The sequence below is a fragment of the Ambystoma mexicanum genome, chromosome 8 (assembly GCF_040938575.1).
Source record: "Ambystoma mexicanum isolate Mex_15411 chromosome 8, UKY_AmexF1_1, whole genome shotgun sequence".
Taxonomy (NCBI): domain Eukaryota; kingdom Metazoa; phylum Chordata; class Amphibia; order Caudata; family Ambystomatidae; genus Ambystoma; species Ambystoma mexicanum.
The window spans coordinates 107,819,417-107,963,595 of NC_090929.1; the positions used below are offsets into that span (position 1 = coordinate 107,819,417).

The 144,179-nt window shown below is 44.6% G+C and overlaps 1 long non-coding RNA gene across 1 annotated transcript; it reads left to right on the forward strand.

Moving 5' to 3' along the window:
* The first annotated feature begins 38,067 nt into the window (after positions 1-38,067).
* On the forward strand, positions 38,068-114,055 carry LOC138473537 (uncharacterized). Its single transcript, XR_011268770.1, has 3 exons — positions 38,068-38,247; positions 113,519-113,585; positions 113,895-114,055. It is a non-coding gene; the product is annotated as an uncharacterized lncRNA (long non-coding RNA).
* Positions 114,056-144,179: the final 30,124 nt, after the last annotated feature.

Below are 144,179 nucleotides of genomic sequence, written 5' to 3' on the forward strand. Positions count from 1 at the left end.
ATGGAGAGTTCCAAGTACTTGTCAGTGCACGAATACCATCTCACTATTTGGCACAGGCTGCAGAACTAGTGGCACTGATACTCGCCATTGAGAACCATGCAGACCAGGAAGTAACAGTGTACAGCGACTCCGCCTATGTGGCGTCAACAGTGCACGCAGGATTAGCGCGCTGGAAGAGGAGGGGCTACCTCCGAGCAGACGGCACGCCAGTGCAACACGCAGCCTTGTTGGACATGCTGATAAAAGCACTACAGCTCCCAGTGGGCATAGCGGTCGTAAAATGCGCTGCTCATACCAAACGGACAGATTTTGTGTCACGTGGAAATCAGGAAGCGGACACAGAAGCCAAACGTATGGCATCCAAAACTGAAACAATCATGGACATGGAGGTGGCACGTACCCATGAGCGAATGATGGTAGCACGAGCCATTCCAGAAGCCTATAGCAATATGGGGCAGTCTCAATTGATGGAGCTCCAGGAGGAGGCACCTCAGGAGGAGAAAAATGTATGGAAGCATCAAGGGTGTTCTTTAAACCCCTCTAACGGATTGGGCAGGCAAGACAGCACTGGTAAACCAGTAATGCCTGTCGCCCTTCTAAAAGTAGCGCTAGAACAGCTTCACTACCCCATTCATATGTCAAAAGAAAATCTTGCGGCAACGCTTGCGGAAGACTGGTTTATACCGAATTTAGCCAAGCATATTGCATTCTTTATGGTAAACTGCATTGTCTGCCAGCAATTCACTTCTGGGCACACATTAAAAGTAGTGAGAGGAGTCATCCACAGACCAAATGGACCTTTCCAGCACCTACATATTGATTATGTCGATATGATTCAGGTGTGTAATGGGTACAGGTATCTACTTGTGGTGGTGTGTCCCTTCTCCAGATGGGTAGAAGCATGCCCCTGTACACACCCTGACACTGCCTGTGCTGCTAAATTCCTGGTGAGAGAGGTTTTCCCTAGATGGGATTGTGCAAGGCAATGAGATCTGATAATGGGGAACATTTTGTAAATTCAGTATTTGAGCAGATTAGCTTGTTGCTTGGTATAAAGCACAAATTCTCATCGGCGTATCACCCAGAGGAAAATGGAATATGTGAACGGATCAACGGCTTGCTTAAGGAAAGGATAGCCAAGTTGAAGCTCACATTAAGAAAGGGATGGATGCACTGCCTACCACTGGCATTGTATGCTCTTCGGAACCAACCAGGCTCCGACCATCATTTAACGCTGCACGAAATAGTCACTGGGAGGAGGACGAGGACCCCTCTTACCTCCCGAGACAGAGCTAGATGTGATGCCCAGTCAACTAGGGAGGTTCTGGGAGAGGAGATGAAGGCCTATCTGGATTATCTCACATCCAGTTCCACTGTCATTTCAGGCCAGCTGCAGCAACGGCAGAAAAGAGATGACACAGCACAAACCACAACAGACAGTGATGATGCCGACACAGCTCATAGCCTATGCGTGCCTCTTGTCTTCCCTGGAGATCGCGTGCTTGTGAAGAATTTCACAAGAAAAAGATGGGACGAGCCAAGGTTTAATGGCCCGTTCATCATAGAGGACTGCACCCCGTCAGCTGTCAAGCTCAAAGGCAGAAGAGCCTGGATCTTTGCGAATGATATAAAACTCTTTATAGGAGAGAGCACTCCTACTATATCTACTGCCGAGGAATCCACAGACAACGGGGAAGGACCGCAGCACATGCAGACAAGATCTATGGCAAGGAAGAAGGACGCACGAGCATACAAGTTACAAGAACGAGGAAAAAAATATATAAAAGTGAGACTTTCAAAACAAGACAGTTCTTCAAACCAAGTGAAAGGTGACAAAAGGACAATTAAATGAACATTCAATGTAGCCAACAAAAGAACTTTTGTGAAAATCTTGTCCATGCTGAACCTTTACTTTAGGCATAAAAAAGACAATAAGAAGCACACAAACACCCTGTGCAGCCAAAGGTGCAGGGTAAAAGAAGAAAATTGCGTACTCACACCAACAGAAGCGCTAATCTCATGAACATTGAAAGCCACACAAAGCATTTAAAGCCTAAGACTCTGATAAGAAGTAAAAGTAAGATCAAGACTTTGTTCATGGATATATGGTTCATCCTAGCAGAAGTCTCAAGTGGGATGTGCTCACATATTTTCAGCTGGTAGTACTGTCCTATCCTTCACTTATAGGCAGAGAATCCAGCATTACTGAATTCATTCAAGACCCTGCAAACAAGAAAATAATCCGACAACTACTGACTTTCATAACAGAAACTTTCATCACACTACCCGAACACAGCGGAAGGGACACAGATGCTTCCACCACAAGTAATCATTGACGAGATCACATATACTTTGTTCTTCCGTATCATCGAAGAATGTCCAGGACTTATCGGGAGAACTACAGATACATTGACATTCATTAGAGATCCAAAAAACAATTACTTTCTCAACCAAGTGTGGTACAAGCTGAACCACGTGGTTGCAACTTACACAGCAGGAAAGTGCAAAACTTGTTTGCATCAAAAGAAGGGACTGTGATTAGGTCCCAGCAAACGAGGCAAATGTCCCTATCACCTGAGGATACACGGCTGGCACACAACGTTTTATTTCGATTAGTCACAGACTATCCGGAAATGGTGGGGAGACCTGCAGATGTTGACGTCATCACCTTTCTTAGGAATCCAGCCAACACCCCACACATGGGCGCACTCCTCCAAGGCATCATGCTCCCGGTGGAGCTGTCCGATTTCCAGCAAGAATTCCTGAGGAGATTTCAGTGAGACTAGTCGACGAGGGACAGATCGGAAAAAAAAAAAAAAAACTGATAACACTGCAAAAAAAGGCCTGTGACTTTAGAGCCAAAGAACCAGAACAAATGTCACTAACACCTGAAGACAGTCGTTATGCTTTTTGTGTTTTCTTTCATCTCATTGAAAACTTTCCAGAACTAGTGGGCAGACCTCGCAACATTGATGTGCCTACCTTTCTGAATGATCCAGCAAAGAATGCCAATTGAAAAGGCTCCTAAGAGCTATTGCATCACAACTCAGAAGCAACTATTGAATCCACATCTAAGAAGAGCCTTGGAAGGGGGTGGTCCAAAATAAACGTTTTCATCATCTCCAGCCGGGGACACGGCAAGAAAACAAAAGACACAGTTCTTCATGCTTCCAACATAGGACAGACCGAAAAGAGAAGAAACAAGGATAACTACATCCGTTCTCATTTTTCTTGTTTTGTGTGTTCTATTTGTTCATCATTATCGCGCCGGAGAATAAATGGGTGAGAGAGAGACACTGTTCATCAACTCGACCTCGAACGACCAAGTGAAAGGAACAGAGACACAAACTTCACTGCCGTATTTACCTTTTTTAACCTTTTTCTTATTTTTTCCTACCTTTTCATAGGTTCACTTTTATTTTTATTTTTATTTGTATTTTTTCAATATTTTATTTTTGCATGATTTGTAGCGAATCCATCTTTTCATGGTGTCACTGCAAACATTGTCCTGCATATCCTCAGGGCCCTGACGAGTTGAAAGAGTGCCCTGGGAATGTGTTTCCCACAACAAATGCAGTATGAATGTGATGTGCTGGAAACGGTACTCTAACCTTTTCCCATAGTCTAGCAAAGGAACTGTACTCCATACTCAGAGACCATCATCATCACTGGCAAGAGGAGGGACATTGAACAGCACTTGTCACTTTAGTATCTGCTGAACTTTGAACAACGAGATCAGAACGAAGAAATAAATAAATAGTGGACTATGGACTTGATTGAAATGGAGGCCCAAAACAGTAACTTAGTCATGCCACCAGCGGAAGGGCGCCCCGGTTTCCCAGAAGGAGATGCTGTAAACTGTCCTTCAAGGCCATTATATGTATATGCATAATGATTACTGTAGTATTTTTGTCTCTATCAGAACTGCATTTTTTATTGGTGCACGAAGCGTCCCAATGTCTGTGCATCCACCAGGTAATGAACATCTGGGGCCCACAAAAGCACCCAGACCTTATATTGTCATCCCTGTTCCAAGAAAAACTGATGATAAAGCAAACGATTTACAGTTGAATGTAATTAGCAGTAACACGCATACACTTGAAATAATGAATGGTGAGAAAGGCTGGAGAGAGGGTCAGCACGGAATGAATGATAGCATAGCACGGTCCACGGCACGCACCCATACACTGAGTGCACACGAACAAGGGCAAGTCACAATGGCTACGAAACCGCAGGCCAAACCAACTGAAAGAGAGAAATCACCTGTGGAACAAGCAGCTCCAGAAAGCAGGGAGCAACATGAGAAACCGAATCGAAGTGAAATAGCAAAATCACTCAATAGAACAGAGGAAGCAACGAAGGAACTCACTGAGAAAACACATGCGGTAGTTGAGTATGTGTTTCCACTCATACTTAGAGCAAAGAAGCTACAGGAGGAGCTGAGCAAGACAACCACCACAACTGTGATAGCGAGCATGCCAGCTCCAACGCCAGAAGTAACTACCGAGCCTACGACACAGCCACGTGTTGGAAGGATGATAAATCACATTCGGTGGGAGGAGGTCTGCAAAAGAATGCAGGATGGAAGGAAAAGCAGCGTGAAACCTCCCCCTATTACTGCAGGGCAGGAAATGAAACCTGCCCCTCCAAGGATACCGCCCGAGAGTCTGCCTGAACGAAAGAGCAGTACAGACGCATTCAGAGACATAGTGATAGCCAACCACAGAAAAACGCTAAGGATCAAGAGAAGTCCATATGAAACCGATAACGAGTTAAACGATTACTTGGACAGCACGGCCCATCTTGGAAACAACATATGGTACCAGCACATGAAGGAAGTTGGACGAAGGCAATCAGAAGGAGAATGTTTCGTCTGTGCACTCCTGCCGTACAGCATGGGCAAGTCCAAAATCTTTGTGGCTGTAGAAATAGATGTCCCCATAGCAAAATGCATGTGACATGTGGCAATGTGTAACACCAGAGGACAATTCATGGGGAGAGACGCCTCTTTGATATGGGCCAACGAAAAGGACTACCCTGATGAAGACGGATATGTCCAGGACATCAAAACAAAAAACAGGGCGCACACCAAGAATCATGTGATTAGATATGAAAACCCTGAAGTCAAGGGATCAGGAATAAGGTGGGAAATAAATTCAAGACTGAACTTCCAAGGGAAAACAGCAGAAGAAGCTCAAATATGGAAGAACCGAGGACAAATGCAGATCTGGGGATCAGTAGTCTCCCCAGATGGATGGGAAGAAGGAGTAGTAATCTGCCGAGCTTGGATGGTTCTAGGAGCCTGCAAAGAAGCAATAGAGAACTCACAGAGACTATGCAGACCATTGTGGCCTAAATTGGTAACGCTGTTGACATGGGTCAAAGACAGAGGAGGACCCTTGCCGATAGTACCACCTGAAAACCCGAGACTATGCTTTAGAAGCAATGGCACAAGGAAAATGGGGGAGAATCAGAACTGTGAACGAATATATGAAGCCCCAGGGATGATGCAAGGAACCGCAGTCTTAATGGACCATTACTGGGCATGTGGATCCAAGGCATACATAAGGCTACCGAGGAACTGGGGAGGCATATGCACACTGGTGAACGTTCACGTTCCAGCACTAGTGATTCCAAAAATCAACTGAATTTGGACAGTTTCCGAAAGCAGACGCTCACCTGAGGAAAAGGAGGTCTGTGGAACTAATGTCAATGATGAAGAGAGAGAATGACTTCTCCGCCAAATCAGAGGACGCATTTTATGCCATTCCCTACGAACACAGGCTGTTCAGCCTAACTTCATCAGTATTTACAACAACACTCTTGCCGCATATCCAAGTTGGTGTAGACACCAAGTGGTTGCAGATAACGAGATGGGAGTTACTGCAGACCATCAACACCACAATAAAAGTATTCAATGCGATCAAAGAAGAGCTGAGAGCAGTCAGACTGATGACCCTCCAGAACAGATATGGGCTTGACATGATCACCGCAATGGAGGTATTTGCGCTAAAATTGGAGAATAATGTTGCACATTTATACCATCAAACGACAAAGAAAATGGAACCCTCACAGAGGCCATAGACATGTTAATAACCCTGAAAAACCAGATGACCAATGAGACAGATGAAGAGGACGACGACAGCTGGTTTGGGAACCTATTCTCATGGGTCCCGCAACGGATGGCAGATATATTCAAGTTCCTGGGAGCTTTGCTAGCAATGGTGCTGCTAGGAGTCTATGTTATCAAGATAATCATCACACAGTGCCAGAAAACAGCAAAGAAGGCCATTGGGATGAAAATTATGTTCGATGTCAAGCCAGGCTGGAAGCCCAGAGACCTGACAGATGAGGAAATAAAGGACTTTGTGAAGGCCAGTGAATTTGCACCAGAAGGAAGAAAATTCACTTATCCCAAGAAACGAAGAAGGTACGAAGGTAAATGGATTTACTGAAGTCCAAATGGACAATGCCAGTTGATGACCTGGAACAAAGATGAGCATGTGAGAACAGCAGGAAACTTGAAGGAAGTGATAAAGATATGGACACCAAAATTGCATACTTTCACACCTTCTTGTGTAAACCCAGGAGACGATGAGCAAGAAGCTGAGGAATCAAAGAAACTGAATATAAAGGAGGAAGTAGGAGTGGTCGATGAACCGACCAGAGGGGGGAGTGTAGAGGAGGTCCCAAATATGACCCGCACCCCTGCCCCCCATTGCGAGTTGCCAGTAAGGTACTCGCCATGGTACGTGACGTATGAGGAGCAAATGAACCAACAGAGAGCCGCACTGGGACTCTGCCCCTTGTACATAAGGAGATCAATACCGACAACCCTGGGCAGCACGATACCCTATCAGACATCCATACCAGCCACTGATACGAAATGAGGATTACCTGCACACGGTCCACGAGGAGACCCCTTACGCCTTAATGGAAGGCCAATGAAAATAAACCAAGGGCCAGAGCAGCCCCGAGAACAAACAGACTTGGCTACTGAAAGCACGAATGCCAGTACTAGTAACTGCAAGGATAATGATAATGGATGCAGTGGAGAGACACTGTTAAAACGTAAGAGAATGTTGCCATAAGACAAGATGTTCCCAGGCAGCCAAAGGCCTGACAGGCCGAGTTTAGAAACCCAGCATAGACCAGAAAAGGAGCGGAATCAAAACTCACCAAAGAGAGGCTTATTCCAGGGAGATCGAGGTCAACCAGAGAAGGGGAGGTGAGCATGAGCTCACAAGACTCCAACTACAGAGAATACCAGCCCGCCCGTGAAGGTCAAGATAAGAGAGGCCCATGCAGGTGGCCAAGCACACACAGGATTAAATGCACAAAAGGTTGGAAACTGAAGCAGATTCACGGTGAACCAACACATGACCAGACAGGTGCGAAGATGTACCACCGCCTGATGTCATCCAGAACCAGGGGGTGCCATAACATTTCCTGATAAGAGACTACAGATCCAAGGCCATACCCAACCAACTAATTGACACACAGCCCTAGAACACTGATTGATGGAAGGGAGGAAGGGTGAATCTTGGGGCACTAGGCACATGGGTGTCTACTCTAAAGCTGCTAATTAAAATGGAGATTTATGTTTAGGGGTGTAACTTGCCCAATCACAGGGGACCATGTAATCTAGGGTCCTATAGACACTGTAACCTGTGAGACGCCGTACTTGTAGTGACGTCAATCATTTCCTCTCCTCGTCAACAATTGTTAAAAATGATTGTCCTACCAAAACTGTTATAACTAGTTAGTTATTTACCTATATGGCCCGGAAGGGCTTTCTTTTCTAAATTACAATCCATGGCCTCCTAATTTGCCTGGAACAATGGGGTGGTTAGAATGAGCTAAGGGAAAATGACAGAACAATTAGACAGTGGTGGCCTCTCAGCACCGGAATTTGAGCTCTACTATATGGCTGATCAGGCACAATATGCAGGGCACTGGTTTGCTGATATGGCCGACCTTGCACATCTCCGAGTAGAGAGATAGGCTGCCTCCCCCACTGATCTCCGATCAGTTTTATTCACATAACGATATGCTGACACTAGCTCCATCTACCCGGCTAGGAACACAGTGAATGCATGGACCATCGCCTCCCCATACGGGTGACATGTCCCCATTGTGGTTTTTCCCGGGCTAGCTTCCACATATGATCCATATATCAAGATCTCGTGGGATCCCCACGGCCAGTTATCTTTGGGTGACATGTTGCCGGATGGGAAGTTTGTATCGCTTGCAGACTCCTTGTCCAATATGGGCCATGGGGCCTCCAGGAGTCTTCAATACCACAGGATGAGAGCAGCATTTCGACGTCACTGGCCCTCCTTCCCTGATGAACCAATATCACACCCATTTGTACAGGCCATAATGGTGCCAAAAGGGATTAGTTGTGGCACTGCCAAACTGTACAAAAAGATACAAACTTACCAATTTACCAAATCGGTGTCTCTTGACGTAAATCCGAGACTGATTCAATTCAAGATCCTAAACCACTTACATTTCACCCCCAAGAGAATAGCGAATTTCTCCCTCAAAACATTACCCAGCTGCCCTAAATGCCCAGCCGAAATTGCAGACTCATCCCACATGTACTGGGCATGCCCTTTGATACTTGAATTCTGGGGGGCGGTAGCAAGCACTGTAAGTGGCAGTCTGGATATCCCCATCGCTCTTGCCTCAATTAAATACTTACTTGTTGATATCGGGAAGGCCTCTAATAGAACGTGCAGGCTGTTCAATGTGGCCTGTGCTGTGGCTAAAAGAAACATTCTTAAATGTTGCAAATCCAGGACAGCTCCCACTTTAAGTGGCTGGCTCAGGGATATGATATATGTAAATGAGTGTGAAGAAGGTTTTATCCAAACTGTTTCCCCTTCTAGCCGACCTAAAGACATCTGCGCACCATTTAGAACTTTTCTCACCAAATATCATCAGGTTTCCCTGATTGACCTTTGAGGAACATAATGTACTGAGAATGTATCTGAATTCCTTTGTTGGGAATCACTGTTTGAGTTAGAGCCATTCCAAACACGAATGTGTCTTTAGCCGTCATATAAATAAAGTTTTAATAAAAAGAAAAACCTGCGCTGCAATAAAATCATTGCACACTTTGAACCAAATTGTTCATAAATGCCTTCTCTTCACACGCATGCATTTCACTGCTGTATCATGTGAAACTCACCCCAATACAATGTGTATTGCAGGGCAAATTTAGTCACCGTTGGATCCATCGTTCCTAATGTCAAGGCCAAATATGGTCCGAACGCATATTCCGAAATGTAAACATAGTGATAAATACTGTTTCGGCCAAAAGGGTCAAATAAAAAAAGGCCAATGCGCGTTTGGTGCGCATTCAGCATGGTAAAAATAACCGAACACCATTACACTGAACAAGGCAAGCAGGCGTTGCAGGGGTGTCCCCCGCACCCTAGTTCGATATTATGGGCTGCTGGGGTTGCAGGGCTGTCCCCCACAAACCTTGAATGTACAGCGGGGGACAAACAACCAAATCCCAAAAGCTTGAGTTACAAAATGCAAACAAGTGGGCTTTGCAATTTTGTAACTCAAGCTTTTGGGATTTGGTTTTTCAACGTAGATCCGATATATAGTACACTTACCGCAATATTAAAGAAGTGTGACACTTACTCCCTCCTCATTGCTCTGTGACTACCTGTGTCAAAAATGGTCACTCACCATGTTGCAACAACAAAACTGGTCCTGAGAGTAATAAACGTCGTAACTAAGCAACCGCCTGCGAGACCGTCGGTCGCATTTAAAGGAGATCTTTGAACCTTGAAACAATACACAGCACGCTCCGCTCACAGCGTGCGCCATCTTGGAGCGTCAAAGAGTAATCATTATGTTAATGGTCATATAACTGTCTTGTGATCATTGTTATGTCAAACACTGTACCCCACAACAATCGGGCTCTCAACCATGAAAACAGAGACCCTGACCACTATCCTGAATCAATTCAATCAATAAAATTACGAGAGCCATAGTAATGATAATTATATACCAGATCGAACATAACCCATCTAGTGAATTTCTACCTTCATAATTAAATGAAATACCACTGTGGTCCCGCCTCAGTGTCCTAAGAGCAGTGAATGCCCGTGGCCCCCACCCGAAAACCAGAGGGTGCTTCAAGCATCCACCCCATGGAAACAGATGAGTGCCAACACAAACCTTCAGATACTCCCAGAATGGTGGCATAAATTGCCTCATGATTCCCCTAACTTAACACCAACCCATCGGCTATACACAACAAGTACCATATGTTCAGGCAACCACAGTATACTACGGAGCTATGGCCAAATAGCAGCAAACAATGATAGGCAAATTAATATGTAATACCCCCTATAGGTGCCTTTAACCAAACATTCCTTAAATAAAACAATTCAGGTCAAATTCCAGATTCATCCCCCTTGGTGTCAAGGAGGATAATCTATCGATCCAATAGATCTCTCTCTGCTGCAGTCATTGTAGCAGGTTGCCTCCCCGTTTAGAGACTTTCACTTGTTTGAGTACCAAGCACGTTAACTGGGCTATGGTATGGTGTTTCTCGTAAAAGTGGGAAGCCATTGGTGATCGGGAGTTTTTGTTCTGAATTTGTGACTTCTACTCCGTCAATCTAATTTTGACTCTCCTGATAGTTAGGCCCAAATAATAGAGGCCACAAGGACAGTGTAAAACATAAATAACATTCATCGAATAGCAAGTGGCAAAACTCAACAACTTAATCTGCTTTCCAGAATAGGGGTGTGGAATACTAACACCCCTTTTCAGGTTGTTGCAATGTTGGCAGCTGTAACAAGGGAATCTCCCTAGTTTAGCAGTTGCTAATTCATTGGCACAAATATCTACATGGACAAGTATGTTACAGAAGGATCTCGCATTTCTGGAAGCAAATAGTGGTGGAGACATAAATAAGGAAGAAGTAGCTGTATTATGCTCCAATATATTCCAGTGCTTTCTCACGATTTGTCTAAACCTGAGTACTCTGCCTTGACCATGTATGAACATAAAAGAGTGCAGGGGGATCCTTGTTATGTTTATCACGTAATGCCTCCTCACGTGACTCTGTATCTGCCCGTGCTCAGGCCGCCTTCAATATCTGCTCATCGTAACCCCTCAATTTAAACCGATCTAATAGTTGCTCACATCGATTTGTATATGCCACTGGATCAGAAACGTAATCATTGACTAAATGGTAACCCCTGAAATGTGGTAGCTGGATGAAAACTGTGGGCATGCAAAAGGCTGTTAAGATCAGTTGGCTTAACGTACTATTCAGTTGAGATATGTCCATCAATGACAGTAATATGTGTGTCAAGAAAGTGAATTCTCTCTTGCTCCAAATTCCACGTGAATGTGATACGATCATGGACCTGATTCCACTCTTCCAGAAATCCCTCTAACTCTCTCAAGGTTTGTGGCCAAATACCAATATTGTCATCCATAAACTGTGTATAGAATAGGAGTTTGCCCTGAGTCCTCCTATTTTGCAAAATGTGCATATTCTCAAAATAATTCTTAAAGGTATTTGCATAAGATGGCGCCACACTGGCGCCCATTGAAGTTCCCATAGTTTATAAATAGAAATCCTTATCAAGCCAAAAGTAATTATTCATCAAGATCAACTTCAACAATGTCAAAGTCAAAAGAATGTCTTATCAGCACCAATGTTATCATTTTACAATAACAACCATTCCATGGCTGACAGTCCATCCGGATGTGGGATGGAGGTAGACTCATGACATCACAAGTAAAAAGATTTACATTGTGAAGATCCTCAGTGAGCTCCTGTAATTCATGCAAAAAATAATTTGTGGGAAGAGCTCCAACCGCCTGTGTACCAGCCTGCCAGCTTGCCTGCCACCGGCGAGCTTGTTTGCTCGCCTGCCTTTCTGCTTGCCTGCCTTCCTACTCACCTGCATTCCCGTTCACCTGCCCTCATGCCAGCCCACATACTCTCCCAGGTAGTGTATTCTTGTTGGGGTGTCAGGGATGGTTTTGGGGGTGGGTGGCATGGTGTTTGGCTGTAGGGTAAGGGGGAATAGGGATGGTGTGTGGGTGGGGGGAGAGGAGGCATGGTGATGGTGTTTTGTTGCAGGGTGGGGATCATGAAGATGGCACTTGCTTGGGGTGGTGGCGGTCATGGGGCATAGCTTTTGCATGGGGGTGGGGGTCATGGGGATGGCATTTGGTTGGGGTGGGGGTCATGGGTAATAGCATTTGGTTGGGGTCATGAGGATCATGTATGGTTGAGGGTCGTGGGCATGGCTTTTGGTTGTGTTCAAGGGGATGGCGCTTGATTGGGGGTGTAGGTCATGGGGCATAGCGTTTGGCTGGGGGTGGAGGTCATGGGGAATAGTGTTTGGTTGCAGTAGGGGTCATGGTGCATAGCTTTTGGTTGGGGGTGGGGGTCCAGGGGATGGTGTTTGGCTGAGGGTGGGGTCATGGATCATGGCTTTTGGTTTCAAGTGGGGATCATGGGGGTGGTGTTTGGTTGGGTGATGGGGTCATGGGCATGGCTTTTGGTTGGGGGTCAAGGGTGCGGCATTTGTTTGGGGGTGGAGGTCATGGGGCATAGCGTTTAGTTGGGGGTGGGGATTGTGGGGCATAGTGTTTGCCTGGGGGTGGGGCAATGGGGCATAGTGTTTGGTTGGCAGTGGGGGTCACAGAGATGCCATTTGGTTGGGGTGGAGGTCATGGGGCATAGCGTTTGGTTTGGGGTGGAGGTCATGGGGCATAGCATTTGGTTTGGGTATCATGGGGCATAGTGTTTGATTGGGGCCTGGGGGTCATGAATAACGTTTGGTTGGGGCTGGGGGTCATGGGGCATAGTGTTTGGTTGGGGTGGAGGTCATGGGGCTTAGTGTTTGGTTGGGAGCCATGGGGCATGCCTTTTGGTTGAGGGGCGGGGGTCATGGGGATGGCGTTTGCATGGGGGGTCTTGGGGTATGTGACAAATTGACTTGTGCCCTTCACAAGTACAGGCTTAAGCGCATACTCAGCCCACCCACTGAAAGAGTGAACCCAATCATAAACTAAAGAAGGTACAGTTAAGAAATGTAGCTCCTTCGCCTTTTGTGGAAACCTGGCCTAACAAAGGCCATACTACCAAGAAGGGTGTGATTCTATGACATGACAGGAGGCTTCATATTATGCAAAACAATATTTACTCCTGAACCACAGCAGCAAAGAAAAAACGTTTGTAACAAAAATGTTTCCAAACACAAACTTATAACACGGTTCCAAACAGTGTAAGGGGAACACCCCAGTCCAACACAGGTCATGCCCTGGAGGTAACCAATGGGCTGAGAGCCAAACCCATAAAGGTCCATTACTCTAGCACCATCTCCTCTTTCTTTGCTGCTGACGCCACAGCTAAGTCACTACTTTTGTTGTGCCTTGCATGCTAGTCAGTTAGCCTTATTATATTGTCCTAGATAAATTATGTAGTGTATAGAATGTATTGTGTTGAAATGTATTGTGGATTATGATTAAAAAATGTATGATTTAAAGTTTATTGTGTTCATTTAATATTACGACTGCACTGCTTGTGACATTGTTTCTTTGGTGCTTTGGTGGTCTGCTGAAGCAGCGTGCCGCCGCCGGTTTTATTAGCGGCTTCGTTGTGTTACGCTGTTAGCTCTGTTTTTCCTCAGGGTTCATTTAATTCAAACCCTGCACGAGGGTCGGTAGGAAGCTGTTGCTTCAGTCCCGGTGCGCACGCGCCTCTCTCTCTCATTTAAGCTTCGTAGTGCAGCGAAGCTATAGCGGCCTGCCCACTTCAGGTCCGTCGCGCGGGGGGCATCCAAAGCTCCCGCTTCAGACCCGACGCGCGGCGGGAGCCCTTAGCTTAATTTTGGATGACATTTATTTTATTGAACTTCTTTAATTTCATACTTTTAATTGAAATTAACTTACCTGTCACCAACCAGCCCCCTTTTCTCCCTCCCTCCCTGCCTCCCTCCACGCACATGGGCGTGTCAAAGCTTTAGCTTTGGACCCGTCGCAAGGGGTGGAGGGGGTGGCCTTGACTCAGCTCTTATACGCTATCCCAGAGGAGATAGCTTAATGGCAAAGCGTATGCTTCCATGAAGGAGGCCCTGGGGGGTTTTCCCCGCCATTTCCAATGTTGTTTTAAAAATCTGCAAATTTTGCCCACAGTCACCCACCCACTCCACATCCATCGTGCATCCTTTCAAGAGTTTGATGTAGGTGCTGCTGAAGAGGAAGTGCCAGACATCTTCTGCACTCCAGCCACCCCCTTCGAAGTGCCAGGAACGTTCACACCAAAATATGTGACGTATGAAGAACAGGTAAACCAGAAGAGAGCCGCAGTGGGGCTCTGCCCACTGCCTATCAAAAGAACAACACCTTTTGAAGTACCGACACCTAAGCAAACCTGGACAGTAAGGTACCCACTGAGAAATTCATATCCACAGACACGACAAAGGAGGAGTTGTCAGAATGGAATACCCGACGAAACCAAGATACTAAAAGAAGACAACTGATGACATCATGAGAAATCGGACGGACGCACATATAAAGCATATAAGGACCTAAGAATGTTGACAAAAGGACGAAATGCCATGGATAAGTGACATTGTGCGCCTAAGGTGAAACAGTGATTTCAAGATGAAGAAACTTATGCCAGATGCACGATGAAGACATTAAATCAGTTTAAACGTGTACATACGCAAGAAACCGCAAGAAGCAAAGAAATCATGGAGATTGCTTATGCTTAGTAGTAAAATAGATTGCGGCAGGCACCAACTATACATATATCTACCTCAGAAGCACTTTATAGATGAGTGAAAAATACACTACGCACATGAGCAGAATTGAATAGAGGTTACAAGAGGGAAAGGCCCCAGCAACAAATCAAGAAGTAAAGAAGGAGAGAAACCCCGCTGAAGGTAACCCTGCAAAGAGGCCCAGGTCGTATCAGGCTGGAATAGGCTGGCGATGCCTACAACTAGAGATCAGAATAAAAAGAGTCTCCTGTTCAGCAAGGTCGAGATGAGCTCAGATGGTATACGACTGACAGAATTAAATCAAATACACAGAACTGCACGAAGAAGAAGCCGATTTCACGGTGTCCTAGTCACGTGCCAAGGCGGCAGAAAGGGATGAGACTTTCACACCTACGCATGGAACCTCGTCGTACCCATCCTCGCTAAACTTTCTCAGACCAAGAGGCAGACTCAAGGCCAAACTACAAAGCAGTAATTGACACACGGCCACTGAGGTGATGAATGGTTGTACCATAAATTGAAGGAAAGCTGGGGTGCAGGCTTACTCCCTGCACCTGGCCAATTATTCTGCATGTGCTAAGCGCAAGTGGAAAAGAATGTGTGGCATCCATGCCAACCCAATCATAGTAGACCATGAATCTAGGGTTCTATAGATAGTAGAGCCAATGGGACGTTGTACTTTTTGTGATATTTACAGTGGCCAGTTCAAAGTAAGGGCTTAGTTGCCCCACCTGACATTACCCAATCCCCTCACCCCATTACCATATAGAGATATAGGGCCTCATTACACGGTAGGCAGTAAGGGTTAACGGTCACCGGTAATGGTACCAGTGACCGTTAACCCTTACCGCCTTACTACGAGGTCCCTTTGCGGGTTGGGGAATTTAACGCCTGCTTTTTACAGGCGGTAAAAACCAACCCGCAAAGGGACCAGGGCGGCTAATTAAGGTACCGCAATTTGCGGTACGGTAATTAGCGCCTTCCCCATTCCCATAGAGCCCTATGGGGCAAAAATGGGAATGGGGAAGGGCAATGGTGGAAGGGGGAATTACCGCCCCGCCAACCTTGGAATAGGGCGGTAATTCCCCTTTCCACCAAGGCGGTGCCGGTATTTTACCGGCATGAACCATGGCGCTAATAGCGCCATGGTTCACCGCCATCCGTGTAATGAGGCCCATAGTACCTATGTTAAAGTTACCTTCCTATAACCAATCAAGTTACATGTTAGGTTTTAAGATTACACGTCAATGATGATGAGTTTTTATTATAAAGGTTGTGGGTTTTCTGAAATTAATCAGAGTTTAAGTGAGAAGATCGAGTGTTGCTGATGTTCATTGAACTGCCCATTTTTTGTACTTGTCATTAAACGGACTCCCTTTGCCAAACTATTGAGTTGTCATAGTTATTTGATGCCAGAGTACGAATCTGCATCCCCATCTATCTCAAGGGTGCTGCTGCTCATCTTAAAGTGCTGTTTGGATAACCCCAGTTTTATGGGCTGGCTGGGGTCCATCCAGTTCACTGCGAATGTGGGAGAATAGTTTTTCACTGAACATGGCATGTTGTTGTATTGACCCTGAATTTCAGAGGGTCAGCCTTCGCTGAAGGTGTGCCACGTCCTGCTCAGCTTCAGGCTTTGCCTGTCTTCTATTGCGAGGTTTTCCCTCGTGTGCTGTTGGTTACCACACCCTGCTAGGGTTAGCAGCTTGAGATGCACTTGCTCAGTGTTCCTCTGTTACAACAAGAGTGTTTAGCCGTGTGTGAAGCACGTTAACGCTTGCCTGTTGGCAATTCACAGAATTACTTTGTGTTTAGTTATTTATTTATTTATTTTCCTTCTAAGAAAAGAGAGAAGTTGGAGGAAGAGGTCGTTAACAGACCATAGGGGGTTTTTGCCTTCCATCCCAGCCTCCATTCTACGTTACCCTTAATGTTTCATAGACCCATTAACACCCTTTTCTGTAGATACTTAAAATCAAAACTTGTACTAGGACAACTCAGTCCATCCACTTCCCCTGTGCATTTCTGCTCCCCAGTAAGGGGTCAGAAGTGTAGGTTACACTGTTACTCATTGGTCTGATAATGTTTTTTCCGTTATTGCTACCACAATCCCTTTCTCTTCTACGGGTAGTTTGAAGGACTCTACTCGCCTTCTAAGGCTCTAAAGAACGGAGACCTTTTTCTTCTTTTCCCTCAGCAAAGGGGCAGTCCTTGGATGCAGTGTCATCCTTTTTTCCTGATAAGTTAGCCCTCTCGACGTAGACTGATCAGTCCATGGCATCCTTTACCCTATAAAGGGAAAGACCACAAGAAAGGGGTTCATGAGGACTGGGTGAGTGGTAAGGGAGTGTTGGGGCCGGTAACCATTTTTCCCAACTGGCTAAAGAGGAAAGTAACCTCTAATTTCCCTATTGACATGCAAATCCTGCAGGGCTAGGTTTTGGGTATCTGTTTGCCTACTCGGCAGCGCCAAGGCCTTCATCTCTAAAGAGCGGCGTAATTTCTCCTCCCCTCAGGTGTCTTTATCTCAATTTGGCATTAGATAACACCAATGTTAGAGGGCCCTGCCCCCTTAGATTTCCGTTTGGAAGGGATAAAGCCCACCTTTGTAGCTGTTCCTCCCAGGGCTCTACTTGGCCCTGGCAATACATCAAACGATGTGAACAATGTATCCTCTGCTCGAGGAGTGCAATTCCAGTTTTACCCTTGGGGGAGTTGTTCTCCATTGGAGGATGGGGCAGTGGGGCACCTCAGACCCCTGGAGGTTGCAGATAGTAGGACGTTTTTTTTTTCTTTTCGGTATATTATTCCATATCAGTTTTTTCCTTTACCCTTTCCCGCGTGTCCAGCAAGGTCAGGTGGCTTTCATAGAAGTGGAGGTCACAGACCTCATTTTTCGAAGGTACGGTGGACTCAGCTTCCATTCACAGTTTTTTCCTTTTTTCTGAGTACAATAACTCTGCTCCCAAGATCCACGGGAGGAGGGAAGGTTTACGCCCAGTCGCTAACTTTGGAGCGTTATGCTCATTGGAGGCATGTCATCAATTGGAAAATGAAGGGATTACTCTTCTTCTGGGTTTTTCCCCCTTTCAGGCAGATTGCATACTTAGGTTGCGCCTCAAAGATGCGTACCTGAGGGGTTTTCTGTTTTTTCTTCTATACCAGTGCAGGGCTCGCACTGGACAATTTTGCCTCCGTCTGTTGGGTTTTTTGCCTTTTCCCTGATGGCTCACCTTGGGTCCAAAGGAACTCGGATAACATTTATTATTACATAATATATGTATTTGGACTCAAGTTTTTCTCAGTTTCTCCAGACTCCTATGGAGGTAGCGGTATCCCTTTTACAGTCATTGGGGGTTTCATTATAATGCAAAAGACTGCATATAGGTTGGGGCTAAGTGTCCAATTTCTGGTCTTCAATGGGGACCCCAGCCGCTGCATCCTAGATAGTAAGGGAATCCGTCTCCTCCTCAGTCAGGGGAGGCTCTCCTTCAGATGGCTAGCGGACACTGGGGCTATGACCCTTTATCAGTCTTTTTCATGGTTGGGAGTTTTTTTTTAATTACCCGAGGGCAGGTTGAGACTACTTTGGGGGTTCAGACCCTCAGCTGCTTGGTTAACAGGGCAAAGCTTTTTCTTTCCTCTACGGAAGTCATTAGGGGGTCTGATGCCCGCAGAGTGAGCTGGGGATACCCGGATACATAAGGTCCCCTTTAGCGGAAGTTAGTCTGCTTTTGGGAGGCTCATGTTTTTTAGCTGATAGCGGTGCTAGGGGGCTCCCTTTCCAGTTAGAGTCTTCTCAAGGACTGTGGGGTTTAGGGTGTCCTCCTCCGGATGGACTAGGTTTCGACTGTAGGTTACATCATTCATCTGTGGGAAACTATGTCCAAGGCCCTACCACAACTCACAAGGGTATTTAGTTTGATCAGGATCGAGTTATTTCGGTTAAACGTGAAGTGCCTTCTGAGTGTCAGCAACTCTGTCAAGGTTTGGAATTCCAGACATCTCCATAGCAAGAGCGTCTGGATGTGGGACAGATCTCTCTTTGCCAAGTTCATGTCCTCGGGGTCTGGTTTATGAAAGTCTCTTTGACAGCAAAGCCTTTGTTAAAGGGCGCACGAGGACAGCAACGCTGGCATTGGTTGACCCCCCTCTCTCTCTTTGCCTTTCACAGGTGTGGTTCTCAACTTTCTGGATTTAGCGGTGGATGTTGCCTGTCTTCTCTCTCTCCACCCAGGACTTTTACGACTAGTTAGGTCCCTCTCGAGGGTCTTTAGGTGGTTCCTTTGCCTAATGGATTGGAAGACTGCAGCTCTTCCTGGCGTTTCCGGGGGTTTCACAGGTCCCTATCTGTGTCATCAGGTTTTCCTGGGTGGTCTCTACTAGGTCAGGCAACTCTTTAGCGTGTGACCACTGGGTTAGCTGGTGTGTAGCTCAACTCGTCCATCCGGCTGCTGCCTCCAGTAGTAGTAATGCATTTCTGGTGGAATTGGTTCAGATAAACCGATAGGTATATAAAGGGTTCAGATCTACTATCCGGCTAGAGACATGTTATGTTTAAGGATAAACTATGGGGTATGCACTTCTAGGTGCTCGGGGCCCTCAGGTCCATTTGCATTAAGGTCCCACCTAAGGTTAGGTTTTGTTCTATGGGACGTTAATAACGTGTTGCCATTTCCCCCGCTCTTGGCCTTCTAATGAAGATTTGTCTTTGCTACAGAATAACTTTGTTCTCCCAGATAACTAGGTGGTTATGTCTTGTTTTTCTATTACAAGGTTTTTTCTGTTATCAAACATTGCATGTGGCCAATAAAACGTTCATCCCCTCAGGAAGTAGCTTTCCTTATTTTCAGGAGAACTAAGTGTTTTACCTTCTTGCTGTTATTATCTAGTTTTTTTTCTCCAAAACATTATATGTCATGAAGTGTTTGAAATGTTTTGAGTGGAAGACAGAGACCTTGGGTCCTCCTAATGCCTCCCAGCTGCTAATCCTATAGGGAACTCTTTGACCAGTGTCTCTTGCCTCCCCCCGGCCCCTCCTCAGGGGTTTTCAGTTGGTTATTCTGGACTTGGGAGTTGACTCTTCCTCCTGGGGTCTTTTCAGGTATAGTATCTACGGCAGTTTCCTAGGGGGATAGCCTAGAGAGTAATCTTGAAAGCAGCTGATTGGTCAAGAAATCAAAACATTTGAAACTGTTTTCTCATTTCATTATATTATTGAATTGTCTTGATCATGTTACAGATAATGTAATGCAAGGGCTTTCAACTTGGATAATATGAAGCCTCCTGTCATGTCATAGAATGGTTAATCCCCCTCACTAACGTGAGAGGGGGTTTAGATTCTATTAAAGACAGGAAGCGAGTATTATCCCACCCACCCACCCTTCTTTATTTGTTGTTCTTCCCACCCACCCACCCATTTTTGTTTGTTGTTGTTGTTACAGTTTCGGGGTGAGGAGATCTTGTCAGAAAGTTTTTCGTAGCAGTTACAAGCTGAGGATAGCTTTCGGGTGAGAGGTCCTGGTCAAGGAGGAGCTTTGTTGCAGTTTCAAGCTGCGTAGAAGTTGAGAGTCTGCCAGTTTTATTGGATCCTCGCTCTTCACGCTATGCAGTTGATTGGTGTAGGGTCGTCTGATGCAAGACAGCTGCAGAAAGAGAAGTTGGTGCTAGAGTAATGGACCTTTATGGGGTTGGCTCTCAGCCCATTGATTACCTCCAGGGCATGACCTGCCCTCCATGTTGGACTGGGGTGTTCCCCTTACACTGTTTGGAACCGTGTTATATGTTTGTGTTTGGAAACTTTTTTGTTACAAAAGTTTTTTTCTTTGCTGCTGTGGTTCATGAGTAAAGGTTGTTTTGCATAATACTCACCTCCTGTCTTTAATAGAATCTAAACACCTCTCACGTTAGTGAGGGGGATTAACCATTGTGATTCAATACCAACCCAAACAGAAAAATATAGCCGTCCAAAATAACCGAATGTCCAATCAAGGTTGTAGCCAGTCTGCAAGGCCGGAAATGGATCCTCTCCCCCACCAAACAGGGATGGGGATGTGTCTTGTTTCGGTCAATTCACTGAGACGTGCCCTTAGCAGCCCGTATCAGTGAAATGTGCTCCGAGCAACCACGTGGGTGCTGGGAGCCTGTCATGCATTAGGGTCGGGCTAAGTCTGATCACTATTCACCCTCTTCTGTCATGGGCCTGCCATCTACAGATGGAAAATGTTTAGTACAAAATGTACACTTGCAATACAAATAAAGACAGCTACACCTCAAAAAACATATTATTTTTCCATATGTTTAATAAAAATTGGGGGGGTGAAAATGCCACCTGCACGCACCCAACTCCGCCTACTGTCCCTCCCCGCCCACATTTAAGTTTCGGCCCACTATAGGCAGCATGTAAGGTACATTCGACCCTATATCGGCATTCGGGGTTTCAACCAAATACATATGTTTGTGGGAATAGGGGAGTAGTGGGGTGAGTGAGTGTGAGGGTGTACGTTGAGGGGGGAAGTCCCCTTTAACGAACACATGTTGGATTCAGGTGGACCAAAACTGCAGATTTGCAAAACAAAGTCTTTCAACACACTGAGAACCGATAGAGGTTGTGGCGTGTTTATTGAATGGGCAGCCAGTTATTTCTGGGCATAGCTCCTGTGAGTGTGTATGACACAGTCTATATGATGTGATACGGCATTTATAACGCACCTATACACAAGTGTTTCAAGGCACGACGTGGCAAGGGAGAGGGAACAGAGGGAAGACAGAGACAACAATCCTACTAGGCCAAGTGACATTGTGATCGCGCAAGTGCAGGGGAAAGGGGAAGGGGAAAAGTGGTGGGGGGGACAGTGCAGTACATAGGATCGAGAATAAATAGAATAAATAAAGCAATAAGTAAAAAGTGCAGCCAGCTGATGGCAAGCGCACGGGTAAGCGCAGACATCAGGTGTCAAGTGCTGGTGTGACAGTGTGGGAGGGACAGAACTCACTCCACAATATATTCGCCCAGGTCCATGCAGCTGTTGCAAAGCCATCGTGTGTACGTGTCGTCTTGGCATTCCCCATGTCGCCTCTGCCACTCACGCGCCCCCCGTCCCCCCTCGCCCACTGCCCACCAACTCCACCATCCCTTCATCAGGTCCAGCTCCCCAGCCCCCACCCCCGGGTTTCAGAAGCTTGCTCTGTGTTTCCCCTCCTGCCAGCGTGCTTCCGAAATTAATTAGAACTGATGGCACGTGCTCCCTCATTTGAAACTTTTCGGCGGCTTTTAGGAGAGTTCCCAGGGCGTGAGCTCATTTCGATGCAGTGCAGCCAGCGAAGTCTGCAAGAAGCGCGCGAAAGCAATTACCGCCGCAAATAAAGAGTGATGAACTGGCTCCTAGACTCCAGCGGCGAGGAGGAGGAGGAGCTTGAAAACACCTGAAGGGGGAGGGCGAACTCTCTGCAAAGTTAGAAGAGTCGCGTTCCAGGTGAGGGTTTCCTGTGAAAACACCTTCTCGGGTACATTTCTGAATGTGCTATATTCTTTAAGGTTGTTTTTGCTATTTTACAAGGATTTTACAAGGGGGAGGTGGTGGGAATAAGCGAAGCCCATACTCCACTACTTTCTTTTTGACTGCTACCTGCCGCTATCACCCGCAGCGGAGGCAGCTTTTGGTGCGGGGGTAAATAAGTTGCCAGCGGGGGGCTCGGGAGTACACTGGGCATCAAGGGGGACGGGGGGGGGGGCATCTCCTCTGGCTGCTATCACCTAATGTCAGGGGTTGTGTTAGATCTGAAAAAGATCAGGGGCTAAGCTAATGTTGGGATTGGCAGGACTCAGGCTAGCTATACTCTTTTGGTAGTAGCCCCTAACCTTCTATCCGGGGCTACAACCAAAAGACCCGGGGCTATAGCCCCCTCAGCCCCCTAGCAACGCCTCTGCCTAGTGCCCCAATACTTGGGGACGGGGGGAGAGGTTAGATGGCAATTTTGAGAGCTGAGTGCATTAAATCATTGCAGTCAAACCCCCCCATTTTCTGTGAGCCCATGATATATGTTATTTATAACAAACATAATACCCAGAGGTTTCTAAGCGCAGACTCTGGGATCGAACCTGTGTTGCTGCGTGTCATCTTGCTTTCAAGGCGAGCACGTTGCCCCTGAGCTATCCTCCCAAGACTATGGGGCTGACTAGCTGTTCCCCACCCTCCTTTAGCCCATTGGATGCGCCTTTCATCCCATTTCAGACGAGGTTCAGTTCCCTGAAGAGATGCTGACTGCCGGAGGCGCAGGCCATCTGACAGCTGAGCCCAGCAGTTAAGCCTTTGGCTTAATCGTACGGGGTACACTGATATCGCCAGGGCAGGGGATTACATGGTGTGGAGCTACCATAAATTTGCACACAGGCAGCATGAAAATATTTTTACGGTGGCATGCTGGCTTATATTAAGCAACTAGCATGAAAGTGTGTTTATACAGTGCCACTATTGGCATATAGTGGGATCAGTAGCAAGCAAGAACATGTATTCTAACAGTGTCAATGCAGGCATATGCCTTGCACAGTAAGCATGAAAATGTTCATCTTCACTTGTGCCCCTTAACTTTTATTTCATCTTTGCGCTCTCGTGTCCTCACACTCGCTTTTACCCTCCCACTTTCTCACTCTCTTGCTCACAACTCATCTTTCACACCCTTCATGGAACCCTCTCTCACTGGCATCTTTCTTTGCCTATGCCAGCACTCTCTGTTCCCACCCTCATGCTCCCCTGTGTCCCTCCTCACAGCTTCCTTTTCACCTTTGTGCTCTCTCTTTGCTACATGATGACCGTAACTGAAAATTGTAATGAACAACAGTAAATGCCAAAACGAATGGCTTTGCCATTGCTTGGTTTGTTGTTGTCAGCGGGCGTGTAGATGTTTTCATAACATCTGTAACAACAAGCTGCATGCCTGCATCCAACGACGACTAAGAGAACATTAATTTTACACACAGGAGGGTTAAAGGCATGGGTCCTCATTAGGACCCAGGCGGTAAGGGGTTTACGGCGGCGTAAACAGCGCCGACCCTTACCGCCTGATTCCGAGGTCCCTTAGCGCCATGGAAGTTTTAACACCTGCTTTTAGCAGGTGTTAAAATCCATGGCGCTAAGGGACCTTGTTGTTAATTACGCCACCGTAATTTACGGTGGCGTAATTAACGCCTTCCCCACTCCCATTATGCCCTATGGGGCAAAGATGGGAATGGGGAAGGGTAAATGGGTTAATGGGGACTTACCGCCCCACTCACCTCGGAATGGGGCGGTAAGTCCGCCAACCACCATGGCGTAAACGTAGTTTACGCCATGGTGGTAAAGGTACGACCCAGGCGGTAACTTACCGCCTGGGTCGTAATGAGGCCCATGGTCTAGTAAAAAATGTTATTGTCCCTACGGGTCGGCCATGTTTTTTTAAGCCTAAGTGGCTTGATTTTAGAAAAATTTCCTATGGACCTTACCCGAGTTTTCGTCCATTAAACGCACGCAAAAACAAGCACCAGGGAGCCGCCATTTTCTGATAATCCTATCTTTTCCCCGATCGCCCTGGCTGACCTGCTTTTGCGGCACTAAATCAATTCCCCCGCCCCTGAGCCTGACATTATCAAAACATTCATATTCCCCGCCTCTCCCCGTGACGTTACTGTGCTGCGTAGGCAAACGCGCCCAGTCGTCTTCTGCGCGACTCCACACAGAACCCGGAAACCAACACAGATCAACTCACAACACAGCGCGCCACAATTCGGAATATGAAACTGTACTTTAAAATGAAACAGCAACACGGTACATTTGGTAAAGTACATTTATTTGAAATTAAATGTTTAGAGAATATTCAGCAATTGCCATATGAACTCCGGAAGCCATTTATTTTCCTTTATCTGTATCCGCAATAACTGTTCCGTTTCATCTTGAGTCACGCGCTGTTCCTTTATGGTGCGCAGGGTGTTCATTTTCGTAAAAAGAATCACTTTGGAAGCACGGTGAACCTCAAGGCTGTTCCATCAACTAGGCACTAGTCCAGCCTAAAGGTTGTTATGTTGCTTCTAGCCACTAGTACAGCGTAAGGGCATGTGGGCCCTTGGCGATCGTCCCATAATATGGTGATCGTGCTCCAGTTGTTGACACGAAGCTGCAGGTGTCTGCTGAAGAATCCATCCGCCGGTGTCTCAAACAGATGGCAGTGGCAGAATGGGATCAAATACCTGTTATGAAAACAAAAAAAAATTATAATTAGTCTCGCTAGCCGAACTTCATTAATATTACTCATTTTATTTATTATGGCCGATCAGAAACTATTTGCTTGCAAGGATAGTTCAATGGAGTATGTTTGTCTCTAAAATCAATGCAAAAAGTAACGAGATAAATCGAGTCCAACACACAATGATAAACGACAGTTAGTCTACATGCGTGAGGAATGATATGATATATGATATGGCATTTGTAACGCACCTATACTCAAGTGTTTCTAGGCGTGACGAGGCAGGTGGGGAACAAGGGCAGACAGACAACGATCCTACTAGGCCAGGTGTCTTTCTGCTCGCGCATGGGGAAGGGCTGTACATGGTTAGTTGAATACAAATTAAATATTAGGGCCAGCTGGTGGCAAGTGCAAGGTAAATGCCGGGAGAAGGGGCTGAAGGATACAGAGACAGTCCCGTAGTGCAGGTAGGCAGTGCAGGGAAAAGTGGCTGGGCCAAGGACCGAGATCGGTGAGACCAGTGGACCTGCATGCCCATGTGCCCACTACGAACAGTTTTACTTGCTTTTCCTAGCTCTTCATTCATTCATTTATTCATGCATCCATTCATTAAATCTTCATTCCGGTATAAAAGCGTGTAAAGATTTACTTACATTATATTTGAAATTTCCATTGTGTCTCTTCGTAATGCAGTCTGTAAAACGGACCGTGCTCTTGACAACGTTTTTCGTATACTGACCTAAAATGAAACTCGGTCTAGTTTCTGAATTTTCTGCCTTATCGTCTCTTACGTTATTGCGCACTCCCTTCAGATGTAGTTCTTTCGGCATGGTCCCTGTCTCAACGTCAAAAAACAATAGACCCTTGTACTTCCAGTGCGACTTGTGGGCCTCATCTGGGCGCTGTCCTTCACATTCTTTATTTGCAACATCACGTAGTATAGGCATCTGTGAGAACTTGAAGTTTAGAATCCGTCTATGTAGTGCGCCTCAATGTGCAAATGCGAACTGGCTTCTCTCCCAAATGCCACGGCCCGCTTGGCTGGCGCGTTCTAAGTGCCCCAATTTTGTCCCCGTTGTCTGCGAGCTTTGCAGCCCAAATTAAGACATTTAATTTTTGGCGGAAGGTCAGGGAAAGTATAAAGTACCACAGGAGTTGAGTTAAAAGTGAGATTTATTGTTTGTTTGTTTGTTTTATTATTTGCAATACGCAAGTCTCCCCTCCATTAACAGTGCGCAGCATTTACATTTACATGAGATGAGACATGAGAAAAATATATACATACACATATGTGAGGTGAATAGAGAGAATTCAAAGATGACACCCAGCTTGTTCGCCACCCATGATGGTGAAGGTAGGGGTTAGGTTTACAGGTACACTGTACAATAACATTTATTTACAAAAAGACAATCGTATTGCAATTATTTAAACCGGGATTTGTACTTCACAATCAGCTGTGCTTCGGGTGGGCATGGCATAGTCGCAATGTTCGGTGGCAACAATAAGACCTTTCACAAAGTCGAACTGCATTTCATCATAGACTGGTTTGATCACCCATTGCTTACTTCGTTTTGAAAACATCTTAGTGTAGCGAGGCATCCTTACTTTACCCCTAGTCCTAGATTGTTCACGTCCGACATTGCTGTTATGGGCCAAGACCGCTAGTAGAGTGCGATGTTTCATGCCCCGAAAGCTAAAATGCAAGCGCTTTGGCCTGTACTTTAGGCACATATTGTGGAACACCTCCAAATCTCCTCTGTGACAGAATTCTGTCAGTCCTCTCAAATCTCTTGATAGAGTTTTGTCGAAAACAATCTTCTCAATGGCTTTGTGTGTCGGTGAAGATGGAATCAACCACTTCTTCTTCCGTGCCTCCTCTGGGTACAAAGGGCCATGTTCACATTGGTGGAAATGTTAATTTGCTGTCCAGCGGTGAACGTTGGTTCAGTGGTGCATCAGTGACTGCCATTTTTCAAGTAGTATTTCCACTGACCCCTCACAAGTTTTTGAGCTCCACCAAAGATGGTTGGTGATAGAATGTGACCACTGCAAAATACTTTCAAAACCTTTTTTTTTCCCTGCAGCCGAGATTTTCTTATTGATTGATTTAGCAAGATGCCATACGTCAAATTGATGTTTAATATGTGGGAACTGCTCTCTCATTGTCTTGGCAATTGAAACGTGTCTATCCGTGGCTATGGGGTCGATGTGCATTCCCCTCGATTGTAGATATTCCACTGATTTTATAAAACCTAGTTTCTCCATGGCCACTGAGGATGTACATTGTGTTACCTGCACGACCACCGAACTCACAATTTTCTTACTATCCATGTCCTGAAAGTGGTAGGTGCAGTACTTGGCAGAAAATCCAGGGCTGTCGCACTGTCCATCGCCGGCTAGCCTGAATCGTTTGCCTTCGAATGTACTTGCTAGAGACAATTGTTCAATTTTCCAAGCATCACTAATGGCCGGAAACAGATAATCACGTTGGTATATGTAGTACAGCGCTTTAGAAATGAAATGGAGTCCCACAAACTGAAAGAAAGCCTCTAACTTTCTAAAACTGGAGCCACTAAAAAGTGATGCAGCTGCACACAGTAGATTGCCTGCTGGCAGTTTCCCCAGCATTGGTTGTGCAGACCATGAGAATCTATGATTTAATCTACAGGCGGCATTTATTTTGACGTTACTGCCTTTTATTTGACGAGTGACATTAATCAATGGCTTCCCACATACTTTCCCTCTAATGGAATGCACACATTTCAGCATACTTATAATTTCCATCAAACAACTGTCAAATACAATGTATTTGCTCTCTTTCATTAGACTGTCATCCTGCATCAACGTTGTTTCGGCCTGTGACGTTGTGGAGATTTCAACACATTGGAAAGTAATATCGCTGATATCAAGTTCTGATGCGTCTATGGATGCTGCGGCTGGTTCATTCTCTGTCATTTCAACATCTATTACTTCAACATTAATGGGAGAACACAACAATGTCGACAGGTTTTTTGGTGGCAAATTTTTGGTGGGTGTAGATTGTGTAAATTGATCTGCAACTACTTCAGAGCTATCTTCAATACATTCAATAACATCTTCTTATGGTGGTGCTGTCGCACTGTAGCTATGGTCCAATGCAACATTGCTGTAGTCTCCAAACACAGTTAATTCATGTTCTGGCCATTGGACATGAGCATCTCGAGCCTGAACACGCCTCGCCTCAATTAATAGTTCCTCCATAGTGTACATGGTCTGGCAAGCCACATCTCTCATTCGCTTCACTGTCTGTGTGTGTATAGTTCTGACACCCAAGGGTAACTGGAGGAGAGATTGGAAAAGGGATGTTCAGTTTAAACACAAGATGGAGTGTAGTAGAATTGACTGGAAAAAAACATAAAATAGTCCCCAGCACAAACATTTTTTTAAAGTTATGAACTGTTTGTAACTAACCTTTTTTGTTTTTTTTTTCTTTGCAACTTTTTTGACTCGACCTTCAACATCTGCATGCTGTAGCTCCGATTCGTTTCCGCATGTCCTCCCTTCCTCTTGCGCTGCAACGACTATATTTTCTGTATCCGCATAGACAGCACGGAATGAGGCTCCATCGTCTCCCTGAAACATAGTACTTTCATTACTATGTATCAAAATATTGTTAGCATAAAACAGACGTGAGGACGAACACACAGGTACATCTCAATAGCCAAACACGATTTAAACATTGTGTGCAACAATCAAACGACAGGTATTCGACCAGTGTTGATCTATTTCGATGGAACTGTCAGTATCCATACCTCTGGCTCTGCATGGACTGCCATGAATGGTTGTATTGGAGAGGAGGCATCCACATCTCCCTGAAACACAGTACTTGCATTAGTATGCTTTTCAATATTGGAAACGCAACACACACTTGGGGTCGACGGCACAGGTACATATAAAGAGATAACCACAAATTATGCATTGTCCAAAAGAATCAAAGAAAATCCAAATATGATCGCATTTCATCGACTTATTTCAACGATTCCTTTACATCTGCATCGTCTAAATGAGATGTTGTGATAGTGGTGGAAGCTCCGTTGTCTCCCTGAAACACAGTACTTGGATTAGTATGGTTTTCAATATTGGAAACATAACACACACTTGGGGTCGAACGCACAGGTACATATAAAGAGATAACCGCAAATGACGCATTGTCCAAAAGAATCAAGGAAAATCTAAATATGATCACATTTCATCGACTTTTTTCAACGAATTATTTACATCTGCATCATCTAAATTGGATGTTGTGATTGTAGTGGAAGCTTCGTCGTCTCCCTGAAACACAGCACTTGCGTTAATAGGGAAGAAAGTATAGCAAATGGAATCACGTTATATGATCACGCATGATGGAGCTGTCATTATCCATACCTCGTGCTGCTGAAGAATATCTATGGATGTTGCAAATGTAGTGTGCACTTCCGAAAGCTGTTGCGCTGATTCGTATGCTTGAATGTCAGGCTCTGCATCAAGTGCAGGGGTTGACGCTCCATCAACTGCCTGAAACATAGTACTTGCATTAGTGAGGATTACAATTGTGAAAACATAACACACACCTGGGGTCGACAGCACAGGTACATATCAACGGCTAACCACGAATGAAACATTGGGCCTCATTACGACCCAGGCGGTAAGTTACCGCCTGGGCCGTGACTTTACCACCATGGCGTAAACTACGTTTACGCCATGGTGGTTGGCGGACTTACCGCCCCATTCCGACCTTGGCGGGGCGGTAAGTCCCCAATCCCCATTTACCCTTCCCCATTCCCATTTTTGCCCCATAGGGCATAATGGGAGTGGGGAAGGCGTTAATTACGCCACCGTAAATTACGGTGGCGTAATTAACTCCATGGTCCCTTAGCGCCATGGATTTTAACACCTGCTAAAAGCAGGTGTTAAGTCCGCCATGGCGCTAAGGGACCTCGTACTCAGGCGGTAAGGGTCGGCGCTGTTTACGCCGCCGTAAAACCCTTACCGCCTGGGTCGTAATGAGGCCCATTGTGTAGAACAATCAAACGACAAGAATTCCAGCTCTGATGATGACGCTCGATGGAGCTGTCAGTATCCATACCTCCTGCTGTTGAAGAACATCTAGAAATGTTGTAGATGTGGCGGACGCTTCAGCATCTCCCTGAAAGACAGTACTTGCATTAGTATGGATAACACTAATTATAACTGAAAACAAACACCAGTGGACGATAACTAAGGTGTATATCAATTGGAAAGCAGTAACCAAACATTCGGTAAAATAATTACACGATAGAATAAAACTATTACTTGACATGCATAAAACAAGTATGTAGCGGATTAGCCTAGTAAGATTACCTGATACGCGCTAGAAGTGGTTGATAACTGCGACCACGTCAAGAATGTAGAATGTTCTTGCTTCAGATTGAAGGGATAGTCAAGAAGTTGTAAAGGTCAATTAATGATTGATAATGAAATGTCAATATTAAAAATAGCCATGTAAGCCGACAGAATACTTGAAAAATGCTCAATACAGCACAGTTCCCTGTCCCCATATATATATACATTGCGTTTGTGGGTTATGAAATCGAAAAAGAATATATTGATAAATGTCATTATTCAAAAAACTATACACTCATATCAATATCGAAATTATTACAAGGGATAGAACACCTACAATATCAATTAATCCATTCGGCTACCTACACACTACCGCAAGGCCTAAAGCTAAATCCGGACACTTGACTCACCGGTGGCGGAATGTGGACGAATAGATTGGGAATAGCGTTTTCGCGCAATTTCCGTGTCGTTCGCCGTTTATTCTTCTTTGTTACCCAAGAAGTTGTGTACATGTCCAAGGAAAAGTGCCGGCTGCAGATACGGTATCGATCACCCCTCTTGTCCTGTAAGACATGTTGGACTCTACTTTCCAGCTCATCCAGTGGATATCCGCAATGTCTGACCCATTCTCTTATTCGATCAACAGTTTTCGGGAATACATGCATTGTAGTGCCTTCAGATTTAGCATGGGTCTTTGAAGGGCAACCGCTAATCGAACAGGCAGGCATTGTTGATAAATCTGAAAAGTAAATATCGACATTATTATACAATCTTCAAGAATAAAGATTTGATACAAAAGTAAATTAATCATACAATGATCAATGCAAGGTTTGTTTTGGTCGCAGGAACTATACCAGTTCATTATGTGCGGCTTAGTATTTGCATAAGTTGCAGAAATGTATAAATGATGTGACTAAAAACTGAACATGTGACTCATCCCTTGGATGTTCTGTATTGCACGAGAAGGAAACATGCTTACATTATAGACCGGACCCCCGAAGGGTGCAATTCGATGACAATAGACACAGATGAAAATAAATAGATCTATTGATAGCATAGCAATGGGAACTCAAGTCAATAGCAATGAGACCAATGAACCTAGCACTATTGTGTACTCAACTCGTAAATAGATAGAAATTTAAAAATCTGCGAAATATGACTAGGATACATGGCCTTACCTTGACCAACAAACAGTTGGATTCAGCAAGCAGAGCAGTATGTTGCAGGAGAATAGGTGGGTGGCTCTAAGTGGTCACAGAAGTTCACGGATAGCACGACGACGAGCAGATTAGCGTAGATCTCAGTGGTTGCCAGGTAACACGTTCAGGAGTTGACTTGCAAAGCACAAAGATGTTCTCATGAGACATATCCAGTGGTTTATAAAGTATTAGAAACAGGGGTGTGTTTGTGAATGAATGACGTATGTATGTCGTGGTCTTAGGGGGGCGGCCTGCTTCAAGGGGAGGCCTGGCTGGAGACACAGGGTCTGAGGAGGCCATGTGACCGATGGCCCCTGGGCGTGGGACACCTTTTGAAGTGTACATGTAGTTTGGCACCTTGGCCTTTCGCGCCTCTGACAGCCCCCCATGCCAGCGGGCATCCACCGGCGCGAACCGCCTTTGATACAGGGGGGTGGGATGGATGGGCCTGGGGCGTGCAGACAAGGCACAGCAAGACTGCTGAAAGGAGACACACTTATGTGGATTGCAGGGAGGCGGCCTGCCTCAGGGGAGGCCTGCCTGGAGACACGGGGTCTGAGGAGACCATGTGAACAATGGCCCCTTGGCGTGGGACACCTTTTGAAGTGTACATGTAGTTTGGCACCTTGGCCGTTTGCGCCCGTCACAGCCCCCCATGCCAGCGCGCATCCACCAGCGCGAACCGCCTTTGATACAGGGGGGTGGGATGGATGGCCCTGGGGCGTGCAGATAAGGCACAGGAAGACTGCTGAATGGAGACACACTTATGTGGATAGCAGGGGGGCGGCCTGCTTCAAGGGTGCTTCAAGGGGAGGCCTGGCTGGAGACACGGGGTCTGAGGAGGCCATGTGACCGATGGCCCCTTGGCGTGGGACACCTTTTGAAGTGTACATGTAGTTTGGCACCTTGGCCTTTCGCGCCCCTGACAGCCCCCCATGCCAGCGCGCATCCACCGGCGCGAACCGCCTTTATATCAATATACAGTATATCGCCTTTATATCAATGATAGTATATCGTTGCTTATCAATAACAAATGCCACATACCGGAGATTCTTGTGAGCACAAACCCACACTTCAACCAGTGTATTATAGTGGTCAAGACCCTAAGGCCTGTATAATCCAATGGTAATTGTTAGCATAGATATATGTGTGACTTTTATAGAGACATAACCTACTGAAAGACTTTGAACAAGTGTTATTTAGTGCATGCATTATCGAGAATATGTTATGTTAGCTTAGATAGATAGTGACCACCCTGCTTCACAGCGACCAGACCTTCACCCATTCGGAGCACAGATGTCTGACGTCCATCCTTGAATGGAGACACACTTGATTCATTTAAAAAATCGAGACAACCGTTGTTAAAAAATATGTGGTGTTTTATTTTGTATCTTATTTCATGACACAAAAATACAAGACTTTAAAGATTATACAGGTCAGGTTGCAGCACAGCGAGAGAAAATCCCCTGTACTGACCGCTGTCACTCGGGAACGTTTCTCTAATGGCACGAACGGCACAGGCGGGTATCACTCTTCGAACGCGGTGTCCAAGCAAGGAACGATAGGCCACCAGCCTGCACCACCTGTGAAAAGGAATGAAACAAACTGTTTTTAAATGACCAAGATAAGTTTAATAAACGTTTGTTGTCAATGACAATTCTTGTAACTAATGGCATTTTACACGGACAAATGCTATCTAGACAATGCACACCATTGAACGACTTACATGCGTTACAATGATATGTAGATGTAATTTTGGATTTAGTAGAAGAACATGAAATAGGAGTGCCATGACAAGCAGAGTATACTTACTCGTTACTCGGATTAGGAGGACGAACAGTTGCTCGAAGTTCGTGCATAAGCACCATCATTATTCTCAACACGGCCCGTGTGAGGCAGGCTGCCCTGAAGTCTGGCAGCTCGGTGATGCATTGCGGTCGTGGCTCGCCTTCCGAAATGTAGGCCAGGCATCCCGAGTTTTCTCGGCAGCAGCAGTTCTCGTCCTCAGTTGGCATTAGCTCGCACCGATTGCATGTGCACCAGGTGGAGACGCCGTCCATTCGACTAGGCTCAGGCTCTTCATCTGTTGATTCGTCCTGCCAACTGCCGTCCGAATCCCCATCGTTTTCGCGTGCTTCCCTTTCCAGTAGTTCCTCCTCGGTATACTCGAGCTCGTACCTGTAGGGCATTATTGTAGCCATTGTGTGTTAAACAAACTAAAATAATTTATGGCAGTGGTACTGGTATCTGTTCACACGGGCTACAAGCGGCGAAGGTAGCTGACCAGAGCACTGAAACGAGTCACAGAATACTCAAAGTAACACAGAGAGAGGAATGGAATCGAAAATCTGCTGCTGTGTGTTGTGAAACGGTCTGTTTATACTTATTGAGGAAAGAGGCGTCCTGCCATTTCCATGGCGACACGTCATTAGCTAAAGCGCAGCGAATGTTGACACGAGACGTGCTTTGGCGTTGGGAAATGGGCGGTACGAGGCTGCTGATGACAGGCTCAGGGGCGGGGGAATTGATTTAGTGCCGCAAAAGCAGGTCAGCCAGGGCGATCGGGGAAAAGATAGGATTATCAGAAAATGGCAGCTCCCTGGTGCTTGTTTTCGCATGCGTTTAATGGACGAAAACTCGGGTAAGGTCCATAGGAAAGTTTTCTAAAATCGAGCCACTTAGGCTTAAAAAAACATGGCCGACCCGTAGGGACTATAAACATTTTTACTAGACCATGCCTTTAAGAGCGCTCTCAGGCTTTCCCATGTCAGTTTTCAGATACTAGGTCTGTCTGGGCTTTTTGACTCACCTCACTTTGCATTCTGTACTCGTAGATCTGCTTTAGAGTGGGAAAATAAAACTGCAAGGACATTATAAAAATACAGAATGGCATTAGATAGAAACTCATGGTAACAGTAGTCACCTGAAAATATCTCTATGTACAACTCCCCACTGAAACAACAAAAGGTTACATAACGGAGTGCACACCACCTGAAGACACTTGTGTTTACTAAACTTCCCTAAACAGCACAGTCGCCCACCACAGGTAAACCAACACAACTCTCCACACTCCTTAAACACCACTCTGGTAGAAACCAATGTATGTTACTGTAATGCGTGTGTGAAAATGAACTAAAACATTACGCCGGTGCGCTGGCATTTTGGACATTCACTTCCAAACCGCAATGAAAGTCTACGTTTCTCTGAGCTCAGTTAGAAGGCAGACATGAATTCTGCAATGATTGAAATATTATATTATGAAACAGAGGAGCTCACTATGAAGGATAGTTGTTGTATTGTTCACTCAAGGACGAGCCGAGAAGGGAGTCATAGATGTGCAGCTGCATTGATAGGAGTGCTGGGAAAGAGCGGGCGGAACACAAGCTGGGTTTTTCCACTACTGCCTGGATTTTTCTGCTCTTTGCCTTCCATGCTTGCTGTCTGTCCTTCAGTCGGGCACAGTTTGCAACCCATGAGGGGCAGGGATTTGTCCCCCATAAGAAGAGAGGTATCCTGATGAGGAGACAGAGAATTGCAACCCCAAGTGATGAAGTCTCGCTGGGAGGGAGGATGCTTCACTTCAGACCCCGTTAGTACCTGTGATCTCTCTGCCTACCTGCCTCGGGACTGGGTAGTGTCGTCGTGGCTGAGATGTAGCTCTTTCCTACAAGTGCACTAACGCTGATGTAAACCCGTCGTAACTATTTCTGTTTGTGTGTCTATGTATAACCAATTGCATTTATTCCAATTGTGATTTACATGCTCATTATATTTGTGTGAATAAAGGGCCTCTAAAGAGGCAATTATATTCCAATCATTCGTCTATGTGTGTATTATTGCCTTCCTGAGTCCAAGAACGTTTGGTCCGTGTAATAGGGTGAGTAGTTCTAAGGTCATTACACGTTTCAGAAAAGCAAAACAGTCATCAACATACAACACACATGAACCACTGCTCCAGAAAAATTCCCACAATATATAAAACGTACACACCACTAAGCACCTTATCTGTTGAGAAACGTAAACATAAACATTGCAGCAAAGCAGCCTTGTCCTACTCCTAAGTTAGTCCCATATCACGTCTCTGGCAGATCCTGGAACTCCAAGAAACAGTGAAAATGGTAGACTGTGCTACACAAGACAGACTCAATAACATAGCATAATAGGGCATAGGAAATAGTGTTACTCATTTTCCTGTGGTGCAGTACCCTGGACAGCCCATGTCACTTTCGTGACGGCAGCAAAAGGGAAAGAAAATGAATGTTGGTTCTGCTGAGGCCAGTCTTCTATAGCAAAAGAGAAGACATTGGCCCTCATTCCGACTCTTCTGCCTGTCAGGAAAAAGGTGCCGGTATTTCCATGTACCAGCACTTTTCCGGACCAACAGGGTACAAATTTGCAGGTGTTCTACCCCCAGCCAAGAACTGGAGGTAAATCAGGCCCCCAACACCATAAAACAGCCAATATACCGGTGCCAGTTATACCAGCAATCCCCTCCATGGAGGGGAAGGAACACTGTTGCTGGCACCTGTTATACCGGGATATCAGGTGCCAGTAACAGTAGGTCTGTATGCCCGTATTCTGGCAGAGTTACCACCAGGATACCGGCAAACTCGGATGACTACCATTATTTGCCCAGGATCACACAATTTGGCTTAACAGTGAACCTGGGATTTTAAACTACTCTAAAGTTTACACAGCTGAACACATATCTCCAAACTCCCCCAGAGCCAAATATTTGCATTGGGGAATTCAAGGCCTACAATAATGCTGTCGTGTAGAGCAGCGCTCTCGAGTTTACCATGGCTAGATGTGATAAAGCCACCCAGTCCTATTTTTGCTTGGGATTCTCGGGTTTGCCGTTTTCCTAAATTTGAGACGGGTAAGAAAAATGTGCAAGTCCCAGAACCCAAATGGAAAAAACAGGACTGGGTGACCTTGCGCGTGGCCACAGGAAACTTGAGAACTGATAATTGATTTGCAAAATACACCACTTGTATGAAAGCAAACTTACAATGTGTACCTTCGAAAAGAAACACGTTCAGCCAAAAGAATATTGTTTTAGGCTTAGTGCCCACACGCTGACCGGGAAACTAGATGTCTCAGAATGCAAAATAATGCAAGCCTGGAATGTGCTACACTTTGCGCCACTGTACACGAATCACTTTTAGACTCACAAAAAAGTTGATTGGTAATGGCACCTTTGTGGCAAACATCTGGCAAACATCTAGCTTGCATATGTTTGGGCACTTGGCACTGATGGGACCCCTATTGGCGAGGCAACATCCTGTGCGGCGGCTTGCAGATGGAAAGATCCCATCAAGGCCAAATGCCTAAACATATGCAAAAGAAGGAAGCAGTGAGAGCTCAGCCAGAACAAAGGAGTCAGGCCCAAAGTAGGGTGACCAGATGTCCTGGTTTTCCTGGGACAGTCCTGGGAAATCGCCCTCCGTCCCAGGAGTTTTTTAATTTTATAAACCTTGTCCCGGGTTTGCAAGTGTTGGTGCCTATGGTCCCGGTTTTTGCCGGGACACGATTTCGAAACCCCGAAATCGGGCGTGGCGTGACTCTTACTGCATGAATGGGGGCGTTAATTCTTTTCACGCTCCCATTTCCTCCCCCTTCCGCTCCCCGCCTACTCTCCTCCAATGAGAGAAGTGTATCTGTGAGCACACTCCCTTCATGCTCCCCCCCTGCAACATGCCAGTGACATAGAAGTAGGACTACAGTATTATTAGTGTTTACTTTAGTTCTACTTCTACTTATATGACTTGTCCCATGGTTTTTTTTTTTTTTTTTTGGGCTCTGGTCACACTAGCGCAAAGTCGCTTGTAATAAGCGCACTTGGCAACACTGGTTGTGGTGTCCCCTCTGCTGTGTCCCTCCTCCTCGAGTGCATCCTCTCTGTCTCCTGGTGAACCTAGTAACGTGGCGTTATGGCGCCCCCTGTGTCTTTCCAGGTGCACCAAGTGACGTGGCATTGTGGCGCCCCCTGTGCTGCTGCTCACCAAGTGGCATGGCACCCTGGCCCTAAAAAATTTAAAAAAAAACACACACATGCACCCCGTTCTGGAGCGAAAGAAGCCACAGCGCAGTATGAAAATGACATCAATTTAGCGCCATGATCCACGCCCAGTTCATCCACTTCACCCGGTCGCAAGGCTGGCCCTGCTCTTGCAGTGGCACCCCTTTCACACTGGAGCCCTGGAATGATCATCACGACAGAGTACGGCCTTCTGCCTCCAGCCTCCTCTCCCAAGTCAGGGGCTTGCGCCGTCCCTGCACTTAATGTTGCCTTAACCCTCTCCTATCTGTTCCTTAGGAGCATAGCTGCCAAGTGGCCCCATGCCATGTGTGAAACCGTGAACCATTCCTGCTTTTCCCATTGCATGCTGGGATTTGTAGTCAGGCCCGATTCTTGGCCTGGACGAAGCGGGCAGTTGCCCGGGGTGCAATTGCCCCAGGGGGGTGCATTTGCCCATGGAGGCGAAATGTTGCTATCGGGTGCGATTACCTTGCGGTGAGTAGCGGCAGTAGGTGCTGCCTCTTCCTCTTCTAACCCACGTAACGTTACGTGAGTCAGAGAGGCACAGCCCGGGCCACCATTTTTTTTAAGTATCGCGCTGCACCGAAATCCTTTTTGTTCCAGCAACCGCCAATTCAGCCATATTGATCAGTCGTCCAGTGCCATGATGTTCCTTTGAGATGAAGTAAGTTTATGCTTTATAGATAATATTAAAGCTTAAGAGAGGGGTGGGAAGGGCTCTGCGTTGGTTTGAACGTGCGTTTACATTCCAATGCGGCAAAGACATAACTGAATTGATTTGATGGTAATCGGCACTTTTTTGAACTTCAGAGACCGCCGCAATATTATGGATGCTGTTCTTTTCTGTCTTTGCAAAATCCCTTCTGAGCGAGTAACAGAAGTTGCACTCTGTTCTTTTAATTGATCGCAATACTCATCCTAATTAAAACATTTCAATAAATTGCAAATCATACATATCGATGTGGACACCTTCTGCTTTTGCTCGGGTCCACAATCACGCAAGGAACCCTATGGCTGCGCATTAATTTAAGGCACAAGTGCTGTTGGGGCGCTTTTATGGAATGGCTTGTTTCCCAAAAGTGGTGAATGTGTTGGATTGCAAACACGTTCGTCTTGTACTGCCACCAGGGCGTGAAGAGATATTCTGCAAACATAGCATGACATACTCTATAAATGTGGCTTGTGCAGCAAGCATGAACAGTTTGCTAGCTCAACCCATGACAGCTACAGATGCCAGTGCCAGAGCCATACCTGTAATAATAAGATGTCTCCCACAGGAAGGAGGATGCCTGTTCAGTATGTGCAGCAGTTGAGAGAGTTTGCATAACTGAGTCCAAATAACCGAACCAACTCAGGAAGATGGCAAACTACTGTTTTATTAACAATTATCTAAAACAGGGAGTTACAATGAACATCAACGGATGGACGCTCGATTCCTCTCAGGGATCTTTTCACACAACATAGACTTTATACTAAAAATACATCAGAGGTGACATCATACTACGTGGCAATAATGAAAAACCTACCAGGGACTTACTAGGCAACACAATGTAATAAAACCTGTTTTCATTTATATAGCAGTGATTTATTGACATTGGGTAGGAGTTACTAAACTGTGGAGTGTAGTTAGGGAGTCGCGCACATGTTGTGCTGGGGATGCACATTTTAGTGTTGCGCCCTGGGCACCAAATGGACTAGAAACTGCCCTACTTTGTTTTCCCTTTGTTTGTATGGCACCACAAGTCCCAGCATGCAAAGGGGAAGGCAGTGCTTTAAGTGGGATGATAAGTGGAGACGTGTGTGGCTTAAGTGCTGGGTGTGACCAAAGGTGGAGGCAGCTGGTTTAGGCTCCGACTGCATGCACCAAACAATACATAGGGCCTCATAACGACTTTTGCGTAATGGGTTAACGGGCTCCGCTAATGGAGGCAGACCCGTTAAACCCATTACGCAAAATTACGAGGTCCCCTCGCGGGACCCGGTAAGGACGCCTTACCGGGTCCCGCGAGGGACCAGGGAGCTAAGAACGGGCCGGTCATAATCGGCCCGTTGTTAGCTCCCTCTCCCATTCCCATTGAACCCTATGGGGGCTCAGATGGGAATGGGGAAGGTCCGGGCCCGCGTTCCCAGAGGGAGGAATTACCGGGCCCTCCAAACTGAGAGTAGCCCGGTAATTCCCCATTCTGGGAACCCGGACCCGGTTTTAGTGGCAGCCATGCCGCCAATAGCGGCATGGTTAGCGCCAAACCCGTAATGAGGCCCATAACCTTGTGAGGGGCCATGCATATTGTTAACGCAAGAATCAGTCCCACAAATAAATAAACGTAGGATAAATAACAGAAATCAGTTGGGGGGTTTCAGTTTAAGAACATTGTTTTACTTTGTAGCAGTCAGTCTTTTTTGGAGAAGTCGGAACACCTCGTTATCAAGACGAAACGATTAGCATTAAAGCAACAAAAAAAAAACAACACAGGATCTTTGAATGCGGACTATGAAGTGCCTGTGTGTTTAAAAAAAAAAAAAAGAATGTACATTGTGCATCCTGATAACGACCTTCTCTAAAAATGTTTTTTTTTAAAACAGAGGAAATTACAAAATAAAATAATGTTCTTCAACTGAAACAGACGCACCAGAGTCCTCGGGTGTGTGTAGGTTGGCACGAGGAACGTCTGTTTTGTTGTGCCGCCGGAATGCCTCAGTGACTGTAGTTACAAGTAGCAAGTGGCAGGGAAGTCTGGCGCGCGCTGCTGCTCCTCCAAGCAGCTGGTACACGCTCCTTGCCTTCCCTGCCCGGCCGTCTGCACGTGCAGGTGGTGTTACGCATCACTGGTCATCAGCAGGAGTTCTAATGAACGCAAGGACTGCTCTGAAGGGCATCGGCCAATGAGCATCCGGCCCGCGCATCCGGCTGGCGCAGGAATTATTCATGTGCCGAAGAGCGGGCAGCAGGCAGGGTGCGGCAGCCTGAGGGTGGCATGGTTACTACAGCGCCAATGGAGGAGCGAAGGGCTGGTCACTTGTGCACAGACGTGCAGCTCATTTCTGGAAGGTTTGTGCACCTGTTGTATTTCATGGCACAGGATTACAACTAGGACTGGAGGTGAAACTGGAACTGTGGAGAATATTAATAAGAAGTACCATTAGGAAGATATCGGCCTCATTCCGAGTATGGTAGTGAGGGAGAAAATGGTGGTAACGTAGCCGTTAACGCTGCATTCCTGCTCCGCCATTCTACGCGTTTGGCTGGCGGTGGGGTGTAGGATTTACCTCCAGCAAAAAGCTGGAGGTGAATCCGCCACTCTGCTGCCAAATTTCAGAGGAATTACCGCTGCGAAACTACCGCCAGAGTCAATTCGGCCAGAATCCCCATGGAGTCCTATGGACTCTGAAAATGGGCACTTACACCGCCATGCCACCACTTGTTATTCCGCTGTATGTCTACGAGACCAAATGGCAGTAACAGTAATCGTAATTGATTATGGCGGTAGTTCGGCAGAATTACTGCTGAACTACCGGCAAACTCGTAACTGAGTGCAGACAGGAACTAGGAAGTTGTATAGCAGGACGTGTCTGAGTGCAGACAGGAACTAGGAAGTTGTACAGCAGGAAGTGACTGAATGCAGACAGGAACTAGGAAGTTGTACAGCAGAAAGTGACTGAATGCAGACAGGAACTAGGAAGTTGTACAGCAGAAAGTGACTGAATGCAGACAGGAACTAGGAAGTTGTACAGCAGGAAGTGACTGAATGCAGACAGGAACTAGGAAGTTGTACAGCAGAAAGTGATTGAGTGCAGACAAGAACTAGGAAGTTGTACAGCAGGACGTGACTGAGTGCAGACAGGAACTAGGAAGTTGTATAGCAGGAAGTGGCTGAGTGCAGACAGGAACTAGAAAGTTGTACATCATGAAGCGACTGAGAGCAGAGAAGAACCGGGAAGGATATAGAGCAGGAAGTGCTTGTGAGCATTCAGGAAACGGGAACGTTGTAGAACATGAAGTGACTGGGAAGTGGCACACCAGCAGCACGTTGCTGTGAGCAGACTTGAACTGGGAAAGCTCTACACCGCAAAGTGACTGCAGACACAATAAAGATTACCCAGATTATAGTGAAAGGATTCTTGATACTATTGAAGACACAGAGGCAAACATTATGCTTCTCTTCCTTTAATTGCCTATCAGTTCAACCCATTTCATGGGTGGCACCTGCCACAGAGTCAGCCCACTCGCCCGCCAATCCCCTTGCCTGTCCATAAGCGTCCATGGAGCTCTCAACTGCAAAGGTGAAATCCTCTTTTTTTACACAACTCGGCCTAAGATTGATAGGTATGTTACAAGAAAGCAATTTTAGGCCTAGAATAGATCTAAAAACACTACATCTCCCATGTCCCACAGATGTATTGTGTAGTTCTAATAAAGTGATGCCATTCACAATCCTGATCCTGAGGCTACTCCGCTTCAGGGACCCTTTAGGCTCTACCTCTCCTCTAGTCCTTCCCCTCACTTTCGCAATCTGCAGCCTCATCTTCCTTCACTTATTTAGCAGACAGGAACTGGTCAGATTGAATACCAGAAAGTGATGATGGGCAGACAGGAACTGGTCAGGTTGAATACCAAGAAGTAACCGATGAGCAGACAGGAACTGGTCAAGATGAATACCAGAAAGTGATGATGAGCAAACAGGAACTGGTCACTTTGAATACCAGAAAGTGAGGATGAGCAGACAGAAACTGGTCAGGTTGAATACCAGAAAGTCATGGCGAGCAGACGGGAAATTATCAGGTTGAATACTAGAAAGTGATGATGAGCAGACAGGAACTGGTCAGGTTGAATACCAGAAAGTGATGATGAGCAGACAGGAACTGGTTAGGTTGAATACCAGGAAGTGATGATGAGCAGACAGGAACTGGTCAGGATGAATACCAGAAAGTGATGATGAGCCAACATGAACTGGTCAGGTTGAATACCAGGAAGTGATGGATGAGCAGACAGGAACTGGTCAATTTGAATACCAGAAAGTGATGATGAGCAGACAGGAACTGGTCAGGTTGAATACCAGAAAGTGAGGATGAGCAGGCTGGAACTGGTCAGGTTAAATACCAAGAAGTGACCGATGAGCAGACAGGAACTGGTCAAGATGAATACCAGAAAGTGATAATGAGCAGACAGGTACTGGTCAGGTTGAATACCAAGAATTGACGGATGAGCAGAAAGGAACTGGCCAAGATGAATACCAGAAAGTGATGATCGGCAGACAGGAACTGGTCAGGTTGAATACCAAGAAGTGACCGATGAGCAGACAGGAACTGGTCAAGATGAATACCAGAAAGTGATGATGAGCAAACAGGAACTGGTCACGTTGAATACCAGGCAGCGACGGATGAGCAGACAGGAATTGGTCAAAATGAATACCAGAAAGTGATGATGAGCAGACATGAATTGGTCAGGTTGAATACCAGAAAGTGATGATGAGCAGACAGGATCTGGTTAGGTTGGATACCAGAAAGTGATGATGAGCAGACAGGAACTGGTCAGGTTCAATGTCAAGAAGTGACAGATTAGCAGACAGGAACTGATCAGGATGAACACCAGAAAGTGATGATGAGCAGACAGGAAATGGTCAGGTTGAATACTAGCAAGAGACGGATGAGCAGACAGGAACTGGTCAAGATGAATAGCAGAAAGTGATGATGAGCAGACAGGAACTGGTCAGGTGGAATATAAAGAAGTGACGGATTAGCAGACAGGAACTGGTCAAGTTTAATATCAGAAAGTGATGATGAGCAGACATGAATTGGTCAGGCTGAATACCAGAAAGTGATGATGAGCAGACAGGATCTGGTTAGGTTGGATACCAGAAAGTTATGATGAGCAGACAGGAACTGGTCAGGGTCAATGACAAGAAGTGACGGATTAGCATGCAGGAACTGGTCAGGTTGAATAACAGAAAGGGATGATGAGCAGAGAGGATCTGGTTAGGTTGGATACCAGAAAGTGATGATGAGCAGACTGTATCTGGTTAGGTTGGATACCAGAAAGTGATGATGAGCAGACAGGATCTGGTGTTAGGTTGGATACCAGAAAGTGATGATGAGCAGAATGGATCTGGTTAGGTTGGATACCAGAAAGTGATGATGAGCAGACTGGATCTGGTTAGGTTGGATACCAGAAGGTGATGATGAGCAGACTGGATCTGGTCAGGTTGAATACCAGGAAGTGATGGGTGAGCAGATAGGAACCAGTCAATTTGAATACCAGAAAGTGATGATGAGCAGACAGGAACTGGTCAGGTTGAATACCAGGAAGTAACGGATGAGCAGATAGGAACTGTTCAGGTTGAATACCAGAAAGTGATGATGAGCAGACAGGAAATGTTCAGGTTGAATACCAGAAAGTGCTGATGAGCAGACAGGATCTGGTTAGGTTGGATACCAGAAAGTGATGATGAGCAGACTGGAACTGGTCAGGTTAAATACCAAGAAGTGACCGACGAGCAGACAAGAACTGGTCAAGATGAATACCAGAAAGTGATGATGAGCAGACAGGTACTGGTCAGGTTGAATACCAAGAATTGATGGATGAGCAGAAAGGAACTGGCCAAGATGAATACCAGAAAGTGATGATGAGCAGACAGGAACTGGTTAGGTTGAATACCAAGAAGTGACCGATGAGCAGACAGGAACTGGTCAAGATGAATACCAGAAAGTGATGATGAGCAGACAGGAACAGGTCAGGTTGAATATAAAGAAGTGACGGATTAGCAGAGAGGAACCGGTCAAGTTGAATACCAGAAAGTGATGATGAGCAAACAGGAACTGGTCACGTTGAATACCAGGCAGCGACGGATGAGCAGACAGGAATTGGTCAAAATGAATACCAGAAAGTGATGGTGAGCAGACATGAATTGGTCAGGCTGAATACCAGAAAGTGATGATGAGCAGACAGGATCTGGTAAGGTTCAATGTCAAGAAGTGACAGATTAGCAGATAGGAACTGATCAGGATGAATACCAGAAAGTGATGATGAGCAGACAGGAACTGGTCAGGTTGAATGCCAACAAGGGACGGATGAGCAGATGGGAACTGGTCAAGATGAATACCAGAAAGTGATGCTGAGCAGACAGGAACTGGTCAGGGTGAATACCAGGAAGGGACGGATGAGCAGACAGGAACTGGACAAGATGAATACCAGAAAGTGATGATGAGGAGACAGGAACTGGTCAGGTTATATACCAAGAAGTGACCGATGAGCAGATCGGAACTGGTCAAGATAAATACCAGAAAGTGATGATGAGCAGACAGGAACTGGTCAGGTGGAATATAAAGAAGTGACAGATTAGCAGACAGGAATTGGTCAAGTTTAATACCAGAAAGTGATGATGAGCAGACATGAATTGGTCAGGTTGAATACCAGAAAGTGATGATGAGCAGACAGGATCTGGTTAGGTTGGATACCAGAGAGTGATGATGAGCAGACAGGAACTGGTCAGGTTCAATGCCAAGAAGTGACGGATTAGCAGACAGGAACTGCTCAGGTTGAATGCTAGAAAGTGATGATGAGCAGACAGGATCTGGTTAGGTTGGATACCAGAAAGTGATGATGAGCAGACTGGATCTGATTAGGTTGGATACCAGAAAGTGATGATGAGCAGACTGGAACTGGTCAGGTTAAATACCAAGAAGTGACCGATGAGCAGACAGGAACTGATCAGGATGAATACCAGAAAGTGATGGATGAGCAGACAGGAACTGGTCAATTTGAATACCAGAAAGTGATGATGGACAGACAGGAACTGGTCAGGTTGAATACCAGAAAGTGAGGATGAGCAGGCTGGAACTGGTCAGGTTAAATACCAAGAAGTGACCGATGAGCAGACAGGAACTGGTCAAGATGAATACCAGAAAGTGATAATGAGCAGACAGGAACTGGTCAGGTTGAATACCAAGAAGTGACCGATGAGCAGACAGGAACTGGTCAAGATGAATACCAGAAAGTGATGATGAGCAAACAGGAACTGGTCACGTTGAATACCAGGCAGCGACGGATGAGCAGACAGGAATTGGTCAAAATGAATACCAGAAAGTGATGATGAGCAGACATGAATTGGTCAGGTTGAATACCAGAAAGTGATGATGAGCAGACAGGATCTGGTTAGGTTGGATACCAGAAAGTGATGATGAGCAGACAGGAACTGGTCAGGTTCAATGTCAAGAAGTGACAGATTAGCAGACAGGAACTGATCAGGATGAACACCAGAAAGTGATGATGAGCAGACAGGAAATGGTCAGGTTGAATACTAGCAAGAGACGGATGAGCAGACAGAAACTGGTCAAGATGAATAGCAGAAAGTGATGATGAGCAGACAGGAACTGGTCAGGTGGAATATAAAGAAGTGACGGATTAGCAGACAGGAACTGGTCAAGTTTAATATCAGAAAGTGATGATGAGCAGACATGAATTGGTCAGGCTGAATACCAGAAAGTGATGATGAGCAGACAGGATCTGGTTAGGTTGGATACCAGAAAGTTATGATGAGCAGACAGGAACTGGTCAGGGTGAATGCCAAGAAGTGACGGATTAACATGCAGGAACTGGTCAGGTTGAATAACAGAAAGGGATGATGAGCAGAGAGGATCTGGTTAGGTTGGATACCAGAAAGTGATGATGAGCAGACTGTATCTGGTGTTAGGTTGGATACCAGAAAGTGATGATGAGCAGACAGGATCTGGTGTTAGGTTGGATACCAGAAAGTGATGATGAGCAGAATGGATCTGGTTAGGTTGGATACCAGAAAGTGATGATGAGCAGACTGGATCTGGTTAGGTTGGATACCAGAAGGTGATGATGAGCAGACTGGATCTGGTCAGGTTGAATACCAGGAAGTGATGGGTGAGCAGACAGGAACCGGTCAATTTGAATACCAGAAAGTGATGATGAGCAGACAGGAACTGTTCAGGTTGAATACCAGAAAGTGATGATGAGCAGACAGGAAATGATCAGGTTGAATACCAGAAAGTGCTGATGAGCAGAAAGGATCTGGTTAGGTTGGATACCAGAAAGTGATGATGAGCAGACTGGAACTGGTCAGGTTGAATACCAAGAATTGATGGATGAGCAGACAAGAACTGGTCAAGATGAATACCAGAAAGTGATGATGAGCAGACAGGTACTGGTCAGGTTGAATACCAAGAATTGATGGATGAGCAGAAAGGAACTGGCCAAGATGAATACCAGAAAGTGATGATGAGCAGACAGGAACTGGTCAGGTTGAATACCAAGAAGTGACCAATGAGCAGACAGGAACTGGTCAAGATGAATACCAGAAAGTGATGATGAGCAGACAGGAACAGGTCAGGTTGAATATAAAGAAGTGACGGATTAGCAGAGAGGAACCGGTCAAGTTGAATACCAGAAAGTGATGATGAGCAAACAGGAACTGGTCACGTTGAATACCAGGCAGCGACGGATGAGCAGACAGGAATTGGTCAAAATGAATACCAGAAAGTGATGGTGAGCAGACATGAATTGGTCAGGCTGAATACCAGAAAGTGATGATGAGCAGACAGGATCTGGTAAGGTTCAATGTCAAGAAGTGACAGATTAGCAGATAGGAACTGATCAGGATTAATACCAGAAAGTGATGATGAGCAAACAGGAACTGGTCACGTTGAATACCAGGCAGCGACGGATGAGCAGACAGGAATTGGTCAAAATGAATACCAGAAAGTGATGATGAGCAGACATGAATTGGTCAGGTTGAATACCAGAAAGTGATGATGAGCAGACAGGATCTGGTTAGGTTGGATACCAGAAAGTGATGATGAGCAGACAGGAACTGGTCAGGTTCAATGTCAAGAAGTGACAGATTAGCAGACAGGAACTGATCAGGATGAACACCAGAAAGTGATGATGAGCAGACAGGAAATGGTCAGGTTGAATACTAGCAAGAGACGGATGAGCAGACAGGAACTGGTCAAGATGAATAGCAGAAAGTGATGATGAGCAGACAGGAACTGGTCAGGTGGAATATAAAGAAGTGACGGATTAGCAGACAGGAACTGGTCAAGTTTAATATCAGAAAGTGATGATGAGCAGACATGAATTGGTCAGGCTGAATACCAGAAAGTGATGATGAGCAGACAGGATCTGGTTAGGTTGGATACCAGAAAGTTATGATGAGCAGACAGGAACTGGTCAGGGTCAATGCCAAGAAGTGACGGATTAGCATGCAGGAACTGGTCAGGTTGAATAACAGAAAGGGATGATGAGCAGAGAGGATCTGGTTAGGTTGGATACCAGAAAGTGATGATGAGCAGACTGTATCTGGTTAGGTTGGATACCAGAAAGTGATGATGAGCAGACAGGATCTGGTGTTAGGTTGGATACCAGAAAGTGATGATGAGCAGAATGGATCTGGTTAGGTTGGATACCAGAAAGTGATGATGAGCAGACTGGATCTGGTTAGGTTGGATACCAGAAGGTGATGATGAGCAGACTGGATCTGGTCAGGTTGAATACCAGGAAGTGATGGGTGAGCAGATAGGAACCAGTCAATTTGAATACCAGAAAGTGATGATGAGCAGACAGGAACTGGTCAGGTTGAATACCAGGAAGTAACGGATGAGCAGATAGGAACTGTTCAGGTTGAATACCAGAAAGTGATGATGAGCAGACAGGAAATGTTCAGGTTGAATACCAGAAAGTGCTGATGAGCAGACAGGATCTGGTTAGGTTGGATACCAGAAAGTGATGATGAGCAGACTGGAACTGGTCAGGTTAAATACCAAGAAGTGACCGACGAGCAGACAAGAACTGGTCAAGATGAATACCAGAAAGTGATGATGAGCAGACAGGTACTGGTCAGGTTGAATACCAAGAATTGATGGATGAGCAGAAAGGAACTGGCCAAGATGAATACCAGAAAGTGATGATGAGCAGACAGGAACTGGTCAGGTTGAATACCAAGAAGTGACCGATGAGCAGACAGGAACTGGTCAAGATGAATACCAGAAAGTGATGATGAGCAAACAGGAACTGGTCACGTTGAATACCAGGCAGCGACGGATGAGCAGACAGGAATTGGTCAAAATGAATACCAGAAAGTGATGATGAGCAGACATGAATTGGTCAGGTTGAATACCAGAAAGTGATGATGAGCAGACAGGATCTGGTTAGGTTGGATACCAGAAAGTGATGATGAGCAGACAGGAACTGGTCAGGTTCAATGTCAAGAAGTGACAGATTAGCAGACAGGAACTGATCAGGATGAACACCAGAAAGTGATGATGAGCAGACAGGAAATGGTCAGGTTGAATACTAGCAAGAGACGGATGAGCAGACAGGAACTGGTCAAGATGAATACCAGAAAGTGATGATGAGCAGACAGGAACTGGTCAGGTGGAATATAAAGAAGTGACGGATTAGCAGACAGGAACTGGTCAAGTTTAATATCAGAAAGTGATGATGAGCAGACATGAATTGGTCAGGCTGAATACCAGAAAGTGATGATGAGCAGACAGGATCTGGTTAGGTTGGATACCAGAAAGTTATGATGAGCAGACAGGAACTGGTCAGGGTGAATGCCAAGAAGTGACGGATTAGCATGCAGGAACTGGTCAGGTTGAATAACAGAAAGGGATGATGAGCAGAGAGGATCTGGTTAGGTTGGATACCAGAAAGTGATGATGAGCAGACTGTATCTGGTTAGGTTGGATACCAGAAAGTGATGATGAGCAGACAGGATCTGGTGTTAGGTTGGATACCAGAAAGTGATGATGAGCAGAATGGATCTGGTTAGGTTGGATACCAGAAAGTGATGATGAGCAGACTGGATCTGGTTAGGTTGGATACCAGAAGGTGATGATGAGCAGACTGGATCTGGTCAGGTTGAATACCAGGAAGTGATGGGTGAGCAGACAGGAACCGGTCAATTTGAATACCAGAAAGTGATGATGAGCAGACAGGAACTGTTCAGGTTGAATACCAGAAAGTGATGATGAGCAGACAGGAAATGATCAGGTTGAATACCAGAAAGTGCTGATGAGCAGAAAGGATCTGGTTAGGTTGGATACCATAAAGTGATGATGAGCAGACTGGAACTGGTCAGGTTAAATACCAAGAAGTGACCGATGAGCAGACAAGAACTGGTCAAGATGAATACCAGAAAGTGATGATGAGCAGACAGGTACTGGTCAGGTTGAATACCAAGAATTGATGGATGAGCAGAAAGGAACTGGCCAAGATGAATACCAGAAAGTGATGATGAGCAGACAGGAACTGGTCAGGTTGAATACCAAGAAGTGACCGATGAGCAGACAGGAACTGGTCAAGATGAATACCAGAAAGTGATGATGAGCAGACAGGAACAGGTCAGGTTGAATATAAAGAAGTGACGGATTAGCAGAGAGGAACCGGTCAAGTTGAATACCAGAAAGTGATGATGAGCAAACAGGAACTGGTCACGTTGAATACCAGGCAGCGACGGATGAGCAGACAGGAATTGGTCAAAATGAATACCAGAAAGTGATGGTGAGCAGACATGAATTGGTCAGGCTGAATACCAGAAAGTGATGATGAGCAGACAGGATCTGGTAAGGTTCAATGTCAAGAAGTGACAGATTAGCAGATAGGAACTGATCAGGATGAATACCAGAAAGTGATGATGAGCAGACAGGAACTGGTCAGGTTGAATGCCAGCAAGGGACGGATGAGCAGATGGGAACTGGTCAAGATGAATACCAGAAAGTGATGATGAGCAGACAGGAACTGGTCAGGTTATATACCAAGAAGTGACCGATGAGCAGATGGGAACTGGTCAAGATAAATACCAGAAAGTGATGATGAGCAGACAGGAACTGGTCAGGTGCAATATAAAGAAGTGACAGATTAGCAGACAGGAATTGGTCAAGTTTAATACCAGAAAGTGATGATGAGCAGACATGAATTGGTCAGGTTGAATACCAGAAAGTGATGATGAGCAGACAGGATCTGGTTAGGTTGGATACCAGAGAGTGATGATGAGCAGACAGGAACTGGTCAGGTTCAATGCCAAGAAGTGACGGATTAGCAGACAGGAACTGCTCAGGTTGAATGTCAGAAAGTGATGATGAGCAGACAGGATCTGGTTAGGTTAGATACCAGAAAGTGATGATGAGCAGACTGGATCTGATTAGGTTGGATACCAGAAAGTGATGATGAGCAGACTGGAACTGGTCAGGTTAAATACCAAGAAGTGACCGATGAGCAGACAGGAACTGATCAGGATGAATACCAGAAAGTGATGATGAGCAGACAGGAACTGGTCAGGGTTAATACCAGGAAGAGACGGATGAGCAGACAGGAACTGTACAAGATGAATACCAGAAAGTGATGATGAGCAGACAGAAACTGGTCAGGTGGAATATAAAGAAGTGACAGATTAGCAGACAGGAACTGGTCAAGTTTAATACCAGAAAGTGATGATGAGCAAACATGAATCGGTCAGGTTGAATACCAGAAAGTGATGATGAGCAGACAGGATCTGGTTAGGTTGGATACCAGAAAGTGATGATAAGCAGACAGGAACTGGTCAGGTTCAATGCCAAGAAGTGACAGAATAGTAGACAGGAACTGGTCAGGTTGAATACCAGAAAGTGATGATGAGCAGACAGGAACTGGTCAGGTTGAATGCCAGCAAGGGACGGATGGGCAGATGGGAACTGGTCAAGATGAATACCAGAAAGTGATGCTGAGCAGACAGGAACTGGTCAGGGTGAATACCAGAAAGTGATGATGAGCAAACATGAATCGGTCAGGTTGAATACCAGAAAGTGATGATGAGCAGACAGGATCTGGTTAGGTTGGATACCAGAAAGTGATGATAAGCAGACAGGAACTGGTCAGGTTCAATGCCAAGAAGTGACAGAATAGTAGACAGGAACTGGTCAGGTTGAATACCAGAAAGTGATGATGAGCAGACAGGATCTGGTAAGGTTCAATGTCAAGAAGTGACAGATTAGCAGATAGGAACTGATCAGGATGAATACCAGAAAGTGATGATGAGCAGACAGGAACTGGTCAGGTTGAATGCCAGCAAGGGACGGATGAGCAGATGGGAACTGGTCAAGATGAATACCAGAAAGTGATGATGAGCAGACAGGAACTGGTCAGGTTATATACCAAGAAGTGACCGATGAGCAGATGGGAACTGGTCAAGATAAATACCAGAAAGTGATGATGAGCAGACAGGAACTGGTCAGGTGCAATATAAAGAAGTGACAGATTAGCAGACAGGAATTGGTCAAGTTTAATACCAGAAAGTGATGATGAGCAGACATGAATTGGTCAGGTTGAATACCAGAAAGTGATGATGAGCAGACAGGATCTGGTTAGGTTGGATACCAGAGAGTGATGATGAGCAGACAGGAACTGGTCAGGTTCAATGCCAAGAAGTGACGGATTAGCAGACAGGAACTGCTCAGGTTGAATGTCAGAAAGTGATGATGAGCAGACAGGATCTGGTTAGGTTAGATACCAGAAAGTGATGATGAGCAGACTGGATCTGATTAGGTTGGATACCAGAAAGTGATGATGAGCAGACTGGAACTGGTCAGGTTAAATACCAAGAAGTGACCGATGAGCAGACAGGAACTGATCAGGATGAATACCAGAAAGTGATGATGAGCAGACAGGAACTGGTCAGGGTTAATACCAGGAAGAGACGGATGAGCAGACAGGAACTGTACAAGATGAATACCAGAAAGTGATGATGAGCAGACAGAAACTGGTCAGGTGGAATATAAAGAAGTGACAGATTAGCAGACAGGAACTGGTCAAGTTTAATACCAGAAAGTGATGATGAGCAAACATGAATCGGTCAGGTTGAATACCAGAAAGTGATGATGAGCAGACAGGATCTGGTTAGGTTGGATACCAGAAAGTGATGATAAGCAGACAGGAACTGGTCAGGTTCAATGCCAAGAAGTGACAGAATAGTAGACAGGAACTGGTCAGGTTGAATACCAGAAAGTGATGATGAGCAGACAGGAACTGGTCAGGTTGAATGCCAGCAAGGGACGGATGGGCAGATGGGAACTGGTCAAGATGAATACCAGAAAGTGATGCTGAGCAGACAGGAACTGGTCAGGGTGAATACCAGGAAGGGACGGATGAGCAGACAGGAACTGGACAAGATGAATACCAGAAAGTGATGATGAGGAGACAGGAACTGGTCAGGTTATATACCAAGAAGTGACCGATGAGCAGATGGGAACTGGTCAAGATAAATACCAGAAAGTGATGATGAGCAGACAGGAACTCGTCAGGTGGAATATAAAGAAGTGACAGATTAGCAGACAGGAATTGGTCAAGTTTAATACCAGAAAGTGATGATGAGCAGACATGAATTGGTCAGGTTGAATACCAGAAGGTGATGATGAGCAGACAGGATCTGGTTAGGTTGGATACCAGAGAGTGATGATGAGCAGACAGGAACTGGTCAGGTTCAATGCCAAGAAGTGACGGATTAGCAGACAGGAACTGCTCAGGTTGAATGCCAGAAAGTGATGATGAGCAGACAGGATCTGGTTAGGTTGGATACCAGAAAGTGATGATGAGCAGACTGGATCTGATTAGGTTGGATACCAGAAAGTGATGATGAGCAGACTGGAACTGGTCAGGTTAAATACCAAGAAGTGACCGATGAGCAGACAGGAACTGATCAGGATGAATACCAGAAAGTGATGATGAGCAGACAGGAACTGGTCAGGGTTAATACCAGGAAGAGACGGATGAGCAGACAGGAACTGGACAAGATGAATACCAGAAAGTGATGATGAGCAGACAGAAACTGGTCAGGTGGAATATAAAGAAGTGACAGATTAGCAGACAGGAACTGGTCAAGTTTAATACCAGAAAGTGATGATGAGCAGACATGAATCGGTCAGGTTGGATACCAGAAAGTGATGATGAGCAGACAGGATCTGGTTAGGTTGGATACCAGAAAGTGATGATAAGCAGACAGGAACTGGTCAGGTTCAATGCCAAGAAGTGACAGATTAGTAGACAGGAACTGGTCAGGTTGAATACCAGAAAGTGATGATGAGCAGACAGGAACTGGTCAGGTTGATGCCAGAAAGTGATGATGAGCAGACAGGATCTGGTCAGGTTGTATACCAGAAAGTGATGATGAGCAGACTGGATCTGGTTAGGTTGTATACCAGAAAGTGATGGTGAGCAGACTGGAACTGGTCAGGTTAAATACCAAGAAGTGACCGATGAGCAGACAGGAACTGGTCAAAATTAATACCAGAAAGTGATGATGAGCAGACATGAATTGGTCAGGTTGAATACCAGAAAGTGATGATGAGCAGACAGGATCTGGTTAGGTTGGATACCAGAAAGTGATGATGAGCAGACAGGAACTGGTCAGGTTCAATGTCAAGAAGTGACAGATTAGCAGACAGGAACTGATCAGGATGAACACCAGAAAGTGATGATGAGCAGACAGGAAATGGTCAGGTTGAATACTAGCAAGGGACGGATGAGCAGACGGGAACTGGTCAAGATGAATACTAGAAAGTGATGATGAGCAGACAGGAACTGGTCAGGTGGAATATAAAGAAGTGACGGATTAGCAGACGGGAACTGGTCAAGATGAATACTAGAAAGTGATGATGAGCAGACATGAATTGGTCAGGTTGAATACCAGAAAGGGATGATGAGCAGAGAGGATCTGGTTAGGTTGGATACCAGAAAGTGATGATGAGCAGACTGGATCTGGTTACGTTGGATACCAGAAAGTGATGATGAGCAGACAGGATCTGGTGTTGGGTTGGATACCAGAAAGTGATGATGAGCAGACTGGATCTGGTTAGGTTGGATACCAGAAAGTGATGATGAGCAGACTGGATCTGGTCAGGTTGAATACCAGGAAGTGATGGGTGAGCAGACAGGAACCGGTCAATTTGAATACCAGAAAGTGATGATGAGCAGACAGGAACTGGTCAGGTTGAATACCAGAAAGTAACGGATGAGCAGATAGGAACTGTTCAGGTTGAATACCAGAAAGTGATGATGAGCCGACAGGAAATGATCAGGTTGAATACCAGAAAGTGCTGATGAGCAGACAGGATCTGGTTAGGTTGCATACCAGAAAGTGATGATGAGCAGACTGGAAGTGGTCAGGTTAAATACCAAGAAGTGACCGATGAGCAGACAGGAACTGGTCAAGATGAATACCAGAAAGTGATGATGAGCAGACAGGTACTGGTCAGGTTGAATACCAAGAATTGATGGATGAGCAGAAAGGAACTGGCCAAGATGAATATCAGAAAGTGATGATGAGCAGACAGGAACTGGTCAGGTTGAATACCAAGAGGTGACCGATGAGCAGACAGGAACTGGTCAAGATGAATACCAGAAAGTGATGATGAGCAGACAGGAACAGGTCAGGTTGAATATAAAGAAGTGACGGATTAGCAGACAGGAACCGGTCAAGTTGAATACCAGAAAGTGATGATGAGCAAACAGGAACTGGTCACGTTGAATACCAGGCAGCGACGGATGAGCAGACAGGAATTGGTCAAAATGAATACCAGAAACTGATGGTGAGCAGACATGAATTGGTCAGGCTGAATACCAGAAAGTGATGATGAGCAGACAGGATCTGGTCAGGTTGAATACCAGCAAGGGACGGATGAGCAGATGGGACCTGGTCAAGATGAATACCAGAAAGTGATGCTGAGCAGACAGGAACTGGTCAGGGTGAATACCAGGAAGGGACGGATGAGCAGACAGGAACTGGACAAGATGAATACCAGAAAGTGATGATGAGCAGACAGGAACTGGTAAGGTTATATACCAAGAAGTGACCGATGAGCAGATGGGAACTGGTCAAGATAAATACCAGAAACTGATGATGAGCAGGCAGGAACTGGTCAGGTGGAATATAAAGAAGTGACAGATTAGCAGACAGGAACTGGTCAAGTTTAATACCAGAAAGTGATGATGAGCAGACATGAATTGGTCAGGTTGAATACCAGAAAGTGATGATGAGCAGACAGGATCTGGTTAGGTTGGATACCAGAGAGTGATGATGAGCAGACAGGAACTGGTCAGGTTCAATGCCAAGAAGTGACGGATTAGCAGACAGGAACTGCTCAGGGTGAATGCCAGAAAGTGATGATGAGCAGACAGGATCTGGTTAGGTTGGATACCAGAAAGTGATGATGAGCAGACTGGATCTGATTAGGTTGGATACCAGAAAGTGATGATGAGCAGACTGGAACTGGTCGGGTTAAATACCAAGAAGTGACCGATGAGCAGACAGGAACTGATCAGGATGAATACCAGAAAGTGATGATGAGCAGACAGAAACTGGTCAGGTGGAATATAAAGAAGTGACAGATTAGCAGACAGGAACTGGTCAAGTTTAATACCAGAAAGTGATGATGAGCAGACATGAATCGGTCAGGTTGGATACCAGAAAGTGATGATGAGCAGACTGGATCTGGTCAGGGTGAATACCAGGAAGAGACTGATGAGCAGACAGGAACTGGACAAGATGAATACCAGAAAGTGATGATGAACAGACAGAAACTGGTCAGGTGGAATATAAAGAAGTGACAGATTAGCAGACAGGAACTGGTCAAGTTTAATACCAGAAAGTGATGATGAGCAGACATGAATCGGTCAGGTTGGATACCAGAAAGTGATGATGAGCAGACAGGATCTGCTTAGGTTGGATACCAGAAAGTGATGATAAGCAGACAGGAACTGGTCAGGTTCAATGCCAAGAAGTGACAGATTAGTAGACAGGAAATGATCAGGTTGAATACCAGAAAGTGATAATGAGCAGACAGGAAGTGGTCAGGTTGAATGCCAGAAAGTGATGATGAGCAGACAGGATCTGGTCAGGTTGGATACCAGAAAGTGATGATGAGCAGACTGGATCTGGTTAGGTTGTATACCAGAAAGTGATGGTGAGCAGACTGGAACTGGTCAGGTTAAATACCAAGAAGTGACCGATGAGCAGACAGGAACCGTACAAGATGAGTACCAGAAAGTGATGATGAGCAGACAGGAACTGGTCAGGTTGAATACCAAGAAGTGACAGATGAGCAGACTCCTGTCTGGTCAAGTTGAAAGTGATGATGATCAGACAGGAACTGGTCAGGTTCAATGCCAAGAAGTGACGGCGAGCAGACATGAACTGGTTAGGTTGCATACTAGAAAGTGATGATGAGTAGACTGGATCTGGTTAGGCTGGATACCAGAAAATGATGATGAGCAGACTGGAACTGTTCAGGTTGAATACCAGAAAGTGATGATGAGCAGACAGGAAATGGTTAGGTTGGATACCAGAAAGTGATGATGAGCAGACAGGAACTGGTCAGGTTGAATACCAGAAAGTGATGATGAGCAGACTGGATCTGGTTAGGTTGGATACCAGGAGGTGATGATGAGCAGACCGGAACTGCTCAGGTTAAATACCAAGAAGTGACCGATGAGCAGACAGGAACTGGTTAGGTTGGATACCAGAAAGTGATGATGAGCAGACAGGAACTGGTCAAGTTGAATACCAGAAAGTGATGATGAGCAGACTGGATCTGGTTAGGTTGGATACCAGAAGGTGATGATTAGCAGACAGGAACTGGTCAGGTTAAATACCAAGAAGTGACCGATGAGCAGACAGGAACTGGTTAGGTTGGATACCAGAAAGTGATGATGAGCAGACAGGAACTGGTCAGGTTAAATACCAAGAAGTGACCGATGAGCAGACAGGAACTGGTTAGGTTGGATACCAGAAAGTGATGATGAGCAGGCAGGATCTGGTTAGGTTAAATACCAAGAATTGATGGATGAACAGACAGGAACTGGCCAAGATGAATACCAGAAAGTGATGATGAGCAGACTGTATTGAACTGTTAAGGTTTAGGAACCGTCCACTAATGACAGGATGACAAACGTGGCACAAAATGTAACAAAGTCAGAGCAAATATTGCTTCAGTTGCTGCATCAAATAGCCTGTAATCCAGACCACCTATATGGTTCCAAAAACTGCAGTCGCTTCCAAGAACATCATCCACACAAGTCCTGATGATATGGGGGCAGCTTCCTGGCATCACTATACACCTCCTAGCTGTGGTGAACACATTAAAGCAGTGGTCTTCAAACTGTGAGTCTAGCCCGCCTAGGAGGGCCCAGGGGAGGGGGAGGGGCATAAGGCTCTTCAAAAATGGAGTAAAGTGACTGCTTTTAATAGAACATTTAATCAGATATGTCATCTGGGGGGGGATTGCAAGACTATTTTTATTCAAGGGAGCTCAACAACAATATTTTTACTCAAGGGGGGGCTCAGCATCGAAAGGTTGAATACGACTACATTAAAGGCAATCTTATGACAGTGATTTTAGCTGAAATAATAGAAAATGATCAAAGCGCATGCGCTGCAGTTGGGACGTGCACATGGTGCACTCTTCTGCTAGTGCATACTCACAAGCATGTCCCCTGCCTCCACTCATTTCATGAAGCACATTTACAGCCTGTGCTTCTAATGTTCACAACAGTAAGCCTGCAGAACTAAAATGCCAATGCACACATTCCAAAGCATCAGTGGGAAAAACACTGGCACCAGGCCACATTCCGAACCATGTGCTATGTCCACTCGGAAGACTGGGCACACATGATGCCAGCAACTGCAGGTTAACACGTGTCCCACTGGAAGGCATGCAGCGAAACAATGTACACATACATGCACAACAGTTGGCGGCCATGCAGCCAGATCCATATGCAAGGGAGGTCCGCCACTATTCAAAAATGTGAGCTTGGGCCGGTTGAGAATTGTATAGATTATTTTTAATACAAAATGTTGTCAGGTGGTCCTGTAAAGGTAGCTGTCCAGAGACCAATGTTATTTTAGTCTCTTACTCGGACTCATTTAGGAAGTTGGAGTTACTGAACTCCAATTTCCTAAATGAGCCCGAGTAAGAAACTGCCCCAATAGCTGTAAATTGGGTCCACACTAGAGCCTCATTACAAGTATGACAGTGTGGGAAAACATTGGCGGTAACGGAATTACTGCCACTTTTCCCACACTGCCATAGTATGAGTACTTACCTCCAGCATCATGCTGGAGGTTAATCCTCCCGCTGTCCGCTGAAAATCAGCAAAATCGGCAATTCCTCTGGCGCCAATCGTGGCAGAAATGCCCCATAGAGTTTATAAAAATGGGGATTAACTCCACCACCGCCATTTGTAATACGCCGGTAATTCTGCCAGACAGAGTGGTGGTAACGATGATTCTGTTGGGCCATATTGCGGCAGTTTTATCGCCGGAATAGCACCCAACTTGTAATGAGGCATACCGTTTTTTCCTAGATTCAGCTAGGAGGTGTTTACTAGTTGCCCCTCCAGGTTGGTCCTGTTCATATCCCAGTCTGCCATCTTCTATCAGGACACCAACGGCGGCGCATTTGCTTCGAAACTGAATGCCACCTTTCAACTACAGCTTCTTTCTTCTGCAGTTCAGCAGCCTCGCCTATCATTGGTCGCTTCCTCTCAGTATTTCTTTTCTTTTGATTCTCCCATAGTCCTGCTGGTGGGCGACACGTGGCGACAAGGATGGAAGAAAGATTCTTGCCTACATTGTGGGTGCAGTAAGCACAAAAGTGATGGGTGGAAGGTTTTGAATGAATCTGAACCACTGGCATTGCTCTGGGCAACCTTCCACACCACTGTTTTTTAGCCCGTCTACGCCATTGCAAAAGGGGTCCAGCCATATGCAAATCAGTCAGGTACTGCCACCAATGGTAGCAACCCAGCCCGAACTGCTAGGCCAGGTCCCCTGTGCATGGAAACACAAGCAACCCCAGACATGTTTCGGCCTTGTTGGGCCTACTCAGTGAGGTGCAGCTTGGTTCCCTGTGGTGCAGTGAGCAAGGGACCCACGTCTGGGCATACCCTCTCTCACATAGTGAGACAAACAGTAAACACAAAAGTGATGGGTGGAAGGTTTTGAATGAATCTGATCCACTGGCATTGCTCTGGGCAACCTTCCACACCACTGTTTTTTAGTCCGTACATTGTGGGTGCATGCACTCTGATGGCATCTCACCGCACTGCAAAGCCACATGTAAGAAAATGACTTCCTGTGTGGGCATCAGGCTGCCAGGACGGTGCTACACTTCGGGGATGTGAGCATGCTCATTGCCCATTCTTGCGTACTCTCCGTGGGAGTCCTAGCCCAAACAATACATGATTGCCATGTGTACAGAAAAAGACTGTTGTCACGGGCAGAGCATGTTATAGCCGCCTACAGCAACCTTTGATAATATACATTCGAGGCACATAGGTCTTCATGAGGAAATAAGAACATGCGTCTACAGGATGTTAGTGGCACATACATGAAGAGCATCTTCCCATTTCCTCCATGGTGGCAGATGGTGTAACCTATGCCAACATATCAGAGCAATTGCTAATCTATGGCCTTGCATGTACATGCTTCACCAGGATGTACAGTCCCCACAAGTCTTTCTGGTAGATATGCCCGGAAACAGGTGTGATGTGGGCGAGTACGCATCTGAAAGCCATACTGCACCAGTGCAAGTGCTGCACCTGCAGTGTGTTACTTCATGCATGAGTGTGCCGGGGCAGTGGAGGATGGATCACCAGTCTGCTCCCTTAGGCTGCACGTGTTTCACAGGCCCAGTGCACAGGGCTAGGCCATGTCTATATCTCACAGGAGTTAGTTTGCTGAACATGTCTGGGGAACTGGCATTGCAGACGCACACCATTGCCACAATGGCACTTATTGTTACCATAAGGGTTCTACAGGATATCTGTGTTGAGATAAGGACCGCCGTACCATCACCAGTTAAGGTGTTAGCACTCTTCTGTTTCTTTGCAAAGAAATATTTTCAGAGCCCTGTTGACCTGGCTAGTGACATTTCACAGATCACAATCGGCAGCATCCCTCAGTGCACACTTGCTGCCAGAACATGCCATTCCTAATTAGCACCGGGCAGAGAGGTACATGGGGCCTCCCAGCATATTAGGAAGACTGGCTATACCACATGATAGTGCCCACGTTCTGAATCTCCTCAGAAGCGGGAGGCCGCCATCTTTCCTGCCAGGCAGGTAAGCCTTTGGTGCCCCACGCCCCCTTTCTCCACCCACCAGTTCCACCACCCCGTCCACTTCCATCGCCATCCCAACCGTGGCCCCACTTACCTGCAACAGCCTGGACCCTCACCGGTCCCGGGGGCACTCACTGTTCCATGCCTTCCCCTCAGCGGCAATGGCTGCCATGCAAAGGGATAAGGGCCTACCTGTGTGTGACTTCTTCCTATGCCCATGATGGCCTTTTGACCCCGGGTACTGGGTGGCTAATAGCAATAAACCCCTATGTGAGAGGGCATTACCGGTCAGTAATGGCACAGGTCAACTGACCGATAATGCCCGCACATGTTTGGGTTAATTGCTTGAATAATATTGCCACATTTAACTACATGAAAGCAGAATTATACAAAAGAACTGGCAAACCAAATGTGGTGGCTGCCAAAGTCTGCCCTCACTTGAACATCATATTATGTTAATATCATCTATATTGTATGTATGAAGGGGTCAGGTGATGTGTTGTATATGGTTGAAAGAACAATGAGAGCAGCAGTGGCAGATGTTTCCTCCGAGCGGGGGATGGACCAGGTATTGGTGACACACATTGTTGTTGCTTGTGATCTGCAGAAACATCAGCATCACTCTTGCCAACCACTGTCCAAATAAAAAGCCTACTTCCTCCCCTCCGAGTTACCCTTTAAACCTACCTCTCATCTGCCTTCTAACTAAAATGTTTCCCCTCTCCTATAACTTGCCTCTGTCACTCACTTTCTCTGCCTTGACTCTAGCACTTCACCCATCCTGATCACATCCCTAGCACAGCTGCTGTACCGACTACCGCTCCTTAAAAATGTCTAATGTTGTTTGTCCTTAATGTATTTGCACCCATGCATTGTCGCTGGTGACTGTTCCATTTACTCCCCTCCAAAATCTGGTCAGAATGTCACTCAAACTCACCCCATTGTAAGAAGCTCACAGCTTCCCGTCAAATCTGATTTCTTATCTATTGTACGTTCTTTTGTGATCAAAAGAGCATTGTTCCTCCCTGTGTATAAATTAATTAATGAAATACAAATATGTCAGCATCCAGGGGGTGTGTGTGGATAGGCCAAGCGGTGGGTGTTCGGGTGCTAACAGGCCTTATAAGGCACTAGACTGAAGGGTCGACCAGTCCATTTGTTAGTTTCTATCTCTTATTAATCATTAGTGCTTTTTTGTACTGTAACCCATGTGTGGGCTCCACGGCACTACCAAACAATCGGTGAGCCAGCAGACACAAAGAAGCATAAAAAACATATCATTGGCTTAGTCTGAGTATGACCCTTTGCAAGAAAAAGGGACATTTTGAGAGAGAAAATGGCATGCACTCTTGGCAACAGAAGCTGTAAAAGGAGAAATTATTTAATTGTACTAACATTCTCAAATGGCTTTAAAAAGTGATATCAAACTCTTAACAGTCCTCACATGAGTGTTGCTGGAATGAGTCTGTGCAGAGCGCATTGTGTTGCATCAGCTGCACTTCGACTTTGCACTTCTTAGTAAAGTTCTTTCACTCGCACTTGGTGAGTTCAGAGTGTTTCCAGAATAGCCAGGGAGCCTCGTGTGTATGTATAAACATGTTTGTTTAACTGTCTGGCCCCTCGCCACAGCGCTGTGCTGTAAGTGTCTTCTGTGTACTGCGCCCTGATGCCTGCTGGCTATGGCGCATGATAAATAAACAAATAAATAATGGGAGCAGCTGGTCGCGCCACACTTGTACTTCCATATCCTCTTCCTGGCCTGGGCCTCCTCTTATATTCAGTGTCAAGCATTGTAGAATCCAATAGTTTGTGATTTTGTGTAGGCATTTTCCAGATACTCCCATAATACTACTAACTGGCCATCAGATTGCAACAGCTGGAAAACTTTGTGAGTGCCTGCTGCTATATACTCAGAGCATGTTCATGTTGTACTACTGTGATGTCATCAAGAAAATGTTTCCCTAGTGAGTGGAATGTGAAGGATTGTGTTCCAACCCAGGCAGTTGCTATTATTAAGCCTGGGTGGTGGGAGCCGCTTGCCTCATCAAGAGCTCCTGCTCAACTCATCTTTTCAAGCTCCTAATTCTTACTGTTTCCTGACCTGCTATATTTGAAGACCTAAATAAAGAAATATGAACTCACACGCCTCAAGGAGTGTCCCTTTTATGTGCCTGGAAAATGCCTGGCCAGTACCTATACAATACCCATACACAAGCCAACACTATTGGCTTTGCCAATGTTTGTTTTCAACAAGACAATGCAATGGACAGATGCGGGGACACAAAAACTGTTCATAAATAAAGTGACTGAAGGCACACCTGGTTAAGCCATTTGTATTATACCCATCGCACATCTACAGCTGCAATTAAAACATTAACTCTCAGAACATTGGTTTGAAGAACATCAGCAGGCACTATACAGGGCAACGTTTGATGTGTCTGCTTGATAGAGCTTGCCAACAGTGATCCCAGGAGGATGTGTTTTGGGTTGAGAAGGGCAGGTAGTGGTATCAAACGGCCATAGGAATTAGCATGACCATGGGCTGTTATAGGTTAGTAAATAACCGAATACTCACAAGCTGTGTCCCCCTTCTCATGCGTCATCTCCCTTCTCGCTGTACGCCAATGCAATAGTTGGGGCTTACGGGTGATGCTAGCGTGCCACACTAAGTGCCTTCTAATTGCCAAAACTAAAAAAGGACAGGACTCTACTTCACCCCATTCCTTACCAAAATAAGTCAAATGTATTGCGAAGGTCATGCTCTGTTCATGTCAAAAAATTTGAAACTTGCTCAGCAGTTCTCTTGCCTTTTGTGACCTTCCCCTGAGTTGTTTCAACTGAGGATGTCTCTAGATTCGTTTCCTGTCCTTCCCCTGAGTTCTTTGAACTGAGGACTTCTCTTGATTCTTTTCCGGGCCTTCCCCTGAGTTGTTTGAGCTGAGGATGTCTCTTGATTCTTTTCCTGTCCTTCCCCTGAGTGGTTTGAGCTGAGAATGTCTCTTGATTCTTTTCCTGTCCTTCCTCTGAGTGATTTGAGCTGAGGATTTCTCTTGATTCTTTTCCTGTCCAATCCCCTGAGTGGTTTGAGCTGAGGATTTCTCTCTTTTCCTGTCCTTCCTCTGAGTTGTTTCAGCTGAGGACTTCTCTTGATTCTTTTCCTGTCCTTCCCATGAGTTGTTTGAGCTGAGGATTTCTCTTGATTATTTTCCTTTCCTTCCCCTGAGTTGTTTCAGATGAGGACTTCTCTTGATTCTTTTCCTGTCCTTCCCATGAGTTGTTTGAGCTGAGGACTTCTCTTGATTCTTTTCCTGACCTTCCCCTGAGTTGTTTCAGCTGAGGATTTCTCTTGATTCTTTTCCTGTCCTTCCCCTGAGTTGTTTGAGCTGAGGACTTCTCTTGATTATTTTCCTGTCCTTCCCCTGAGTTGTTTGAGCTGAGGATTTCTCTTGATTATTTTCCTGTCCTTCCCCTGAGTTGTTTCAGCTGAGGATTTCTCTTGATTATTTTCCTGTCCTTCCCCTGAGTTGTTTCAGCTGAGGACTTCTCTTGATTCTTTTCCTGACCTTCCCCTGAGTTGTTTCAGCTGAGGACTTCTCTTGATTCTTTTCCTGACCTTCCACTGAGTTGTTTCAGCTGAGGATTTCTCTTGATTCTTTTCCTGTCCTTCCCCTGAGTTGTTTCAGCTGAGGATTTCTCTTGATTCTTTTCCTGACCTTCCCCTGAGTTGTTTCAGCTGAGGATTTCTCTTGATTCTTTTCCTGTCCTTCCCCTGAGTTGTTTGAGCTGAGGATTTCTCTTGATTCTTTTCCTGTCCTTCCCCTGAGTTGTTTCAGATGGGGACTTCTCTTGATTCTTTTCCTGTCCTTCCCTGAGTTGTTTCAGCTGGGGGTGTCTCCTGATACTTTTCCTGTCCTTTCCATTTCCTGAACCTCCTCCTTTGGTGCTTCGTAGTCTGGCTCAGTTGATAGGTCTGTCATTTGTTGCTCTGCTGATGTGCCTGAGCTCGTCATTTCTGGTACAGTGATATTCTCTCTAGCCTTCCAAGCTCGTCCATCCGTGGTTATCACTCTGCTCGCGTACAGCGCTGCCATCCGGATGTGTGCACTGTACCTTGGCTGCATCGACTGTCCTTGTGGGCGAGTCTGACTTTCACCCAATCACCTTTTTTGAAGAAGTGAGGTATTGCAGCCTTCCTTTGTCGTGGATTTCTCAATGTTCTGTTTCTGGAGCCTCACATGGTCAATGATCGCTTGGCACGTTTGTTGACCGGTTGGTGTGCTTTGAATGACCTCTGTGCGTTCCAGTGAAGTTAGGTCCTTTTCTTCCCATCATAAGAGAGAACAGTAACGTTCCCTTCCCTGAGTTTGGTGCAACTCTGAGGGCTGCGAGATGTGACGGGTGGCTGGCCACAAAGAACCACACCGACGCTCCGAGTAGTTCCAAGGGTCTTCATTGGAACTGTACAACAGATAAGATGGCTGTAGATGCTAGTGGCTCACAGGGTCTACTGGGTCTTTTGGAAAGTTGCAGCTAGTTCCATCCCTCTCTACCTTGTTGTCTCCGGCTTTGTCGCTGCCTCCCTAACCCAGGTGTCCCTAATGGAGATGTTAGTGGCTATTTGATTGATGGCCCCTAGCTCTCTGGGTATGACTTATTCTATTTAGGGGCGTCCGTAAGTGATGGCTGACTGTCTCCATAGGGTCTCCTAGGCTTTCCCTAACCTATCGCGCGTAGTTGTCTTAATAGGGAGTTAGGGATGGTGTCTTCTTCTGCCTGGTCTCCCGTTCCTTCATCCGCCCCGTCTCGTGCCCGATCCGTCACTATAGTGGTTTCTTCAAATGTTCTCTTCCCACCGGTATCCTGTTGTTTTCACGACAGCAATTACTTCAAAGTAATTTACTTCAAAGCAATTACTACATATATAGATAGCCGTGGGTTAAGGGGTTAAAAGGAGTGGGGAGGGGTTTGGGGGTAAGGATAGTAGTGAAGGGAAAGAGAGGTATGGTGGGGACCCCACCAAGAATAATACAAACAAAAAATCGAAGGAAATATTCGAAGTAACTACTTCGAAGTAAAATACAACAAAGTAATTTGGGTCATTGAAATAGCATAGAACCCTCCCCACCATGTCACCATCCCTCCGATCTCTCACTCCGCCTTTCTGCCTCCACCCTTTCATCTTCTTTTCTTACTCCTGTTCTTACTATCTCCCATACCCCCAACTACCCTTCTACCTCTGTTATCTTCTCCTCCCTCCTTCCTCTCACCCTACTTCCTTGCCTTTTGCTATTTTCCGTGTTATAATATCTGTCACACTCTATGCTGATAGTTACTCATGATTTCCCACTCACTGTCACATGTACTATTCTGTTGCTCCTAATATTTCTACTCAATCGCCCTCTACTTCTGGTCTACTGTTTCCTCTACTCATTAGCGCACCCTACTACCTACTCCACTGTCACTCAGTAAGACTTAGTCCTGTCCACTACTACCGCCAGCTACCACCACCTACTCCCACTACCACTGTACTACTCCAATAACTACTACCACCACCACCACCACTACCACTACTGCCCTGCTACTCCTACTCTACCTCTACCCCTCACACGCTCCCCTCACTCACAAATACTCCAGAGATAAATAGCTTCCGCACCCCGGTTGCTTGCACCTCCTCTGATCTCTCGGGTGTCCTCAACTCCTGTCCTCACCTAACTTACCCACACTCACTTAAATACCCCACCCCCTTCAGGATTGGACACTTACCTTATCCAATAACTGACCTTCCTGGAAGTGTGTGATGCAGAGGGGTTTCCCGAGGCTTCATATGGCCTAGTAAGCCTTGCTACCCTTCTCGCTGTATTATTGGCCTGGAGCTGATAACTACTCCCAGGAGTCAGGTATTTCCGCATGCCTCCATGGGGGCCTTATTTTATAGGTTTTCCTAGTGGTTTAATGAGGTTTGTTAGGCCTTGGTTTTTAATTATTAACCCTGCGTGGATTCGTTGTGACGTGCAGGCCCCATTTTTGGACGCTGCGTCAACTCCTGGAGTCTCCACGGCGTCCCTCTCATTTTCGGCCAGTGATGTGGGTGTTGCAACACCCTTTGGTCCCACGCATCCCATTGCCTCGTCCTCCAACGTTGGGCGGCCTGTGTTGTGCTGCTCTCTGCGCCCCATGGAAGGGGGCACTCCACTTCTCCTGGCATCTCGTTTTCTGGATTTTCTCTGCGGCGCCGGAGCCGCATCAGGTAAGTAGGGTCTGGGATAGGGCCTACCTCCATACTGGCACCAGTCGAGTTGTTGGCATGGGGCAGCTCGCTCTCCCCTTTTGACAGGGCCTGAAAGCAGGCACTGTCATGCAGAGATGGCCATTGAGCAAAATGGCAGCTGTAGCATGACATCACCACTCAGTGACATCACAGGAAGTGATACCACATGACCTTTCCTCAGAAAGAGCCAGGAGGATAGTTCCGGGCAATTCACTTGTTTCAGAAACAGGACAATGCAGACCAGCATGGCTTCCAAACCCAGCGCTGCACTTAAGGGCTGGACTCTGGCATGAAGCCAATATAACACGTTTTCTTTTAAAAGGCCATCCACTGCCACTTAATTACTCCCATGCTTGCTTTGATCACCATATGTGCGTGCGGTGCAGCATTAACATGTACAGATTCTGCCATTAAATGCCAAGTGAATCCTCAAGAGTCCGAAATTCCATGCAATGCCCTAAAGCCTTCTACGCAAGGGGGAGTCGTCATTAGCAAGGTACAGTCTCACATGCCAGGTGCCTTATACGTCAAGCACAGTCTCAAATTCCCAGCAAGGCCCTCTAAAGCCAGGAAATACTCAGTAAACCCCAGCAAGGCCGTCTAAAGCCAGGAAATACTCAGTAAACCCCAGCAAGGCCGTCTAAAGCCAGGAAATACTTAGTATACCCCAGCAATGTCCTTTAAAGCCTGGAAATAATACTTAGTATACCCCAGCAATGTCCTCTAAAGCCTGGAAATAATACTTAGTATACCCCATCAATGTCCTCTAAAGCCAGGAAATAATACTTAGTATACCCCAGCAATGCCCTCTAAAGCCAGGAAATACTTAGTATACCCCAGCAATGCCCTCTAAAGCCTGGAGATACTCGGTATAGCCCAGCAAGGCCCTCTAAAGCCAGGAAATACTTAGTAAACCACAGAAATGCCCTCTAAAGCCAGGAAATACTCAGTAAACCCCAGCAAGGCCGTCTAAAGCCAGGAAATACTTAGTATACCCCAGCAATGCCCTCTAAAGCCAGGAAATACTCAGTAAACCCCAGCAAGGCCGTCTAAAGCCAGGAAATACTTAGTATACCCCAGCAATGTCCTGTAAAGCCTGGAAATAATACTTAGTATACCCCAGCATTGTCCTCTAAAGCCTGGAAATAATACTTAGTATACCCCAGCAATACCCTCTAAAGCCAGGAAATACTCAGTAAACCCCAGCAAGGCCGTCTAAAGCCAGGAAATACTTAGTATACCCCAGCAATGTCCTGTAAAGCCTGGAAATAATACTTAGTATACCCCAGCAATGTCCTCTAAAGCCTGGAAATAATACTTAGTATACCAAGCAATGCCCTCTAAAGCCAGGAAATACTTAGTATACCCCATCAATGTCCTCTAAAGCCTGGAAATAATACTTAGTATACCCCAGCAATGCCCTCTAAAGCCAGGAAATACTTAGTATACCCCAGCAATGCCCTCTAAAGCCTGGAGATACTCGGTATAGCCCAGCAAGGCCCTCTAAAGCCAGGAAATACTTAGTAAACCACAGAAATGCCCTCTAAAGCCAGGAAATACTCAGTAAACCCCAGCAAGGCCGTCTAAAGCCAGGAAATACTTAGTATACCCCAGCAATGCCCTCTAAAGCCAGGAAATACTCAGTAAACCCCAGCAAGGCCGTCTAAAGCCAGGAAATACTTAGTATACCCCATCAATGTCCTCTAAAGCCTGGAAATAATACTTAGTATACCCCAGCAATGCCCTCTAAAGCCAAGAAATACTTAGTATACCCCAGCAATGCCCTCTAAAGCCTGGAGATACTCGGTATAGCCCAGCAAGGCCCTCTAAAGCCAGGAAATACTTAGTAAACCACAGAAATGCCCTCTAAAGCCAGGAAATACTCAGTAAACCCCAGCAAGGCCGTCTAAAGCCAGGAAATACTTAGTATACCCCAGCAATGCCCTCTAAAGCCAGGAAATACTCAGTAAACCCCAGCAAGGCCGTCTAAAGCCAGGAAATACTTAGTATACCCCAGCAATGTCCTCTAAAGCCTGGAAATAATACTTAGTATACCCCAGCAATGCCCTCTAAAGCCAGGAAATACTTAGTATACCCCAGCAATGCCCTCTAAAGCCTGGAGATACTCGGTATAGCCCAGCAAGGCCCTCTAAAGCCAGGAAATACTTAGTATACCCCAGCAATGCCCTCTAAACCCTGGACATACTCAGTATACCCCGGCAATGCCCTCTAAAGCCTGGAAATACTTAGTATACCCCAGCAATGCCATCTAAAGCCAGGAAATACTTAGTATACCCCAGCAATGCCCTCTAAAGCCTGGAAATACTCAGTATACCCCCGCAATGCCGTCTAAAGCCAGGAAATACTTAGTATACCCCAGCAATGTCCTCTAAAGCCTGGAGATACTTAGTATACCCCAGCAATGCCCTCTAAAGCCAGGAAATACTTAGTATACCCCAGCAATGCCCTCTAAAGCCTGGAGATACTCAGTATAGCCCAGCAAGGCTCTCTAAAGCCAGGAAATACTTAGTATACCCCCAGCAATGCCCTCTAAAGTCTGGAAATACTCAGTATACCCCAGCAATGCCCTCTAAAGCCAGGAAATACTCAGTAAACCCCAGCAATGCCCTCTAAAGCCAGGAAATACTTAGTATACCCCAGCAATGTCTTCTAAAGTCTGGAAATACTTAGTATACCCCAGCAATCCCTCTAAAGCCAGGAAATACTTAGTATACCCCAGCAATGCCTTCTAAAGCCTGGAGATACTCAGTATAGCCCAGCAAGGCCCTCTAAAGCCAGGAAATACTTAGTATATCCCAGCAATGCCCTCTAAAGCCTGGAAATACTCAGTATACCCCAGAAATGCCCTCTAAAGCCTGGAAATACTCAGTATACCCCAGCAATGCCGTCTAAAGCCAGGAAATACTTAGTATACCCCAGCAATGCCCTCTAGAGCCTGGAAATATTCAGTATACCACAGCAATGCCCTCTAACGCCTGGAGATACTCAGTATAGCCCAGCAAGGCTCTCTAAAGCCAGGAAATACTTAGTATACCCCCAGCAATGCCCTCTAAAGCCTGGAAATACTCAGTATACCCCAGCAATGCTCTCTAAAGCCAGGAAATACTCGGTAAACCCCAGCAATGCCCGCTAAAGCCAGGAAATACTTAGTATACCCCAGCAATGTCTTCTAAAGTCTGGAAATATTTAGTATACCCCAGCAATGCCCTCTAAAGCCAGGAAATACTTAGTATACCCCAGCAATGCCTTCTAAAGCCTGGAGATACTCAGTATAGCCCAGCAAGGCCCTCTAAAGCCAGGAAATACTTAGTATATCCCAGCAATGCCCTCTAAAGCCTGGAAATACTCAGTATACCCCAGAAATGCCCTCTAAAGCCTGGAAATACTCAGTACACCCCAGCAATGCCGTCTAAAGCCTGGAAATACTCAGTATACCCCAGCAATGCCCTCTAACGCCAGGAAATACTTAGTAAACCCCAGCAAGGCCCTCTAAAGCCAGGAAATACTTAGCAAACCCCATCAAAGCCATATAAAGCCAGGAAATACTTAGTACACCCCAGCAATGCGCTCTAAAGCCAGGAAGCACAAAGTATACCCCAGCAATGCCCTCTAAAGCCAGGAAATACTTAGTATACCCCAGCAATGCCCTCTAAAGCCAGGAAATACTTAGTAAACCCCAGCAAGTCCCTCTAAAGCCAGGAAACACTTAGTATACCCCAGCAATGCCCTATAAAGCCAGGAAACACGAAGTATACCCCAGCAATGCCCTCTAAAGCCAGGAAATACTTAGTATACCCCAGCAATGCCCACTAAAGCCTGGAAATACTTAGTAAACCCCAGCAAGGCCCTCTAAAGCCTGGGAATACTTACTATACCCCAGCAATGCCCTCTAAAGCCTGGGAATACTAACTATTCCCCAACAATGCATTCTAAAGGCAGGAAATACTCAGTATACCCCAGCAATGCCCTCTAAAGCCAGGAACTACTTAGTAAACCCCAGCAATGTCCTCTAAAGCCTGGAAATACTCAGTATACCCCAGCAATGCCCTCTAACGCCAGGAAATACTTAGTAAACCCCAGCAAGGCCCTCTAAAGCCAGGAAATACTTAGCAAACCCCATCAAAGCCATATAAAGCCAGGAAATACTTAATACACCCCAGCAATGCGCTCTAAAGCCAGGAAGCACAAAGTATACCCCAGCAATGCCCTCTAAAGCCAGGAAATACTTAGTATACCCCAGCAATGCCCTCTAAAGCCTGGAAATAATACTTAGTATACCCCAGCAATGCCCTCTAAAGCCAGGAAATACTTAGTATACCCCAGCAATGCCCTCTAAAGCCTGGAGATACTCGGTATAGCCCAGCAAGGCCCTCTAAAGCCAGGAAATACTTAGTAAACCACAGAAATGCCCTCTAAAGCCAGGAAATACTTAGTAAACCCCAGCAAGGCCCTCTAAAGCCAGGAAATACTTAGCAAACCCCATCAAAGCCATATAAAGCCAGGAAATACTTAATACACCCCAGCAATGCGCTCTAAAGCCAGGAAGCACAAAGTATACCCCAGCAATGCCCTCTAAAGCCAGGAAATACTTAGTATACCCCAGCAATGCCCTCTAAAGCCTGGAAATAATACTTAGTATACCCCAGCAATGCCCTCTAAAGCCAGGAAATACTTAGTATACCCCAGCAATGCCCTCTAAAGCCTGGAGATACTCGGTATAGCCCAGCAAGGCCCTCTAAAGCCAGGAAATACTTAGTAAACCACAGAAATGCCCTCTAAAGCCAGGAAATACTCAGTAAACCCCAGCAAGGCCGTCTAAAGCCAGGAAATACTTAGTATACCCCAGCAATGCCCTCTAAAGCCTGGAAATACTCAGTATACCCCAGCAATGCCCTCTAACGCCAGGAAATACTCGGTAAACCCCAGCAATGCCCGCTAAAGCCAGGAAATACTTAGTATACCCCAGCAATGTCTTCTAAAGTCTGGAAATATTTAGTATACCCCAGCAATGCCCTCTAAAGCCAGGAAATACTTAGTATACCCCAGCAATGCCTTCTAAAGCCTGGAGATACTCAGTATAGCCCAGCAAGGCCCTCTAAAGCCAGGAAATACTTAGTATATCCCAGCAATGCCCTCTAAAGCCTGGAAATACTCAGTATACCCCAGAAATGCCCTCTAAAGCCTGGAAATACTCAGTACACCCCAGCAATGCCGTCTAAAGCCTGGAAATACTCAGTATACCCCAGCAATGCCCTCTAACGCCAGGAAATACTTAGTAAACCCCAGCAAGGCCCTCTAAAGCCAGGAAATACTTAGCAAACCCCATCAAAGCCATATAAAGCCAGGAAATACTTAGTACACCCCAGCAATGCGCTCTAAAGCCAGGAAGCACAAAGTATACCCCAGCAATGCCCTCTAAAGCCAGGAAATACTTAGTATACCCCAGCAATGCCCTCTAAAGCCAGGAAATACTTAGTAAACCCCAGCAAGTCCCTCTAAAGCCAGGAAACACTTAGTATACCCCAGCAATGCCCTATAAAGCCAGGAAACACGAAGTATACCCCAGCAATGCCCTCTAAAGCCAGGAAATACTTAGTATACCCCAGCAATGCCCACTAAAGCCTGGAAATACTTAGTAAACCCCAGCAAGGCCCTCTAAAGCCTGGGAATACTTACTATACCCCAGCAATGCCCTCTAAAGCCTGGGAATACTAACTATTCCCCAAAAATGCATTCTAAAGGCAGGAAATACTCAGTATACCCCAGCAATGCCCTCTAAAGCCTGGGAATACTTACTATACCCCAGCAATGCCCTCTAAAGCCTGGGAATACTAACTATTCCCCAACAATGCATTCTAAAGGCAGGAAATACTCAGTATACCCCAGCAATGCCCTCTAAAGCCAGGAACTACTTAGTAAACCCCAGCAATGTCCTCTAAAGCCTGGAAATACTCAGTATACCCCAGCAAGGCCCTCTAAAGCCAGGAAATACTTAGTATGCCCCAGCAAGGCCCAGCAAGGCCCTCTAAAGCCAGGAAATACTTAGTATACCTGGTAAATCCACCATATAAGGAACAGACTCCCATGCCAGGTGCTGCATTAATATGCCAAGAGCTGTCTAAAATGCCTCAGAAATACCCTCTAATGTGAGGGTACAGTCATCAAATGTAAGCAAAAGCCTTACATGTCCAATTGCTGTGATCATATGCCCAGTGCAGCCTCATTTGTTGCATAAGGCATTACATGTCTGGTAATGTCTGATAAGAATATATGGATTTTACATTGTGTTATGTGCTAGTGACTTCTGCTTCTAAGCTCTGTAATAATATCTGTGTTTACCCAGTTTAGTTGTACTCATTTTATCAACCCCATGAGGATCAAGGGCTGAGTCTAGCCTGAGATGATTTTGAACTAGTGAACTGCAGGTTGAACCCATGCCAGAAGTTATAGCTTTCCTCGCTGAGCTATGACTGTTGACAATATGCACTGTATAATAACCCGAAGTAAATTGCAGGCAGCCTCACCTACCCAATCCCTACCACCACATGCCAAATGCAACCTCAAATTCCCCATGGTAATATATCACCAAAATACCACATCCTGTGCATTTTCTTTTTATAATATATAAATATGTATAAATCGTCAGAGAAGGCATACTTCATTTTACAGTTCATTCCATGCATAGTGTCTGATGCAGGCTATTTTATTAGAAATTAAACAATTACTTTTAGCTGGCCTCTGCTCCAATGAAATTAAGAACACATATCAACCTCTAAATGTTTCTCACATATATAAAAGTAATGGGATCAAAATACGAGTGAATGAACTCGGCAGCCTGGTTCAGGCGTGCTAGGGAGGAAGCCTGGCCGGCAGTAAGAGGACACCTAATAAAGCGAGGAGACAAGTATGTGATTCCTCACTGACACTTCAGAAGTGTGCTAGCCCTGTGCTCATGTTTAACCTCTCAGCATTTAGAGACATGGTGAAAAGACAGCCTCATACTTTAGAGACAATTACACAATACACCAGAGCATGCTTCTGTCTCCTGTCCCTGCACACAGACAGGAGCAGCAAGGGGTTCCAAAGGAGAGGCAAGGATAGCTACTCCTAAATGAAGTCAATGTACCACAGTTCCGTTTACAGCTCCTTTGCAATGTAAGCGTCCTGCCACCGCAGCCGGGAAGGTTTTCTTGACAAATATATGTATCCCTTTCGTTCTTTCCACCTGTGCATTTCCCTGGGGATGGTATAGGTCAATTTTGATGTGCTAACTGCCCTTATTTTCTAGGTTAGGCTACATCTCTGCTGAGAGAAGCTGGCCCCCATTGCCAGCTACTAAATGTGCTTCGGCTCAGCCTCTGTCAAACACTTCTCAAAAGAATTAAATGGATAAATGTGTGATGTCTTCTAGGAACTGTATTTACGCCCACTTTAAGGTGTATCTGACAAGTGATATTGCGTACTTTGCTGGTGATATTGATATTGCCTCTATTGCTGGTGAGTCATGTACTCCATGGGTCCTATGAAGTCTAGCCCTAAATGTTTCCAGACTCCACTTTTCCACCCTACATTTGTAAGGGGCGCTTATCACATGCTGAGTCGCTCCACACCTCTGAGCAGACGCTGCATCTCTCCATCATTTTCCCTGCATCAGGGTATCAGGGTCTACACCTGGACATTAGTGGCATGCCCTTAGCCTTTTTTAACAGCAATTCACTACATGCCCTTTGTGTGCCAGGTGAATGAGCCTCGCGTGCGCCCCTAGTGGTGGCACTAGCTTGCATGTTCTAATTAATTCACATGCAATTCTGTTGCAATTTTGCAGTCTGTGGTTTCTTTGTGCAGCCTACCCTCGGTATTCTCTACTGCCTTATTTAGATTGTTGCTTTATGTTTTCATTGATGTATACCCATTCTATAGTATTAACTAAAAAGTTCACTAAGAATGCATGCATTTATTTATTTATTTATTGGAAATTCTTATAAGCCGCGGCACATGCCCGGAGGCCTCAGTGCGCGCACACAGGGCGCATGATCTGTCCGGAGGCAAACTCGTGCCGGCTAGGGATAGACCCTGAAGTGGGGTGTGTTCCATGCACAAGCCAGAATGTCGCTTTCAATTGCCCCTCTGTCTCCGTTATGGAGCTGCATGCAGCGGGCATGGCGTGGGTACTCCTGTGATATTGCTATATCAAGGTTGCCCCGTGGCCCTATGCAGTGGCATTCACTGACACAATGGTCTCTAATGTTGGGTCAACTGGGCTTTGGCTTGGTCATTTCACTCCGGTCTCTTCGAACACATCTTGGCACCTCTCGAACCATTCGTTTGCTGATGCTTTTTCAGCAGAGCTCTAAGCCATTCTGTTGCCGAGATGTGGCAGGGTATTTGTGTTACGCATCGTATTGGGAGACAGGTGTAGGTGGACACACAGTATACATCTCATGCCTTACTTATAACTTGACCCGCCTCTTACCTGTCTCCAAACCCGGCACCCCTGAGTTTGCGATCACCCCGGTGAGCCCCGCTGTGAAGGCGATGATGGTAGGAAGAAGTAGAAGGTTAGGGCCCGATTCCCAAATATCCCTAAGGGGGAAAGACACAATGTTATAGTAAATGGCACACAAAAGGTAAGACAGACAAAGGATTGCTGGTGTACGGTTCCTTTTAGTCATATGCAGACTTGTCCTCTTCCAGTACACCAGCAGGGTTTTAATAGTTCTTCTTTTGAAAGGGAAAAACACAAGACACTATACACAAATCAAACTAATTCTAGCAGCTACGTGTCGAAAAGTTAAAAACACAAACATATAAAAAGAGTCCTTTCCAATATTAAAAATATAAGAGTCTTGAAAAAATATTCAAAGTGCATACAGTGCACTGTTTCAAAATTATATATAAAACACCTTACTTTCGAGACAACCAGGCCAGGGCTGTCTCAAGGTCTTTGCTGCTGCTCTCTCAATGTTCTTCTCTCTTGCGCTCTCTTGTGATGGTCCTTGTGGCAGATGACAGCAGCAGGCAACAGCTGCATTTGCTGCAAGGGGTGGGGACCCCATAATCTGTACATGGGCTTGGCTGCATATGCAAATGCAGCCCAGCAAACAGAGGCAGAGTGGCGGAGCCCCCCAGAACTTTCTCACACCTGGGCAAATTCTGCCAGGTGTGGCCCAGGTTTGGTGGGTCACCTGTCAAGGGAGGGCTGGCCCTCTTTCTTTATATTCAGCTCGGGTGGGCTGGAAACATTGGGCACTCCCTTGCTGTTGGGGGCAGTACAGGTGCTAAGCGCAGCACCTGCAAGCCCTCTTGAGGGGCTTCACTGTTATGGCACGGCGCCCCGCTCGCGCCTCTAACGTTTGTTTTTTTCAAAGAAATAGTTCACAATCGTTGGCATAGCATTCCGCCATTCCCAGGAATTACTACAACTGTTCCTTGTCCTTTGGAAAGGAGCTCCGACTCTGCCGTGGGTCCTTCTTTCCTTTGTGGGCACCTCTGTTTTGGAAATTGGGCATCTAAATGGGTTCAACTGCGACTTTAGGAATCAACACTTGCCTTTCACAGCTTTAGGCCACATGCTTGCAGTTTGGATGGCACTTTTGTAGTGCACTGTTGAGTTCTACTGTTTCATCGACTAGGATATTCTCCTGAATATTTGACTCCATTTAATGGTATTAGCCAATCTGATCGAAAAAAAATCGATCGAATGTTACATTTGACCGATTTCGGCCAGTACCATTCGATCGATCGATTTTAAAAATACCGAACATGTGCAGCAGGGGTTGTGGAGGTGTCGCCCGCTCCCCATGTTTGGTATTTTTGGGCTTAGGAGGTTGCGGGTGTGCTCCCCGCTCCCTCAACATTGGAGGCAGGGGACCGAAAAGGAAAAAGAAACAGGGACCCTCAGGCCTCAGATCCTTCGTTGACGGATATGTCGCTGCTGGGGTGCAAGAGAAGCGGCAGCGAGCAAACAGGTAAGTAGGGGAAGGAGTGGGTTGGTGTAGGGCAAAATGTGGTTTGTTTGGCCGAAGTAAAAAGCGATTCGCGGCTAAATTGACTGCTGTCAATTCCGCCGCAAATCAATTTACTGCGGCCAAACAACCCAAATCCCATTTAATGCCTTCAGGACGCAGAACATTGGCATCTGGAATGCAGATGGTGGTGAGCAGTGTGCACATGGAAACCTTGTGTACTAGAAATAGTGCTATGGTTGCTGATAAGTACTAGAGTTTGGGTGTGGTTTTACCTTGTGTTATGCACTCCTCATATCTCCTTTTCTATGATGAGTACGTATCTGTTCTGATATGTTTAGTAGCCGAAAGTTGAGGCACAACCACACTCACGCCTCCACTGGTTTGAATACTGTGGAGCTCATGCTCCATAGGAGCATAATGTTAATGGAAGGAGTAAAAGCCTTGCTTTAATGCCTTCCATTGACGGACCGCCTCTTTGTCAATCATTTGTATGGCGAACAGGAGCGGCAACCTCAACTTGCGCTTCCTCCACCTTCCCTCCTCTCCACCATACAAATGCTCCGGCATATGCGCTGGCATGAATTTTCATGCCGGCGCAAAAGATGGAGATCCGTATGCGGACCGCCTGCTTTATGCACCAGCATAAAGCAGGCGGACCCCATAAGGATGCATTCTAAAAGTTGCCTGCCATGCGCACATGGCAAGCAGTGTTCACAATTAAAATTAAATGCTGCCCAAAATGCGTGTCAGGCAGCGTTGGATTTTAATTGTGATCGCTGCTTGCCATGCGTGCATGATAAGCAGCGTTTACTCACTTTGCACGGGGGAGTGCAAATTTGCAGAGCAAACGAGTGCTCCATTGTAATCACAGGATTGCCGGCATTCTTGGAGTGGGTAGGAACACGGGCGGGCACTTGACTCCCTGTGCCATGGTGGCCTCAGTTAGGCCTTCATTTGTGCGGGTGTCTGCTTCAGATATGAATCTGCTGTTTCCTCTAGCCCATTGGCATCCCCGCCTCCTGGGAATAGAACATATACAGCCTGAGAGATGCACAAGGAATAAACACTGAGACTCATTGAGCGTGTGTATGCTACTTTATTTCTAAATAATCACCTTTTTATGGGAGCAGCTGCTCAAGCCTGGCATGCCCTTACTTGTCCTACTTCCATCCCAGTTCACCTCGTATACCCTGCAGAGCCGGTCGTGCAGCAGCATTGGCATCAACAGGGGACAGGACAATGCACTCTGTTATGCTGGGAAGTGAAATTATTTCTAATCCTTGTAGCGCAATTAGCCCCAATGAAGGAATTCATTACCCGGAAACACTATTGACATCACTTCCGCATGCAGCCACTGCTCTGGACTTTGTATCCACCATGTTGTGCTCTTGGCATTGTTTGCTCCAGGTAATCTTTTTGTGACAGCATTTGTATCCACATAACCTAGTTTATGTGCTCTGGCTGCTAGCCGCACTACCATTGTTTTGATCTCTGACCTGTAAATCAGGCCTGAATGCATTCATAAATGATGTTAAAAAATCAAGTACATCAATTTCTCAGGCAGTCTGCTGACCAGGGCTTTAAGTGAGCCGAGGCCAGCTGGGGCCGAGTGCCAGCAGTCTCCAGGTAGGCCTTTCAAGCTGGGGCCCTGCTGGGGCCTACCCCTGACTAGCACTAGCCTGTTGACACCTCAGGCAGCCCGTGTAGGGGATGCACGGTTACACAAGCATCCTGCAGGTGTCAGCACTTCGTATTAGAAAAAATGAAAAGGCATTAATAGGTCTCATTACGAGTTTGGAGGTAGCCATGCCGTTCTTAGCGGCATGGCTGTCTCCAAACTCATGTCCGCATCCGGGTCCTGAAAAAAACGAATTAGCGGGCCTTTCCGACTTTTGCGGGACCAGTAATTCCCTTTTCTCGGGACCCAGACCCGGTACATCCCCATTCCCATTCGAGCCCCCATAGGGCCCCCATAGGGCCCCCATAGGGCTCAATGGGAATGGGGAGGATGCTAACCACGGACCCGTTAATGACGGGTCCGTGGTTAGCCTCCTGGTCTGCTAGCGGGTGGCGGTATGCACCTCTGGTCTGGCCCAGACATGCATACCGCCATCCGCGAGCAAACTCGTAATGTGGCGGCCCGGAATGAACGGTGCCGGTATTTCCGCGGCCGCCAGCCTCGTAATGAGGCCCATTGTCTTTTCTTTTTTCTAAACCTGAAATACTGACACCTGCAAGCAGCAGGTGTAACCGTGTAGCGCGGGCTGAATGATGCCTATGTACTCGAAACAGGAGGAGGGCTGGACTGGACTGGCCCCTGGGCTTAATGCTCGGTGATAACTAGTTCCTCGGAAACAAAAGGAAAGACTGGCCGTGGTTAAAGCGGGCTCCTTGAATGAAAGGACTCCTGCTGCTTGCGAGTTGGGCACACTGGTGTCACACCTTTTGGTGCACCCAGACCCTTCTTCTGTTTAAAAGGAGGGACTCGGTGCATCAAAAGTAATAATGCCAGTGTGCCTCAGCTCCACCTCTTTTACCAGCCGCCTCCACCACACCCTTAATTGTGTGATGGGGGGGCACTCAGAGGGCGTTTCCTTGGGCCACCCACCTAACTAGAGCCCCCCTCGATTCCCAAACCCATTTAAATCACTGCTGCTGACCATGCACCAAACTCGTTTTAGGCATGGCTTTATGTTTTAATTACAATCGCTTTGGACCCAGTTCATTCATTGCATGTTCTGAAAAGATGAATGCAACTTAAGGTCTCGTGTTATGCACTTTCAGTGTGCAATGCACATCTTCACCACATGCCTTGCATGAACTGCAATATTTAATTCAGGCAGCATTCTCTGTATTTCAACAGATCGTTTTTGCTCCTGAAGAAGGGGTCGTCACTCCGAAACGCGTAGAGCTCACAACATTGAATCTGGAGTCCTGTCTTTTGCATTGTATTATCTACAGGAGACTGTTAAAAAAACTTTGTTTAAACTACTGTACATTGGATTTTGTACATTGAAAATCATGTTAGATTGTTTTTGGCACAATATTTATTGAAGTCAAAAGTACCTTTTGTTGCACAAGTTAAAAATGACCTGGTTTGAAAACTATCCTTAATCTTATTTGACTGATTTTTTCAGCTTTGATGGTGTGCAGGGGACGGGAGTGTCTCCAGTATAGACACTTTTCTTGTTCGAGCATTGCAACTAGTGCCAGTCGTCAGGGATGTGAACTGCTCTCTGTAGCTTCCTAACTAGGTTTGGTCGATCTAAAACAAGGGCTCAAGTAGAGGGTACACGCTGGGGGACGGAGTCCACCCATTTTTTTCAGAGGGTGGTCTCAGACCCCCCTTGCCCCCAGCTAAAATGAGAAACATTGAATGTCCGCTTCGAATGTTTGCATTAAAGCCGACAACGGGATCGAACCACCGTCGTCAGGTTTGTAGGCCAGACACTTCACCACTGACTGCAATATACAACCTGATAAAAAATAACAAACAACTAAAGGTGAAATGTCCCATTTCGGTACTGCAAGTCCCAGGGAAAACCTTTGTATTGGTTCTTGGAGTTTAAAACATGCACACCTTTAAACGTTTTCAAAAACACTATTAGAAGAAAATCTCCTCTCTTGGTTTTGTGTGAGTGTTGATTTTATGAAAGACAAATGCCCTTCGTCCTGTGCAATTTGGGTGGTTATGCAAAGCCATATTTCACCTTAATATGCTAATTTCTGACAACGTCACATCCCATTGCATTTGTTGAGTCCACCCACTTTAATTTTCAGGACTTGACCCCTGTTAAAACCGTAAAAGTTTCTTGCAAAAAAACTAATTGACGCAGGCAGGTTTTTGTGCCAGCGGCGGCTTGTGATGTTTTTCAGTGCAGGTGCATTCATATTTCCTGTGCACTAATGTGAGAGGCCATGTGTAAGCATCGTAGGGGTGCTGGTGGGGGATCGCCCCCCAAGAACTGTTTTAAATAATGGGTTTAAATGATACATTTGACAGCAAATTTCATTTTTTGAAAATGGGGTTAAAAGCCATTCAATGTGCAAAGTTTTATGTGGGGAAATACATGGACAATACTCACCAGACCCCCAACAGCACACAGGAACTTTTTACAACACATGTCTATGATGCTTGTGCCTACATTATACATCAACGAAGTTGTGTGCTAAGTCGACAAGCACAGTTGTGTGGCTGCTGTATTGGAGACCATTCTCAGTGCTCTTTCGGCATTCGACTCATCTGGGTGTGACTGCAAGGTCTGGTGCATCTGTTGCTCGACCTTCCGCGCTGCTTCCTAGACTCCAGACTCTATTGGAGTTAAAAACAGCGACGCGCGCGCTTTGCACAGGGAAGTCATGTGCTAAGTCAAGCATAGTTGTGTAGGCTTGTGCCCGCCTGACTTCAACTACAGATATTGCCGGGTGGCATCGCAACCTGTGCTGGTTCAGGCTTTGCCAGACCTGTAAGTCTCCTCCCACTTTGATAATTTAAGGGTGGCACCGCGGGAGTGTGTGCGGGAGTGTGGTATGAGCACGGACTTGCTTATGGCTTTACCATAGCCGGCCGTAGCCCTCAGTAGAATATCCCTTGTGGATTGTTTCTGACTTACATAGAGACTCTAATCCTTCTAAAATGTCTCTAATTCAAAATTTGATCAACTGATGCAACTTAGGAGTGCCTCGATGCATGGGATACCATCCCCAGCAACCAACTCACCCTCAACACATATTACAGACATGGAAATGTGGCTGCAATACTTCCTTTAGCACCGCCCCAAGCGGTGGCTTCTGTGAATGAATGACCCATCAGTATTCAACACACGCAGACGCAAAAATAGGGCTCATCGCAGCCCTCAAGGGAGAGGAAGCACCACCAGGCAGGGAGTGTTGTCAATCCCTGATTCTCCTTAGATATTTGTGTGGTTTCAGCATTGTCGGCTTCATCAGCAATGACCTGCGTGTGTTGAACAAAGTATACAAATGAATAGGTCCAAAGGACGTTATGCTCAAAAGATACACTCCCAGACAAAAAAAAAAAAAAAACAAACGAATTGACCTCTGCATATATATAAAAAAAGAATCACTCTTCACTACTGTCTAGTAGGGATAAAAAACACTTGTTTTTATATTCAGAATAAATGATTCAGAAAACAGACATCACAAACAGGTTGGCTACACCTGAACAAGGAGAAAAGTTTTTTTGAAACACACACTGAACCAAAACATTTCGGAACGGACTTCTAATAGTGTGTGTATAACATAGACCAAAAACAAATGGAGTTTGTCAACAGATTCACATAACAATGTGTACAAATTTAACATACACTTCTAAAAAACATGTAAAACAAAAATAGTAACACAGATGAATATTTTGCTTGTGTGAACAGTCTGAATGGGCTGTAGCTTAAGGGAGTAGTCGGTCTACACCAGGTGTTTCAGCCGTTTTTCAGAGGGCTAAGTGTGCCCCGTCTTTAAACACGGCCTTCATCAGGACGAGGTTCAGGGTAGACTGATGTCTTAACTGCAGGGAAAAAAAGTAGTAAGGGAGAGGTCTGAGCATAAGGGTGATTAAGACTGACTAAATCAGACTGTGTGGATACTCAAAAAACACACAGCTTACCTGTGGAGCTATGAATGTCACAGGTATAGGGCTTATACTGCAAAAGCCACGTGGGCTTGTCTCTGTGTAATCCTGCAATGACCGAGTCAGGCAAAGACAAAAGAGAGATAAGGGAATCGAAATTAATACAATACCCTCACTATCATGTCCGCGGAACATAAAAACATTTTTTTATATATGTGCGAGGGTTTCTTACCTCACAGTGGAGGTATACATCATCAGATAATAAATGGTTCCAACCGGTGAAATGGTCACATCGACTCACAGCTGTTGGACAAAGATGTCAACATATCAGCAACAATGGCCGGGTAGTAGAAACTATAAAAACTCGCTCCACAAGCGAGTGAATAACACCCAAGTTACCTTTCTGTTATTTTAGAGGGGGGTGCTGGCTAGCAGTGTTGAACGTCCTCCTCTCCTGTCAGATCCGAAAAGACTGCGGGAGTCTGGCGGAAAGCGTTGGAAACGCTGTTGCTAAGGCCCCGTGAGTTTATATGCGGCAGCCATTTTGGATAGGGAACGGATCGAGTGGTGACTAAAAAGAGGGCATCCACTTGATCCAAGGCGAGATAGATCAAGGCAAACAATTATGAGTGCCTAATTTTCATATTCCCGTGTTGAAAGTCAATTTAGAAACTTTTTTTCTCAGACGCCCGGTTGTCATGGTAACCGGCGGCGTCGCCGGGAGGAAAAACCCCCGGAAAAACATGGAGTGTTATATTTAACACAATTTAAATGGAATCGAGGTAGGAACTCACATGGTAGTTGTTACAGAGAGAGGGAACATTATTATGCATACTGGTGATGAAAAAGTCAAAAAGAATATTTCAATCAGAACCTCTGCATGTGTTCATAAATATTTACCAAATGCATACAAGCGAAACATTAATATACATACAACTCTGCATGTGTTCATTAATATTTACCAAATGCATACAGGCGAGTGATTAATAGACATAAATCTAGGGAAATTGACTGATAGGGACAGTTCCCATGTGTATTTCACCAGGGCACAACCTGGCCAAAAACGTGAATGCAGAACATCAAAATGTGGAGGGATAGGAAGGTCATACTTGTGATAATAGACCCTAACGTTACAGCTAGAACTATTCAAGTCCCGGGTTCTACAAAATCACATCAGTGGACTAAATAGTGTGTCTGATTACAAAAAAGACTTCCACTCTACTGAGATGTTTAAACCTACTTGTACAGTGTTGAGTCTATGCACCCAGCGTTGCCCTAATTGAGTGAGTGTTTTATTCATATCTCCCCCACGTCTCGTCGCTTTTACTTTTTGCAAGACAAACCATCTTAGATCGCTGTCGCTGTGGTTTTTCTTAACAAAATGTTCAACTACAGGTTTGTCAGCCACATGGTTCCTGATGCAAGAACGGTGTTCAGAGATGCGCATTTTAATGGCACGAATTGTCTTGCCCACATAAATGAGTTTGCAGGGGCATTGTATTATATATATGACTCCCTTAGTGTTACAGTTAGTGAAGTCCATCATGTTCCATTTTACTTGTCCATGTTCGAAAGATTTCTTCTGTAGGGTCAGTGGACATGCCACACACTGGCCACATTTGTAGTGACCCAATATTGGTGGTAAATTCCATAGTGTGTTCTGAGGTTGGGGTGGTGGTTCTAGGAATGTATGTACAAGAGTATCCCTGAGGTTCCTGTTCTTCTTGAATGCAAAACACGGCACATGTTGTAACGTGCCAGGGTTTTTTACCAGGTGCCAGTTTTTTTTTATAGTTCTCTGGATTAGAAGACTCAGAGGTCCAAAAGTGGTCACACATACAAGTCTTCCCAACTCTTTCTTGGGTTTGTTTTCCAAACAAATTTCTCGCGGTGTGTGTCTAGCTCTTTTCCTCGCTTGGCTGATAGCCTTTTTTGGGTACCCTCTCTCTGCTAGGCGTTGGGCCAACCCTTCGGTATGTTGGTTGTATTTTTCCACATCGGAACAGTTTCTCAGAATACGCAAAAATTGTCCATACGGTAAGTTATATTTTAAACCCAAAGGATGGAAACTTTGAAAATGCAACAAGGTATTGCGGTCCGTTGGTTTATGGAATAACTATGTCTTCAGCCGATCTCTGGTCTTATAGATGTGTAGATCGAGGAAGTCTATTTGGTGATGGTCCCATTGCATAGTGAACTTGATGTGCATGTTTCTAGAGTTAATCCAATTGTGGAACTGTTGTAATTCAGAGGGCGTGCCCTGCCATATGATGATCACGTCGTCAATATACCTCTTCCACATTAGAATGTTACCGCAGAAGGGGTTATCTGGGGTGAATACATGATTCTCTTCATATCTAGACATGTATAAATTAGCAATGTCCGGGGCAAAAGTGGCGCCCATGCTTACACCTTTGATTTGCTTGTAGATTTGGTTCTCGAAAATGAAGACATTTTCTGCCCTGGCCAGCCTGGTATACTCCAGGATGAAGTTTGTAGGGGTGTCTGGGTCCTCTCTAGTATTCAAAAAATCTCAAATGGCTTCTAAACCTTCTTGCTGGGGTATCGATGTGTAAAGAGCCTCGACGTCCATAGTGACAAGGAGGCTATCTTGAGACAAAGAAATAAAGTTCAGTAAATTGATTGTGCTTGTGGTGTCCTTTAAATATGATGGCATTTTGAAAATGAAAGGTTTAAGGAAAAAATCTGTGTACAAAGATAAAGGTTCAAGGAGGGAGTCGCACGCAGATACGATCGGTCTTCCCGGTGGATGACTGGAGTTTTTATGCATCTTAGGGAGAATGTAAAAAGCTGGAATGCGTGGGTTGGTCTTATTCAGAAACATCTTTTCGTCTTCACATATCCAGCCTTGTGTGAGGGCGTGGAGAGTAAGACTTGCAATTTCCTCCTGGAGATCCTTTGTGGGATTGTGTTCCAAAGGTAAGTTAGCTTCTCTGTCGCTCAAAAGGCGTAGACATTCTCTATTGTAGTCTGTGGTGTCCCAGACCACTATGCCACCACCTTTGTCTGCAGGCTTAATCGTGATCGATCTGTCGGTTCCTAGATTCCTCATGGCCATCCTCTCTTCCCGTTCCAAATTGTCTCTATAGAAATTATCTTTTGCAAAACCTGCCATTACGGTCTTGGTGACTACTTTCTCAAAAGTCAAGATCTCCCCCGGGGTAGAGTTCGGAGGGGGGTAAAATGTTGACTTTTCTTTACATCCTGAGGTGTTGCTTGTTTTGCTCCGAGGTAATTGATGGTCAATGTCTGTACATGAGGGTAGATAGACTTCAAAGAAATGTTTTAAACGTATGTTCCTGTAGAATGTTCATAGTTCTACCTCAATTTCAAAAGGTTGCGCCTTTTGTGCTGGAACAAAAGATAAACCCTTGCCAAGAAGTCTTAATTCAGGTGGGGTCATACTGCAGGGGGAGAGGATAAAGACTGGTATCCCTAGTTCTGGCCTTGGTTTTGGTACCATTGGCGCGTTCTCATCCTCTGCCCTGATTGTGTCGGGGGTCACCTGGGTCGTCCTCTCTGTCCGCCTCTGGGAAAAAAAGGTGAAGGTAAATGTTGTCCTGATGATCCCGGTAGGCTCGAGGAACTTCCACTTCCGCTTGAAGATGTTCCTGTAAAATTTACTTGTCTGTTTCTCCGACTGAAATTTTGACTAGCTTGTAAATCTGTGTAGTATGTTGGTCTCAGAAACGGGTATGTTTTTTCTTCAGAATAATTTGCTAAGTCCTTTCTGAACTTGCCGACTTTTCTATCGAGAGGGAGATTTTTGAACTTAGTAATTTCTAGTTCCAGTTTATCTAACTTATCCTTGGCATCTTTGATGGATTTGTCTTCAAGGATTTTTTTCTCCAGGTCACGTAATTCTGCGCCTTGCTTGTCACATTCTTCTTTTGCCGTATCTATGACTAAAATTAGCCAGTCACTGCTACATTTATTACCCACCCCGCTGAAATTTTTTGTAAACTTCGGGTTGTCAGTAAATACCCTTGGGATGTTTCGTACCTGCAGGCCCTCTGGTATTATGCCTGCCCTCAAATATTCGAGCATAAATTTACCATGTAGCTCGGTTCGAATTATTCTATTTTTCTTCTGATTAAGTATTTCTAGTTGGTCCTCTGTTAGACCTCTTGTAAGGACCCCTTCCTCATTGTGTAATGTGGGGGTGTTTCCTAGTAATTGTTTAAAGTAGTCATCAGTGTATGAGACCACGTTAACGTTATCCATGTGTGCAAAGAGTTTTACTAAACGCTCTGTTGTGACCTTGTTAGAGGTCAGTCAAATGCCCACAGCCACGGGCTGTACCGACTAGACGCAAAAATAGGGCTCCTGGTTGGGGACCTATTCTACCCAGGAGGGTAAATTGGAACAAAGTATACAAATGAATAGGTCCAAAGGACGTTATGCTCAAAAGATACACTCCCAGACAAAACAAAAACAACAAATTGACCTCTGCATATATAAAAAAAGAATCACTCTTCATTACTGTCTAGTAGGGATGAAAAACACTTGTTTTTATATTCAGAATAAATGATTCAGAAAACAGACATCACAAACAGGTTGGCTACACCTGAACAAGGAGAAAAGTTTTTTTGAAACACACACTGAACCAAAACATTTCGGAACGGACTTCTAATAGTGTGTGTATAACATAGACCAAAAAACAAATGGAGTTTGTCAACAGATTCACATAACAATGTGTACAAATTTAACATACACTTCTAAAAAACATGTAAAACAAAAATAGTAACACAGATGAATATTTTGCTTGTGTGAACAGTCTGAATGGGCTGTAGCTTAAGGGAGTAGTGGGTCTACACCAGGTGTTTCAGCCGTTTTTCAGAGGGCTAAATGTGCCCCGTCTTTAAACACGGCCTTCATCAGGACGAGGTTCAGGGTAGACTGATGTCTTAACTGCAGGGAAAAAAAATAGTAAGGGAGAGGTCTGAGCATAAGGGTGATTAAGACTGACTAAATCAGACTGTGTGGATACTCAAAAAACACACAGCTTACCTGTGGAGCTATGAATGTCACAAGTATAGGGCTTATACTGCAAAAGCCACGTGGGCTTGTCTCTGTGTAATCCTGCAATGACCGAGGCAGGCAAAGACAAAAGAGAGATAAGGGAATCGAAATTAATACAATACCCTCACTATCATGTCCACGGAACATAAAAACATTTTTTTATATATGTGCGCGGGTTTCTTACCTCACAGTGGAGGTATACATCATCAGATAATAAATGGTTCCAACCGGTGAAATGGTCACATCGACTCACGGCTGTTGGACAAAGATGTCAACATATCAGCAACAATGGCCGGGTAGTAGAAACTTTAAAAACTCGCTCCACAAGCGAGTGAACAACACCCAAGTTACCTTTCTGTTATTTTAGAGGGGGGTGCTGGCTAGCAGTGTTGAACGTCCTCCTCTCCTGTCAGATCCGAAAAGACTGCCGGCATCTGGCGGAAAGCGTTGGAAACGCTGTTGCTAAGGCCCCGTGAGTTTAAATGCGGCAGCCATTTTGGATAGGGAACGGATCGAGTGGTGACTAAAAAGAGGGCATCCACTTGATCCAAGGCGAGATAGATCAAGGCAAACAATTATGAGTGCCTAATTTTCATATTCCCGTGTTGAAAGTCAATTTAGAAACTTTTTTTCTCAGACGCCCGGTTGTCATGGTAACCGGCGGCGTCGCCGGGAGGAAAAACCCCCGGAAAAACATGGAGTGTTATATTTAACACAATTTAAATTGAATCGAGGTAGGAACTCACATGTTAGTTGTTACAGACAGAGGGAACATTATTATGCATACTGGTGATGAAAAAGTCAAAAAGAATATTTCAATCAGAACCTCTGCATGTGTTCATAAATATTTACCAAATGCATACAAGTGAAACATTAATATACATACAACTCTGCATGTGTTCATTAATATTTACCAAATGCATACAGGCGAGTGATTAATAGACATAAATCTAGTGAAATTGACTGATAGGGACAGTTCCCATGTGTATTTCACCAGGGCACAACCTGGCCAAAAACGTGAATGCAGAACATCAAAATGTGGAGGCATAGGAAGGTCATACTTGTGATAATAGACCCTAACGTTACAGCTAGAACTATTCAAGTCCCGGGTTCTACAAAATCACATCAGTGGACTAAATAGTGTGTCTGATTACAAAAAAGACTTCCACTCTACTGAGATGTTTAAACCTACTTGTACAGTGTTGAGTCTATGCACCCAGCGTTGCTCTAATTGAGTGAGTGTTTTATTCGGATCTCCGCCACGTCTCGTCGCTTTTACTTTTTGCAAGACAAACCATCTTAGATCTCTGTCGTTGTGGTTTTTCTTATCAAAATGTTCAACTAGAGGTTTGTCAGCCACACGGTTCCTGATGCAAGAACGGTGTTCAGAGATGCGCATTTTAATGGCATGAATTGTCTTGCCCACATAAATGAGTTTGCAGGGGCATTATATTATATATATATATATGACTCCCTTAGTGTTACAGTTAGTGAAGTCCGTCATGTTCCATTTTACTTGTCCATGTTCGAAAGATTTCTTCTGTAGGGTCAGTGGACATGCCACACACTGGCCACATTTGTAGTGACCCAATATTGGTGGTAAATTCCATAGTGTGTTCTGAGGTTGGGGTGGTGGTTCTAGGAATGTGTGTACAAGAGTATCCCTGAGGTTCCTGTTCTTCTTGAATGCAAAACACGGCACATGTTGTAACGTGCCAGGGTTTTTTACCAGCTGCCATTTCTTTGGATAGTTCTCTGGATTAGAAGTCTCAGAGGTCCAAAAGTGGTCACACATACGAGTCTTCCCAACTCTTTCTTGGGTTTGTGTTCCAAACAAATTTCTCGCGGTGTGTGTCTAGCTGTTTTCCTCGCTTGGCTGATAGCCTTTTTTGGGTACCCTCTCTCTGCTAGGCATTGGGCCAACCCTTCGGCATGTTGGTTGTATTTTTCCACATCGGAACAGTTTCTCTGAATACGCAAAAATTGTACATACGGTAAGTTATATTTTAAACCCAAAGGATGGAAACTTTGAAAATGCAACAAGGTATTGCGGTCCGTTGGTTTACGGAATAACTCTCTCTTCAGCCGATCTCCGGTCTTATAGATGTGTAGATCGAGGAAGTCTATTTGGTGATGGTCCCATTGCATAGTGAACTTGATGTGCATATTTCTAGAGTTAATCCAATTGTGGAACTGTTGTAATTCAGAGGGCGTGCCCTGCCATATGATGATCACGTCGTCAATATACCTCTTCCACATTAGAATGTTACCGCGGAAGGGGTTATCTGGGGTGAAGACATGGTTCTCTTCATATCTAGACATGTATAAATTAGCAATGTCCGGGGCGAAAGTGGCGCCCATGCTTACACCTTTGATTTGCTTGTAGATTTGGTTCTCGAAAATGAAGAAATTTTCTGCCATGGCCAGCCTGGTACACTCCAGGATGAAGTTTGTAGGGGTGTCTGGGTCCTCTCTAGTATTCAAAAAATCTCGAATGGCTTCTAAACCTTCTTGCTGCGGTATCGATGTGTAAAGAGCCTCGACGTCCATAGTGACAAGGAGGCTATCTTGAGACAAAGAAATATCGTTCAGTAAATTGATTGTGCTTGTGGTGTCCTTTAAATATGATGGCATTTTGACAATGAAAGGTTTAAGGAAAAAATCTGTGTACAAAGATAAAGGTTCAAGGAGGGAGTCGCACGCAGATACGATCGGTCTTCCCGGTGGATGAGTGGAGTTTTTATGCATTTTAGGGAGAATGTAAAAAGCTGGAATGCGTGGGTTGGTCTTATTCAGAAACATCTTTTCGTCTTCGCATATCCAGCCTTGTGTGAGGGCGTGGAGAGTAAGTCTTGCAATTTCCTCCTGGAGATCCTTTGTGGGATTGTGTTCCAAAGGTAAGTAAGCTTCTCGGTCGCTCAAAAGGCATAGACATTCTCTATTGTAGTCTGTGGTGTCCCAGACCACTATGCCACCACCTTTGTCTGCAGGCTTAATCGTGATCGATCTGTCGGTTCCTAGATTCCTCATGGCCATCCTCTCTTCCCATTCCAAATTGTCTCTATAGAAATTATCTTTTGCAAAACCTGCCATTACGGTCTTGATGACTACTTTCTCAAAAGTCAAGATCTCCCCCGGGGTAGAGTTCGGAGGGGGGTAAAATGTGGACTTTTCTTTACATCCTGAGGTGTTGCTTGTTTTGCTCCGAGGTAATTGATGGTCAATGTCTGTACATGAGGGTAGATAGACTTCAAAGAAATGTTTTAAACGTATGTTCCTGTAGAATTTTCATAGTTCTACCTCAATTTCAAAAGGTTGCGCCTTTTGTGCTGGAACAAAAGATAAACCCTTGCCAAGAAGTCTTAATTCAGGTGGGGTCATAGTGTGGGGGGAGAGGATAAAGACTGGTATCCCTAGTTCTGGCCTTGGTTTTGGTACCATTGGCGCATTCTCATCCGCTGCCCTGATTGTGTCGGGGGTCTCCTGGGTCGTCCTCTCTGTCCGCCCCAGGGAAAAAAAGTTGAAGGTAAATGTTGTCCTGATGATCCCGGTAGGCTCGAGGAACTTCCACTTCCGCTTGAAGATGTTCCTGTAAAATTTACTTGTCTGTTTCTCCGACTGAAATTTTGACTAGCTTGTAAATCTGTGTAGTATGTTGGTCTCAGAAACGGGTATGTTTTTTCTTCAGAATAATTTGCTAAATCCTTTCTGAACTTGCCGACTTTTCTATCGAGAGGGAGATTTTCGAACTTAGTAATTTCTAGTTCCAGTTTATCTAACTTATCCTTGGCATCTTTGATGGATTTGTCTTCAAGGATTTTTTTCTCCAGGTCACGTAATTCTGCGCCTTGCTTGTCACATTCTTCTTTTGCCGTATCTATGACTAAAATTAGCCAGTCACTGCTACATTTATTACCCACCCCGCTGAAATTTTTCGTAAACTTCGGGTTGTCAGTAAATACCCTCGGGATGTTTCGTACCTGCAGGCCCTCTGGTATTATGCCTGCCCTCAAATATTCGAGCATAAATTTACCATGTAGCTCGGTTCGAATTATTCTTTTTTTCTTCTGATTAAGTATTTCTAGTTGGTCCTCTGTTAGACCTCTTGTAAGGACCCCTTCCTCATTGTGTAGTGTGGGGGTGTTTCCTAGTAATTGTTTAAAGTAGTCATCAGTGTATGAGACCACGTTAACGTTATCCATGTGTGCAAAGAGTTTTACTAAACGCTCTGTTGTGACCTTGTTAGAGGTCAGTCAAATGCCCACAGCCACGGGCTGTACCGACTAGACGCAAAAATAGGGCTCCTGGTTGGGGACCTATTCTACCCAGGAGGGTAAATTGGAACAAAGTATACAAATGAATAGGTCCAAAGGACGTTATGCTCAAAAGATACACTCCCAGACAAAAAAAACCAACAAATTGACCTCTGCATATATAAAAAAAGAATCACTCTTCAGTACTGTCTAGTAGGGATGAAAAACACTTGTTTTTATATTCAGAATAAATGATTCAGAAAACAGACATCACAAACAGGTTGGCTACACCTGAACAAGGAGAAAAGTTTTTTTGAAACACACACTGAACCAAAACATTTCGGAACGGACTTCTAATAGTGTGTGTATAACATAGACCAAAAAACAAATGGAGTTTGTCAACAGATTCACATAACAATGTGTACAAATTTAACATACACTTCTAAAAAACATGTAAAACAAAAATAGTAACACAGATGAATATTTTGCTTGTGTGAACAGTCTGAATGGGCTGTAGCTTAAGGGAGTAGTGGGTCTACACCAGGTGTTTCAGCCGTTTTTCAGAGGGCTAAATGTGCCCCGTCTTTAAACACGGCCTTCATCAGGACGAGGTTCAGGGTAGACTGATGTCTTAACTGCAGGGAAAAAAAGTAGTAAGGGAGAGGTCTGAGCATAAGGGTGATTAAGACTGACTAAATCAGACTGTGTGGATACTCAAAAAACACACAGCTTACCTGTGGAGCTATGAATGTCACAAGTATAGGGCTTATACTGCAAAAGCCACGTGGGCTTGTCTCTGTGTAATCCTGCAATGACCGAGGCAGGCGAAGACAAAAGAGAGATAAGGGAATCGAAATTAATACAATACCCTCACTATCATGTCCACGGAACATAAAAACATTTTTTTATATATGTGCGCGGGTTTCGTACCTCACAGTGGAGGTATACATCATCAGATAATAAATGGTTCCAACCGGTGAAATGGTCACATCGACTCACGGCTGTTGGACAAAGATGTCAACATATCAGCAACAATGGCCGGGTAGTAGAAACTATAAAAACTCGCTCCACAAGCGAGTGAACAACACCCAAGTTACCTTTCTGTTATTTTAGAGGGGGGTGCTGGCTAGCAGTGTTGAACGTCCTCCTCTCCTGTCAGATCCGAAAAGACTGCCGGCATCTGGCGGAAAGCGTTGGAAACGCTGTTGCTAAGGCCCCGTGAGTTTAAATGCGGCGGCCATTTTGGATAGGGAACGGATCGAGTGGTGACTAAAAAGAGGGCATCCACTTGATCCAAGGCGAGATAGATCAAGGCAAACAATTATGAGTGCCTAATTTTCATATTCCCGTGTTGAAAGTCAATTTAGAAACTTTTTTTCTCAGACGCCCGGTTGTCATGGTAACCGGCGGCGTCGCCGGGAGGAAAAACCCCCGGAAAAACATGGAGTGTTATATTTAACACAATTTAAATTGAATCGAGGTAGGAACTCACATGTTAGTTGTTACAGACAGAGGGAACATTATTATGCATACTGGTGATGAAAAAGTCAAAAAGAATATTTCAATCAGAACCTCTGCATGTGTTCATAAATATTTACCAAATGCATACAAGTGAAACATTAATATACATACAACTCTGCATGTGTTCATTAATATTTACCAAATGCATACAGGCGAGTGATTAATAGACATAAATCTAGGGAAATTGACTGATAGGGACAGTTCCCATGTGTATTTCACCAGGGCACAACCTGGCCAAAAACGTGAATGCAGAACATCAAAATGTGGAGGCATAGGAAGGTCATACTTGTGATAATAGACCCTAACGTTACAGCTAGAACTATTCAAGTCCCGGGTTCTACAAAATCACATCAGTGGACTAAATAGTGTGTCTGATTACAAAAAAGACTTCCACTCTACTGAGATGTTTAAACCTACTTGTACAGTGTTGAGTCTATGCACCCAGCGTTGCTCTAATTGAGTGAGTGTTTTATTCGGATCTCCGCCACGTCTCGTCGCTTTTACTTTTTGCAAGACAAACCATCTTAGATCTCTGTCGTTGTGGTTTTTCTTATCAAAATGTTCAACTAGAGGTTTGTCAGCCACACGGTTCCTGATGCAAGAACGGTGTTCAGAGATGCGCATTTTAATGGCATGAATTGTCTTGCCCACATAAATGAGTTTGCAGGGGCATTATATTATATATATATATATATGACTCCCTTAGTGTTACAGTTAATGAAGTCCGTCATGTTCCATTTTACTTGTCCATGTTCGAAAGATTTCTTCTGTAGGGTCAGTGGACATGCCACACACTGGCCACATTTGTAGTGACCCAATATTGGTGGTAAATTCCATAGTGTGTTCTGAGGTTGGGGTGGTGGTTCTAGGAATGTGTGTACAAGAGTATCCCTGAGGTTCCTGTTCTTCTTGAATGCAAAACACGGCTCATGTTGTAACGTGCCAGGGTTTTTTACCAGCTGCCATTTCTTTGGATAGTTCTCTGGATTAGAAGTCTCAGAGGTCCAAAAGTGGTCACACATACGAGTCTTCCGAACTCTTTCTTGGGTTTGTGTTCCAAACAAATTTCTCGCGGTGTGTGTCTAGCTGTTTTCCTCGCTTGGCTGATAGCCTTTTTGGGTACCCTCTCTCTGCTAGGCATTGGGCCAACCCTTCGGCATGTTGGTTGTATTTTTCCACATCGGAACAGTTTCTCTGAATACGCAAAAATTGTACATACGGTAAGTTATATTTTAAAACCAAAGGATGGAAACTTTGAAAATGCAACAAGGTATTGCGGTCCGTTGGTTTACGGAATAACTCTGTCTTCAGCCGATCTCCGGTCTTATAGATGTGTAGATCGAGGAAGTCTATTTGGTGATGGTCCCATTGCATAGTGAACTTGATGTGCATATTTCTAGAGTTAATCCAATTGTGGAACTGTTGTAATTCAGAGGGCGTGCCCTGCCATATGATGATCACGTCGTCAATATACCTCTTCCACATTAGAATGTTACCGCGGAAGGGGTTATCTGGGGTGAAGACATGGTTCTCTTCAAATCTAGACATGTATAAATTAGCAATGTCCGGGGCGAAAGTGGCGCCCATGCTTACACCTTTGATTTGCTTGTAGATTTGGTTCTCGAAAATGAAGACATTTTCTGCCATGGCCAGCCTGGTACACTCCAGGATGAAGTTTGTAGGGGTGTCTGGGTCCTCTCTAGTATTCAAAAAATCTCGAATGGCTTCTAAACCTTCTTGCTGCGGTATCGATGTGTAAAGAGCCTCGACGTCCATAGTGACAAGGAGGCTATCTTGAGACAAAGAAATATCTTTCAGTAAATTGATTGTGCTTGTGGTGTCCTTTAAATATGATGGCATTTTGACAATGAAAGGTTTAAGGAAAAAATCTGTGTACAAAGATAAAGGTTCAAGGAGGGAGTCGCACGCAGATACGATCAGTCTTCCCGGTGGATGAGTGGAGTTTTTATGCATTTTAGGGAGAATGTAAAAAGCTGGAATGCGTGGGTTGGTCTTATTCAGAAACATCTTTTCGTCTTCGCATATCCAGCCTTGTGTGAGGGCGTGGAGAGTAAGTCTTGCAATTTCCTCCTGGAGATCCTTTGTGGGATTGTGTTCCAAAGGTAAGTAAGCTTCTCGGTCGCTCAAAAGGCATAGACATTCTCTATTGTAGTCTGTGGTGTCCCAGACCACTATGCCACCACCTTTGTCTGCAGGCTTAATCGTGATCGATCTGTCGGTTCCTAGATTCCTCATGGCCATCCTCTCTTCCCATTCCAAATTGTCTCTATAGAAATTATCTTTTGCAAAACCTGCCATTACGGTCTTGATGACTACTTTCTCAAAAGTCAAGATCTCCCCCGGGGTAGAGTTCGGAGGGGGGTAAAATGTGGACTTTTCTTTACATCCTGAGGTGTTGCTTGTTTTGCTCCGAGGTAATTGATGGTCAATGTCTGTACATGAGGGTAGATAGACTTCAAAGAAATGTTTTAAACGTATGTTCCTGTAGAATTTTCATAGTTCTACCTCAATTTCAAAAGGTTGCACCTTTTGTGCTGGAACAAAAGATAAACCCTTGCCAAGAAGTCTTAATTCAGGTGGGGTCATAGTGTGGGGGGAGAGGATAAAGACTGGTATCCCTAGTTCTGGCCTTGGTTTTGGTACCATTGGCGCGTTCTCATCCGCTGCCCTGATTGTGTCGGGGGTCTCCTGGGTCGTCCTCTCTGTCCGCCCCTGGGAAAAAAGGTGAAGGTAAATGTTGTCCTGATGATCCCGGTAGGCTCGAGGAACTTCCACTTCCGCTTGAAGATGTTCCTGTAAAATTTACTTGTCTGTTTCTCCGACTGAAATTTTGACTAGCTTGTAAATCTGTGTAGTATGTTGGTCTCAGAAACGGGTATGTTTTTTCTTCAGAATAATTTGCTAAGTCCTTTCTGAACTTGCCGACTTTTCTATCGAGAGGGAGATTTTTGAACTTAGTAATTTCTAGTTCCAGTTTATCTAACTTATCCTTGGCATCTTTGATGGATTTGTCTTCAAGGAATTTTTTCACCAGGTCACGTAATTCTGCGCCTTGCTTGACACATTCTTCTTTTGCCGTATCTATGACTAAAATTAGCCAGTCACGGCTACATTTATTACCCACCCGGCTGAAATTTTTCGTAAACTTCGGGTTGTCAGTAAATACCCTCGGGATGTTTCGTACCTGCAGGCCCTCTGGTATTATGCCTGCCCTCAAATATTCGAGCATAAATTTACCATGTAGCTCGGTTCGAATTATTCTTTTTTTCTTCTGATTAAGTATTTCTAGTTGGTCCTCTGTTAGACCTCTTGTAAGGACCCCTTCCTCATTGTGTAGTGTGGGGGTGTTTCCTAGTAATTGTTTAAAGTAGTCATTGGTGTATGAGACCACGTTAACGTTATCCATGTGTGCAAAGAGTTTTACTAAACGCTCTGTTGTGACCTTGTTAGAGGTCAGTCAAATGCCCACAGCCACGGGCTGTACCGACTAGACGCAAAAATAGGGCTCCTGGTTGGGGACCTATTCTACCCAGGAGGGTAAAGTAGAACAAAGTATACAAATGAATAGGTCCAAAGGACGTTATGCTCAAAAGATACACTCCCAGACAAAAAAAAAAACGAATTGACCTCTGCATATATAAAAAAAGAATCACTCTTCACTACTGTCTAGTAGGGATAAAAAACACTTGTTTTTATATTCAGAATAAATGATTCAGAAAACAGACATCACAAACAGGTTGGCTACACCTGAACAAGGAGAAAAGTTTTTTTTGAAACACACACTGAACCAAAACATTTCGGAACGGACTCCTAATAGTGTGTGTATAACATAGACCAAAAAACAAATGGAGTTTGTCAACAGATTCACATAACAATGTGTACAAATTTAACATACACTTCTAAAAAACATGTAAAACAAAAATAGTAACACAGATGAATATTTTGCTTGTGTGAACAGTCTGAATGGGCTGTAGCTTAAGGGAGTAGTCGGTCTACACCAGGTGTTTCAGCCGTTTTTCAGAGGGCTAAGTGTGCCCCGTCTTTAAACACGGCCTTCATCAGGACGAGGTTCAGGGTAGACTGATGTCTTAACAGCAGGGAAAAAAAGTAGTAAGGGAGAGGTCTGAGCATAAGGGTGATTAAAACTGACTAAATCAGACTGTGTGGATACTCAAAAAACACACAGCTTACCTGTGGAGCTATGAATGTCACAAGTATAGGGCTTATACTGCAAAAGCCACGTGGGCTTGTCTCTGTGTAATCCTGCAATGACCGAGGCAGGCGAAGACAAAAGAGAGATAAGGGAATCGAAATTAATACAATACCCTCACTATCATGTCCACGGAACATAAAAACATTTTTTTATATATGTGCGCGGGTTTCGTACCTCACAGTGGAGGTATACATCATCAGATAATAAATGGTTCCAACCGGTGAAATGGTCACATCCACTCACGGCTGTTGGACAAAGATGTCAACATATCAGCAACAATGGCCGGGTAGTAGAAACTATAAAAACTCGCTCCACAAGCGAGTGAACAACACCCAAGTTACCTTTCTGTTATTTTAGAGGGGGGTGCTGGCTAGCAGTGTTGAACGTCCTCCTCTCCTGTCAGATCCGAAAAGACTGCCGGCATCTGGCGGAAAGCGTTGGAAACGCTGTTGCTAAGGCCCCGTGAGTTTAAATGCGGCGGCGATTTTGGATAGGGAACGGATCGAGTGGTGACTAAAAAGAGGGCATCCACTTGATCCAAGGCGCGATAGATCAAGGCAAACAATTATGAGTGCCTAATTTTCATATTCCCGTGTTGAAAGTCAATTTAGAAACTTTTTTTCTCAGACGCCCGGTTGTCATGGTAACCGGCGGCGTCGCCGGGAGGAAAAACCCCCGGAAAAACATGGAGTGTTATATTTAACACAATTTAAATTGAATCGAGGTAGGAACTCACATGTTAGTTGTTACAGACAGAGGGAACATTATTATGCATACTGGTGATGAAAAAGTCAAAAAGAATATTTCAATCAGAACCTCTGCATGTGTTCATAAATATTTACCAAATGCATACAAGTGAAACATTAATATACATACAACTCTGCATGTGTTCATTAATATTTACCAAATGCATACAGGCGAGTGATTAATAGACATAAATCTAGGGAAATTGACTGATAGGGACAGTTCCCATGTGTATTTCACCAGGGCACAACCTGGCCAAAAACGTGAATGCAGAACATCAAAATGTGGAGGCATAGGAAGGTCATACTTGTGATAATAGACCCTAACGTTACAGCTAGAACTATTCAAGTCCCGGGTTCTACAAAATCACATCAGTGGACTAAATAGTGTGTCTGATTACAAAAAAGACTTCCACTCTACTGAGATGTTTAAACCTACTTGTACAGTGTTGAGTCTATGCACCCAGCATTGCTCTAATTGAGTGAGTGTTTTATTCGGATCTCCGCCACGTCTCGTCGCTTTTACTTTTTGCAAGACAAACCATCTTAGATCTCTGTCGTTGTGGTTTTTCTTATCAAAATGTTCAACTAGAGGTTTGTCAGCCACACGGTTCCTGATGCAAGAACGGTGTTCAGAGATGTGCATTTTAATGGCATGAATTGTCTTGCCCACATAAATGAGTTTGCAGGGGCATTATATTATATATATATATATGACTCCCTTAGTTTTACAGTTAATGAAGTCCGTCATGTTCCATTTTAATTGTCCATGTTCGAAAGATTTCTTCTGTAGGGTCAGTGGACATGCCACACACTGGCCACATTTGTAGTGACCCAATATTGGTGGTAAATTCCATAGTGTGTTCTGAGGTTGGGGTGGTGGTTCTAGGAATGTGTGTACAAGAGTATCCCTGAGGTTCCTGTTCTTCTTGAATGCAAAACACGGCTCATGTTGTAACGTGCCAGGGTTTTTTACCAGCTGCCATTTCTTTGGATAGTTCTCTGGATTAGAAGTCTCAGAGGTCCAAAAGTGGTCACACATACGAGTCTTCCCAACTCTTTCTTGGGTTTGTGTTCCAAACAAATCTCTCGCGGTGTGTGTCTAGCTGTTTTCCTCGCTTGGCTGATAGCCTTTTTGGGTACCCTCTCTCTGCTAGGCATTGGGCCAACCCTTCGGCATGTTGGTTGTATTTTTCCACATCGGAACAGTTTCTCTGAATACGCAAAAATTGTACATACGGTAAGTTATATTTTAAACCCAAAGGATGGAAACTTTGAAAATGCAACAAGGTATTGCGGTCCGATGGTTTACGGAATAACTCTGTCTTCAGCCGATCTCCGGTCTTATAGATGTGTAGATCGAGGAAGTCTATTTGGTGATGGTCCCATTGCATAGTGAACTTGATGTGCATATTTCTAGAGTTAATCCAATTGTGGAACTGTTGTAATTCAGAGGGCGTGCCCTGCCATATGATGATCACGTCGTCAATATACCTCTTCCACATTAGAATGTTACTGCGGAAGGGGTTATCTGGGGTGAAGACATGGTTCTCTTCATATCTAGACATGTATAAATTAGCAATGTCCGGGGCGAAAGTGGCGCCCATGCTTACACCTTTGATTTGCTTGTAGATTTGGTTCTCGAAAATGAAGAAATTTTCTGCCATGGCCAGCCTGGTACACTCCAGGATGAAGTTTGTAGGGGTGTCTGGGTCCTCTCTAGTATTCAAAAAATCTCAAATGGCTTCTAAACCTTCTTGCTGCGGTATCGATGTGTAAAGAGCCTCGACGTCCATAGTGACAAGGAGGCTATCTTGAGACAAAGAAATATCGTTCAGTAAATTGATTGTGCTTGTTGTGTCCTTTAAATATGATGGCATTTTGACAACGAAAGGTTTAAGGAAAAAATCTGTGTACAAAGATAAAGGTTCAAGGAGGGAGTCGCACGCAGATACGATCGGTCTTCCCGGTGGATGAGTGGAGTTTTTATGCATTTTAGGGAGAATGTAAAAAGCTGGAATGCGTGGGTTGGTCTTATTCAGTCGGTACAGCCCGTGGCTGTGGGCATTTGACTGACCTCTAACAAGGTCATAACAGAGCGTTTAGTAAAAGTCTTTCCACACATGGATAACGTTAACGTGGTCTCATACACAGATGACTACTTTAAACAATTACTAGGAAACACCCCCACACTACACAACGAGGAAGGTCAATTTGTTTTTTTTTTTTTTCTGGGAGTGTATCTTTTGAGCATAGCGTCCTTTGGACCTATTCATTTGTATACTTTGTTCAACACACGCAGGTCATTCCTGATGAAGCCGACAATGCTGAAACCACACAAATATCTAAGGAGAATCAGGGATTGACAACATTCCCGGCCTGGTGGTGCTTCCTCTCCCTTGAGGGCTGCGATGATCACTGCATATTTTCCAGTCACGAGTAGAACCTACCTCCAAACATACAAAACTATGCAGGCACCTCAAGACATTTCTGTTGGTATGGACCATGAACAAATTACAATGGAGGACTCAAATAATATGCTTGATTCACTGCCCTCACTTTCTCTTAGCAAGACAAAGATTTCAGACTCCTCCTTTTCTAGTTTTGCTCTCACTCCACCGTTCATTCTTCCACGTCGATTGTCGGCTGTATTGCAGTACCTCAAAGACAATTCTGACTCCTCATTAGAAATAAATCAGGTCATATGCGTGCTTGTAACTCTTTGCAAGGGCTTAAAAACAGAATCTAAATCACAGTCAGTAATGTTAGGGTCCGTTTTGTCCAAATTTGACAACATAAAATTGCACGATGCTGATAAATCTTTTTTTAATGAACTATGGGCTTGATAATACTAAATCAAAGGGTAATTTGCAGCAAGAACAGAGAATTGAGCGGTCTAATACTGTGGTTATAGCCAAGGACCTGAACAAAGAGCTATCTGATAAGGTTACGATATGCTCCCATGAAAACCAAATGGGCCTCTATGATGTTATTACGATTGACAACCTGGCTGACTGCTCGTTATCCACACCACTTGTACCTGTGATTGACAGGGTAACTGATAATGACACAATTGTAGAGTTGGGAGATGTGGATAAGACAGCTCTTGACTTTTTTGGGACTCCTAACGATTCTTTTGTGATGGTTGATGCCCCTATTTGTGCTCAGCGCTCACCCCCGCTAAGAGTAAAAGTTAGATCGCCGAAAGGCAAAGCAAATAAGATAACACAAAAAACGGACAAACGAAAAAAGGCTCGACAAGGTCTATTTGCTCGTAAAAGGCTGTTCCCTAATACTTTAAAAGTTCCAGCTGTTATGCCAGAATCAACATCAGTGGAATTTTTAGACCAAGAGTCCAGTCCAGCGGATTGCTAGATACTTAAACCCAATGTAATGGGAGTTGATGCCTGGTTCCATATCTGCTAATATAGTACACTCCCATGATGTCATTCCTAGTATAAGTAATGTGAGAGGCTCCACGTCACCCTGGGCAGTGGGCCTCGCAGACTAAATGTAGAGTAGATTGACTATTCAACAAGGCCTATTACGACCAACAAATCTTGCTCAAAGTTAATTAAAGCCAATGGAGTCAAATTCATATAAACCAACATGTCTGAAGTGGGGTGACAGATCAGATGGTGTATCATCTGTGTGGGAGTGAGGGGTCGTTTTGGACCCCCCTCATGCATTCAGCAAAAAATGGACCACTTGCTCTCCCAATGGTGGTGGACGTTCCATTGCCCTTATGCTAACGTCGCCCTTATGCTGGCATTGGCGTAGGTGGGGCTATTGAGAGACAAACTTGACATCCATTTTATGCACCCTCAACTCCATCTTTGGACTAGGCCTCACTGCGCTGATACGAAAAGGCTTCTCTCCCCTTTGCAGCGCCCCGTACACCGCGCTCATATCCCCCACCTTTTCTCACTGTGCCTGGAAGCTTTGCAGCTCCATTCTCACGCTTGAGCAACATCTCACCCTTCCTCTGAGATCACTGTCCCATGTGTGAACCGGCCTGAACCAGGCCTTGTAGCTCATCCATCTCCACAAACCTGCCTGTGCCCTCTTACCCTCGATGTGGAAAATTACTGCCAGTGTAACCCTGTGTCCCTGCAAGGTATTTTCTTGATGTACCAGACACGCGACCCTGCCATGAAGCCCACCCCAGTGTGTGCCCAACTAAAATCAGACCTCTGTCACAGTATATTGCACCATAGACCTAACAAATGTCAGCATGCCCCCTAGTTTCTATGAGACACTCAGACCCACCCCACGACCGATGTTATCACACTGGCCAAGACCCCTAAGCCTAGTACTCCATATAAGTCCCAATGAGTGATGCAGGGATTATATGTATACAATTTATAGGTTTATGATGATTTGCTCAAAGGAGCTGTAGTGAACTATTATTTAGTGCATGTCTAATGGTAGTATCTCATGTTAGCTTAGTTAGTAGCCACCATGCTTCAAAGCAACCTGACCCTCACTCCGCCTGGACACAGACAGATGGACAGCATGACGCTCACTCTCCCGCCAACCGAACAGCCAACCCGGAGGGAGCAGCACCTACAGCTACATATGTTACTAAATTTTCATCAAATCCTGTGTCTGTGTAGTCCCTTATATGATGATGTGACAAATGACGATTTTTGCCTTGATAAGTTCATGTGATTGTAATGTTTGCCAGAGCGCTCTCGGGCAGCAGAGTTCTCTGGATGCCAATTTCACATAAAAGAAAACTAACTCTCACAGCCTGTCCTCTTAGTCTCATTCCCGGTTGGGGTGTGTCTTATTTCCTTGCATTTCCTTGCATTGCATGTTTAAGACGGGGATGGGCCTTTACATTTGGTGACCGCGATGTGATTGGGACAGGTGCCCCAAGGCCCCGTTCCGTGCGGCCAGATCTGGGACTCCTCCCAGCGAAACCATTGCATCCGCGGTTGACCAGTTTGTGCGCACAAACAAGAGGTTCCAAGGGTTCCTGTTTTCCAAATACCCAACTTAAAACTGCTCGCCGAGGCGGGTCACGGCTTGGTTGGGGAGCAGACCAGATTGGGGATAGACCGTGAACGGTGGCTCTCGGACCACCCAACTGAACACGTGAGTACCGGTTGCGAGACTTTCAAGGGAGAAAAGAGGGTTTGGGAGAAGGGGAGCAGATAAAGGAGCTGTCAAAAATTAAAAAACTAGGGCAAGTTCAGGGTCTCTGTGAATGCCACTGAGGCTTTTTCATATCTATCCTTTATATGGCCAGGTTTTGTGGAAAAAAGAGGTAAGGAATAAGGGAGCCTAGCCCTAAGGGGGTAGAAGGTGGCACCGCGTAAAAAGTAGGAGTCTCATATATTTAGTAGACTCGGAGTAGTAATTTAGAATATTCTTTTTCCGTGTGAGCAGAATTCTTGGTGAGGTAGCCTGAGGGGGCTCAGAAGTGGGGAGTGCATGAGAAAGCAAGAGTGAGGGGCAATAAACTGAAATAATTAAAAAGGGTGAGTAAACTGAAGGTAGTTCATGTTACGTGTTCTATGTGTTAAAATGTTACATGTTGTTTTGTCAGCAGGTGTATATGTATCTGTGAATTGAGATGAATAAGGGTTGATGAGAAATATTGGTAATGAAATTTGTGATGTATGTTGAGAAATAATTTGAATATTGGTAAATAATTAATATTTCCTGTTGAAATAATTTGTGATTCCAGCAAAAGGGTGTAAGTAAAAAGGTTGTTGAAATTTGTTGGAGTTAAGAGTTAAACAAGGTTGAACAGACGTGTTACTGAAAGGAGATTATTAAGTGATTGACAGTGTGTATGTATACCCAGAAAATAAGGTGAACACAAGTAAGAGCAAAAAATACGTCATTATGGGAGGGACCACACCATTAGCACATATTTGTCAGCATCTCCCTTTGTATAGTGAGAAAAATCATATAAAATATCATGACCAGTGGGTGGTGGAAATAAAAGGAGACAGTGCACTGCCTATATGGCCGGAGGGAGGGTCATTTGATAAGAGGGTATTGGATCTAGTATCCACACACCTGCTTGCGAAATACAGGGGAAAGCAGTTGCAGAACAGAAGGGAGTGCTAGATTTGTGGCGGATGTTTGAAGAAGTAGCGCCTATTGGCGAGGTAAGTAAAGACACTATCATTGAGAAAGAGAAGGTTCCAGAGGGGGGAGATGGGGCAACAGGGGGAGGATGCACGACAACCACAAAGGAGAATGACCCCACTAGAATATACCCATTACTGACAAGGCCTGCAGTAGGATACAGTGAGCCCCTGTATGTACCAGCGTGCACCACACCAACTTCTCCGAGAAGAGCATCAGCCACCGCCCCGCCTCCAAACAAAACAGGAGGGTTATATGGCCCAACTAGTGCCCCTCCAGTGAATTTAGTGCGATTAACAGGAGCCTTAGACAGGTAGCTTGCACACGCACAAATGGAGATAACGCGATTACGAGGTTTGTTGTGATAAGGGCCATATATTGCTAGGGGGAGGGGGAAGTACCAGATTTGACAGCAGTTGACCTCACACTTCCACCAAGTGTGGAAGGGGGATCCACACCCTCCCCGCCGCCGTCGGCGCCAATACCGAAAGGGCAGGAACAAGAGTGGCAGTCAGGTGAGTTCCTGTTCCATCTAAATGGCAAACCCGTAAGAATAATACGACCTACAACCCCAGACAGACAGAGGGGGGAAGGGCAAGGAGAGAGGGAGTCAGAGGAGGAGGCAGAGGAAGTATGGAGTGATCTAGATGAATACGAAGAGGAAGCGGCAGCGGCGGGATCTCCGCTGCCATTCCACTTTGACCAAGAGGATGAAAGGGCTGCACCAAGATGGCAAGGGAGATTAAGACAAAGAGTAGGGAACATGCTGGTGAGTCAAACGAAGAAGAGAACGGTAAGTAACAAAGGAGGAAAAGCAAAGCTACAAATGCCTCTGATACACAATATATCATACCATGGGCACAGATGGACAAGAATAACTTGTTGAAACTTCTCCCTCCACTTTCGGGTGGGGCGGGAAAGTGGATACATGCATTTAAAAAAACACAGTAGGGGTACCATTAGCTTTAGGGGATGTGAAAAGTTTGCTGGTGTCCGATGTTGGTGATCAAGCAGATGCAGTGTTGGTGAAGGCGGGGTTCCCGGGAGTGACAACGAACTGTGACCGCCATGATGGGTCAGCATTTCACAACGTTAGAGCGCAAGTATGGGATGCATTGCAGAGAACGCTTCCAGACACTCCAAACTTACACTTAGTGATGCAATGCACTATGGGAGATGAGGAGGATCCTACGCAATTCATCCTCCCTGTGCAAGACCTGTGGAGAAGTGAAATGGGTACGGCGCGGGACCAATCTACCACCTTGTTCTACTTTATAACAAAAAAGAGCTCCCAAAGGAGGTACAGAAGGCCTTGGATAAAATAGCTGAGATAGAAGCCAAGGGCTGGCCAGAGATTCAGAGCATAATTGTGCACCATTGTAGGAGGATCAAAGAAAGAGAAAGTGAGATAGCACAGCGAAGGTTGGCAGACATGGCGAAACTAGTGCAAAATAAATTAGTGAATGTCGCAGCGCTGAATGCCACAACATCAACTGACAGACAGGGCGAAGGAAAAGAGGGAGTAGGAAATACACCAGCTGGCCGCATCATGGGCTGCAAGTGGACAGGAGCAGTGGGACGGAGAGAAGCAGTACTGGGGGCCCCAATGGCAAGGGAGGACAGTAAGAGGACGAGGTGGGTACAGAGGATCAAGAGGGGGAGTAGGAGGAATGGGAAACATAGGATTTGGAGGGCCTGAGATGAGGTGAAGACCACAAGGGTCATGTTGGAACTGCGGGAGGTGGGGGCATAATTCAAGAGGATGTAGAATGCGACCTATGGGTTATCATCAAGGACAGCCCCCCATGGGGAATGAACAGCAGTTTGGTCACCCACACCTAGGCAGTCCCTATGGGTTACCTATGGGAGGGAGTGGGCAGAACGGGCAATGTTATAATGAGCCTCAAATGCAACAAAGATAGCAGCCGCAACAACAACCACAGCAGAGAGGTATGCCACAACAAATGGCAAGGTAGAATACTATGGGCAATGCAAACAATAATATATTTAATATATTTACAACATCTGCTAATGGCTCACCGGCACCTTTTCGCGGAGTAGTGGTGGTGGGAGATAACATATTCTCTTTTCCAGGAACGGAGATATATGCAGATTAGGACAGCCCACAGAAAGCACTTGTGTGTCCAGTCCTATCCACTAACCTACGTGCAGAAGAGGAACCACTAGTGGGGGCAGAGATAGGCAACACACAGTTCATCTTTATGGTGGACTCGGGAGCTGAAAAATCGTGCCTCATGGAAGGCGAGTTCCCGCTCTCGAGAAGACATTTGGAAACGTAGGGGTTCTCTGGGGCTATTTTAAAAGTTCCTTACACAAAAGATCTTGACATAATGATGGAGGGGAAAACAGTGTGAGCGACTCTACTGTATCACGAAGACTCACCAATACATTTGTTGGGAAGAGACCTCCTGAGTAAATTGAACATGACAATCTCCTTTACTGAACGGGGAATAGTTTGTTCCACCCCAGGAGTATGCCCGGTGTGGGCAATGTTGATGATTAGTACAATGACAAACAAAGTTGCGGTAAGAGGGGTGCCCATTAACATGGATATGTTCATTTATGGTATCAAGGTGTTAGCACGGGTGGTGCCAGAGATAACAGGGAAAGAATGGAAGGTACCTTCAGATTTTGTCTTCCGCCCACTTGTGAATACAAATATTGTACCAGGAACAATCGTGTCCAATGGTCTGGAAGGGGTACATGCTTTGGGCAAACGTATTGCGCTGATAGGACTGGACACACATGGGTGCGAGTGGAGAACAGTGCTGTACATAGATCCAAACATTATGTTGCGTGATTTAACTGATGAAGAACTGTTCACTGACAGTGAGAGTGATGGGGAAATAATAATGGAAATAAGTGTACCATGTAACATCATGATTCAATACAGGGAGATACACAACCCTCTCATGGCCAGTGTTAGTGTGCCGCCTACTATATTTGAGGAAGATATGGAAAAGGTCCTGCCAGAAATATGGACTATAGGCCCCCATGATGTAGGGCTATTACAAGAAGTTACGTCAATAAAAATAAAATTGAACCAGGTGCCATACCCCCTAGAGTGAAACAGTCCCCACTATCAAGGGAGGGGGAGGAAGGAATACAAGAAACAATAAATGCACTACTAGAACAAGGGATAATAGTGCCATCTAATTCACCTTGTAACACAGCGATTTTTCCAATCAAAAAAGCAAAGGGCGGGGCTTGGAGGATGATCCAGGACCTACGCCCAATTAATGATGTCATACAGAAAGAGTTCCCATTAGCACCTAATTCAGCATCAATACTGTGTAGCATACCTAAAGATGCCACATGTTTCACAGTAGTGGATTTGAAGAATGCTTTCTTCACAATACCACTTGACTCAATCTCACAGTACCTCACAGTGTTCACGCTAGGGGGGAACAGATATGAACATTGCAGATTGCCGCAGGGATATTGCGAAAGCACAAGCATTTTCAATAGAATCTGCATGAAGATCTTGGAAACATTGATGTAGAAAGCACAATAATACAATACGTAGATGATTTACTTGTCTGCAGTAGAAGTGAGGAACAGTGCAGGGCCGATTCAATAATATTGTTAAACTTGTTGGCTATGAAAGGATACAAGGTGGACAAAGGTAAGCCTAGCAGAAGTATCGTACTTAGGACTGCTAATTTTTAAAAGATGGCAAGAGAATTTTACCAGACAGAGCAGCAGCAATATGCAATTTGATCATACCAAAAACAGTGAAGGACATGCAAAAATGTCTCTGCATCTGTATTTACTACCGTGCATGGATACTTGATTATGCAGCATGCACACGCCCACTGTTACAGGCTCTGAAGGAAGGACAAAAGAGTAATGTCCCATTAAAATGGACAGATGAAATGATGACACAGTATTTCAAACTGAAAGAGCTCATTGCCCACGCACCAGTTTTGGCGAACCCAGATTACGATCGGGAATTTTACCTATTCTCACACTGCAATGGTATTTTAATGACTGCAGTACTGACACAGAAAACATCACTAGGTCACAAGCCATTGGTCTATTACAGCGGTACATTAGACTCAGTAATGCAAGGCCACTTCGCATGCGAACAAGCTCACGCTGCAGCAGCCTTTGCAATAGAAAAAAGCTCCACCATCGTAATGGGATGATCAGTGACCCTATACGCAGAACACTCACTCTTTGCAATTTCAGAATGGTCAAAATCAACACTAACAACGCAAAGGCCTACAGCATACGAAATAATAATATCAAGCCTAAATGTTCATGTGGTCAGATGCAAGACAGTGATCCCAGCTACATTCATTACAGAGCCCTGAACAGTAGAAGATATCCAGACACATGATTACACTACATATGAGGGAGAAGAGTATGATATCCCCAAAGCAAGTGAAAATGCACTAAGGGAGGGAGAAATATACTTTGTGGACGGGTCAGCATCAATAGACAGTGAAACAGGAGAAAAGCACGTAGGGGCAGCGGTTTTAAGAATGGAAGAAGAAGAATATGAGATTATTGTACACAAATGCCTCCCCTTCTCATTACTCAGCACAAGCAGCGGAATTGACAGCGCTAATTGAAGCGCTGCGCACTGCTAAAGGATGTGCGGTAACAATATACTCTGACTCAGCATATGCTACTACAACAGTACACTCAAGGCTGTCACGATGGCGACGAAGAGGGTTTCAAAGGGCAGATGGTTCGCCAGTACAACATGCCGCTTTACTGAATGAACTGATAGAAGCATTGGCAGAACCATCAGTAGTAGCGTTTGTGAATTGCCAAGCGCATACCAACAACACCGATACAATCTCATTGGGAAACGCGGCAGCAGACGCAGCAGCGAAAGACGCCGCGTATTTCAATATCTCACAAGCAATAGAATGCATTGTCAAAACACTGAGCACAGATACATCCGAGGAAGGATACAGCCATACACCAATTTCCCAAGTAATAGAGCTCCAAAGACGTGCACCTGTAGAGGAACAAGAGTTGAGGGCCAGGAGAGGTTGCAAACAATCGTCAACAGATTTAATATGGAGACAGGAAAAATACAGGGAAGGTAGTGATGCCAGTGGAGTTACTAGAAATAGCATTCCAATAACTACACTTTCCAACACATGTAACTAAACAGCACATTGCAGCAGAAATACACGAACATTGGTTTGTTCCAAACTTACAGGAACATTTGTCAAAGTTCACGATAGAATGTACAACATGTCAGACATACAGTTCAGGAATAACACTGAGGACACTGCGAGGAACACTACCGCATCATGTGGGCCCGTTTAGAGCGCTCCACATTGACTATGCGGATATGGGGGAAAGATGTAACGGAGCAAGATACCTGATTGTGATAGTTTGTCCCTTCTCAAGGTGGGTGGATGTTGGAGCATGCAACAAAAAAGTGAGGAATCTATTTTTTGGTACTGATGTCGAAGAACTCTGCGCCCTTTTTATCTTTTGTGTTCATACAGTTAAGGTCGCATGTGTAATTAGGGTAACCGTGGAGTCCTATAATTCCTCTACTCCACTAGGAAAAGACCATAACACAAAATGTTACCCTTATGTGTTGCTCATGCGCCCAAGTTGTTTTTACTCCATACAGATGGAGAAGGAAATAAAGTACCACACAAGATTTGTGTTTTGATTCACCAATATTTATATGGAAAACTGTTGCCCTTTAGTGATGACACGTGTTTCAACGTAACCAACGTCTTTCTCAAATCAGGGCTGGTATCAACAAATGACAAGTAATATCAAAAACAGTGCATAATAAATTGATTTATGTAAACACCAATGTGGTCCACAAGAACGTTTGCACATGCATGAATTAAGAAATAATTAACAAAATGATAATAACATGGCCATGTTTGGGGGGGGGGGGAAAGGAAGGAGGTTTGTGGGAAAGCGAGAAGAGAAAAAATATAAAAACACATGATTGTTAAACAATATGTCAATAGTGTTAATCCTATTTTTTTAATGAGTACATTGGTATATTTAGAATAATTTATTGTATGCTTATGTTCATTGTATTTCTTACCCAATGTAACCGTCCTCTTAAATGTTCTCAAAAGCTTGAATCCAGTCATGGGTTAAATCCCGTGTCCCTGTAGGGGAAGCATTTACATATGCTCGTTTAACTGCCTTGTATTATGGGCACAGATTGTGTCTCTATATAGAGTCTATCCAATGCTGTGTTCATGCTTTAAATACGTGCACACAGAAATTACAAGGATATGATGTTCTCACCACGTTACATTGCATTCAAAAACTCTAGGGGAGGGTGTTTGTCCTTTTCTATTTTTCCTTTTCCTTTTGTTTGTTATATCTACAATCGTAAAACACGCAGGCCCACATGTCCGTGAACCTTATTCCTTTCCCACCTGGTGGGCTTTCCTGCTTACCTCTATTTCCTCAAAGTCGTCCCTTTCAGTCCTTGTGTGATTGTGTCTCCCAATCTCGTCTTTTGTTTGATCACGTTACTAGGTTACCTGTGTCCTACTTCTGTTTCTATGTTGTCGGCCATATTTTGGGGCTGAAACCCTATGTCCTACTTCTGTTTCTACATTGTCCGCCATATTTTGGGCTAAAACTCTATATCGGTATTGTGTTTTGTGTTTGTTTGGACGCACGTTCACGTAATCGAAAATAGTTGCGCTCTTTTAAAGACAAAATGTTCTAATACTTTTTTAGTCTTAATGAAGCGGTGTGTAACACCAAACAGAGTTCATAACAAATGTTATTCTAAATATTATTACAACGACACTCCCTAAATCGTTGAAGACTCCTCCCCTTTTTCTCCTTTTTTGACGCAAGTCATGTCAATGGGACACAAGTTACTGTATCTCCAAAAAATGTATTGGCATCTATTAAATTCTTGCGTAATGTGACAAAATGTGTCTTGATCAGTCTTGTGATATTATAAGACACAATGTATCATGCCTCCGAATATCATTATGTTAATCTTTTTGATCAATGTTGATGCCTCTGCCTAAGTACATTTCGGTGTGTATGTTATGGGACATGTGTACCTTTTTGTGTGTTGATGTTTCTGAGGTGATAATTCTTTCATGAAACCCACAAAACAGGATACTACATTGATAATATTTTCAGAGAAAAGAATACATCTCATTGTCAGAGTTTAAACCTTTTTCAACAGTTCTAAATTTGCAAATCATTCTGGCTTCTTCTTGTCGTAATTTCAGCTCCAAATTTCCTCCTCTTGGTCCTAAGGTTATTCTTTTTAGACCCAAAAATTTTAAAAGTCTTTTTTCATCGCACTGATGCTCTTTTTGCCAATGCTGTGCTAATGGTGAGTTAGAATTAGGATTCCCTATTCCTGAAAGGTGTTCTCTTATTCTAATCCTTAATTCTCTTATCGTACTTCCTATGTACATTTTGTGACATAAACATATAATGACATATATAACATATTTACTTCTGCAATTGATGTGTTCCAAAATTTGCTGCTTAATGCCATATGTATCCTGAAAGCTTGCAGTATTGTCTATGGTGTATTTGCACATTGTGCAAGTTCCACATCTTCTGAAACCTTGTGTTTGTTTAGGTAACCAAATATTCGAACTCCCAATTTCTAGTATAGGGAGCAGAGATGGACTCAATACATTTTTTATGGTTTTGGCTCGTTTGAAGATTATAGTCGGGTTGTCCTTAATGTAGTTCCTGACGTGTGGGTCCAATTGTAGCAAATGCCAATTCCTTTTTAGGATCTTCCTTAAAATTCCATTATTCTTACAGTAAGTCGTAATGAAAGTCACTTCCTCTGTTTGGTTGTTGATTCTGGTTTTCGTAGTTAGGGTGTCTGCTCTGTTAAGAGCTTTGGCTTTCCTTTGTGCTTTGGCAATAATCTTAGTTCCATATCCTCTGGCCTTAAATCTTCTTGAAAGCAGTTGACATTCTTGCTCAAAAGTTTTTTGTTCCGAACAGTTTCGCCGAGCTCTGATGTATTCTCCACTAGGGATATTCCTTACAACCGAAGAATGATGACAGCTGGTTGCAAATAAAGTTGAATTAGCCTCTGTAGGCTTCCTGAAGGTCCTAGTCAACAGTTGATTATTTTTCACATAGATATTTAGATCCAGAAAATCTATTTGTTCTTTGCTGGTAATCCCAGTAAATTCAATCCCCATAAGGTTATTGTTGGCTCTAGTCTTGAATTGTTCTAACTCCTCTTGTTCACCTTTCCAGATAAGTAACACATCGTCGATATAGCGGGTCCAAAGAATCACATGATCCTGATATATTTCATCTCCATAGATGTGTTTGTCCTCATACATTGCCATTGTGAGGTTGGCGAGTGCGGGGGCAAATTTTACTCCCATCGCCACTCCTCTTGTTTGCTGATAAAATTCTCCATTGATTTAGGGAGTGTCGTTGTAATAATATTTAGAATAATATTTAGAATAACATTTGTTATGAACTCTGTTTGGTGTTACACACCGCTTCATTAAGACTAAAAAAGTATTAGAACATTTTGTCTTTAAAAGAGCGCAACTATTTTCGATTACGTGAACGTGCGTCCAAACAAACACAAAACACAATACCGATATAGAGTTTTAGCCCAAAATATGGCGGACAATGTAGAAACAGAAGTAGGACATAGGGTTTCAGCCCCAAAATATGGCCGACAACATAGAAACAGAAGTAGGACACAGGTAACCTAGTAACGTGATCAAACAAAAGACGAGATTGGGAGACACAATCACACAAGGACTGAAAGGGACGACTTTGAGGAAATAGAGGTAAGCAGGAAAGCCCACCAGGTGGGAAAGGAATAAGGTTCACGGACATGTGGGCCTGCGTGTTTTACGATTGTAGATATAACAAACAAAAGGAAAAGGAAAAATAGAAAAGGACAAACACCCTCCCCTAGAGTTTTTGAATGCAATGTAACGTGGTGAGAACATCATATCCTTGTAATTTCTGTGTGCACGTATTTAAAGCATGAACACAGCATTGGATAGACTCTATATAGAGACACAATCTGTGCCCATAATACAAGGCAGTTAAACGAGCATATGTAAATGCTTCCCCTACAGGGACACGGGATTTAACCCATGACTGGATTCAAGCTTTTGAGAACATTTAAGAGGACGGTTACATTGGGTAAGAAATACAATGAACATAAGCATACAATAAATTATTCTAAATATACCAATGTACTCATTAAAAAAATAGGATTAACACTATTGACATATTGTTTAACAATCATGTGTTTTTATATTTTTTCTCTTCTCGCTTTCCCACAAACCTCCTTCCTTTCCCCCCCCCCCAAACATGGCCATGTTATTATCATTTTGTTAATTATTTCTTAATTCATGCATGTGCAAACGTTCTTGTGGACCACATTGGTGTTTACATAAATCAATTTATTATGCACTGTTTTTGATATTACTTGTCATTTGTTGATACCAGCCCTGATTTGAGAAAGACGTTGGTTACGTTGAAACACGTGTCATCACTAAAGGGCAACAGTTTTCCATATAAATATTGGTGAATCAAAACACAAATCTTGTGTGGTACTTTATTTCCTTCTCCATCTGTATGGAGTAAAAACAACTTGGGCGCATGAGCAACACATAAGGGTAACATTTTGTGTTATGGTCTTTTCCTAGTGGAGTAGAGGAATTATAGGACTCCACGGTTACCCTAATTACACATGCGACCTTAACTGTATGAACACAAAAGATAAAAAGGGCGCAGAGTTCTTCGACATCAGTACCAAAAAATAGATTCCTCACTTTTTTGTTGTTTGTATCGAGGTACTTCAGAACCTGCTGACCAGGAACAATCAGCTATTAGCCATAATGGCAGAATATTTAGAAACAAGAGAAGAGGATGCTGTTAATCTTTTTGCCCCGAAGGGCAGTAATGTGCATGCTTTCGCATCAAACCTGCCCAAACCCAGAGAGGATTTACGTTACAAATTTGTTAAATTGGAACGAGCTTCTAAGAAAGAAGTGGACAAATACTGGGAGATAATTTCTTTGAAAAATTATGTAACCAAAAAACAAATACCTAGAGGCCTAAGGATCTTAATTTTTCCGGACCTTACTAAAGATGAAGACAAGGATTTAGCAGACTCATGGGAAAAAAACCTCAATCAAAGCTCCAACATTATGTTAGAAATTTTAATAGAACACGCATCAAGGGAACATAAGAGAATCACCGACCAAATAGAAATAATTAAGAAAGAAATTTCAGAAACTAAAGCCTTGGAAGCAACAAAAGAAAAAAACTACCAGAAAATGTTTGAAATTTTGAAAGACTACCAAGACGAAATCAAATTAAGAAAAATGCGTAAATTCCATCGTGATAATAGGGATTATCAGGATGATAGAGTTTACACTTTTCAAGAGAAATATAGACAAATCAATAAATCGATATCAAGAGAGAGTACACCAAATACATCTCCGGGCAGCTCAGATGCAGAATCAGAAGGAGATAATATTAAGGAAACAGAAACGACAGAAACATCAGAAAAAACACTTGATGGACAAGGTTTTCTAAATCAGATAAGGAGGTACAAGAAAAGCAATAAAATCTTTTTGCAAAAACAGGTCCGTTTTTTATTACCTCAGCAGATCAATGTACAAACACAGAATACAGGAGGAGGGGCAAGAGAGGGGGCAGTGGATACAGGCCACCCAGACGCTCTAGAAGATTTCAGACGTTTGACAAGAGCAGGAGCAAGAGAAGCAGCCAAGAAGAACAAACAGACACCTTAATTTTGAACCTGTCAGAATATCACTTAAAAACAGAAGATATAGCACTTCTAAACAAAGGTTTCTCTTTTGCTCCATCCACCAACTTTGACCAAATTAACGTGCACATAGACTTGTTTAAATTTGTTAGAAAATTGAAACTCAAGAAATTTTTTGCAACACAAGTTCCGATGTTTCATGCCAAAGAACCCGACATTGAGGATAGTGACTATACCATTAAAGATATAAGGAACATTCACCTCTTAAGTTCATTACAAGATACCACAGATCGACCGATTCATGAAACCATACAGAATCTCAAGATACAACAAACTGGTCTCCAAACGAGGGATCTCAAACTGAAATCTAAGTTTACTCCACAACTAACCACAGACAACCTGGTCGACACCTTCTACAAAGCAGTAACTAAAGAACTGAACGACATCATAGACAAAAAGAAACACAAAAGACCAAGTAAACAAGATTATGATAATTTGACCAAAGGAGAAAGAAAAGCTTTGGTGGAATTGAAACAGAATCAAAATTTGACTATAAAAGCTGCTGATAAAGGAGGAAAAATTGTGGTTATGAACAGGGCAGACTATGTAACAATGGCCGAGAACCATCTCAATACTCCTTTTTGTTATCACAAACTTGAAGGGAACCCAAAACAGAAGATCTTAAATGAGTTGCGGGAATCCATAACAAACTGGCATAGAAAAGGGCTAATCACAGATGAAGAAAGATCATTTTTAGATATGCAGCAACCAACATTACCTACAATATATTTTTTGCCAAAAATTCACAAGGCTTTTGAAAAAGTACCAGAAGGAAGACCCATCCTGAGTGGAATTGATTGGGCAACAATGAACATGGCACAGTATATTGACCATATACTTAGCCCCATTGTCACTGAGACCAAAGCTTTTTTGAAGGACACAACTTCTGTAATCAATAAATTGGCATCCATCAAATGGGAATTTGATTATATATTAGCCACTTGGGATGTAAAGGCATTATACACATCCATCAGGCATGACACGGCACTTGAGACAATAGATTATATATTTTCCAATCAAACTGCATCAAAATTTCAATCAGTTAACATGCTCAAGGAAATGATACTTTTAACCTTGCAAAATAACGTGTTCATTTTCAATGGAGAATTTTATCAGCAAACAAGAGGAGTGGCGATGGGAGTAAAATTTGCCCCCGCACTCGCCAACCTCACAATGGCAATGTATGAGGACAAACACATCTATGGAGATGAAATATATCAGGATCATGTGATTCTTTGGACCCGCTATATCGACGATGTGTTACTTATCTGGAAAGGTGAACAAGAGGAGTTAGAACAATTCAAGACTAGAGCCAACAATAACCTTATGGGGATTGAATTTACTGGGATTACCAGCAAAGAACAAATAGATTTTCTGGATCTAAATATCTATGTGAAAAATAATCAACTGTTGACTAGGACCTTCAGGAAGCCTACAGAGGCTAATTCAACTTTATTTGCAACCAGCTGTCATCATTCTTCGGTTGTAAGGAATATCCCTAGTGGAGAATACATCAGAGCTCGGCGAAACTGTTCGGAACAAAAAACTTTTGAGCAAGAATGTCAACTGCTTTCAAGAAGATTTAAGGCCAGAGGATATGGAACTAAGATTATTGCCAAAGCACAAAGGAAAGCCAAAGCTCTTAACAGAGCAGACACCCTAACTACGAAAACCAGAATCAACAACCAAACAGAGGAAGTGACTTTCATTACGACTTACTGTAAGAATAATGGAATTTTAAGGAAGATCCTAAAAAGGAATTGGCATTTGCTACAATTGGACCCACACGTCAGGAACTACATTAAGGACAACCCGACTATAATCTTCAAACGAGCCAAAACCATAAAAAATGTATTGAGTCCATCTCTGCTCCCTATACTAGAAATTGGGAGTTCGAATATTTGGTTACCTAAACAAACACAAGGTTTCAGAAGATGTGGAACTTGCACAATGTGCAAATACACCATAGACAATACTGCAAGCTTTCAGGATACATATGGCATTAAGCAGCAAATTTTGGAACACATCAATTGCAGAAGTAAATATGTTATATATGTCATTATATGTTTATGTCACAAAATGTACATAGGAAGTACGATAAGAGAATTAAGGATTAGAATAAGAGAACACCTTTCAGGAATAGGGAATCCTAATTCTAACTCACCATTAGCACAGCATTGGCAAAAAGAGCATCAGTGCGATGAAAAAAGACTTTTAAAATTTTTGGGTCTAAAAAGAATAACCTTAGGACCAAGAGGAGGAAATTTGGAGCTGAAATTACGACAAGAAGAAGCCAGAATGATTTGCAAATTTAGAACTGTTGAAAAAGGTTTAAACTCTGACAATGAGATGTATTCTTTTCTCTGAAAATATTATCAATGTAGTATCCTGTTTTGTGGGTTTCATGAAAGAATTATCACCTCAGAAACATCAACACACAAAAAGGTACACATGTCCCATAACATACACACCGAAATGTACTTAGGCAGAGGCATCAACATTGATCAAAAAGATTAACATAATGATATTCGGAGGCATGATACATTGTGTCTTATAATATCACAAGACTGATCAAGACACATTTTGTCACATTACGCAAGAATTTAATAGATGCCAATACATTTTTTGGAGATACAGTAACTTGTGTCCCATTGACATGACTTGCGTCAAAAAAGGAGAAAAAGGGGAGGAGTCTTCAACGATTTAGGGAGTGTCGTTGTAATAATATTTAGAATAACATTTGTTATGAACTCTGTTTGGTGTTACACACCGCTTCATTAAGACTAAAAAAGTATTAGAACATTTTGTCTTTAAAAGAGCGCAACTATTTTCGATTACGTGAACGTGCGTCCAAACAAACACAAAACACAATACCGATATAGAGTTTTAGCCCAAAATATGGCGGACAATGTAGAAACAGAAGTAGGACATAGGGTTTCAGCCCCAAAATATGGCCGACAACATAGAAACAGAAGTAGGACACAGGTAACCTAGTAACGTGATCAAACAAAAGACGAGATTGGGAGACACAATCACACAAGGACTGAAAGGGACGACTTTGAGGAAATAGAGGTAAGCAGGAAAGCCCACCAGGTGGGAAAGGAATAAGGTTCACGGACATGTGGGCCTGCGTGTTTTACGATTGTAGATATAACAAACAAAAGGAAAAGGAAAAATAGAAAAGGACAAACACCCTCCCCTAGAGTTTTTGAATGCAATGTAACGTGGTGAGAACATCATATCCTTGTAATTTCTGTGTGCACGTATTTAAAGCATGAACACAGCATTGGATAGACTCTATATAGAGACACAATCTGTGCCCATAATACAAGGCAGTTAAACGAGCATATGTAAATGCTTCCCCTACAGGGACACGGGATTTAACCCATGACTGGATTCAAGCTTTTGAGAACATTTAAGAGGACGGTTACATTGGGTAAGAAATACAATGAACATAAGCATACAATAAATTATTCTAAATATACCAATGTACTCATTAAAAAAATAGGATTAACACTATTGACATATTGTTTAACAATCATGTGTTTTTATATTTTTTCTCTTCTCGCTTTCCCACAAACCTCCTTCCTTTCCCCCCCCCCCAAACATGGCCATGTTATTATCATTTTGTTAATTATTTCTTAATTCATGCATGTGCAAACGTTCTTGTGGACCACATTGGTGTTTACATAAATCAATTTATTATGCACTGTTTTTGATATTACTTGTCATTTGTTGATACCAGCCCTGATTTGAGAAAGACGTTGGTTACGTTGAAACACGTGTCATCACTAAAGGGCAACAGTTTTCCATATAAATATTGGTGAATCAAAACACAAATCTTGTGTGGTACTTTATTTCCTTCTCCATCTGTATGGAGTAAAAACAACTTGGGCGCATGAGCAACACATAAGGGTAACATTTTGTGTTATGATGTTGGAGCATGCCCCCACCCAGACGCGAAGTGTGCTGCGAAATTCCTGGTCCAGCAGGTATTCTCAAGGTGGGGCATATGTGACGGAATAAGATCAGATAATGGCACACACTAAGTGAATGACCTCTTCAGGAGGAAGTAACCTCGTTACTGGGGGTTTAGCACAAACTGTGTTCCATTTATCATGTGATGGCTAACATGGTGGTGGAAAAAATCAACGGCCTGCCTAAAAGCAAGTTATCAAAGTTATGTAAAACGCTTAAGAAAAACTGGGTGTATTGCTTCCACTTCAGAACACAGCCAAGTAAAGACGATCATTTGCGCACGCACAAAATAGTGACGGGAAGGTGCATTCCTCCGTCACTCTCCCCAGTGAGAGGGGCTTCAGATGCTCACAGAGCTGCCACAGTGCTGGGGGATGAATTTAAGGAATACCTCACCCACTTAACACGTGCAGTGCGTAGCATAGAAAGACAAATTGCACCACCATTTACAGAAAATGCTGCGACAGACAATGCAATGCCAGCACATGACAGAACAAAGGGTCAGTTAATGCCAGGAGAGAATGTATATGTGCAGAGTTTTGTTCGGAGATGGAACTCTCCAAGATCTCATGGCCCATATGAAGTTGTCTACTGCACACCTACTGCAGTAAAAGTTAAGGGATTGAAATATTGGGTGCATCTGTCAGATATGAGAAGAGCATGTGATCCTCAATGCCAGCAAAATGACAGCAACGAAGTTGCTAGTGGGTAAAAGAGAAGGTTTGAAGAAACAAAAAATTGCAGAAAAGCAAAATGGAGAGCAATGATTAAAATTAAGAATGACTCTCTCTCTTTCTTTCTCTAGCTCTCTCTCTCTCTCTCTCTCTCTCTCTCTCTCTCTCTCTCTTTATCTCTCTCTCTCCTTCAATTACAAGAAATTTGATTGACAGCTTGTACATAAATTGATTGTCATTACTGAAAGAAAATAACATAAAGTACAATATAAGTTTATGTTAATGAAATATAAGGACAAAAAATATAGCAGAATAGCATTGAGGTGTGCACACCATAGAAGTTGCTAATTTAGTAATGGATTAGGGGAAGAATTGATATTATGACGGTAATATTATGACAATGGCAGAAATGAGTGCACACACCGATGACGACACAATTTTAGTTAGTGATAGGACAGTTAGTAGAGTTAATAAATATTATAATTTAGAGTGTGGTATAAAATATTCAGCGATACTGTTTTCTGCAATGTTATTTTTTATGGCATGGTACTATATGTGTCTTTCATTATTGAAGACATGAAAGAAGGGGGGAGCGGGGTAAACCTAATACGAGAAGGCTCAACACTCATATGGGCAGGTGTGAAAACCATGTGGAAACATAATCACTCTGTTAATACAAACCTCACTACGCTGTACAAGAATCGCACAGCAACAGCCCCCCTTTTTCCACTTGCTGCTATCAGGCCAAATAATGAAAACAAGACCAATCAGTATGATAGGGATTACTTTTGGGAGAGTGAACCTGATCTGATAAATATTGATGTACAGAGAGCCACAGAACCTACCTCACTAGGCACTACCATGCACTTTAACCTTGCTGCTACTGGTATAAAATGCAAAACCCCAGAACCAAAGGCCTGGTACACTGCGAATGAACACAATGACACAACATGAGCAAGCGTCTTTCCCATAAATTATCCGAAAGTAAAAACGATCAATGACAGGGAAGGGGGGAGGAGGAGATGGAAAAGGGGGGCGGGAGGGAAAACATATGATATCTACCATGGCCTGGGATTAGATGAAATAGAAGACCCCACCACCCAGACCAGTCAAACAAATGGTACTCAGACATGAGTGCTACAGCAAAACAAGCCAGAAACGAGAGCTGCTATGTTTGCTCTCTCATACCGCATGCATCAGGCACACCTAAAATACTTGTACCACAAGAAGTGCCCTTGTCAGACGCCCAATGTTTGATTGATCTCGTATTATGTAGGAGTTTGGAGCACCTTCCAGGCACACACAGTTACAATAGAAATGCTGCAGAACGAGAAAACCTGCACGAGCAAGCGCCAAGGAGTAATTTGTATCAAAGAGCCATTTTCTGTCATAAGAGGAACAAGATTTACAGAAAATAAGTGGCATGACGAAACAATTGAGTGCAAAGCTGAAGCTCTTAGAGGACTAACTGAAGAAAACATTCAATGGTCCAAGAAACGTGTCAAAACCCAAAAAGAAATTTCACATGAACTTTGTTTTCACAGAGAAGGGAAGGTGCCGATGGGTGCCAACAAGCGATGCAACAAAACAATCATCATTCCAGATATGAAAAAAGTTACAGCCGCGCTCATGGACATGTACTGGGTGTGTGGCAAACAAGCCTACCTGCATCTACCGGCATCATCGAGAGGTACTTGCGCCCTGGCCACCTTGCATTCAGCACTGATGGTAATCCAAGAAAGCAATATCCAAGGGGGGAGTGGTTCGGCTGGCATATCGACAGCAGGGCAATCGGATGACACATCGGCAGTGCCCCAACCAGCAGCCACAGAGCTTTACTCAGACGACATTCTGTCTGAAAGTGACCTAAAAGACAAACTGTCCCACAAAAGGAGGCCATCAAACTACATTTCGAGCGAATCATCCAATCTTCTCGCTGAGATCCCAGCAAAATACAAACTCTTTAACTCTGCAGAGACATTATTTGCTTCCCTCCTAACACCAGGACTTCAGGTGCGAACAAACACCAAATGGTTACAAATAGTCCGCTGGGAGCTGATCCAACTGGTTAACGACACTGAGGAGGGATTCAACGTGATCAAGGTGGAACTTCGCGCCTTGCGTCTAATGACAATGCAGAACTGGTACGTCCTAGACCGCCTTACAGCAATGGATGGCGGTGTTTGCCGAAAAATGGGGAGCGCATGCTGTACATTCGTACCTTCTGAAGATGCAGATAATGGGACCCTCTCCCACGTCATCTCAGCAGTACACAGCCTAGGGGAAAGAATGCTGAAAGAAGGAGGAATAGAGCCAAGCAATTGGTTTGACAACATGTTCAATTGTATACCATCCTGATTCAGCATCATGATGAAAATTTTTGTCCCAGTCATCGTTTTTATTTTACTATTTTTCTGTGTATCCGATGCTGTGCAAAATCTTTGCCTAATTCAACAATGATGATGGTAACGATGGGCCGACAGACAACAGTAGCAACTATGATAGATGCACAGATGCAAACTGGAGAACCAAACCCACCAAAATACTGCATGACAGCTGTCTACTGCCAGAATGGGGATAGGGTAGATAATTTATATCACACTACTATAAAAGAACCAAGGGACCTGCAATGGTACAGGGAAGAGCGGGTGGACCTGGATGGGGATGGAGGAATATGCATGTGTGCACTCCTGATAAATATGCAAGAGGGGGGCATAGCCTGGGAAGTGTATGTAGGGCCTGGATGCCAATAAAGGGTACACCTGCTTGGGATGAAGCGGTAGTGGAAGCAGAGTATTATCGGACTGAGAATAAGGGTAATAAATACTTTGTTACTTTAGATGTAATGAAAGGGGGGAATGTGTGGGAGTGAGGGCTCGATTTGGACCCCCCTCATGCATTCAGCACAACATGGACCACTTGCTCTCCCAATGGTGGGGGACGCTTCCATTGCCCTTATGCTAACGTCACCCTTATGCTGGCATTGGCGTAGGTGGGGCTATTGAGAGACACACTTGGCATCCATTTTGTGCACCCTCGACTCCATCTTTGCACTAGGCCTCACTGCGATAATACGAAAAGGCTTCTCTCCCCTCTGCAGCGCCGCGTACACCGCGCTTATGGCCCCCACCTTTTCTCACTGTGCCTGAAACCTTTGCAGCTCCATTCTCACGCTTGAGCCAGAGGTAATTGCAACAAAACAAATGTAAATTCTTGCCTTTCCTCTGAGATCAATGTCCCATGTGTGAACCGGCCTGAACCATGCCTTGTAGCTCATCCATCTCCACAAACCTGCCTGTGCCCTCTGACCCCCGCTGTTGGAAAATGACTTCCAGTGTAACTCTGTGTCCCTGCAAGGTATTTTCTGGATGTACCAGACACGCGACCCTGCCATGAAGCCCACCCCAGTGTGCCCCCAACTAAAATCAGACCTCTGTCACAGTATATTGCACCCTAGAACTAACAAATGTCAGCATGCCCCCTAGTTTCTTTGATGCACTCAGACCCACCCCACGACCGATGTTATCACACTGGCCAAGACCCCTAAGCCTAGTATATAAGTCCCAATGAGTGATGCAGTGATTATATGTATACAATTTATAGGTTTATGATGATTTGCTCAAAGGATCTGTAGTGACTATTATTTCGTGCATGTCTAATGATAGTATCTCATGTTAGCTTAGTTAGTGGCCACCATGCTTCAAAGCAACCTGACCCTCACCCCGCCTGGACATAGACAGTCGGACCGCGTGACGCTCACTCTCCCGCCAACCGAACAGCCAACCCGGAGGGAGCAGCACCTACAGCTACATATGTTACTTAATTTTCATCCAATCCTGTGTCTGTGTAGTCCCTTATATGATGATGTGACAAATGACGATTTTTGCCTTGATAAGTTCATGTGATTGTAATGTTTGCCAGAGCGCTCTCGGGCAGCAGAGTTCTCTGGATGCCAATTTTACATAAAAGAAAACTAACTCTCACAGCCTGTCCTCTTAGTCTCATTCCCGGTTGGGGTGTGTCTTATTTCCTTGCCTTGCATGTTTAAGACGGGGATGATTCAAAATGACATATCTCCCTTTGGTGAATCTCACGCTAATAGTTTGAGGCTTGAGGCCAGTTGTGCAAAATCTTACTGTTTCAACCGTACGTTCTAAGATTCGATTGAGCTGACCAGGGTTGGATGTCGTTTTCCAATGTCTCACTTGGGGGAACATCATCACTTTGGCTTGCACTCAAAGTAGTCTCAGTTGGTGTACTAAATGAGAAGCTGACTGTACAGGAGTCAGCCTGCACTGCAGGTGCTCAGAGGGATTTGACCCTCCCATTATTTGGTAAAATGTGGAAAAGAATTAAGACTTGAAATGGGGGATCCTGGAACCCAATTCATATCTATAATAAAAGTAAGTCCTCAAATCATCTACCTTTATTGTATTGAGGGGCTCGAAAGCTAGTGACTCTGGGGGGGTTACGCAATATTGATTCAGGTTTTCAGGTCAATTAGGAGGGATGGTCAGATGCTCAAAATTCTCACCTCCCAGCTACTAAATGTGTTCTAACACAAGGCTTTCAATTATTGCTGGAAAGTGTTATTTCAGAGAACCGTAATATTAATCTGTTGTTCCAGTATTTTGAGACTATTTTGCTTGATTTCATCACTGGCTGCCATTTCCACAAGGGACATAGAAATGGTTGATTTTATTGATCATTACAGATCTGATTATGCAGTTTTGTACATAAAGTCGAACATTTTACTAGACTTAATAATATGAGAACCTGAATCAATAAGATCTTTGGGCTTTGATCTTTCACATTACAACATTCAAAGATCGACTGACGTCAATATGATCATTGATGAAAATAATTATCAATCACCTAAAAAGATCATTGTTTCACTTCGTAGTGACCATAAACGTCCAAATCAAGCCTTCGCTACAAGATGTGCTCCATTACCCGAGAAGCATCAGGACTGGTCCTGGCTGTTGGAGGCACTGAATGCTGAAAGCTCCCAGGCCCCCACACAGGATCTCTAACATCTATTCTGAAAACTGTCTATTGCTAACATTAACATCATGGAATACACAGGGCCACTTCATGCTAAGATCCAACGTAATTGTGTGTCAATGGTTGAGAAATCATTATTTGATTGCCCTGCAAAAAATCTTACTGATGACTTTCCCAGCATTTGATGGATATCTGCCACTTTTTCAATCTAATAAATAGGGTGTAGTTGGGTGGCCCTCGGGCGGCTTGATTACACTGGTACATTCTTGTCCATACCTAAGTATAGTTGCAGCAATTGGCATAACATCTGGTGCCCTAGTGATGCACATAAGAATCAACCTACAAAAGCAAATAGAGGTATTGTTGTTGAATGTATATTGGCACAAGGGTATTGGTCAACTGGATTTTTTTCTTGGCCTAATACTGAAGTGCATTGACGACTGGCGATTGACATCCCCTGGAGGTGAAATCATAATCCTGGGTGACTTCAATGCTGACTGTCTGTCTGCTCAGTCCTATTTGCATCTTCCTACTCTTTGTTCAGGAAAAAATAGGCACGGCCAGCTATGGAGGATGGCTTTGGAGGATCTTGGGTTATCTATGTGAAATTGATGTATGGAGTGTGACAGTCCTCCCAGTCGCACTTGGTCAAATGGCTCATCTGAGTCAACTATAGATTAACTGTTTGTTAGCTGTGGATTATATGAAAGATGAACACAACTACACATAGTTCCAAATGATCCTAGTGACCATAGATATGTATCCACTGAGTTCCAGTTTCACATTCCATCTCAAAAGAAGCCAATGTATGCATGTTCCAATTTAAGAGTTGACATTGTAGGAATTTGAATAATGTGAAATGGAATTGGTTGTGTAAACGAGATGGCCTCTGAGTGTTTACAGCATTCCACAATGGAATTGCAGTTTGCAACGTTTATAGTTGATAAGTATGGGGACTTCTTGAAGGAACTTCTCTCCGATAGTGCACCAAGCAAGCACAGAGAGTAGCTCCATTTAAAGCAAAACCGACATGAATTTGATCCAAAAGTGGCAAATCAAAAAAAAGTCCTAAGGCAAAAGATTGAGTCTATTAATAAGGATGATAATCTTACACACATAAAACAATCTGCAAATTAAAAATACAAAGCAAGCCAATAAGAACTGGGTTAGGAGTTATCGTTTTTTTTAGGTAACCAGAGAGAAGCAGAGAAAATGTTCTAAATATTTGAGAAGAACGATACAAGTGCCTTTTGGAGCCTTATGAATAATCTTGCCTGTTCACAGCCTGAACACAGAATCTCTTCTGTTTCAGAAGATCAATGGGTGACCCACCTTTTTAAGGTTTTTGGTGGCCCCTCAAACAGTGGGTCGGTATATATATTACTACAAGATCCCAGATTAGATACCTGGACAATGAGAGTAACAAGTGAACAGGTTGTTGAAGCTATAGACAACATTAGCCCCTCAAGAGTTAGCGGACCAATAATTTCACTTAAAGGTGAGCCTCAAACCTGGGGATCCATTTTGTCGGTCCTATTAAATGATATAATGTCTACATGTGTATTTTCAAAATCATGGTCTTGTTCATACATACTGCCAATTTTCAAAAAAGGTTCTAGGACAGACCCCTTACATTTTCGTCCAATAGCAATAGCTGATGCTGATAGCAAGCTATTTGCTACACTTATTTTAGACCATTTGGAAAGTTGGCAGAAATCGATTAAAAGAATTCCCATATGGCAGACTGGCTTTCGCAAGTTCCATGCAACCTCTCTTAATGGAATCCTGCTGAAAATTGCCTCCAAACAAGTAAACTGTAAAAAATACAACAGAGCATTTGTGGCATCAATTGATCTATCAGCCACCTTTGATGTTGTAGATTGTGGTTTACTGTGGAGTAAATTTATGGAATGGGGAATCCTGCAGGGTTTGCTTAGCCTTATTATCGGGTTGTACTGAAGAACTGAGATAAAAGTAATATTAGACAAGGATGACAATCTATCAAGGAGTATACCAATGTCACGAGGAGTCCGGCAGGTGTATGTTTTTACACCAACACTTTTAAATCTGTATTTGAGTGATAGTGGGGATTATCTTGAAACAGCTGCTTTGGTTACTCCAAAAATTGATAATCTTAAATTATTGTGGTTAGCATACGCTGATGATTTCAAAATTTTTGATCAGATGCCAATAGGACTTCAGCATCTTTTGATGGCTTTCTCAAAGTTTGCAGATGCGCATAAACTTAGAATCAATCCTATACAAACTAAAATAATGCACTTTACCGAGAAACGCAACATTGCTACATTTGTTTGGCAAATTGACAATGTAAGGTTGGATCAGGTGAAGGAAATTGTATATTTGGGATTCCCGATATCTACAAAACAGAATACAACTTATGTTAAGGAATGGTTGTTCTCACTGGGAATGCACTGGGGAAGCAATTGGTGCCAGTCGATGTCAAATATGGAAAATATTCAATTCTGCCCACACTAAAGTTCTATGAAGGGAAAATTATTCCAAAGTTATTATATGGATATCAAATACTTCCATTCTGGACTTTAAATTTCCTTCCTGCCCTAGGAGGTCGGCTGTGGAGAAGGATTCTCCAGGGGGCACAAGGCACGCCCTTAGCAGCCCTTAGAAATTAACTTGGTATTATATCACTAAGAGGTTGTGCCCAGTGGAGGTTCCTCTGTTTGTATTATAAGCTTTTAATTTGATTTGATTTGGAATGTATATTGTACATATCCCTAGTGGAAACCAAGCGGCAGGCCGCATCTAGGCACAGGTCTTAAATACATTTTAGATGAGACACCCATCACCATTCACATGGCATTATTCAAACAGATATGTTTTTAGATGGTTTCTAAAGGCTGTCAGGGATTCTATCTTCCTTAGCTGGTGTGGTAGACCATTCCATGCACGGGCAGCAGCCACTGAAAACCTTCTGTTCCCCCAGTGGACATATCTGGAGGTAGGAACTACCAATTGATTTCAGGCCATAGATCTCAAGGATCTACTGGGGTATAGATTTGAATTTTAGCCACTAAGAAGGTGCAAGATTGTGCATGCACTTAAAGATCAAACACAATAACTTGAATTGGACTCTTCGGTGGACTGGAAGCCAATGTAGTTTCCTCCTGGATTCCGCAACTGATTTTTTCCAGGGTAGTGCGAACAATATGTGTACTGCAGTATTCTGTGCTACTGCAAGACATTGCAACTGATATTTAGGGCATCCTGCCATGAGGCTATTACAATAGTCCAACCTGGCATTAACAAGTGAGCCCACCACCTTTGCTCGATCGCCTTCTGAACTGAGGAGGAGGAGGAGTGGTTTCAGTAGTTTCAATTGAAAATAAACTGATTTAACCATGTGGTTCACTTGCCGATTGTATACCATGTCTGACTGACAAATGCACCCCAGATTCTTAACAAAATCTGTGTGTGTTTCCAAATATCGGTGGGCAGGGGACCAGCTGGGCAGTGGTTCTGAGATTCTGTTTAGATCCAAAGATAATTATCTCAGTTTTATTAGGGTTTAGCTGCAGCTTATTTATCATCCACCCTCGGACTGCCTCTGCACATTTCAGAAAATTGTCCGCTGCCTCCATTGGTTGTTTTAGGCTCAAATAAATCTGCATATCATCCACATAGGAATGATACTGCAGATTAAACTGTGCCAGAATTATTAGGAGGGGGCAAACATAAAGTTTAAAGAGAAACGGAGATAGAGAGGAGCCCTGAGGCACTCTGCAGATTGTGGTCAGAATTTCAGATAAAAGAGAGCCCACCTTAACCTGCTGATCACTCAAAAAAGAGTTGAACCATCTCTGTGCCTCTTTGGAGACATTTGCTAATTCACTCAGTCTAGCGCTCAAGATTTTTGGATCAACAGTGTTGAGCGCTGACGACAGGCCCAACACAATAAGCATGCTGACATTAGCACAGTCTGCCTTTTCCAGTATGACATCCCATACTTTAATCAACGCTGTTTCTGTTCCATGTCCATGCCTAAACCCGGACTGGTATGTGTCAAGAATTTTGTTTACTTCCATATGTTTTTGTAGTTGCAGAGCCACAACCTTTTCAAGAATTTTAGTTGGCCACACCAACCCAGCAATTGGGCGATAGTTAGCCAGTACATGGGGATCCAACCTGGGCTTCTTTAATAGTGGCGTCAGATAAGACTTTTTTTTAATCCTGTGGCACACATCCCTGTGCCAGCGAGGCATTGACAAAGGTCCACTCAAGGCTTCACCATGTTTCTGCGCTAGGTATGCCGGAGTTGGGTCAAAACTATGATTTGTTGGTTTTAATGCTTCAATTAATGTTTTGATGGTCTCTTTATCTACTGGAGTGAAATTAAACTCCACATTCAGGGATGATCCCCCCCCCGCCTTATGCATTGGTATAACGGGACTATCTCCCCCTGTGACTAACCAGATTTACTCTGATCTGTTCGACTTTGTTAAAGAAGAATTTATTAAAATCATTAACCATTTTTGCACTGGGATGTAGCCCAGTGCTGATACAGTCATGGTTCACCAGATTTCCAATGACCTTAAATAGTTCCTTTAGTCTATTTTGCGATATATTGATCTGATTTTGTAGGCTTGCTGACATTTTCTTTCTGATCTCCTCTTTGTAACATTTTAGTGCCGACTTGGCTTTAATAAGGTTGTCCCTTGAGTGGGTTAGACATCATCTCTTTTCGGGCTTCTGATATTTTCTCTGAAATTCTTTTACACTTTCATCAAACCATTTGTTCACTCTCCTAGTAGTTGTTTTGACTTTTTTTAGCGGTGCAAAGAGATCACAATTTGCCTGTAGTCTACTGTGCACCATCGCTAGAGCATCAGAGCTGTCAGAAGACTCGGCTGTTCTCTAATTGGAATAGAAAAGGCATTCGATAGAGTCAACTGCCATTTTATGTTTAGTGTTCTAGAAAGAATGGGTTTTGGTAGACATTTTTGTTCTTGGATAAGACTGCTGTATGCCAAGCCCACAGCAGATGTTAAAACTAACGGTCAGCGGTCTCAACCTTTTGAATTGGAACGTGGCACGCAACAAGGTTGCCCGTTGTCTCCTCTCTTATTTGTGCTTAGTATTGACCCTTTGGCCATTACGCTGAGATCTGAGGATGGCCTGCAAAGTATTGATTGCTGGGGTTTGAAACAACAAATTTGGCTATATGCTGATGATTTGCTATTGGTCATTAAGAATCTTGCTGGATCACTGCCTGTACTTATGAATGTCCTGGAGATGTTTCATCAGTGCTCTGGATACAAGATAAATTGGGCAAAATCGGAAGTTCTGCCCCTTGTCCCATTATGTGACAAACGTTTGGTTACTGGGTTGGGCTTCAAGTGGTGCGCTGAGAAATTGATGTACTTGAGGGTTTGGATTTTACCTGCGGTTGCTGATTTTGTGATAGTGAACATGAATGTGGTGTGCACTACTTTCAAATTGGATCTGGATAGATGGTTCTTGCTGCATCTTCCCCTTTGGGGGAAGGTGAATGCTTTGAAAATGGTATCAACCCCCAGAGTGAACTATGTTCTGAGTATGGTGCCGTTGGAGATTGAGAAAAAGTATTGGCGGGAACTGGATAGACTCATGCAATGTTTCTTGTGGGATCATAAACCTCCTCGCCTTAGGATTAGTAAACTACAGTTGCCCCTGTCTAAAGGTGGGCTGGGAGTGCCAGACTTCAGGGCATATCATCTGGCTTTCATGTCCCGTACATTATTTGCCTGTCTTAAATCAGATGGTGGAGATTGGTTTGGTGCAGAGTCTAGCCATGTAAGTCCATTGTCACCTAGGGCTCCGCTGACGAGTCAGCCATGCAGAGGGAGGTTGGAGAATCCGTTGACTAGGAGTTTACAGACTTCTTGGTTGGCCTTGAATGAATGTTTGGGTTTCAATGCGTTGAGAGACCCGAGTGCTTCACTTCGGCTGAATCCAAGTGTTACTCATGAAGGGCGAGTTTTGTTCTGGCATGATTGGTTCCTTGCTGGGGTGCAGTGGATTGGGGATCTTTTTAATGGAGTGGTTTGGATGTCTGCTAGGCAGGTAAGGTTGGAATTTGATATCCCTACTTTTTGTCTGGCGGATTATCGGAAGATCAGGAGAGCGCTGGGTGACGTAAATCTGGAGAAGGTGATCAATTTGGATTTGCTTGGTTGGAACCCGGGGACGAGTGGTTGTGGCCTGGTCAGCTATTTTTATAAAAAAATTGTGTCTAACTTTAAGATAAATGATGCTGTGAGACTGGATTGGAACCAGAGGATTGGTGAGGACATTGAGGAGGAACATTGGTCTCGAATTTGTGAGAATGTGAAATTGTGTTCTCCGAGTCTGGTTGAGAGATTGCGTCAGATCAAAATTTTGCATAGAACATATTGGACGCCTGAGAGAATGATGGAAAGGGGAATGAGTGATGATTCTGACTGTTGGACATGTGTTCATGAGGTTGGCACCTTTGAACATATGCTGTGGGAATGTTCAAGGGTGAGAGGTATGTGGTTCGAGTTTGAACAGATTTGTGAGAAGATTCTCGATGAGAAAATTCACATGGATTTTAAGACCATTGTGCTGGAAGCACTGATGATCTGGAGGACTTGAGTACTTCCCAGAGAAAGTGGATTTTTCGGGGTGCAATGATGGGAATAAAACTGATATTGAGACATTGGAAGCCATCCACTCCCGTTACCATTGGAATGTGGATTGATGAGATGCATACTTTGGCAGACATTGAAAGAGTTTTGAATCGCAGGGAAAAGAAGAGTGCATTATTCGACAAGATTTGGGGTACATTTCTTTTATTGTATTAGGCCTGATATTGAATGAAATGTAACTCTGTGGGGGGTTATATATAGTTGGGTGTTCATTTAATTGATTTTGTATGTTGTGCTTTTGCTATTTGTCTTTTCTTGCATCTGTAATTTTGAAAATAAAGGTTTCAAAAAAATAATAAAATAAAACAATTTACCTGTAGCTGTTCCATCAGGCGCATATAATCCACGTCACCCTCTGACATATCATAGATTTCTGGAATGTGTGCCATCAAGTTGGCATCTGAAATGTTATCCAAATCTCTCTTTTGCAGGTGGTAGTCTATAATTGGCAGAAATGTTGTTTTATGTGAACTTGGCATCATTTCTTCACGCATTTCAGGCGAGCAACTTTATCTTCAAGCTGCAAGGATCAAGCAGTGTAAGTGAAAATGAATGACATATTAAAATATTTAATGGTTCTGTTGGTCTTACTTATTCCTAGTGATGTTACTGTGCTTGTATTTTAAAATTACCTGCATTGCTAGTGCTACCGCTACCACTGTACCCTTCACTTATATTCCCACAACCCAAGCAGGCGGTACGACCATGTCAGATGGACAGGAGTACACTGCTGATAAGGTAAGAAGAGGTAAGTGCAGTGTTGATGCAGACATGAATGGGGTTGCCATGTATCTCACTGACACTGCTTGAGTGTCTAATAGCATGCGGTACAAGCACATGACCAAAGTAGGTAAAGAAACCACATGGGAGAGCTGTTATGTCTGCTCATTTATCCCCTATGCAATGAGTGCCTCCAGAACGTTCATGGCAACTGAGATTCCCGCAGCACGATTACAATGCTTAATGTATCTCTCGATGGTGACAACTCAAGGAGGGCTTCAGGGAAAAATAGCAACATTAAGATGTATGTCCAGAGCAACGTTCCTGTATGAAGATAATTACATAAAGACATTAGACATGATGAACAATTATTGGCAGCTAGATGAAGCTAAAAAGTACATAACTGATTGGCCTGACAAAGGAGAAACAAAGACTATCGCACTGAAGGAATCGCCATGTCAATGGACAAGAGTGAAGGAGAAGGGAGGAGAGCCTTGATGCTGGGAAAGACCTCAGATAATTGTGTCTGGCCAAGTGTGCACAGAAGATGGATGGAAGGATGGAGTGGTAGGGAGCAAAGCACTGACACTAGCACATTCACCAGTGAACAAGGTACAAGAAGAAAACGACAAGTGGCTGAAAGAATGGGAGGTGAGTGCAAGGCTACTGACATGGGTGGAGAATAAAGGTGGACCAATGCTGATAATACCCCTGAAGACACCAGCACTATGTTATCAGAATAATCATGAAGTTGAAGTTGGTGAGAATGTCCGATGCAGGAGCATTGAAAAACATGCAGCTATGAAGGCAGGAACAGCATTACTGATGGACCATTACTGGGTGTGCAGATCAAAGGCACACAAGAAATTGCCACCTGACTGGAGAGGAGTATGCTCATTGGTACACATCAACATGCCTTTGTTGGTCATGTCAAAGAAAGATGTGAAGCTCAACGAGTTCCCAAAGATGGATAATAATAAAAGGAAGAAGAGGTCGATCGAAGAAGTACCAACAGCCAAGGCAGAGAAGCCCGCTGGATTGAGCAGAGTAAATAGAGGAGGAAATTACTTCTCAGAAGCATCAGAAACAGCACTAGATGAGTTACCAGCAGAACATAGACTGTTCAGCAGGACACAGATGTTCTTTGCATCATTAATACCTTCCGTACAGACGTCCACAAATGCAAAATGGTTACAAATTACCAGTTGGGAGCTCATGGTGACAATTAACTCCACAGTGAATGGGTTCAATGTGATAAAAGAAGAGCTCCAAGCAGTAAGGTTGGTGGGACTCCAGAATAGATATGTTCTGGATCTGCTCACAGCTATTAAAGGAGGAGTAGGAGGACAAATTGGAAATTCCTGTTGCATGTTCATACCTGCCAATGACTAAGACAATGGTACCCTGTCAGAAGAGGTACTCCAGCTATCACAGATGCATGTCGAAATGGAAGAAGAAGCAAAGGTGACTGGAAAGGACCAGAGCTGGATAGCATACATTTGGTCATGGATGCTGTCATGGCTCTCAGATGGACTAAAAGTGATAATGGGTGCATCAATACTACCAGCAATTTCAATGTGTGGGATCAAAATCTGCATGGCAAGGTGCAAGAAAATGGCAGAGGAGGCCAGCGGGATGCAGGTCCTGATGGATGTAAATATCAGAGGAGCAAAGGATGAGATTGTGGCAGAAAGGAACAAGATAAGGAAGAGAAGTATGCAATGAAAACTGTTTCCACTTGAAGAAATGAAGCTGGACAACCCATTTGATGCAAAATACTATGAAGGAAAGTGGGTGTGTTGTAACCCCAAAGGAGTATGCTGTTACATGAACTGGTCGTTCAATGATCATACAAACTACTATGGGCACCTCAGAGGATTAACGAAGATATGGCAACCGTGAGTGAAAGTACTTTCGTATAAGGATGTGGTCAACAGGTCGTCCAGAGGGGGAAATGAAGAGGGATTCAGGTTCCTGCTACCACCCCCTCCCACTAAATTCATGACAAGACAAAAAGCCAGGAAACACTGCAGTCATCCATTCTATTTCGGACAAATTCCTAACGGATATATGATTGACAAATATGTTGAGAGGTATTCCCTCAGTCAGCCATATAGACCAGGTGCAGTACAGATCTGTCCATGTGTGGATGTGAAGAACCACAAGCCATGCTCAGAGACACCTATATGGATAGCCTGGCTTAAAGCACTAAGAAGCCATGTTACTGATGTTGTTTATATATACAAACTGTCATTGCTAATATTATTTTTGACGTTAGCCAAGTGCAGCAATGCAGAAACTGAAATGCACAAGAGACCCTGAGCAAAGCTTGCGAATGCTTAAACACGAATAACCCTATGGAACTGCAGGAGCACCTATGAGACCTGACAGAGCCAAGTGTGACTAACCTATGGAAAATGTAGTATAGCGTGGACAAGGTAGAAACCGCATCATAAGGTTTAGGAAAATTACAGCAGGCCCCACGCCTCTGAGCAAGAGACGAACTGAGCTGATTCCAGCTGTACAAAGAGCAAGATGTGTGAGATGGGACCCACAGCCAAGGTCAAGAGGTACGGATGACATTCCAATCCCCGGACGACAAAGGGACCAGCTGCAGAAAAATACAAATACATCCTCATAATTCAGAGCTGCAGAGTTCAAATTCATGGTCTCTCAACAGGAGACCCGGCCAAAGCAGAAAATTGACAGTGATCGGCAGTGGGAAAGGAGAGCCGTTCTCAGGCATGCAGACAACAATGGCAACGAATATGCAACAAGTATTGTGTCAGACAGGGGAATATTCTCGAATATTCTCATACGGCAAAGGTGGTGCACACAAGTTACAATACAGACATATAATCATTCTCATCACCTTCAAAAGGTACACAGTGATCTGAAAACCATGAGCTCTAGCCAATCACAGTTTAGTACCCTGGGGTGGGTAGCAATGGGCCAGAACCAATGTTAAGTCCACAACACTGTAACAATGTTATAGTTAGTGAACTGGGGCTGGAACAGGCCACCTACCTGACATACGAGGGCCAGTGAAATAACATCAAACGTGTCCTGTATAAATTATAGAATACTCAGTACCCAATCACCTGGCCAGATAGGTTTTCTAGTGAAGGGCCCAGGTTGTGACGAAGTGCTGACACCATTTGAGAGAAAAACCGGTCTGCGAGCCGAGGAAGAGAGACATGTGCATGAATAATTCTCTGTTCTTATGCCTGTTGGTTTTGTCTGTAATAAACCACAGTTCTAACTGGTCGTTGACTGAGTCCTCTATGTATTCTGGGGGAGGGTGTTGGGCCCTCCAAGTCTGCAAACTTCCAGTGTCCCTCTGGCATACCTGGGAGTTTCCCCCAACAATTAACTCAAAGAAAATCCATTGAGAGTTAAAAAAGCATCTTAATAGGCATGACTGGGCTAACACAATGGAGTCTATGCATTTGTATGAGTCCCTGACATATTTAAGGTCTGATTATAAAACTGCCCCCTATCTTGTGGTGTATCCAAGCAAATCTGTTAGACGATTATTCTTAAGATTTCGGATTGATCTAATTTAGACCAAGGCAATCTTAATTCGCTATCGTACGATAATATCTGATCAAGGTGTATGTAGGTTTTGTGTGATGTTGAATAGGACAGAAACTATGGAACATTTGTCAACTGTCTGTCGATTAGGGATCAAAGGGAAAAACATTTAAGACAGTATTTACCCATTTTAGCTACTATGATGTGTGACTCTTTTATGCTATGTTGTCTGGCAAATAGAACGACCTCGGTGGTCCTTGCAGTCACAGGTTTTATCAAATCACTCAATCTGGAATGAATTGTATATTTGGTTGTATATGTGAATGGATTGTTTTATTTTGGTTTTAATCATTATTGTAGACTATGAAATGTTGTGTTTTTGTAGTTGTATTGTTAAAGGACTCAATGAATTGTAATGAATGTAACGTAATTAATAAATATGTATTTGTTAAAGTTTTTTTTTAACCAAATAACAATTAAAAAAAATTATACATCAGCATTGCCACTGTAAAACTTGTTCATGATGATACCCACAACATATGCCAGCACTGGCACGGTAAAACTCATTCCCGATGCTGCCTGCAACATAGGCAGCAGTATTACCGAAAAGTATGTAATATGATGCTGGGTTGCATTTCTCTGCTGTTTTTTTCTCCCATTTTAGAATATGACTGTGAGATGTGCGCAAAGGATGAGTGGGCTTTGATAATAAGCAAACCTCTATGTGGTGCCGCCGAGAACAACATATAATTATATAATATTTATTTATTGTGCATTTGTTAGGCGTTTATACAGTAAGTCAATTCTGTTTCAAAGCACCCACAGGGCAACAGGGAGTGAACATGGGATAGAAAACAATGAATTGGGGTGGGGGTGGCGTCAAGATGGCGGTTCTGCTTTAAGCTCTGTAGGGAGAGGGCGACAAAATGCAACAAAACTTCATTATCCTTGCCTAAACAAAAAATAAACAATGGAACCAATCTGGTGCAAACCCGCTCCTTCAGACAAACCATTTATCAGCCTGACTTGCCGCTGGGAACCAGAGTTGCAGCATAGCCGACTGTGATACTGGAAATGCATCGGAGGGACAGGGCCTCTGTATCCTTGTCCTTTACTGCTTTTTATCGTGTGTTCTGTCGTGTTTTCCGCACAGGAGTTCAGGTGAAACTCCTGGCGGTGCAGCTCTCTCTCTTTTGGTTTGGCAAACGGACCCGTGGGATACCCTTATGGCACCCATGGTTGGGGGTACAACCCTCTGCCCCTAGTGTATGTTTTTGGGCACCTGTGGGTGGCCCACAGAGCAGGGTATGGGTTGGTGGCAGCTCCATGCTGAAGTTGACAGGTGCACGGAGTATCCTCCATTTAGGGATACCCCGGCCCTGCCATTGGGATCAGTTGATTCCTGATGGAAAACAAGATGGCCCCTGTAGCCTCTTGCTTTCTATTACCCATTACCTTGTTTTCCCAAAGTCCTGGGAAGCCCTGACTCTGTCCCGTCCCCCTGACTGGCTGTTGGGTGGAAATGCCATATATGGTGTTGTTGTGAAGGCCCGGCCAGACTAGCTGGAGCCTTCCCGGTGATGTATGTTGTGGGTACCTCCTGTGGGTGGGACCTGGGTGAATAGATTGTGTGACGGATTTGCATTCTGTGTTGTGGGTGTCTAGTACCTGGTGGTTGACACAATGACTGAGACAACCCTGCCCGAAACCGGTATGAATGCAGCTTGGAGTGTTCAATGGCTCGGTACTTGTCCCAATACACATAACTTGTTGTGAGTGTCTGGAGAGAAGTGAATGGCCTGAATACCTCATGTGCCTGATTGGCTGCCTGCCTGCATGAATGCCCGTAGTCGTGATTGGATGCTTGAATGTAACCCAGCGGAATGAATGGGAGATCAACAGTATATCTGGGGACCTCTCACTGCTAGGAATCGTGTTCAGAAGCTGAAGTCCACTACGACGAGTAACTGGAGTAACTGACGCTTGACCTTGAAGCCCCGCTGGATGAGAAGGAGTGCTGTTGCTCTCCTTCGCAATCTGAAAGCTGCTGTGTTTCGGACTGACCCAGAGAGGACCTGGTAAGGCGCCCTCTTCCCGAGCTACGAGGGACCATCGTGCACAGCTGATCTTTGCCAAAGCTCCCTGGTAGACAGACCTTCGACAGGCTGCCGACCCGAGACGGGGACTGCCGCGGAATCTCAAAGAGAAGCACTCGAACTGTTGTCCGCCACTGTCGACGACTGCCTAAGAACTTCCATTGATCATCAGACGCTCTTGTCTGCATCGTCACCCATTTGTCTCCCGCTGGAGAAGGCCCGACCGTCGACGCGCCGAGGAGCATCCACTGGTGGGTTTCCCGCCACCTAAAGACCATAGAGACACCGACGACTCGACGCCCTTGCTGGGCCACAGTTCTTCATCATCTCTTTGCGGTCCAGAACTATCGTCACTGAGGTGCCCCGCACGCCTCTTCCTTGCAGGACGCCAACGCTCTGTCGTCGACGAGGACCGCTAGGAACGAAGGTGCCACTTCACTGCCGTAGTTCAACCTGTTCACCGTCGGATGTTCGATGACCCGTGACTCCTGCTTTAAAGGGAGGGCACTCAAGAAGGGCCATCGATTCCCCGACACCGAACGCCGAGGTCCTCGACACCTCTCGACGATCCGTGGCTCCTGCCTGAAAGGGAGTCACTCAAGAAGGATCGGTCGACACATCGTCGGAGAACTCTACTCCACCAGGTACATTGGGGGGGTAAAACCTTAATAGGAGGAAGTAAGACTATTGAACATTACATGGACTGGGCTTGTGCTATATACCTTTTATTTACAGGTTGCCCAGGTGGGGGGATCTCCACACAGAACTGTGCCTATTGGTAGGGGTCAGCATTCTGCCTATTGTTTCAACCATCTTACATTCCTGCCTATCTCTATTGCTGGTTTGTTCGTTATTAATCTGTGTGACATTTTAACCGTACAGTTGATGCATTTTAATGAGATTTGATAACATTGGTGGTACCACTTTAGAATTGTATATATTTATCATTATTGACTTCCGAGTACAACGTGTGTTATTGTGATCGTGTACATATCCTTGAATATTAATTATATAAAGACTGTGCTTTCAGTAATACAGTGTGTGGACATTCCTTTGTGGGGGTTCGGGGACTACACTGTACTTAAGAACCAGCCTGCATCACCTCCTGAGAAGCTAGGCCTTGATTGCTCGACCACGTACCCATAATAGAGAATCTTGGCTGGGGTCCTCTGTGCCTCTCCTCTACCATATAGAGAGCGGAAGTACAGACACCCCCTACCAGTCTTTACACCGACAGGCGGCCAATCGCTCAAGCCCAGTTTGACGACGGTGTGAGAACCATAGAGACTGGGGAGGCTCTGAGAACAGAGCGGCTCAGGCCCTGCACTTTCCCAAACTCGACATAAACGCTGAATGGACCAGTGCTGCACTGCAAACATCCCATCGACACTGCAGGACCCGCCGTAGAGGGGATCTCGCATTTGACTCTCCCAACCCTGGGCAGTGACTACGGGACCAAGGCAACCTGGGCAGTGACTACGGGACCAAGGCAACCCGGGGTGGCGTTCCCATTAGCCCAACTCTCGGCTCCAAGGCACTTCGGAGCTGGGATTTCAACACTCCCGACTCGGCAGTGAAAGGAGACGCCTGCTGAGGCTCCCATACCGGCGGTGCCGGTGAGGTCCGGTTCGGTGCTGCAGCTAGGCGTTACACTGCAGGGGCAGCAGGAACACTGCCGGTGGGTGGATCGCTGGCATGCCTCCCCTGACCCCGCTGGTGACACAGCAGGATCCAACATCACTAGATCACGTGTATCCAGTGCAGACCCTGGGCCAGTCTAGGGGAAGGAGCTCCAACTGGGTGTACAGAGACTACAACGAGGATCTGAGCTGAACTATGGCACCTCTGTGAGTACTGGGGCTCATCATATGCAACTGCTGAGACTGGCACAAGGGTGAGGAGGCTAAATTACGCAGTTCATCTGGCCATTTTCGGCCAGAAACCCCTGTGGTGTACCCGGCCACCGTGAGGCTGGTCCTGTCACAGGGTTAGCTGTGGGGGGGATTAAGACTAGCTGAGTGCCTGGCGTTGCAACACACTGTCTGCAGCCCAATTTGACCATTGAAAACTGCACTCTATGTGTGTGTTGTGGCCATACTAAGGATCTGGCACCAATCTGGATAAACACTCTCATTCACATACGCTAACTCCTCTGGAGGAATGGGGGGGCACCCTCATTGAACCGTACTGGCAGCAAATAGCACAGCAATCCGGGGTGATAACCGGCAGACATAAACTATAAAGAGAAAGCAGAAAATAAATTGAGGCCTGGCGGTAGGGCCCACGATTGCTCCAACTACAACATGACGAAAGGTGCTGGGATTAAGAAGGGGGCGGTGTGGAGCGATTCAAGATGACAGCACCCAAGACCTCTGAGATGACAGTTTTGACAACAGCCACTGTCACCCGTACGGCACCCGAGCCATTAAATATGCAGCAAATACTAGATACCATGAACGAAGGGTTCAACGCAATTAATGGCAAACTGGACGATATCTCCACAATGGTAACCTCCATAAAGTCCCAACTGGAGAACGAAATTCAAAGAATTACGGAAGCTGAGTGCTGAATCACCACAGCTGAAGATAACATCACGTCCCTACAAACCACAGTGGCGACTCTCTCCAAAGACATGAGAACAGTAAAGGCCAAATGCGATTACCTGGAATCAAGGTCTCGCAGAAATAACCTACGTATCGCAGGGGTACCTGAGGAGGCATTACGCAGCAACATGAAGATAGCGGTAGAGGAGCTACTTCGAGCGCTACTGGATGAAACCGGACTCTCCTCTCACTTCATAATTGAATGCACCCATCGAGAACTGGGGGTTAAACCCAAACCTGGCGATTACCCCCAACCAATTATTGCTCACGTCATGAATTACAGAGCTAGAGATGATATCCTACATCGGGCCAGAGAAATTGGAGACCTTCGTCACAAGTCCAACAGTTTACACATTTACCTGGATTTCACACTAGCTATGCAGCAGGAACGCTGCACGTTCACGGGGGTGAAAAAACTCTTGACAGAAAGAAATGTCCCTTACGCTATGCTTTTGCCGGCTCATCTTAAATTCCAGCACAACAATAAGACGTTTTTCTTCACAGTCTCGGCCGAAGCGATATCCATTATTGAAACACATATACATTTGCCCGTCCCAGGCTCTGAGGACACATCTCATACATGGTGGCTAAGGCTCTTAGTTGTATATCTAGCTTATTGTAAAACGAGTACATAGAAACGCCTGCATAGCCGGGCTATTTATCTACTGGAGTGAAATTAAACAATGTGTATTAAGTTTTCCAGCTCCATGCGACTCCAGCACCCCCTTGCAAGTGTAATGTGCTGCCTGGACTAGTTATGTTGGGAGGGTATGGCACTGCCACAGTTCGGGGAAATTTGGGGGAAGGCATGGGAAGTTTAGGAGTAGACATCCATACTGGGAAGACCTGACATCATACTTTAAGCATTGGGGATGCCCCAGAAAGTCACGATTCTTAGCTGGAATGTCAGGGGGCTGGGTAACTAGATCAAAGCAGAGAAAATTGTTGCATACTCTAACTGGAAGGGGCGCAGATACTCTTTCTCCAAGAGACGCACACACTTGACTAATCTGGCACCAAGCTGGTGCACGCAGAGATATTTCACTACCTACTCCAATAACTCTAGGGGAGCACTCATTTTAATACACTGCGCGCTGTGCTTTGTACTGCTAGACACTAAGGTAGAACTGGAGGGCAGCTACGTTCTGGTTCACGGAATCTTACATAAGAGGGAACTCCTATTAGAGAGCGTATATGGCCCTAATATGGACGACCCGTCCTTCTATGTCAGCCTGTTTGAACTGTGTACCCAATACCCCCTGGATGAGGTAGTGGTAGGCGGCAATCTAAACACCATACTAGACATCGCACTGGATCGTTCAGTGATGCTAAATGCCCATTATCCCGGGCTGCGCAGGCAATACTCCGGGGCATGCAGGCAAGGACACTATTAGATGCTTGGAGTACTCTGCATGGCACCAACAGATAGTACTCCTTCTACTCCTCTGTTCAAAATATGTACTCATGCATAGACATGGTCATGCGCAATGAGATCCTCCTGACCACTCCCCGATATTACTGACACTGGATTTCCCGGTGGCCGGGACACCAGCCCACCGTGGAGATTCAAATCTACAGCACTCATAGACACAGCATTCTCCTTACAACTGCACAAACAATTAGCAATTTTCTTCGAAACTAATGTGGGGTCCGTCTCAGAGGTGGCAGCCTTATGGCAGGCCTTTAATGTGTTTGTACGGGGTGTTGCCATGTCAGCAGAGTTTGGAGATCTGAAAAGTATTAGGAGGGATCTAGCTAGGAAAGAGGCTAGACTGGGTGCCCTGCAACGAGAGGGAGGGCAGTCCCCTAACATGGACCTACACCTCAAGATACAACTGGAACGAGGCGGACAAACCGGCCCGAACCTTAGCCCGTCTGGTTAAATCCGAATTGGGGAATGCACATATACTATACATCCGAATGCCCAATGGTTAAACAGCCCACAACAACACTGACATTAACAAAGTATTCTATGACTTCTACCCAGCTCAATACCAATCTAAGGGGAGGGCATTCGGAGAGCGAGACTGAAAGCTACTCCACCCTCCTCTCCAACGCAACTCACAATGCACTGGATGTACCACAAACGGTGGACAAAATACAGGCAGCCATTGAAGAACTCCCCTGTGGCAAGGTCCTTGGCTCGGACGTGCTGGGTGCTGATTTTTATAAGGAATTCTCTGGGCTACTCTCCCCTTATCTATAATAAATGTGGGAGCAAGCACCGGTGCTAGGGGTGCTACCCGAATCAGTACGGGAGGCAACCATCATGCTTAAACCTGACCATGCGCCGGAAGAATGTGGGGCCTATAGACCTCTATCCCTCATTAATACAGATGCTAAAAGATTTGCCAAGATACTTGCAATGCGCCTATCCCCCCTGATGACCCATATGGTACATCCTGACCAGGCGCCCTTTACACCTGGCCAGTCAATGGCATTATGCCATAGAGGTTTATACAACATCATGACCCTAACTCCTCCTGCCGCTCAAGCAGTGGCGGTATTGCTAGATGTTCAAAAACCCTCTGACACAGTGTCTTGGCAGCTCTTGTTCCATGTGTTGACTAACTACGGGTTTGGACGCAGATTCATATACTTGGTGAAATTACTCTACGCATCTCCCCACACCCGCTTGTGCGTACAAATGGTTGTGACTCCCCATTAATGCAACTGAGAGGGGGTACGAGGCAAAGGTGCCCACTGTCCCCCTGCTATTTGCACTGATAATCGAACCACTAGCAGACAAGATTCAGACTGATCACAGTTGGGCCGGCATAAAGATAGGAGGGAAACCCGAAATCATCTCAATGTATGTGGACGATCTATTACTATAGATAAGAGACCCTGAGGTTAATTTTGCTAAGGCACTGGATACTGTGGTGGGGTTTGGCATTCACTCGGAACTGCACCTAAACAGTAGCAAATCTGAAATTGTTCCCTTGTCGGCCGGGACGACGATGCCCTCCAACAATATGGGATTGAGATGGGCTCCACACTCGATCCGCTACCTGTGAATAATGGTGTCACGAAATCTTGGCTTAACCTGTGAGTTGAATTACAGGTCATACATGGTGAATCTTTGGGCTAAACTAAAGAGATGGGGAGACTCCCGATGTTAATTGCTGAAAAACGATCCCTAATTAAAATGGTGGTGCCCCCCAAACTGCTCTACATGTTTCACAACATCCGTGTTGTGTTTCTGCCTGCCTTGGCTTTCACTTTGGGTCTCCGGTGCTCCCATGAGGGAGCACCGGAGACCGAAAGTGATAGCCACGGCAGGCAGAAAAACAACGCGGTTGTGTTTGAAAATGCTGCGGTTTTTCTTTCTGAGTTTCTCAGGCTCCTCCGAGCCGGAGGAGCCTGAGAAACTTAGAAAGAAATATCGCAGCGTTTTCAAACACAATAACGTTGTATTTATGTTTGCGGTCGCTTCAAAAGCGACCGCAAACATAAATACAATGTTTTTAAAGCTGCGGTTTTATTTCTAAGTTTTCTGGGCTCCTCCAGCCCGGAAAACTTAGAAAAAAAAACGCAGCTAGTGCTTATTTTAAAAAATAAATAAATAGCACTTACCGAGATGCAGCTGCAGCTTTTCTGCCTGTAGTCTCCGGTCCGCATCCTCTGAGTCCCGGCACCAATGAA